Here is a 144,179-nt window from a genome sequence, read left to right as displayed (position 1 = left end):
GTTTCACTTTTCTTAAAGGGAAGCCCTCCCTTATGTATAATAATTCCCTTCTTGCTCACTCACCCCCATTTCAGAAAAAGCCAAGGGGAGAACAGAACGAGCATCTCTTTGTCATTTAGGGTAGCAGACACCAAAACAGACACCAATATCTGCTTTCCTACACTGGGACATGGATAACATATTTACTTATGTACACTTCACCTTGTTCTGGAAAAGATTTAATGCTCCTAGGGTGTATCAGTTGCTAAAAAAATAATAAGTCCTTCTTTTTATTGTGGATGTCCCAATGCTCCACATAACTGGATTTGGCTATTAACAGATTCTACTAATTAATTCATGGTATTTCCTTGGGGGCTTAGGAACTCATTTATGTAAATGAATGCAAAAGAGATGACACATTAGAATTCCCACCCCAAAATACTTGTCACGTTATAAAGATAGAATCAGGAAGGAGTAATTACTATTTACCCACTCAACAGGCTAGGTGAGCTTCTTTTTTTTTTTCAGTTACGTAGAGGTAACCCTATTACAAATGCCAATAGAACACTCATACCCTGGCTCTGGTGGGTGGCAGGCCCCTGACCGTGGAACACTCAGATGATGGAGTCAGAGGTTCAGAGAGAGTAATAGAGAGAACGGTAAGCACGCAGCCGTTAGGAGACCTCTGCTCTAGGCTTGGTTCCATCACTTATTCTGGGCCTCCGTTTCTTGATGGACCAGATAAAGTGAAGCATTATTGCTGCCCTGACACAGTGAGAACTTTTGGAATGTAAACTATTTCTGGCTGTGGTCCAGGCCTCACAGGGCTTTGATGTCCCCTCAGGCACAGCAACCAGCCGCTTGTCTCCATGCAGTCCGTATTAGTGAATAGGAGCCTGGTCCCAGTGGTTAAATAGCTCCCCTGCAACTTGCAGGGGCTCTGGGTCTGGTCCTGGCTACGTGTTCCAGGGCCTGAAGCTCTGCAGCGTTGTAATGCAGGGTAAACTGATAAGTGTATTTAGCTCAGTGGCGGTAAATATTCCCTATCACTTTTTTTTTTATTGGAGTATAATTGCTTTACAATGGTGTGTTAGTTTCTGCTTTATAACAAAGTGAATCAGTTATACATATACATATGTTCCCATATCTCTTCCCTCTTGCGTCTCCCTCCCACCCTCCCTATCCCACCCCTCCAGGCGATCACAAAGCACCGAGCTGATCTCCCTGTGCTATGCGGCTGCTTCCCACTAGCTATCTACCTTACGTTTGGTAGTGTATATATGTCTATGCCTCTCTCTCGCTTTGTCACAGCTTACCCTTCCCCCTCCCCATATCCTCAAGTCCGTTCTCTAGTAGGTCTGTGTCTTTATTCCTGTCTTACTCCTAGGTTCTTCATGACATTTTTTTTTCTTAAATTCCATATATATGTGTTAGCATAAGAGAAAGACAAATCCCTATCACTTTTTAACAGCTGAGCAGGAATGACTGAACAATGTTTCTAAGAAACTTCACGTTTGAACCTCTTTATAGGTTCGGCTAGGGGATTATATATGTGAAGATATGGCAAATATCAAAAAGTAACCTGACTGGGAAAAAAAGTCTTGTCTGTGCATCTGTTTGCATTTCCTGAGCCCCTGAGCCTTTACCATGAGCAAGGGACTATACCAGGGCTGGGAAGGCAGGCCCAGGCCAGGGTGGATGAGAGTGCGAGGAACTTGCAGAAAGGTGGGTGATTTCTATCCTCAGCTGAGGGGCCCCCAGTCTCCAGGCTAACCCACAGGGTCAGGCTACCAGATCCAGGGAAGGGAGCTATTCTTCCAGAGTAGGAATGAGTATTCTATCTGGAACACACGAGTATCTAGGTTGCTAGTGCTGACTGAAAATAAAAAAGCACAACCTAAAAGTTGAGAGTTACGTTTTATTAGGCGTACATTCTTAGGACTTCAAGCCGGGAGACAGCCTCTCAGATAAACGCTGAGAAAACTGTTCCGTAGAGGAAGGGGGGGAAGCCAGGAGATATAGGAGTTTTTGCAACACCACCAGGTAGTCAGAACAAAAGGCTACTGTTAATAAAAGAAAACCAAATATCTCAAGTTAAGGAATTTAGCGCTTTCCTATATATGGGAAGATGCAAGAGTCTGGGCTCACTGAAATCCTTCTTTTGATATGCACCTCAGCTATCTGGGGCCAGCATCGTGTGTTTTCTCATCCTGAGTTTCCTCAGGCTGCACCGTTGCAGGTAGCTGCAGTCTGATGGCTGCTAGATGGCAGGCATTCCTTTTTTCCATCCTGAACTCCCTTAGGGCTCACCGTTGGGACATCCTTTGTTTGCTGATATGTCAGGCGATTTTTTATTTCTCACCAGGAAAGTCTATCAGTTCTGTTGTTGAAGGCAGGAGTTTGCCAGGCACAGGGAATTTAGGGGTGGATAAAACACGATCCATGTCCACAAGGAGCTCACAGGTGTCTGGTCCTTAACAGAAGCTCTGTCTAAGCCTGGGAAGCCCCAAGAGAGCATCCAAAATCACGTTTCTGGATATGCAAAACTGAGGACCAGATCCTTAACACACTTGGCCCCAGCTAGATGCTGTTGTGCCAGAAAGGCCTGGAAAGCCAGCTGGGTTTTGCCCCCTCTCTGCGCAGTCAGTGGATTTTACTGCAAGAACCCCTTTCCTCTCTAACCAGGCACAGATATATTAGAATGTTAGAAATGTACTGTTTCCTTTTGTCTTTAACTTGCTATTGACGATGACTCTGTACCTATTCACTCATTGTCTGGTTTCCAATGAAGGAAGGAAACAATGTCCTTTAGGCACCTCCCCTGCCACCTCCCCTGCCCTTTAAAATTATGAAATGTTCCACATTCACAGACGAGTGTATGTACAGTTTAAAGATAAATAATAAAAGAAACACCTGTTACCCAGCTGGGCCTGAATCCCAGCTGTGTGGCTCTGTCCAGTCCCTGCTTCCCCAGACTGCTCCCACCGCCCTATGTAACCAATGTACTGACTTTTATGTTAATCATTCCAGTTTTCTTTACAGTTTTACTCCCCATATGACATGTCCCTAAGAAATCTACTGCTTGGATTTGAATAACACAAATTAAAAAACAAACAAACAAAAAGCTGTGTAAAGAAAGAGCATTATTGCCATTATCAGACAGGATGTCCCAGAAAAACAAGCTGACTTGTTTTCAAGGGGTACAGTATAGTTTCAGCTTTCCCAAGTTTTCAAAAGCCTCTTCTGGGGAAGTCAGAGGGCAAAACCGTAAGTAGAGGCACATCTAGGATTTGTGGGGCCTGAAGATTATATAATTTGGGGGACTCTTTAAGAAGAGTGTGAGTTCAAAATTACAAATGTTGAGTTAGCTGCAGGGCTTTGCGAGCGACAAGTATGAGTAAGAGGCTTAAGTTTCATTGGCTTCAGGTAAATAAGTCTCTAGCCATGAGGGCTCACCTGCATCCAGGCATCTGGTAGATCTGCAGTATGGGTGAGGCACTGAACACCCTGTAAAAATAGGGTCAGAGGGAAAGGGCTGCTTTGTATTTTCTGCTTCTAAGCTCATCATAGCCTATCTCCGTCTCTCAAGAACAGGTCAAAGAAGAACACTTCAGAAATGGAGATGTTTTGTGACATGAGGGTTCTCAGCTGATTCTAGAAGCGGGGCATAGAGAGATGAGCAGGAAATTCCTTAATAGATGAGGAAGCCATGACAGACACAGATAAACCTGTCCTCAAAATTAAATGAGGGTATAATGTCAGTGGGGATTTTGGTGATGACAGTTTTCATCATATCTGTTTCTCTTTTTTTTTTTGCCTCACCATGTGGCTTATGGGATCTTAGTTCCCAGAACAGGGATTGAACCTGTGCCCTCGGCAGTGAAAGTGCGGAGTCCTAACCACTGGACGGCCAAGGAATTCCCTCATATCTGTTTCTTGAGTCCCACTTTTCCAAGTGGAGCTGGTTAATCTCTACGTCTGGTACATGGCTATTATTATGGGATTTCCCTTCACCATCCTCCTAGGGAATCTTTGTCTCTCTCCTGTTTTAGATCCTCCTCCTTGATTTACTCTATCTTTGAGTGAGGTATATTCTTCAGTAGCTTTCTAAAGATGCATGATACTTGCATACTTGAAAAAAAATTTTATTCCACTTTCATACTCAGTTGGTAGTATGGCTGGGTATAGAATTCTAGATTGGAAATGACAATCTTCAGAATTTTAAAGGCTTCATGGTATTTTAGCTTCTAGTGTTGCTGATGGGAAGTCAGAAGCCCTTCTGATCCCTAAACTTTGTATTTGACTCACTTTATTTTTCCTTAATGGAAGCAGTAAAATCTCCTGGTCCCTCAAATCGTACCAGCCACTTATTGGCTCTTCAATCTGACAGTTCATTCTGTTCTTGAATTACACCGTTGATTGTTCCTCCCCTTTTTTTCTCTTGCTCTCTTTCTGGAAACACTGCTATTCAGATGTAAGGCCTCCTGAACTTGTACTCTAATTTCTTACTTCTTCTCTCTTATTTTCTATCGCTTTGCCTTTTTGCTCTATTTGCTGGGGAATTGACCCAATGTTATATTCCAACTACTGTGTTGAATTTTTTATTTTTACGTAGGCAGATAATTTTCCTTTCATATATTCTTATCATATTTCCTAACTACAAAGTATTATATGCACATCATTTAACAATTATTACAAAAATACTTTACATAGAAAATAAAAGGTTGCTATGGTTCCATCTAGTAGATCATGAAACAGAATAGAGTCCAGAAGTAGACTCATGCATAATAGCCTAAACCTTTGTAGATGAACCACATTTTATATCTATTTTCAACAAAGATGCTGTATAGTAAGAAATGTGGCCTCCAAAGAGAGGTCTGGGTTTGTGTCAGTACCTGGGAAGCAACCTCTAAACCTTAGGAATTTCCTGAGCAATAGGAATGTCTTCCTTTTTTATGGTGGGCCCCTGGGACTACACCTGGTATTATATGCTGATGAGATGACTTAGGTTGGGGGCTGGTCATGTAAGAAAGACCAAGCACGAGATTAGAGGTTTGGGGCTTTGGGTCAGATGGTATCAGTCCAACTTCCAGGGAGGAGAGGGCTAGAGATTGAATTCAACCATGTGGGCAGTGTTTCAATCAATCATGCCTATGTAATGAAATCTCAGTAAAATCTCTGGACACTAAAGCTCAGGTGAGTTTCCCTGGTTGGCAATACTCTGTGCATATTACCACACATCAATGTCAGTAGGGTAACACATCACTGATGATGAGAGAAGCATTGTATTTAAACACTCCCAGACTTTGCCCATACATTTTTTTCCTTTGGCTGGTTTTAATTTGTATGCTTTTGTTATAATAAAACTGTATTTGTAAGTATAGGGTTTTCCTGAGTTCTGTGAGTCATTCTAGCAAAGTATCGAATCTGAAGGTGGTTTTGGGAAAACCCCAAACTTGCAGCTGTTGTCTGAAGTAAGGGCAGTCTTATAGGGACTGTTCCCTCTGAGTGTTCAGTTTGGAAAACCCCTTAGAGATGCCAAGGCGATTCAGTGAGAAAATGGAACTCTTTCCACAAGTGGTACTGTAATCATTGATATCCATATGTAAACAAGTGAACCTCAATACTTACCTTAGGGAATTCCCTGGCAGTCCAGTGGTTAGGACTCTATACTCTCACTACTGAGTGCCCAGGTTCAATCCCTGGTTGGAAAACTAATATCCCGCAAGCTGTGCAGCGTGGCCAAAAAAAGAAAAAAAAAAAGAAAGAGGTTGAAATAAATTAAAACAAAATTTTTACCTCATACTATATACAAAAATTAACTTGGAATGGATCATACGTATAAATGTAAGAAATAGAAATATAACATTTTTAAAATAAAATATAAGTGAAAATCTTTGTGACTTTGGGTTGGGATATATTAATATATTAAATAGACCACAAAAAGCAGGAAAAAATGATGAACTGGACTTCATCAAAATTAAAACATTTTGCTCTTCAAAAGACACTGTTAAGAAGATGAAAATGCAAACCACAGGCTGGGATAAAATACAGCTGACCCTTGAGCAATATGGAGGTTAGGGACACCAATCCTTGTGCAGTTGAAAATCCACATAAAACTTAGTATTTGTATCCAAACTTAACTGCTAATAGCCTACTGTTGACTGGAAACCTTAATAATAACATAAACAATTGATTAACACCTATTTTGTAGGTACTGTATTCTTACATTAAAGTAAGTTAGAGAAAAGAAAATGTTGTTAAGAAAATCATAAAGAAGAGAAAGTACATTTACAGTATTGTACTGTATTTATTGATACCATAAGTTTACATTGTCTGTTTACAAGATGAATCGTCTGTCTGTCAGTACCTACATCAGTATCGTCTTATGTGATGCAAAACACTGTAGATGTCACACATATTACTAACACTTGACATAAAAGATGAAAGACAATGTGAAAAAGAATTTCATATTTATTTACAGGTGTAACAACTGATGCATTGATAATGAAGAAACAGCAATATAATTGCTTCATGGTAGCCTAGCCTACACACTAACAAATGAATCGTTATAAAATTTTTTTTAAGTTATTTTTATTTATTTAATTTTTGGCTGCATTGGGTCTTCATTGCTGTGGCTTTCTCTAGCTGCAACCAGTGGGGGCTACTCTTCATTGCAGTGAGTGGGGGCTACTCTTTGTTGTGGTGTGTGCACTTCTCATTGTGGTGGCTTCTCCTGTTGCAGAGCACGGGCTCTAGAGTGCAGGCTCAGTAGTTATGGCTCATGGGCTTAGTTGCTCTGAGGCATGTGGGATCTTCCCGGACCAGGACTCAAACCCACGTCCTCTGCATTGGCAGGCAGATTCTTAACCACTGTGACACCAGGGAAGTCCGTCGTTATAAAATTTTTATGGCATACAGTATTACTGTCATATTCATAATACAGTATTGGAACTTTGTTACATTTTGTGAAAAAAAATACTTTCCTGTGATGATAGGCTGAAGCACAGTTTCTCCAAGTAGGGGAGAGAGAGAGGCATACTTTACAGTAATGTAATTCATTGAAAGCAAAGCTATAAAATAGTAAGAAACGAACACATTCTTAATTTCATATTAAGTATCACTCACCTTATGCCAACGTAAGGATAGGCTTCCACTTCAATACAAGTCTTGTACATGGTGTTCTACATGATGAATACTTAGGTAACGGTGATGATGCTGACACAAAAATGTCTCATACAGTTTTTGCCATGCACTTATTAGATTTTCAATATTTACTATTCATTAGGTAAAGTAGATCGTCATAAAGGTCTTCACCCTCATCGTCTTCACATCGAGTCAGCTGAGGAGGAGGAAGAGGAGGGGTGGGTCTTGCTCCCTCAGGGGTGGCAGAGGCAGAAGAGGCGGAGGTGGAAGGAGAGGCAGGCACACTCAGTCTAATTTTACAGAAATACCTTGTAAATTCTGACTTTTTTGTGTTTTCATTTCTCTAAAAAGGCTTCTATGTGGTACCAATCCTTCTTCTACCTTTTGCTTTAGTTTCAGTGCCTGAATGATAGAAGTGTCTATGTTGTAAAAGTCAACAGCAGTCTTGAATAAGCAGAACCCGTCTGCCAGATTGTCTAATGTCCGCTTGTTTCCTAGCACTGCTTCTTCTACATCGTCTTCTGCATCATCTGGCACTGGTTTAGAAGCACTCCTCTCTGTCAAGTCCTCTTCAGTTAATTACTCTGGTGTGGTGTCTATTAGCTCTTGAATTTCTCCAAGATCCATATTTTTATATGTGTGTGTGTGCGTGTATATATATATATATATATATATATATATATATATATATATATATATACACACATATATATATTTATTTATTTGGTTGTCCAGCTCCTTAGTTGTGGCACATGGGCTCCTTAGTTGTCACATGTGAACTGTTAGTGGCAGCATGCGTGTGGGATCTAGTTCCCTGACCAGGATTGAACCCGGGCCCCCTGCATTGGAGTGTGAAGTCTCAAGATCCATATCTTGAAACCCTTCACCACCACCACCCACCTTTTTTTCATATCCACAATCTCTTTCATGATTTCCTTGATTGGCTCTGTCATAAATCCTGTGAAGTCATGCACAACATCTGGATAGTTTTCTCCTGCAGGAATTTATTGTTTTGGGCTTGATGGCTTTCACAGCTTTTTCTATAACAATGATGGCATCTTCAATGGTGTAATCTTTCCAGACTTTCACGATGTTCTGTCTGTCGGGGTTCTCTTCCATCATACTGACAGTCTTTTCCAGAGAGTACCATGTGTAATGAGCCCTAAAGATCCTTATGACCCCCTGGTGTAGAGACTAAATTAGAGATGTTGTGTATGGGGGCAAGTAGACCACTTTGCCAGCTTCAGTGTTGAACTCATGGGGTTCTGCGGGGGCCAGAGGAATTGTCCAATATTAAAAGAACTTAAAAAGGCAGTCGCTTACTGGCAGGGTACTTCCTGACTTCAGGGACAAAGCATTGATGGAACCAATCCAAAAAGAGGGTTTTTTTGTCCGGGCCTTCTCGTTGTACAACCAAAAGACTGGCAGCTGGTGTTTATCTTTTCCCTTCAAAGCTCGGGTGTTAGCAGCTTTGTAGATAAGGGCAATCCGGATCATAAACCTGACTGCATTTACACAAAACAGAAGAGTTAGACTATCCTCTCTTGCCTTAAATCCCAGTACTCATTTCTCTTCCATACTAATAAATGTCCTTCATGGCATTTTTTTTCCCCCCAGAATAAGACACTTTCATCTGCATTAAAAACCTGTTCAGGCAGGTATCCTTTCCCCTCAGTGATTTTCTTAATGGCGCCTAGTAACTCATCTGCTGCCTCTGGGTCAGCAGAAGCTGCTTCTCCTATTATCTTGATACTTTTTAAGTCAAATCTTTTTCTAAAATGATCAAACCATCCTTTACTGACATTGATTTCTCCAGCTTCATATCCTTCATCTTCATTTTGCTTTAAGCTGTCATATAATGACTTTGTTTTCTCTTAAATCGTATTGAAGTCTATAGGTATGCCTTCCCTATAGCAATTCTGCACCCACATAAAAGCTGCATTTTCAATACAAGATAAAAAGTTATTTCACAAAAAGTGCAATGTTTTCACACCTACTGGTGTAGCTGCAGTTAAGCTTTCATGAAATTCTTTTTCTTTTTTCATAGTGGTCCTTACATTGGGACAACACAATAAATGAAATTACAAATGCTCTAGAAGGAATCAAGAGCAGAATAACTGAAGCAGAAAAACAGATAAGTGACCTGGAAGATAAAATAGTGGAAATAACTACCACAGAGCAAAATAAAGAAAAAAGAATGAAAAGAATTGAGGACAGTCTCAGAGACCTCTGGGACAACATAAAACACACCATCATTCGAATTAAAGGGGTCCCAGAAGAAGAAGAGAAAAAGAAAGGGATTGAGAAAATATTTGGAGAGATTATAGTTGAAAACTTCCTTAACATGGGAAAGGAAATAGTCAATCAAGTCCAGGAAGCACAGAGAGGCCCATACAGGATAAATCCAAGGAGAAACATGCCAAGACACATATTAATCAAACTATCAAAAATTAAATACAAAGAAAAAATATTAAAAGCAGCAAGACAAAAGCAACAAATAACATAAAAGGGAATCCCCATAAGGTTAACAGCTGATCTTTCAGCAAAAACTCTACAAGCCAGGAGGGAGTGGCAGGACATATTTAAAGTGATGAAAGGAAAAAACCTGCAAATAAGATTACTCTACCCAGCAAGGATCTCATTCAGATTCGATGGAGAAACTAAAACCTTTACAGACAAGCCAAAGTTAAGAGAATTCAGCACCACCAAACCAGCTTTACAACAACTGCTAAAGGAACTTCTCTAGGCAGAATACACAAGAGAAGGAAAAGACCTACACAAGCAAACCCAAAACAATTAAGAAAATGGTAACAGGAACATACGTATCGATAATTACTTTAAATGTAAATGGATTAAATGTTTCAACCAAAAGGCATAGGCTGGCTGAATGGATACAAAAACAAGACCAATATATTGCTGTCTACAAGAGACCCACTTCAGACCTAGGGACACATACAGAAAAAGTGAGGGGAATGGAAAAAGATATTCAATGCAAATGGAAATCAAAAAAAAGGTGGAGTAGCAATTCTCATATCAGACAAAATATACTTTAAAATAAAGACTAGTACAAGAGACAAAGAAGGGCACTACATAAGAATCAAGGGATCAATCCAAGAAGAAGATATAACAATTGTAAATATGTATGAACCCAACATAGGAGCACCTCAGTACATAAGGTAAATGCTAACAGCCATAAAAGGGGAAATCAACAGTAACACAATCATACTAGAGGACTTTAACACCCCACTTTCACCAATGGATAGATCATCCAAAATGAAAATAAATAAGGAAACACAAGCTTTAAATGACATACTAAACAAGATGGACTTAATTGTTATTTATAGGACAATCCATCCAAAAAGAACAGAATACACTTTCTTCTCATGGAATATTCTCCAGGATAGGTCATATCTTGGGTCACAAATCAAGACTTGGTAATTTAAGAAAATTGAAATCAAGTATCTTTTCTGACCACAACACTATGAGCCTAGATACCAATTACAGGAACAATACTGTAAAAAATACAAATACATGGAGGCTACACAATACACTACTAAGTAACCAAGAAATCACTGAAGAAATCAAAGAGGAAATTTAAAAATACCTAGAAACAAATGACAATGGAAACACAACGATCCAAAACCTATGGGATGCAGCAAAAGCAATTCTAAGCGGGAATTTTACAGCAATACAATCCTACCTCAAGAAACAAGAAAAATCTCAAATAAACAACCTAAACTTACACTTAAAGCAATTAAAGAAAGAAGAACCAAAAAAACCCAAATTTAGCAGAAGGAAAGAAATCATAAAGATCAGATCAGAAATAAATGAAAAAGAAGTGAAGGAAATGATAGCAAAGATCAATAAAACTAAAAGCTGGTTCTTTGAGAAGATAAACAAAATCGATAAACCATTAGCTAGACTTATCAAGAAAAAAAGGGAGAAGACTCAAATCAACAGAATTAGAAATGAAAAAGGAGAAGTAACAACTGACACTGAAGAAATATAAAAGATCATGAGAGATTACTACGAGCAACTCTATGCCAATGAAATGGACAACCTGGAAGAAATGGACAAATTCTTAGAAAAGCACAACCTTCCGAGACTGAACCAGGAAGAAACAGAAAATATAAACAGACCAAACACAAGCGCTGAAACTGAAACTGTGATTAAAAATCTTCCAACAAACAAAAGCCCAGAACCAGATGCCTTCACAGGAGAATTCTATCAAACATTTAGAGAAGAGCTAACACCTATCCTTCTCAAACTCTTCCAAAATATAGCAGAGGGAGGAACACTCCCATACTCATTCTACGAGGCCACCATCACCCTGATACCAAAACCAGACAAAGATGTCACAAAAAAAGAAAACTACAGGCCAATATCACTGATGAACCTAGATGCAAAAATCCTCAACAAAATACTAGCAAACAGAATCCAACAGCACATTAAAAGGATCATACACCATGATCAAGTGAGCTTTATCCCAGGAATGCAAGGATTCTTCAATATATGCAAATCAATCAATGTGACAAGCCATATTAACAAATTAATAAAAGGATAAAAGGATAAAAATAAATAGGATAAAATTAACAAATTAATAAATAAATAAATTTTTATTTAATTTTTATTTAATTATTATTATATAAATTAAATTATATTATTATATAAATATAAATTATATAATTTTAATTTAATTATTATTTAATAATAAATAAATAAAATAAATTAACAAATTAATAAAAGGATAAAAGGATAAAAATAAATAGGATAAAAACCATATGATAGTCTCAATAGATGCAGAAAAAGCTTTCAACAAAATTCAACACCCATTAATGACAAAAACTTTCCAGAAAGTAGGCATAGAGGAAACTTACCTCAACATAATAAACGGCATATATGACAAACCCACAGCCAGCATCGTTCTCAATGGTGAAAAACTGAAACCATTTCCACTAAGATCAGGAACAAGACAAGGTTGCCCACTCTTACCACTATTATTCAACACAGTTTTGGAAGTTTTAGCCACAGCAATCAGAGAAGGAAAAAAAATAAAAGGAACCCAAATTGGAAAAGAAGAAGTAAAACTGTCATTGTTTGCAGATGACAGGATACTATACATAGAGAATCCTAAAGATGCTACCAGGAAACTGCTAGAGCTAATCAATGAATTTGGTAAAGGAGCAGGATACAGAATTAATGCACAGAAATCACTTGCATTCCTATACACTGATGATGAAAAATCTGAAAGAGAAATTAAGGAAACACTCTCATTTACCATTGAAACAAAAAGAATAAAATACCTAGGAATAAACCTACCTAAGGAAAAAAAAGACCTGTATGCAGAAAACTATAAGACACTGATGAAAGAGATTGAAGATGATACAAATAGATGGAGAGACATACCATGTTCTTAGATTGGAAGAATCAACATTGTGAAAATGACTATACCCAAAGCAATCTACAGGTTCAATGCAATCCTTACCAAACTACCAATGGCATTTTTCACAGAACTAGAACAATAAATTTCACAACTTGTATGGAAACACAAAAGACCCCAAATAGCCAAAGCAACCTTGAGAAAGAAATACGGAGGTGGAGGAATCAGACTTCCTGACTTCAGACTATACTACAAAGCTACAGTAATCAAGACAGTATAGTGCTGGCACAAAAACAGAAATATAGATCAATGGAACAGGATAGAATGCCCAGAGATAAACTCACACACATATGGGCACCTAATTTACGACAAAGGAGGCAATACAGTGGAGAAAAGACAGTGGTGCTGTCAATAAGTGGTGCTCGGAAACCTGGATAGCTACATGTAAAAGAATGAAATTAGAACACTCCCTAACACCATACACAAAAATATACTCAAAATGGATTAAAGACCTAAATGTAAGGCCAGACACTGTAAAACTCTTAGAGGAAAACATAAGCAGAACACTCTATGACATAAATCACAGCAAGATCATTTTTGACCCACCTCCTCAAGAAATGGAGATAAAAACAAAAATGAACAAATGGGACCTAATGAAACTTAAAAGCTTTTGCACAGTAAAGGAAACCATAAACAAGACGAAAAGACAACCCTCAGAATGGGAGAAAATATTTGCAAATGAAGCAGCTGACAAAGGATTAATCTCCAAAATATACAAGCAGCTCATGCAGCTCAATATCTGAAAAACAAACAACTCAATCCAAAAATGGGCAGAAGACATAAACAGACATTTCTCCAAAGAAGATATACAGATTGCCAACAAACACATGAAGGATGCTCAACATCATTAATCAATAGAGAAATGCAAATCAAAACTACAATGAGGTGTCATCTCACACCGGTCAGAATGGCCATCATCAAAAAATCTACAAACGATAAATGCCGGCGAGGGTGTAGAGAAAAGGGAACCCTCTTGCACTGTTGGTGGGAATGTAAATTGATACAGCCACTATGGAGAACAGTATGGAGGGTCCTTAAAAAGCTAAATATAGAACTACCATATGCCCCAGCAATCCCACTATTGGGCATATACCCTGAGAAAACCATAATTCAAAAAGAGTCATGTACCACAATGTTCATTGCAGCACTATTCATGATAGCCAGGACATGGAAGCAACCTAAGTGTTCATCGACAGATGAATGGATAAAGAAGATGTGGCACATATATACAATGGAATATTACTCAGCCATAAAAAGAAACAAAATTGAGTTATTTGTAGTGAAGTGGATGGACCTAGAGTCTGTCATACAGAGTGAAGTAAGTCAGAAAGAGAAAAACAAATACTGTATGCTAACACATATATATGGAATCAAAAAAAAAAAAAAGGTTCTGATGAACCTAGGGGCAGGACAGGAATAAAGACGCAGGCGTAGAGAATGGACTTGAGGACACAGGGAGGGGGAAGAATAAGCTGGGACGAGGTGAGAGAGTAGCATTGACATATATACACTACCAAATGTAAAATGGATAGCTAGTGGGAAACAGCTGCATAGCACAGGGAGATCAGCTCGGTGCTTTGTGACCACCTAGAGGGGTGGGATAGGGAGGTTTGGAGGGAGACGCAAGAGGGATGAGATATGGGGATATATGTATATGTATAGCTGACTTACTTTGTTATACAGAAGAAACTAACACAACATTGTAAAACATTTATAGTCCAATAAAGGTGTTAAAAAAATAAAGGAAAAAAACCAAGACTCCACTGGCAAATGAACTAAAGCTGAATTAAAAAAAAGAAAAATCCAATTAGAAAATGGGCAAAGGACATGAGCAGACGTTCTGAGGAGGATATACAAATGGTAAATAAGCACGTGAAAAGAAGTTCACTATCTGTGGCCATGAGGGAAATATAAATTAAAGCAAATGAGCTATCACTACACACCTAGCAAATTGCTACAATAAAAAAATGGCAACACCCAATGCTCGCTAGAGTGCAGAGAAACTGGATCACTTACAAACTGCTGGTGAGAACGTAAAGTGGAACAGCCACTGTGGAAACCAATTTGTCTGTTTCTTAAAAAACTAAACATGTAGCTACCATACAACTCAGCAATTGCTCTGCTGGGCATTTATCCCAGAGAAAAGAAAACGCATGCTCCCGCTAAAGAACTGTAGAGAAATGTTCAAAGAAACTTTATTCAAAATAGCCAAAAACTGAAGACAAAACAGACGTCTTTCCACCAGTGAACGGTTAAGCAAACTGTACATCCACACCGTGGAACACTACTCAGCAATAAAAAGGAGCAAACTGTTGATACATTCAATGACTTAGATGAATCTCCAGGGAAGTATGTTTCATGAAAAAGTCAATTCCCCCCAAATTACATATTGTATGATTCCATTATAATATATCCTTTAAATGGCAAAACTATGGATACAGAGAAGAGATTAGTGGTTGCCAGGGTCTGGGGAGGGGAAAACAGAGGTGAATGGGGCTATAAGAGGGCAGCATAAGAGGCCCCTTTGATGATAAGACTCTTCTGTATCTTGACCATATCATTGTCAATACCCTGGTTGTGATATTGTATTATACTTCTATAAAATTTTACCATTGGGGGAAACTGGATAGAAGGATCTCTGTGTTATTTCTAACAACTGCATGTCAATCTACAACTATCTCAAAATAAAGAGTTTAATTAAATGAAACTGCACATGAATGTTTATAGTGTATTTATTCATAATCATCAAAAACTGGAAACAAACTAAATGTCCATCAATTGTTAAATAGTAAATAAATTGTGGTACCACCTTACAATGGAATACTAATCACCATAAGAAAGAATGTTCTATTGATAGGCAGCAATATGAATGAATGTCAAAAGCATTATGCTAAGTGGAAGGAGCCAGACTTAGGAGTATATACTTTACGATTCCATTTATATGAAATTCTAGAAAAGTAAGAAACCATAATGATAAAGAGCAGATCAGTGGTTGCCAGGGCCCAGAGGGTGAAGATACAGAATGACTGAATATGGTTTCCAGCTAACTTTTGGGGGTGATGGAGTTGTTCTATCAATATAATGATTGCAGTAGTGGTTTTATGACATTATATATTTGTTAAAACTCATCTAATTGTGCACTTAATATTGATGAATTTTATTGTATTTAAATTATACCTTCATAAAGCCGACCCCCAAAATGGGGCTAATACATTTAGATGAATTTACAAATTTTTCACTTACCTGTGTATTATGGACTCTAGCTAGCTTCAGGGCATATAACCTTACCTTCTTTCCACAACAGTTGCATAGTATTCCAGTGTATGGAGCCCCATAATACCAGAGTTAATTTAGTTAATTTAATTGTCCCCTTTTGACGAGCATTTGGGATGTTTCCAATATTTTACTTTACAAATAAAGTTGTAATAGTCAACTTTATTATATATCTTTGCATACTTGAGTGTTTTTATTGAATGGATTCCTAAAAGTGATTTCTTGGTCAAAGGTTATATACAATTAAAAGTTTAGTAGTAAGTATCAAATTGCCCTACAGAATAGGGTGGTGTCAAGTTGCATTCTTGTCAGTGGTGAGTAAGAGTCCTGTGGTTGTTTCTAAGGGATTGTTTTTTTTAACTCATGCTTTCAGAGTTTATTTCATCTATTTACTTTCCATCTAAGGGATTCTTTTTAAGCTCATTTACTTGTTCCTTTTCCCACAGCTTTTTTGTGCAGTTAATATTTTCCTTTTCACAACTCCCATAGGATTTCTCTAGCTCTGAGTTTTGACTGTTTTTTTTGTTTGTTTGTTTGTTTTTGTATAAATTTATTTATTTATTTATTTTTGGCATGTTGGTTCTTTGTTGCTATGCATGGGCTTTCTCTAGTTATAGCGAGCAGGGGCTACTCTTCGTTGTGGTGTGCGGGCTCCTCATTGCGGTGGCTTCTCTGTGTTGTGGAGCACAGGCTCTTGGCGTGCAGGCTTCAGTAGTTGTGGCACGGGGGCTCAGTAGCTCTGGCGCATGGGCTTAGTTGTTCTGCAGCATGTGGTATCTTCCTGGACCAGGGCTCGGACCTGTGTCCCCTGCATTGGTAGGCAGATTCTTAACCACTGCACCACCAGGGAAGTCCTCTGAGTTTTGACTGTTGGTGCTTTGCTAGGGCTTGTAGAATGACCTAGTTATTTGTTGACCAATCAACAAGGAGCTCATATGATAGTGGGGAGATAGACACAAAAAGCAATACTATATAGCATGTTAAATAACATGATACTTGTGTATGTGTCATACACTGATAATAATGATGAGAGAGAAGATGATGATAATGGTAATAATAATAGCTAAAAATTATTGAGCCCTTACTATGTACCAGGAAGTAATCTAAGATCTATATATATATACTTATTAAATCCTCCCAACAGTGCTCTGAGGTAGAAATTATTTCTACTGTTCCCATTTTATAGACTCCTTTGCTGGGCATTGAATGATGAATTAACTAGGTTAACTAGGTGAAGAAAGGTTGTGGATTAAATGGAATCAGTCAGAATGAAAAGTGTGTATAAAGGTACCGGGGAAGAAAGAAAAGTCAATTCAGCAGTCCTATGAGTAATTTCAGGTGGCTGGCACCCAAAGGACACAGGAAAAGAAGAAGCTGGAGAGAGTTCATGAGAGGGTGGATGGAAATGTTTCTCATTTCCTCTTGCTAAACACACACACACCCTACATTTGGCTGCCCCCACCTTATTAACCTATGGTTTCTAGTGGAGGCTGGGGGAAGACTTCTCATTAGCAAGTAATGCCTAGGGACTTCTCTGGTGGTCCAGTGGTTGAGAATCCGCCTTCCAATGCAGGGGATGCAGGTTCAATCCCTGGTTGGGAAACTGAGATCCCACATGCCGGGAGGCAACTAAGCCCATGCACCGCAACTAGAGAGAAGGCTTTGTGCTGTAGCAAAGAGCCTGCATGCTGCAAAGAAAGATCCTGTGTGCCACAAGGAAAGACCCGACACAGCCAAAAATTAATTAATTAGTTAATTTAAAAAGGAAGCAATGCCTGGAATTAGACCCAAAGGTTGAGTAAGAGTCAACCAAACAACGAAGAGGAACTGAGTGTTCAGGCAGAGAATGTGACACAAGGTATCATGACTGGAGCACTTAAGAAACTGACTGGAACTGGAGATGGCTAGTTATGAAGTGTTAAGGGAGAAGAGCCATTAGCGAGGCCAAAGAGGGTGGCAGAGCCCAACTCATGCAGAGGCTGTAGGTTGCATTAAGGAGTTCTCAAAACTCATGGTGACTCCAAAATCAATCAATGAGAAAGAAATGATCCAATATCTACTCTAGGTAGGTCCTGTCCTGGGGGCCAAGGGAGATGCAATGATGTGGACTGCCTTTAAGAAGCTCCCAGACTAGCTAAGAAGGTAAGAAATGAGCAAATATAAGGGAGCCAGTCAAAGATAAAGAGCCACATATAACAAGGAATAAATGTGAAATGTTGGGATTTATGGGAGGGAAAGACGATTGGCTGGGGAGGTGGGATAGTGAGGCGTCAGGGGACGGAATGGAGTCTTGAAGGGTGGGTGCCATTTGGAAGGTGATAGGGAGTTAGCCTCCTGTATAGGACATTCCAAGAATAAACAAACGGAATATATCCTATATATATATATATATATTTGGAAGAGACTGAGTAAGCCTGCTGGGCCAAAGGGTGGGTGTGTGCAGGGAATATGAGAGAACCTTAGAAAAGGTGCATAAGGTCAAATTAGGAAGGGTCTTACATGCAAGGCTAAGGAATTTGAATTTAAATCTTTGTGGACAAAAAAGGGCCATTCTGTCTTTTTCAGTGTTGAGCAACTTGAACAAGGTGATTTTGTTTGATGATTAATCTGGAACAAAAGAGATAACCAAGTCAGGGAGACAACTTAGGAGGTTAGCGCTTACGTCACAGTTCTGTACAAGGTTCGCCAAAATAAAGCAGAAATGAGAAACCAGAGGGAAGAATGTGCCTCGTTATTTATGCCTTTTTGCAGGAAAGTTATTTTCTTCCTTACCATGACATACATTCTCTTTTCATGGTAATCTGCCTTCAGAACCTTGAAGATGGATGTATTTAGAGTTCTAGAAGCCAAGTCGATGGCATAGTATGATGTCTTTTAGGAATATGTACTCAAGTTTCTTCATTGGCGTCTATCACTATGTTTCATGCTCACTCTCCTGTCTGCTGGGACTCCTTTTTCCACAGGAGGTTCATTATTGAAGCATTCTTGATACAATAATAAAATACATTAAAATTATTTTAAAAGATGTTTCCTTCTCTTGGGGTGTTTTTACTCACAACACTTCTGTGGGTTTTCCCATGCCAACAACCAGTTCTCCAACTCTCCAGACACCAACTGGGTGTCCTACAATTCAATTCTATTCTGACACTAACTACCCTGAGTTAGCACAGAACTCCACAGTTTTAAGGGTTCAGTCCCACAAGACTGTCCCACTTCAGATGCCAGCTGAAAGTATTGGGTCCCCCAGGTACCCACGCTTTTGTCCAATTTGGCTGCAGAGTCAGAGTTCCCAAACTCCCCCACCAACTTCACGTTCCATCATTTGCTAGAATGGCTCACAGAATTAAGGAAAACACTTTACTTTCTACCATTGGTTTATTATAGAGGATACAAATGAACAGCCAGATGAAGAGGTATATAGGGTGAGGTCCAGAAGGGTCCTGAGCACAGAGCTTCTGTCCCTGTCGAGTTAAGTTGTGCCACCTTCCCAGAACAGAGCTGTGTTTGCCAACATGGAAGCTCTTCCAGCCCTAGGTTTTTATGGAAGTTTCACTACACATGTGTGATTGAGTAAATCACTGGCCAGCAGTGATTAACTCAATCTTCAGCACCTCTCCTCTCCCCAGAGTTGGGAGTTCTGAAAATTCCAAACCTCAAATCACAGGGTTGGTTCCCATTGCAACCAGCCCCCACGAAGTTACCTAGGGGCCCACCAACCACCTCATTAGCATAAACTCAGGTAAGGTTGAAAGGGGCTTATTATGAATAACAACAGACACTTCTATCACTCAAGAAATTTCAGGGGTTTTAGAAGCTCCTGTACCAAGGAACCAGAGATGAAGACCAAATATAAATGTATTTATTATATCATATTATCACACCTTCCTCTTATTTGCTGAACAGAAGTGAATATGGCCTGTGCCATCTTTTAAAAATAGAGAGTTTTCAGTGAACACTTAGCATTTTTCATTATTTTGCTCTCCATTGTAAGGTCAGGGACCCATATGAGAACCCGCTTAAAAACCAGGGGGCATCACCCCACCCAAAAAATGTACACACACACACACACACACACACACACACACACACACACACACACACACACATGCACACGTGTAAAATTTTGCCTGCAATCTGAGGGGTTCACTGACAGCTGAAACTTGTAGCCAGCCTCCAGGTTAAGAATCCCTGTCCCTCTGTATCCAGGAGACAAGTGCTGTCTGAAAGCCACAGAGAATTGAGACAAAATTCTATTACCTCTACAGTATTAAGGAAAAGGGAGAGAAGGTATGGAATGCATTCCAATGAGGAATTTTATTGGATTCTTGAAAGGTTTAAATGGTAAGATTAATAATAACAACTAAAAGGCTTTGTATATATACACCACAAAATGCTATACCTGTATAAATTTAAGGGATTCAGTCTCCATTTGTGTATACAATATGGTAGAGAGCTTAAAGTGGAGGAGAAACGTAAGCTCTCCTCATTCTCCCCTCCACCCCCCCCCCATATAACTGGCCCTTGTTGGACTTGTTTTCAAAGGAGTAAGCAGTTTTCCAGGGCCCTGCAATGTGCCAGAGGCTATGCTCAGCACCTAGGAGGGAAAAGAAAGACTGAAGACTCTTGCCTTCTAGGGAAGTTTATAGCCCAGCGGGAAGAAACAGATGTATATTAAAAAAACACACTAATAAAAGGAATCAATGATGTGTTAAAATAGACTTGTGGAAATGCTGTGGAGAAAGGAGGCGGTACTAATTTTGCCTGGAGGTGAATTTGAAAGCTCTGCAGAATGGGAAGGATGTTCAGGTGAAGTTTTGTTTTGTTTTTTTCCCTTTTAGCACAGGAAGAGAGAATTCCAGGGTCCCTGTACCCTGGACTTAGCACCTGGACTCTGTGTACCAGCTACTCCAAAAAGAGAAACGGCCAAGGGCATTCACCCTGCTCTTCAGTAATGAATGAAGTAGCTAATGTGTGCCAGGAACGCTGCCCGGCATTCTCCAGCTGTTATCTCTAATTCTGATAACAACAAAATGGTGGAGTGTTAGCCCCGTTTTCCTGAGGAAACTGGGTTCTGAGCTAGGACTCATCATGGTCGCACCGCTAGAAAGTGGCTGAGCCAGGTCTGGAGCTGACTCTAACTTCAAAATCACTATCTTTCTTCTATGCTACATGGCTGCTTTGGGCCTGTGTGTTAAGGCCTTGTGATGCTGTGGTGTACCCAAGCACACACATAGCAGACATTTGATACTTGTGTGGTCAATACATGGATAAATGAAGAAAAGAACGAACGACTAAACTTCCCAGTAGGGGCAGCTCCTAGGAAGCCTGTTCCTGCATCCTGCAGAATGAATTTGTCTTCCTTGCTATTGCCATATCATCAGTCAGACCCTGTTGTGCAGAGGGACTCCCCTCAGCAGGGTGTGCTGACCTCTGCTGCAGGGGCTGTCTGGGGAGGTGTAGATTTGCCCAGCCAGAAGCCATGCTTGTGCCTGAAAAGTCATAGCACCCCTTCTCATCCACTCTGCCAGATTTTGCCACCATCTGCCCTGGATTGTAACCACATGTGCAGAGACCTTGCTTTGCCTGCGAGGCTGAGAGTCCCATCTGCCTCACCGTTAGCAAAATGAACTCGGGTTTGCTGGTCTGATATGCAGCAAAGCCAGTCTCCTGACACCAGGTGGTGGTGAAGGATAGTGCAGCTTTTATTGCAAGGCACCAAGCAAGGAGAATGGACAGCTCATGCGTAAAAGACCCGAAATCCCCAATGGCTTTCAGGGAAGTGTCTTTAAAGGTAACCTTTAGGGGTGAGGGTCACAGGGTGTGTGATCAGCTCAGGGACATTCTTCTGATTGGTTGGTGGTGAGGTAACAGGGTGGTATTTTGGGATCTTAATCCTCAACCTTCTGGTTCTAATCAGTCTGGGGTTTATATGCTTGCAGTCAGCATGTAGTCACCATCCTAGTGGTGGTGACCCTGGGGGGGGGAGTGGTCAGTTTCTGCAGAACAATACAAAATTATGCATCAGATTGTAATCTGTATCCCTTCAGGAAGAGCTAGGAGTTTTGTGACTCTATCATTCTAATCATAAACTGCTTCAGTTTGTTCTTTGGAAACTTGGGGAAGGCCAAACAAGAAGTAGGGGACACAGAGGAGCTTTTGTACCCCAGAGGCTCTCTTTTTCTTTAAGACTCCTCAATCCTGAGGGGGAACAGGGGCAGGACAAGATAAGGAATACAGTTTTGGATAGAGAGGTTAATTATCAACTTGGCAGGGGAACTCAGTTTTAGGGGAACTTGGTTTCATCACCACCCTGCTCCCCGTGGTCCCTGGGACTGACACGCAACAGCTGGGGAAACCAGAGCAGCTCTGAAATGGGAACCACCGTCCACCAATTTTGTAAAGATTACAGAGGCATAGTTGTCACTTGAAGCCCTTTAAATTATACTGTCAAATACAATTTTTGTTATTATTAGAGTTAGCACTTGACAAAAGTTTAGCAAATGATTAGACAAATGATGATGTGAAAAAAAGTATGATGGGAAAAAGTGTTCTAGGAATTCAGATTACTGTAGGGTGGGGGGGGTGCACTGAGGAAGGGAGACTGGAGGAAGGGAAGATTTGGCTACTTTGGAAAATGGAAATGACAGTGGCCGTGGGGAAAATAACTAGAAGGGGAAAACTGCACCAGCATTCAGTTCAGCAACAAGCACTATTTATTTGCAGCAACATTCTGGTCCGAGGAGTCCTCTAAGGAAGTTGTATGTAAAGGTAACTCAGCAATAGCTAGCATTGATCAAGAGTCACTTCGTGTTGGGCACTCAGCTAAGTGCTTTACATGGGTGACCTCCTTTAATCCTCACAACAGCCCAATGAGGTGATTACTGTTATAATCATCCTCAACTAATAGATCAGGACTTTGAGATGCAGAGAAGTTAATTAACTTACCTGAAGTCTAGTGCAAGCCAAACCATGCAGTGATTTGAATGCCAAACTAGGACTTTGAACTCCCACAGTGGCAGAGGAGAGTTGCTGAAGCAGTAAAATGGGTGCTTCAGGAAAAAAGCAGTATGGTGCAATACTTAGGAGTTGGGACTTTGGCACCAAACTACCTGTTTTTCTAAAATCCCAGCTCTGCCACTTGCTAGCTGTGCCATCTTAGATGTATTATTTAACTGCTCTGTGCCTCAGTTTCCTCGTCTATAAAATGGGGGTAACAAAAGCATCCCACTTTTAGGGTCTTATGAGGAGTAAATGAGATAATAAATGTAGAGCACTTAGAAACAGTGATGGCACATACCTGTATGACAACTGTTAGCTACTATCAATATGTTAGCTATTTGCTAGATGCACTGGAGAGAAGTCAGAGGCAGGGGGCCAGCAGGAGGCAAGGACTGAAGCAGCACTGCCTAGGGTGATGGCAACTGGAATAAAGAGTAAGATATTTTAAAGTAAGATTCAATAAGGTTCATTAACTAGAAATGTGGGATAAAGAAGAATAGTCAATAATGATTCCTGGTGTCATTAACTGGGAGGAAAAGGGTTTCTAATAGCAACAGGAACACTAGGAGAGGAGGTAGTTCTTGGGGGCCAAGACCACACTTAGGGGGGCACGTCAAGAGGACTCTGGGTTCTATCGCTAGCTCTGCCACCAGCTTGGCAAAAGCCTCCTTCCTCCTCTGGGTTTTCGCATCAGCAAAATGAAGCTTTTACACTTGAGATCTCAAACTTCTCTCCCAGCTCAGATATTTTCCTATCTCACCTGGGAGTGCCCTAAAGGGAGACTGATGCCGATGGCCTGGCTCAGGCTTTTCGAAGTTCAAGGGTAGGTGATAAGAGGAAGGCAATAACAGAAGAAGGGGACTCCCCCCCTTCTTCTTTTTTTTCAAATTGAATTATAATTGACATGTGACACTATACTAGTTTCAGCTGTATGACATAACGATTTGATATTTCTATATATTACGAAATGATCACCACGATAAGTCTAGTTATCATCTGTCACCATACAAAGTTGAGACAATATTATTGACTATATTCTCTATGCTGTACATTTCATCCCCGTGACTCACTTATTTTGTTACTGGAAGTTTGTACCTCTTAATCCCCATCACTTATTTTACTTCTCCCCTCTGGCAACCACATTTTTGTTCTCTGTATCTATGAGTCTGCTTCTGTTTTGTTTTGTTTTTTAAATTCCACATATAAGTGAAATCAAATAGTATTTGTCTTTCTCTGTCTAGTTACTTTACTGAGCATAATACCTCTACATCCATCTATGTCACTGCAAATGGCAAGGTTTCATTCTTTTTACGGCTGAGTAACATTCCATATATATATATCACCTCTTCTTTATCCATTCATCTATCAGTGGGCACTTAGGTTGCTTCCGTATCTTGGCAATTGTAAATAATGCTGCAGTGAATATAGGGGTGCATATGTCTTTTCAAATTAGTGTTTTTGGTTTCTTTGGAAAAATACCCAGAAGTGGAATTGTTGGATCATATGGTAGTTCTATTTCTAATTTTTTTGAAAAACCTTCAAACCATTTTCCATAGTGGCTGCACCAATTTACAATCTCAGCAGCAGTGTATGAGGGTTCCCTTCTCTCCACATATTTGCTGTCTTTCTGATAATAGCCATCCATTCTGACAGGTGTGAGGTGGTGCTCCCTTATTTTTCTTCATTCCCCCTTAAATATTGCACCTCTGGTCCTGCAAAGGCCCCCTCTCTTGAGATCCCAGGGATCTCAGGCTGTTTTGGAGAGCCTGTCCCAGAGATCCCTGCACCTCTCAAGAGATTCTGGGGAGCAGTGTTGGAGAAAGTCAAGGTCAGTGTTTGATTTAGATGCACCGTCTTCCACTTGACTGGTTCCTGACTCAGGCTTTGTTTTCCTACCAGATTAGAGAAGAAAGGAGAGGTTGTTTTTAAAAGTTCACTTTCCTTAGCACTGACATCAGAAACACAGCGACAGTGAAAATGGAACCCTTGGTGGTGGCAGCAGCCCAGGAGAGCTTGTGTTTACCCACATGGCACACCTGAGGGGGAGGAGCGTTACCTGCCCAGGTGCACCCGGAACCGGCCCTAGGCTGGTGCGTGCAGCGGGCCTTCCATTCAGAAGGGTTGTGGGAGAATGGGCAGGCGCTTTTCTGAGAAGAGCTGCAGTTTGAAACGGAGTTTCACATAAAGTAAAATAGAATGACAAAACCTAGGCTGAATAATGAACATGTTGAACGCATGCCAATCAACTTAGACAGAAACAAACATCGGGAGAAAAATGTTTTTTCAAATAAAGTACTACTTCCTCAACGTAGTGGCATAGTACTACACAGAGGAGGTGTCTTCTCCTTTTTAAAGTTGGCAACTGTGCTTAGACCATTTTCCTCAGATTGGACAATATTTAGGAATTAAAATTAATTCTTACATATAGTGATTGGGAGTCCTTTACAAAACCTTAATTGGCTCTCAGAGTTAATGATTAGAGGGAACTTTGACATTAAGTAGGCTCTTTTCAGTTCACACAGAGTCATCACTGTTACTCATGTCAGCAAATGTTTATTGGGCATTTTTGTATTAAATAAAATCCTACTTGGCAAAAGTATTTTAAACACTTTAAAGCACTGTGCAAAAATGTTCGTGTGCTTAGCAGATTCATAGATTTCAAAAACCTTATGCCCCACATTTTACAGATAGAGAAACTGAGGTTCTGGGAAGCAAAAAGTCTTACCGATGATCATTCCCTATTTTAAATATAGTGCCAGGCTGTGAGGATTTAAGGAGATGAGACATGCAAGTAATTGATAATCTAGCTCAAGAGAGATAGCACTAAGAAATGGAACCCATGGTGTTTAATTCCTTGTTTGTGCCCAATAGAATGCCCAATGCTTCTGAGGGTGAACTGGAGACCTAGGAGGCTGCATCTTCCATGCAAGTTTGGAGAGACCATAGTGAAACCTAAAAGAGAAGAGGACGCAGAAGTGACTAGAAGTATATCCATGGCCCCCTGGAGAGATGGCAGGCTGCTGAAGACTGCTGGTGACCACCCTGAGACAAGTGCCTGATCTCTAGGGAGAGGCCTGGCAGGGGGGTGGGTGGGGGGGCACTCTGTTTTTAAGCAGCACCCGCAGGAGACTTCAATTATTGGCTAAGTATCAACAGAGAAACCATGGGGAAAGTAGGGCATGGTGTGGCGAGAACCCATCCTTTGGCTAAGTCATTCTACTGGAGTCAATCTCAGTGAAATAATCACTGTTAAATAGTCTCAGTGAAATATGGACAAAGCTTTATACACTCCAGAATTATTTATAATCGCCTCTGTTCTCCTTATTTCTCTCTCCACTCCTTGCACCAGTCATACTGAAATACTTGTAGTTCCTCTGAACTTGCTGCATTTTTTTTCACATCCCTACTTTATATATATAAAATATTTCTATCTCCTTTCACTTTTTATTCTTTATCACGCTTCTAGAATGAGCTAAGGGTCACCTCCTTCCAGCATTTTCTTGTCGCTAAATTTTTGGGGCTAAATTGTGTCTCTTTAAAATTCCTGTGTTAAGGCCCTGACCCCACTCAAAGCCTCAGACTGTGACTGTGTTTGGAGATAGGGCCTTTAAAGAGGTGATTCAGTTAAAACGAGACTGTATGGGTATGATGACTCAATCTGACCGGTGTCCTTATAAGAAGAGGAAATTTGGACGTACAGACACCAAGGGTACACACAGACAGACGGAAGGTCACATGAGGACACAGTGAGAAGGCCACCAAATGCAAGGTAAGGAGAGGCCGCAGAAGGAACCAAAGCTACTGACACCTTCATCTTGGATTTTTAGCCTCCAGAACTGTGAGAAAATACGTTTCTGTTGTTTAAGCCACCCAGTCTGTGGTACTTGTAGGTCCTTTCCCCTTTGGGTTAATGGCACTCCTCGTGCCTCCTCTTGTCATCTTACTTTAATTGTATATGTCTGCTTCCCAGTCATTTTTCTTCCACATTTTGAGTTCCTGGAAGTCTAGACTTACTCACTTTTATATCTTCAAACCAAGCCCAGTGCTTGACTCCTGAATGCCAAGGGTTCAATAAATGCAGAATGAATTAATTCCTCTGAATGAAAACAATATGCAATGTAAATGAGGAACAATGAGGAACAGGATACGCAAATTATATTCATATGACTAAAACAATGCTTACAACCAATTTTTAATAATGTGGGAGAAATGCTTATGTTCTTATAGTAAGTGAAAAAAAGGTAGGATAAGAGATTCTACCTTCAGGATGGGCACAACTATATTAAAATGAATCAAAGGCAACTCAAAGGAATTATGCAAAATATTCCTAGTGCCTCACCCGGGTAGTGGCGTTATGGATATTTGCCTTAGTTCTTGCTTCCTATTTTGGAAATTTGCACTCCTGGTATTTCCTATTGAAAGTCAATCTGTACTTACGTCCTTTGTTGCAACTCTCCTGTATTTCAGTTTTCTGGTTTCTTATTCCACCGTTTTACTAGTCAAGATTATATACTCCTTGCAACCGGAGCAGCGTTTTTGTACTAAGGTTTCTCTGGTGCTTGGCATATCGTATTAAACACTAAACATTTAGTCATTCACTAAATAATTCTTCAATGCATGATGGCAGTAACAACCACAAAAATGAAAGTTTTTTGTTGTTGTTTTTAAGGAAACTCTCATTAAACTTCTTTTTCTTATGTCTGGCAATCCAGAAATATGTGAGCAGAGATGACAGTTTTCACTATGAATGGAGGCCAGTAATGATTCAAGTAACCTTGCATCCAAAAAAGGGATAAAATGGGTCCACAGAGCAGAGAAGGGTTTTGTGATTTGGGAAAACTTTCTGAAAGGCCCAGATGTGCGACATGCTGAGGGTGGAGAAAGAAAACCTGACTATATTTTGTCAGATTTCTTCAAAATCCCTTACCAGTCAGTCACTTTGTTCATCTAAAACTTGACGTCATGGTAAGATAACACAGGAGTGTTTACAATGAAAAGTTACTAGCAAAACACATGGAGTGTCTAGTTGCCACAGCTAACACTTTTTGCTCTCTGAAGTTTAGCCTCAGTTTCTGGTGAAATTTAATAATGAATATCTACATCCACACTTGTAGATGGGAGTGGACCTCTCTCATAAATACTAGGTCAAGGTTTCCTTCCGAAGCTTAAAAACAGCAGAGTGACTATTTGTGGCACTTACCGTAGAGCCCCACTGTGAGCTCAGCACTCTGGGTTCATCTTAGCTTCACTCACACACTCAAAACAGGAGAAAACTCAGTGGGCCCGAAGCAAAGGTGGGATCTTAGAAAAACACAGCTGCCAGTGTTAGCATGTGTGTAAATGTTTCTCTCTGTCGTGCCCATGCTGCTTTCTTATTTGCTTGGCTCTGAAAGCTAAGCTTTGGGGCTTTAAACTTAATCCCGTCAGACCTGAATTGATGCTTCTTAATTATGCCTGTGATGTAGTAAATCAACACCCTATTAGGAAGTCATTCAAGCATTAAATATTTAGGAACTTATTACAAGAGAATTGCAACATGTAAGCCCTCAGGCAGGAAAAGATGTTGCTAATCTGTTTCACGTATGGAGCAGTGCTAACTGACATTGTGCAAACCAGGACAGGGCTTCTGGTCATATGTCCGTTCATATATTTCATCAAATCTCACCTTTCAAATAACAAAAACATCCGGTATAACCTCCCTCCTTCACCTTTCCTACTTATTTCCTTCTTTGTGGTTCCCTTTAAGCTGAAATTAAGTCCTAGTTGTGGCACATGAGCTTAGTTGCTCTGTGGCATGTGGGATCTTCCCCAATCAGGGCTTGAACCCATGTCCCCTGCATTGGCAGGCAGATTCTTAACCTCTGAGCCACCAGGGAAGCCCATGTTGGAAGATTTTTAATCACAGTTCTATTTCAGTGCTTGTGATTGGTCTGTTTATGTTTTCTACTTCTTCCTGATTCAGTCTCGGAAGGTCGTGCTTTTCTAAGAATTTGTCCGTTTCTTCCAGGTTGTCCATTTTATTGGCATATAGTTTCCTGTAGTAATCTCTCATGATCCTTTGTATTTCTGCATGTCAGTTGTTACTTCTCCTTTTTCATTTCTAATTCTGTTGATTTGAGTCTTCTCCCTTTTTTTCTTGATGAGTCTGGCTTAGGGTTTATCAATTTTGTTTATCTTCTCAAAGAACCAGCTTTTAGTTTTATTGATCTTTGCTACTGTTTTCTTCATTTCTATTTCATTCATTTCTGCTTGATCTTTATGATTTCTTTCCTTCTACTGACTTTGGGTTTTCTTTGTTCTTCTTTCTCTAGTTGCTTTAGGTGTAGGGTTAGATTGTTTATTTGAGATTTTTCTTGTTTCTTGAGGTGAGATTGAATTGCTGTAAACTTCCCTCTTAGAACTGCTTTTGCTGTGTCCCATAGGTTTTGGGTCATGTTTTCATTGTCATTTGTTTCTATGTATGTTTTGATTTCTTCTTTGATTTCTTCAGTGACCTCTTGGTTATTTAATAGCGCACTATTTAGCCTCCATGTACTTGTGTTTTTTACAGTTTTTTTTTCCTGTAATTGATTTCCAATCTCATAGCATTGTGGTCAGAAAAGATGCTGAATATGATTTCAATGTTGTTAAATTTTCTGAGGCTTGATTTGTGACCCATGATGTGATCTATCCTGGAGAATGTTCTGTGTGCAGTTGAGAAGAAAGTGTATTCTGCCACTTTTGGGTGGAATGTTCTATAAATACCAATTAAATCTATCTGGTCTATTGTGTCATTTAAAGCTTGTGTTTCCTTATTTATTTTCTGTTTGGATGATCTGTCCATTGGTGTAAGTGGGGTGTTAAAGTCTCCTACTATTATTGTGTTACTGTCAATTTCCCCTTTCATGTTTGTTAGCATTTGCCTTATGTATTAAGGTGCTCCTATGTTGGGTGCATAAACATTTATAATTGTTATATCTTCTTCTTGGATTGATCCCTTGATCATTATGTTGTGTCCTTCCTTAGCTCTTGTAACAGTATTTATTTTAAAGTTTATTTTATCTGATATGAGTATTGCTACTCCAGCTTTCTTTTTTTTTTTTTTTTTTTTTTTGCGGTACGCGGGCCTCTCACTACTGTGGCCTCTCCCGTTGTGGAGCACAGGCTCCGGATGCGCAGGCTCAGCGGCCATGGCTCACGGGCCCAGCCGCTCCACGGCATGTGGGATCCTCCCGGACTGAGGCACGAACTCGTGTCCCCTGCATTGGCAGGCGGACTCTCAACCACTGCACCACCAGGGAAGCCCTCCAGCTTTCTTTTGATTTCCATTTGCATGGAATATCTTTTTCCACCTCTTCAATTTCAGTCTGTATGTGTCCCTAGTCTGAAGTGGGTCTCTTGTAGACAGCATATATATGGGTCCTGTTTTTGTATCCATTCAGCCAGTCTGTGTCTTTTGGTTGGGGCATTTATCTATACATATTATCGATATGTATGTTCCTATTAACATTTTCTTAATTGTTTTGGGCTTGTTTTTTTTCTTCCTTTTTTTGCGGTACATGGGCCTTTCACTGCTGTGGCCTCTTCTGTTGCGGAGCACGGGCTCTGTATGCGCAGGCTCAGCAGCCATGGCTCACGGGGCCCAGCCGCTCCGCGGCATGTGAGATCTTCCCGGACCGGGGCATGAACCCGTGTCCCCTGCATCGGCAGGCGGACTCTCAACCACTGCGCCACCAGGGAAGCCCCTGGGCTTGTTTTTGCGAGTCTTTTTCTTCTCTTGTGTTTCCCGCCTGGAGAAGTTTCTTTAGCATTTGTTGTAAAGCTGGTTTGGTGGTGCTGAATTCTCTTAACTTTTGCTTGTCTGAAAAGCTTTTGATTTCTCCATTGAATCTGAATGAGATCCTTGCTGGGTAGAGTAATTTTGGTTTTAGGTTTTTCCCTTTCATCACTTTAAGTATATCCTGCTACTCCCTTCTGGCCTGCAGAGTTTCTGCTGAAAAATCAGCTGATAACCTCATGGGGTTCCTTTGTATTTTATTTTTTGTTTTTTGCTTGCTGCTTTTAATATTTTTTCTTTGACTTTAATTTTTGTTAGTTTGATTAATATGTGTCTTGGTGTGTTTCTCCTTGAATTTATCCTGTTTGGGACTGTCTGTGCTTCCTGGACTTGATTGACTATTTCCTTTCCCATGTTAGGGAAGTTTTCCACTATAATCTCTTCAAATATTGTCTCAGCCCCTTTCTTTTTCTCTTCTCCTTCTGGGAGCCCTATAATTCAAATGTTGGTACATTTAGTGTTGTTCCAGAGGTCTCCAAGATTGTCTTCAATTCTTTTCATTCTTTTTTCTTTGTTCTGCTCCTCAGCAGTTTATTTCCACCATTCTGTCTTCCAGCTCACTTATTCGTCCTTCTGCCTCAGTTATTATGTTATTGATTCCTTCTAGTGTATTTTTCATTTCAGTTATTGTGTTGTTCATCTCTGTTTGTTTGTTCTTTAGTTCTTCTAGATCTTTTTTAAACATTTCTTGTATTTTCTCAATCCATGCCTCCATTCTATTTCCGAGATTCTAGGTCATCTTTACTATCATTACTCTGAATTCTTTTTCAGGTAGCTTGCCTATTCCCTCTTCATTTGTTTGCTCTTGTAGGATTTTACCTTGCTCCTTCTTCTGTGACATATTTTTTTGCTGTCTCATTATTATTATTTATTTTTTGGTGAGTGGGATTGTGTTCCTGTCTTACTGGTTATTTGGCCTGAGGCTTCCAATGCTGGGGTTTGTAGGCAGTTTGCTTGGGGGTTCCTTCCATCTTCTTGGGCATCAAGGGTCCCCACCAGCATCTGGCATGTGCCCTAGTTGTGGGGAGACATGAACGTTGCGTCTTCCCACACTGTCATCTTGACTCCGCCTTCTAAACTTCTAAAAATGTTAATATTTTACTATATTTATTTTATCTATCTATCTGTATATATATTTATCTTTGTTGTTTTGTTGTTGTCAACCCATTTGAAAGATGCAGACATCATGGCACTTTATCCTCAAAAACAATCTCCTATTATATCACATCTCAGAAAACTAAAACTGATGAAATCTAAATTCAAAATTCCCTTCTTTCTAAGAATCCTTTTACATACTACCAGGATTCCTGTCAAGGTTCATACATTGCATTTGATTGTTATGATGTGCTGGTCTGTTTTATTCTAAAATAGTCTATCCATGGTTTTGTTTTCTGATTGTTTATTTTCAAGACATTGACATTTTGGAAGAGTTCAGACCAGTTGTCTTACAGAATGCTCCCACTTTTGGATTTGATCGATTGTTTCCTACTAGTGTCTAACTCATTCCTCTATCCCCTGCATTCCCTGTAAACTGGAAGTTAGATCTAATGGAAATTTGTGAGTTTTAATTAGATGAAAGTACAGTGTAATCTGGGAAGTGGTGATCCATTTTCTGGATATTGACTGGATTAAACACCATTTGGGGGACTTCCCTCATAGTCCAGTGGTAAAGGGTCTGCCTTCCAATGAAGGGGATGTGGGTTCGATCCCTGGTGGGAGAACTAAGAGCCCACATGCTGCGGGTCAACTAAGCCCTTGAGCCACAATTAAGACCCAATGCAGCCAAAAATGATAAATATTAAACACCATTTTAAGTTGTTGGTACTTTAAAAGATCATCTTTAGCCTTATAGGACTCCACTCCTATCCTTCACCCACCTAGGGAGGGATGCATGGTTATATACGGACAGAGAGGGAGAGAGAGAGGAAGATTTCTCTGGCAGTAAGAGGAAGAGCACTGAATTTGGAGTTTAGCCCTGAAGTTGATCATATCCCTTTCTCAGTTTCCTCATCTAAAATTTAGAATAAGTTTCTTTTTAATGGATTGTTGGTTTCAAATGAAAGCTCAGAAAAGTCTTTTTTTAGTGAAATAATAAGATCTATGTGGAAGCAGCTCTGCTTCAGGGACTGACATCCAGTTCACAGACATCCTTGATTCATCTCAAGTAAGTGAGCAAAGTATGAATCAATCAATCTATCATCTATCTATTATCTATCTATATCTATCTATCTATCTATCTATCTATCTATCTATCTATCTATCTATCTCTATCTATCATCATCTATCTACCTACCTACCGACCTACCTACCCACCTATCCATCTAGAGTAATGAATTTTTGATATTTCTCAAGAGTGACTAGAAAGTGTGGTGGGGGTCAGTTTTTCAAGATGATTTAAGACAGTGGTTCTTAATCAGGGGAAATGTTGCCCTCCAGGGGATATTTGGCAACGTCTGAATACACTTTTGGTTGTTTAACTGGGGAGCAGTTACTGGTGTTTAGTGGGTGGAGGCCAAGATGCTGCTGAATATCCTACAATAAACAGGACTGTCCCCCTCACCCCCCCAGCCAAAGAATTATCCTGCTCAAAATGTCAATAGTGCCAATATAGAGAAACCTTGATTTCATATAAGGCACAATTAAATATTGAACCTTAGTCCAAAATCCTAGACCAATCCTTCAAATAAGTATTGGGAATTTGAAATTCCATGCCATGAAATAGCGAATTATGAACAGAAGAAGAAAAACAGAAAGAAAAAAATGGAGATGCAAATATGTTAATCATTTCAGTTAACATAATTGCTACAGTTCAACTGAGCTTCCTCCAAGACTAAAAAGAAATCACAATCAGTTGTATAATTTTGATTATTAAAAAGGGTAACTCCTAAAGGACATTGATTTTCCTAAAATAAATTATAAAATATAATTTTCAAAAAGTGTTTTATAATACAGGGAGCAATGAGTGACCTGATGATGGGATGGGCAATAGTCTCAGTATTCATGCAAAAAATGCAGAAGTAAGTTCCATATGGCTATGCGACTTAGATAAAAGCTATAGGGAAAATATTCAGATGAAATGCCTTTAGGGTGATTCTGTGAGGCACTGGATTAATATGATTCCATTTGGAGCCTTCTGATGGTCTAATTTGAGTAAAGAATTGGATTATGGTACCTGGAGGAATATAAGGTTTAAGTAAAGGCACAACTGAACCATGGCCTGGAGCCCTTATTATGTTTTTAAAAACACTTTGTAAATATACTATTTTAAAAAATAACTTTATTGAGATATTATTCACGTACCATAAAAATCACCCTTTTAAAGCATAGAAGTCAGTGTCTTATGGCATTCTCACAGAGTTGTACAACCATCACCGCTGTCTAATTTCAGAATATTTTCATTACCCCAAAAGGAAACACTGTACTCATTAGCAGTTACTCCCTCTTCATCCCCCCGAGCCTTCTTCCCCCATCCCTGGAAAACACTAGTCTACTTTCTGTCTCTGTGGATTTGCTTATTCTGGACATTTCATATAAATGGAATCATACAAGATGTGGCCTTTTGTGACTGCCTTCTTTTACTTAGCATAATGTTTTCAAGGTTCATCCATGTTGTCACATGTGTTGATATTTCATTCTTTGTATTGCCAATCAATATTCCATTATATGGATATACTTATTCACTTTTTGGTTATTAGGAATAATGCTGCTATGAACTTTGGCATGAATGTTTTTTATCCTGAAAAGATATTGAATTTTGTCAAATACTTCTGCATCTATTGAGACGATCATGTGGTTTTTGTTCTTTATTCTTTTAACATAGTGTATTGCATTTATTGATTTTCATATGTGAGATCAACCTTTACATTCCTGGGATAAATCCCACTTGGTTATGGTATAAAACACTTTTTACATGTTACTGGACTTGGTTTTCTAGTTTGTTAAGGACACTTGTGTCTATAGTTATAAGGGATATTGGTCTGTAGTTTTTTTGCATTGTCTTTGTCTAGTTTTGATTATCAGGTTCATACTGGCCTCATAGACTGAGTTGGGAAATATTCCCTCCTATTTTATTTTTTGGAAGAATTTGTGAAGAATTGGTACTCTTCTTTAAATGTTTGTAGAGTTCATCGGTGAAGTCATCTATCTGGTCCTAGGCTTTTCTTTGAGGGAACTTTTAAAAATTACTAACTCAATTTCTTTACTTGTTATAGGTCTATATAGATTTCTATTTCTGCTTGAGTCAGTTTTGATACTTTGCATCTTTCTGGAAGTGTATCCATTTTGTCTAGGTATCTAATGTGTTGGCATACAATTATTCATAGTATTCCTTTATAAATCTTTTAATTTCTGTAATGTAGGTAATGGTGTCCTCTCTTTTATTCTTGATTTTGGTAATTTGAGTCTTCCCTCTTTTATTCTTGATTATCTGGATAAAGATTTGTCAACGTTGTCAAAATTTTCCAAGAATCAAGTTTTGGGACATCAGTTTTCTGTAATGCTTTCTTATTCTCTTTTCAATTTATTGTCACTCTAATCTTTATTATTTTCTCCTTGGTAAATATACTATTAAGTGTTTGCATAATGTGTTATAAACTACATTCTCATTTTGCTGACCATCTTTGTGTTTTAGGTTTTTTCTTCCTCCCTTTTCCCCCATTATAAATGATATCTGAGTGACCATCTCTGTGTAAGCATTTTCTCTGTTTCAAATACTTATATACGTTAATAGAGGAGAAATGGCTTTGGAGGGACACGCTGGTCCTTTAATTTACCCAGCTATTTGACATTGAACAATTTACTCAAGTTTAGGTTTCTTTAGAGATTAACATCCCTTTAGGATGTTAATCCTTTCTTGGCACCTAGGTAATGTTATTAGGTTTCTACGATTGAGATATCTTGGGCAGAGGATGTGAACATTTCTTAAAAAACTTGATACATAAAGGAATACTTTTTTATTGTTCCTTCTTATATGAAATAAGAAAAGGAAATAAATATAGATATGGAAGGAGCCACTTCCAAAGTTCCAAGATAGGTATCTGAGGGATGTGATGGTCTTTTCTATGTGTCAACTTGGCTAGACCAGTTATTCGGTCAAACACTGATCTAGGTGTTGCTGTGAAGGTATTTTGTAGATATGATTAAAGTCCTTAATCAGTTGACTTTAAATAAGGGAGATTATCCTAGACAATTAATTGGTTCAATCAGTTGACAGGTCTTAAGAGCAGGGCTGACTCTTTCCTGGAGAAGAAGAAATCCACCTGAGTGTTCCAGCCGACCTTTCCTGATGGTCTGCCCTATGGATTTCAGCCTTGTCTAGTCAGCCTCCACAATCGTGTAGGCCAGTTCTTTGAACTAAACCTCTTAATAGATATATCCTGCTGATCCTGCTTCTCTGATTGATCATTGACTCTTACAAGGAGGACCAAATTTAATGGAAAAAAGTTAAAAATTCTAAACCTCCTTATACTACATTTATTAAGGCTGTAGACTAATTTATTCAAAATTTATTGAGTGGTTACTACCTAATGTTTATTGTTCTAGTTGCTGGGACTATAGGAATGAATAAAGCAGAGAAAATTCCTGTCTTCGTGGAGGTTACATAGCAACCGTAACAATATTGACCACCTGCTACAGCATCCACACGTGGAGGATAAAAAGGTGAACTATACCTTCTCTCTTGGACCTTGTAATTAGTCCATGAATATTTGAATTGGTATGAAGGAGCGTGGAACTGAGCATGAATTTTAATTGTAGGAACACATAATTTCTAATGAAGAGATAAAATCAGGTATTTCAGAGGAGCTATGAGGTACCTCTTGAGGGGATATTTGAGATCTTTAGGGTCCTGAGACTTCTTTAACAAATAAAATTATATTTTAAAAATGAAACTAAGTTCATAAGTGTATTTAGATGTACCCTAAAAAAAATCACATAAGCTTAAAAAAATTATAAAGGGAATTTTTAGTAAAGCCCCAAGAGGTTTCACTTTGGCTTTCTTTGTGAGCAATATGAACTATTTAAGTGTATTTGAAGAGTCCAGTGACAAAGAACAATGTGCAAATAGTGAGACGTTTCTGTTGTTCTCCACTTGAACACCTGGTTCTATTTCATTTCGTGCCTGCAGCTGTTGTGGAATTTGCAGAACCTTGAGCTGTTTGGACTCTGCTTTCTAGACTGGATTAGATTACAGGTAACCTCATGGTGGAGGTGTATTTTGGATCAACTTACTTTTGAAAGGTTTCTGAAAGAAATTCTTTGGTAATGGGACTTCCATACAGCAGCTCAATCAGTATTGCCTTAATTTGCCAATTTTGGTGAGGCATTTTTTCCTTTGACAAAAACAAAACAAGAAGAACAAATGGGTTCTTTTTCTTTATTACTATAAAGAAGCAACAGCCTTCAGCAAACAGACGATAACAAACAACCTTCTGGAGATCTTGAGATATGGACCCGTAGTTTATAGTGGGATGAACATCTGTCGACTTGAGTGAGACAATCATACCCACCTACTGGCCTGCAATCCTTTCACCATTACCGAGCAATTCTTTTTTGTTGCCGGGAGCCTAAAGGAAACAATCACCTATAGCTGGGCTTGTTCCTTGTTTGCTCTAGAAGCCAAAACTGCCAGCACTGAAAATAGGTCACAAGTGACTAGCAGTCCCTGAGAGGCTCACAGGAAGTAGTTGCAAAGGTCAGGGGAGGTTTTTAAAGATTATCTAAGAGGCCAGTGAATGACAGGTCTACAGGTGTTTCTCTGCTTGCCATCTGGAACAGCCACGTGGAGGAGCTGCCTCGGAGACAGACTGACAGGTGTGGAGATGTGAGCCTGGTGCCTAAGCCCCATGAAGGAGGTGCCTTTGCTCTGTTGTACAAAAAGCCTATGACTATATACAGTATAGGGAAATCATCTTTCAGGACTCAAAGGATGATCAGGAAGGATTTACGGCATTAACTGCAGAAACCCAACACAATAGCCCCAAGTGGAGAGTCAAGGTTGCGATGAACAATCTCTGAATTAATTCCAACCCTGAGATGTTGGGATCCCATGACATCAGGTATATGTTTCTACTAATACTTGTTTTCATGGATCATTTGTTACTGAAGTTTATACCTTAATGCTGTTTCACTGAGAAAATTGTTATAGTACAAATGTCAGGGTACAGTTACAATCTTGACATTACTTTTCACTTGTCTTATTGGCCAAGAACACAATTTCAGAACCAACTTGACCCTGGGAACTACTAGGCTCAATAATAACCATTGCCTCTCCCCGAATAAAGAGGCAGGATAGCATAGAGCAGGGATCAGCCAACTTTTTCTGTAAAGGGCCAGATATTATAAATATCTGGGGCTTTGTGGGTCATATGGTCTCTGTCACAACTACTCAACTCTGCTGTTGTAACACAAAAGCAGCCATAGACAATATGTAAATGAATGAGTATGGCTGTGTTCCAATAAAACTCTATTTTTAAAATCAGGCAGCTGGCTTTGACTTGGGGCCCTAAAGGGTAAAAGTACAGACTTTGGAGTCAGGTTCAAATCCTGACACTATTACTTGCTAGCTGTGTGACCCTAAAGAACTTAATTAACCTCTCTGTGCTTTGCTCTTTTCGCATCTCTAAATTGATAACAGTACTTACACCACAGTGTTGTTATAAAGATTAAATAAGTAAATGTGTAAAGTACTTAAACAGTGCCTAGCAGATAGTAAGTGTTATACAAGTGTTTGTTAGATAATTAACCATCCTGTGAAGTAGGTAATATTATTCCTATTAAAACTGAAATTTGAAGAAATAAATGTTACTTGTAAGAAGGCTAAGACTGGAACCTAGTTTTCCCATCTCCAGTACAATTGTTCTTTTCTCATCAGAGGTGAAATCATTACCTCTAAACACAGAGAAATCCTGGGAACAGCCTAAGGGGGCAGGCTTTGTCCCTAAAACCATCATTTAAAGAGCTGCTTGTATTTCTCCTCTCCCTGTCCACAGGAGGAGGCCCTATAAGCAGTAGTGTGCTGGAGCTGATTTGTGTTGGCTCATTAGAGCAGATTGCTAAATTTTCAGGAATCTGTGAGCTGTGTAAACTGTTTGTAGCTTGAAAATGGCCGTGGTGGGAATATTTACACCATGAAACTGGCAGGTGCTCCAAATCAGGGCTTTTTTCTTCCAGGAGGCCTGGATCACTAGCACATGAGTGGCTACATGCCAGCAGTGAGCACCCCTCCAAGCAGGGGTCCTATGATCTAAGCGAATTTGTAAACAATATTCAGCGGCATGTGACCCACCATATCCTAGTGTACCATGGCCTGAGAAGAATGCGCATCGCTGGCTTTCTGTCTCGTGGCAGAGACAGAAAAGATTACATGCTTTGTTTAGCAACAGAAACGAGTCAGTGGTGGCCCCTGGACTCTGATTTCTATACATCTGATTCACAGCTCTCTTCTTATTCCTGTTCCAACACACTCGTGTGCATGCACGCACACACACACACACACACACACAGAGGCCTGTGTGGTTCAAGCTAAATAGGGACAAAACGACTTAAGAGGGGCTAAGGGAAACTTTATGATGTTTGTTAGGCAAACATCATAAAGTACTTTTAATGGTCACTTTTTAATAGGAAAGGCAGTGAGTGCTGTGGCATTTTGTTTTTAGTCTTCTAAATTTTTTTTTTTACTTTTTCTTTTTGGCTGTGTTGGGTCTTTGTTGCTGTGCACGGGTTTTCTTCTAGTTGTGGTGAGCGGGGGCTGCTCTTCATTGCGGTGTGCAGGTGTCTCATCGTGGTGGCTTCTCTTGCTGCGGAGCACAGGCTCTAGGCGCGCAGGCTTCAGTAGTTGCAGCGCATGGGCTCGGTAGTTATGGTTTGTAGGCTCTAGAGCCCAGGCTCAGTAGCTCCGCGGCATGTGGGATATTCCCAGACCAGGGCTTGAACCCGTGTCCCCTGCATTGGCAGGCAGATTCTTAACCACTGCGCCACCAGGGAAGCCCCTTTTTTAGTCTTTTCTAAGGTGAAGTCTTCCTGAACACTGTCCTCTAAACTGTGGGAGCAGCGGAAGAAATTCAAAAGAGGGCTGGAGTCAGTCAGAAGGACAGTAAGACAAATCACTTCCTCTTATGAAGTTGTGAATCTCATTTTTCTTCTCTATAAAATGGGAAGCTTAATCATGCCATTGTTAGTTTGACATGGTGGTTGTGAAAATCAATGACAGTTTGTTATTCATTTAGTCGACATACTTGTTACTGAGGACCATCATTAGCCAGGTCCTCCACTAAGTGGTAAGGATCCAGAGATGGGTGAGTTGGGTCCCTGCTCATGAGAAAGTCAGAATCTGGGTGTTTAAACAGATAATCCAAAGAGTTTGGATCCCAGAGGCTGGATCCCTGTGGCTTCATTTGGTCGTACTGATGAAGAGTTTGACCCTGGAGCCAAGTTGCCTGTGTTGAATCCTGGCTGTGTGTTGTTTATTAGCTCTGTGACTTTGAGTGAGTTATTTAGTATCTTTTCCTATTCTGTAAAAGGGAATTTTAAGCTCTCCTCAGTTTCATCTTTAAAGATTGAGATGATAATAGTACCTACTTCCCGGATTATTCCAAAGATTAAATGAGATAATACATGTAAAGCTTCCTCAGTTTAAAAAATACAGATAATAAAATCTATTAAAAAATACAGATAATACAAATAAAAATCTCTTTAAAAATACAGATAATAGTAACTACTGCTGCTTTTAGTATTGGCATTGTTGTAATGATCAAATAACACACAAAAGTACTTAGAACTGTAGAAACAAAAACACAAATTCAACATAGACTAATGGAAGACACAGACGCTAAACAGGTACTTGTTCAAGGTTGCAAATGCAGTAAAAAGATGCACAGAATAGGGATGCTTAGCCTGAGAGTCAGGAAAGGCATTTAACAGAGATGATGTTTGGGAATGTAAGTTCATTCATTCATTCATTCATTTGACAACAAACATTTGAGAGTCTACCATATGCCAGGCTTCATCTAGTGCTTGATATATAGTGATAAACCAAACCGATTCAGTCTTTGCCAGTAGCTGCACCAAAAGATGGCTTCTGGGGAAGGCAGGGGAAGTGCTTCCTGTGTCCCTTCCCCTTAATTCCAAAAATCCTTTCCCCATTTACAAACATGGACAACTGATCCTTTTTCAGTTTTACATAAAGTGTCATGGAAGCATAGCCGCAAGACAAACCCTCATTTCTTCGTCCAAAAAGACCACTACTTTTAAGCCCCTTCTAGAAAAATTCTTGAGGTGTAATCAGTCCTCATCTTCACAGAACTGAAATCAGGTGGGAGAGACAGGTGTTAAATACGTACATAAACTCACGGGTAATTAAAATTGTGGTAATGGTTATAAAGAAACTAAATGGAGGTCATCAGAAAATAAAGGAAAGAATAAATAGCCAGGGAAGGCCTTTTTCAAGAACTGAGGTACACGTATTTAAGGCATGAGCTGAACTTGTACGAGTTAGCCAGGCAAGGAAACAAGGGAAAGAGAGAAAGAAAAGGTTGTGCAAAGGCCCTGGAGCAGGAAAGAGTGTGGCATGTTTGAAGAGCCGAAAGAAGGCTTACTGTGGTTGGAATGAGGTGAGGTAGGAAAGGATCTAGGGTGGGGGGAAGGTGAGGGTGCAGGAATGCCACTGAAGGGGGAGTGATGGGCAGGCCGCGTCTAACCCTGGACTTTGTAGGTCAAAGAAGTTCACATTTTATTCTCAGTGAAATGGGAAGCAGTTGAAAACTTTTATCAGAAGCTATGCTCGGAGTCACACACAGGAATACACTCTGGCTGCTGTGTAAGAATGGATTGGAGGGTGGTAAGTGTGAAAGTGGGGAAATCAGTTGGGGGCTAAGGTAGTAATTCCAGGTGAGAGAGAAACTTGAGAGGTGGCTTGGATTATCCTAGTGGAAGTAGAGATGGAGAGAGGTGGAAGGATTTGAAGTGGATTTGATATTGGAATGGAAAGAATGACACCCAGGTTTCTGGCTTGAGCAGCTGGGTGGGTGACAGTGTCTTTTGCTGACGAGAAAGTCTGAGAACGTAGCTGGTTTGGAGAAGAAAGGGAAGAGCTGGGTTTTGGATAAGTGAATTTATGAGGTACCGGTGAGACATCATGTGAAGATGATATGGACGTATGGCCCAGAGACTCTGAAGTGAGACCTGGGCTGCAGGTATATATATATATACGGTTGTGAGTTATTAATGTACATGCAGACAATAGCTACAGCCATGGTATTTGAGGTCATCAGGGGGAGTGAATGTGGATCAGGGCTCTCATCCTTTTTTGAGGTTCCAGATGTCTTTGAAAAGCTGATAGACACTATACTTCTTCATTTAAAGTATTTTCATTCAAGTTTAAGGAATTTAGAGACCCCCTGAAGCCCATCCACAACTCCTGTAAGGTCCATAGATGACAAATAGAAAAAAAAAAAAAAACCCAAGCAATAAGACTTGTATATACAGAAAAACAGGCTCTGGATTGAGCCCTGGAGAGCAGCACCATTTAGAGGTGAGACAGAGGAAGTATCCACAAGAGTCTGAGATGGCGTAGACAAAGACGGAGGAGCAATTCCAAAAGAGACTTATTGAAACTGAGAGAAAAGCCTTTCAAGAATGGGAGATAAGTGTTGCTGAGGGGTCTGAGAGATAAAGACTGAGAAGTGTCCCCTGAGGTTGGCAACAGCAGTGACCTTTGGGAGGCCCAGGACTGTACTTATGAAGGGTTAGAGCTCTCGGAAGGAGGCATTGCCTCCTCCTCTGCAAAAACTGGAGTGAGGGAGAGATACTGGATGCAGACGTGGGTTGATGTGTAGACTTGCAGGTGTTCCCTCTTGATGGCCTGCATTTTTTTCAGTGAACTAGAAGGTAAGGTGACGGTGAGAGAGGAAGACAATTGAGAACAAGGGTGGAAAGTGAAGTTAGAGCTTAGTAAGGGGACTGTTACCTATTTGGGGTTGTGATCAGGGGTTGGGTCTTAAAGAGTGAGTAGGATCAGAGGAGGGAAGGGCTGGGCTCAGTATGAACAGAAGTGTGGGCACGGAATCATTGTGGGCCAAGAGCCAGCCAGGCTTCCAGAACTTCTCAAGGCTTGCTGCACTCCCTTTCTCTTCATCCTGGGCTTCTCTTTTTTCTGGCTTGTCTTTCCCCTCAGCCTATAAACATGCTCAAGCTTTACCCAGTGACTCAGCAACTCCTCTCATCAGTGTCCAAATTCTCTTCTTTCCATACCCAAAACATCTGTAACAGGAAACTTTATGAAATCTTCAATTGCTCTTGTTCTTCCTATAGTTTTCCCTTGCTTGGTTGTGTGTTGACTTATTTTGGGGATGTTGGCTGCTTTTTGAAGTCTGGAGCTTTGCGTGGTCTTTTAAAAGCCTGAGTGCATTGATAAGTTCATGCTGGGTTCCTTGGAGATACAAGCAACAGCCAGAAGCCGGGGGAACCCCTGCAGGATTTTAGATAGGTATGTGTTTTAGACAGTTCACTCTGGAGGCTGCGTGGAGGATGCATTTGTCTGAAGGAGACTGTTAGGAGGCTGCTGTAATAGTTCAGGCTGGAGAGGATGGCTGGAACTTTGCCAGTGGGAATGGAGGTAGAGATTTGAGGGTTACTGAGGTGAAATAGAAATGACTGGATGATTGGATAACACAAGAGGCTGAATCTAGAATGACTCACTCTCATTCCCAACTTTCTAATTCTGATGGCTGTGGATGGTGGTGCCAACAGCTGAGGGAGGAGCTGCTATGAAGGCAGAGGATGAGTTCGGTTTTGGACAAGCTGAATTCGGGGCGCCCCTGTGATATCTGGATAGAGCTGCCTGGTAGGCAGTTGGATATTTGGGTCTAACTTTTGTGGAAGAGGTCTGGGCTGGTGATCACTGATTTGGTCATCGAAACTGTGAGGATGGAGGTGATTTCCTAAGAGTGGAATGAGACGAGCTGTGGGCTTGCAGTGGAGTCTTCCATATAAGGTGCAGACTCACAATTGGTGGTAAAACAGGATAGAAAGGGGCAGGGCACAACTTTTTAAAAAAATGACATAGCCATAGTACATGACAAAAACTACTGAGAAGCAACTAGGTCCAAGATGGTGGAGGATTCGACTTCCAGTAGACCTTGTGCCTCATTATACGCTCATTGTAATACCATGCTAAATGACACACCCACAGGCCCATGACAGTTTTGAGGCCAACCATAAAAGGTCAAAAAGTGGAAATCCCCACCCCTTCACCGAAACAGTTGAAATAATCTTCCCACTCATTCGCTTATGAAATCCATGCCATATTTCAAGGACTCTTGCTTCTTGCCTTCCGAGATGGCCCACACTCTGTCTGTGGAGTGCGTTTCTCTCTAAATAAATCTGATTTTTACCTACCACATCGTCTCCGAATTCTTTCACAATGAAGAAGGAACCTTAAATTCACGGGCAACAGTGGCACTTAAGGTGCCACCCAAGGAGGAAGAGGCTTTATTTACTGAGATGTGAGAACTGGAAGAGTTCTCACATCTTCTGAAAACCAAGACAGTATTGAGATTCCAGAGGTGGAAGTCATCTGAGCTGTCAAATGTAGCAGAGAGATTCAGAAAGATAAGGGTCTGCAGGATGCCTGCTAGATTTGGGAAAATGAAGGTCATGGGTTACTCTTGCCCTAACAGGGTGAGGAAAGGTGTTGGGGTGGGGGGAGAAGAGGGGAAGCTTGAGTGCCTAGTGCTGAGAAGGGAGGAAGTGGAGTCAGCAGGATAGACCACCGTTTAAGAGGTCTGTATGAAAGGAAGAGAGATAGTTTTGTTTTTAGAACCTAAGCTTGTTTAAAGGCTGAGGGAAAACAGCGAGGAGCCAAGGAGCCCAGAGAGGTGAGGAAGGAGGCTTTAAGGGCTCCACGCCGCCAAGACAGCTTCTTAGAGTTTGCCCAACGCTTCCACGCTCCTTATCTCATTTAATCATTTGAGGGGGAAAACAAACGGTGAGACTGAGCCCAGGAATCGGGGAGTAGAGCTGTAGATCCATCCTGGTCCAGTGCGCAGTCCATGCCACGTGGTACCAGGAAGTGCGCGGAAACCGTCCAGCTCCACACAACCTACGGGCCAGGAGCAGCGTGTTCCTGGCTCCCGGTGAGGTGACATCGGTGCCGCGGACTTGGGGATGTGTGCTGCCCCCAGATGAGGTGTCAATACGTGTCACGGACCAGGGGGGCAGCCCCCCGCCTAGTGTTATCATGTGCTATGAACCGGAGCATGAACGCTCCCTGCCCTCGGCAAATATGCCCAAGTGCTGTGCACCAGAGGTCGTTGAGTCTCCTCCTTTCTTACGCTCCAGCAGCTGGGAGTTCTGTTAGCCATAAGGTGAATGACAGTAACAGTGATAGCCGGGCCTTAAGGGCGCGGGCAAGGTAGTCTCACGGCCGACAGATGGCGGGAGCCCGAGGAGGCAGATGGCTGAGCGCGCTCCTCGCGCGAGTCACCGAAGGGACGTCGCGAAAACCAAACTCGCGATTTGTTCATCCGGCCGGGGCCCTTCTCCGAGATAAATCTTCTGCGGAGGGAAGTATTTAATTTGCATCCAGCGCTGTCGGAAGAAACTCCTTACCGCTGGAGGCGGTGTAGTGGGTACGTGGGAGCTTTCTCTTGGGTACGTCTTCCAGTCCTCAGCCCAAGGTCGGGCGAGCCTAGCAGGTTGTTAAATGCAATTTATAGTTTTTGGTTTGTTTTTGGAGGGGGGAGTCTGCTGTTAAGGAATGAAAGGTACCTGGATTGCGAGCCAGGATCTGACCTCCTCTCCATCATTCTAGTACAAGCTACCTCTGTGACCTTGACTCGGCGCAAGTTAAGCTAGGCCCTTCACTGCGACTCAGTTTCCCTGTTCATAAAATGGGGATTTGGACTATGATCTGGTCTGCAGGGCCAGGATGGCAAATTCCACCTCCTCCCGCCAAAAAAATGAAGTCCTCCATTAGGAACATCCCCTCCCCAACAGCCGGCTCCTCCGTAGTGCCCTCCCTCACCCTTTTTTTTCTCCTCCTGCCTGGGGGGACGGGACCAAACGGGAGGAGGTGGGCGGGGCCGCCCCTCGCCCCGCCCACAACGCCCCTCCCCTCCCGACTTCCCCTCTGCGCCCCTCCGCCTTCGGCGCTGGATGAGGCAATCACGTGACCTCACATCCGGCTCGGGAGTCCCGAGCTCGCCGCGCGCGCTCCCCCGCAGCCCGCCGGCTCTCCCCGCAGCGTGATCCAGGCGCCACCGCGGAGGGGAGGGGGGGTTCGCTACGTCGGTGGCGGCGGAAGGCCGTTTCGGAGTGCAGAACGCCCCCCTCCCCTGCCTACCTCCCCCTGCTGCCCGCCCTTGTTCTCGCCCTGCTCCGGCTACACGCCGCCGCCGCGGGCGCAGAGGAGGAGAGCGCGGACGCTCCTGCGCCCGCCTCGGCCCGGGCCCCGCCGCGGCTCCTCCCTCCCCTCACCCCGAGCCGCAGCGTGCGGCGGCGGCGGCGCCTCGAGCTCGAGCGACCCGCGGCCGCCAGCGCCGGCCGAGGGCGATGGGGCTGGGCTGAGGCGAGGCGGCGGCGGCGGCGGCGGCGGCGGCGGCGGCGGCGACAGCGGTGGGCCCCGGCCCTGCGCGGCCCCTCGGCTGCTCCGGCCGGGAGGCCGCCGAGGAGACGGCGCGGCGGTGCCGGGTGAGTGGCCCCAGCTTCCCCGAGGCGTCGGAGGGCTGGGTGAGCAGGGCGTGGAGCCGGTGGGAGGTTGGAGGAGGTGAATGGTATTGTCGGGGGTGGCGGGTACCAGGTGAGCTCGTGGTCGGCCTCCTCGAGCCGGAATTGGGCATCACTTCTCGGGGAAGGTGTGTGTGGGGTGGGGAGAGGAGCGTTAAGACTGCGGAATGTCTGTCTGGGACAGGTGAGGCGCGGAGGAGGGCACCACGTTGTGGGTGTGAAGGCCTGGTTGGGACACGCCGCTTGGGGGGAAGGCGAGTGTGTTGGGTTTGAGAGTGAGATGGTGGTCCAGCCCTTTCAGAAAGTACGGGAGATGGTGAGATCGAAGGTAGGGGTATTGGCAGGGCGCTTGATGGGTTTGTGCGGGTGCTGACTGAGGAATCTTCATTTTGTCCTTAGCCACGGAGTAGTGGAGCTCCTGGCCAGTCACCGCATTAAGCTAAGTGAGGCCCAGAGAGGAAAAGTGACTTATGACTTGCTTAAGGCCTCTCACTTTGACTCTAGAAAAACCCGGGGCCCTTTCTCCAGTACCTCCATGGCCGCTCTCTTTAGAGCCTTTCCTTCTCCCCACATCATTCGCAAAGTTAGGTTCTGGTGGATATGTGACCTCTTTTTTTTTTTGCGGGGGGCGGGAGGAGGGGGAGCGGAGGGAATCTGACTGGGGATTGACAGTAGTAATTCAGAGCTTCCCAGTTTGGAAAGCTTTTGTGACAGGTGTTTATCATTTCCTCTTCCCACAGATCTGACAGAAACATCCTTGGATCTTGGTGTCTGGACATAGGAGGTATGAATCACTCAGATAATTAACTACTTTTTCATCAGTGTTTTAGAGCTGTATTGAATGGTTACATTAGTGCAAAATGAATGGGTATGGGGTTGTAAACCTAGAAACAGAAACCTATGTTTCCTACATGATTCCAAACGAAATGAGTAGAACGTTTATGTATGTAATGACTATTTTAGATCTATGAATCAGGAAGTTAGAATTTTTCAAAAATCTAAGAAATGCAGGGACGTTTAAGATAATTGCAAAATGAATACTTTTCTAAAGACTTTGTTGCTAAAGTGAAGGTGTTCTGATTTGATTGTCTTTTGAAGGGCGATTACTTAGTTTAAAATGCTCTACCGGGCTTCCCTGGTGGCGCAGTGGTTGAGAGTACGCCTGCTGATGCAGGGGACACGGGTTCGTGCCCTGGTCCGGGAAGATCCCACATGCTGTGGAGCAGCTGGGCCCGTGAGCTGTGGCCGCTGAGCCTGCGCGTCTGGAGCCTGTGCTCCTCAACAGGAGAGGCCACAACAGTGAGAGGCCCGCGTACCACAGAAAAAAAAAAAAAAAGCTCTACCTTTGCTTAGAATTCAGCCTTTTAGTACCAAGGCACATTTATTAATTTTGTTTCACTGGAATATATGTGGTATTCTTTTCTTAGGAGGATTGTTGCTTTGCTGAATAGGCTACAGTTGCCAAAATAAATGTATGCGGGCATCCCATTCTGGTTTAGCGACCCTTTTTAAAGGCAAGTCAGTTCCTGGAAGTTGCTTGAAATAGTAAGCCTATTATTAATAATTGTTAAGAAAGTTTACTTTTGCTGCTATCCTTGTTTTTGCATTATCCACCATTAAAGCAGATGAGGATGAGACGGCTAAGTGAGATTTTTGAACATTATTAGAACAGCAAAGCCTGTTTTTGGTCAGGGGATTGGATAGGAAGAACGTTGACATTGGTTGGTTGCGTTATTTCCTAAGTAGTACAATTACAAAAAAATAAAAATATTAAGTAGCAATAAAGTTGACAGGCTTCACTTTGACTCTGTGTTCAAATTATGTCGTAAGAGGGCAGAGTTCTTCGTCCAGGCTGACCAGGAAGCTTTATTTGGGGTAGCTTTGGTTGTTAAAGTTTTAATTTACAACTGATTTGAGATAAATAGGATAAATTCCTATATAGATAGGAAAATAGTTTCACAGTAGTTAAAACAAAACTCTATAACCTGAATGTCTAAATAGTATTTTCTGATGAGTTTTCTACTTGGTTCTGCTTATTAGTTATTGGAGCTAAAATCCTTCTGTTGGTTTAGTTAGCCCTAAATAGTTATTTCATTTAGGTAACATCAGTTTCCCATCTGTTGTATTTCAAGTATGGATTCTTATGTGGATAATAATGTGTGTTTGCTGCTACAGAATATTGTAGTAGAAGAAGCATGAACTTGGGAATCAGACCTGAGTTTGATCTGACTTTCTTAACTAGCTATTGACTTTGACCAGTGCTGATAGTTATTGAGTAAGCTTACTGTATACTATGCTTTGAATTAAACATGATGTGAATTGTCTCATTTAAACCCCATTTTACAGATGGGGAAACTGAGGTTCAGAGATGTTAAGTTGCTGAAAGTCACATGCAGCTAATCCGGTAAACCTAGAAATAGAAACCTCTATGTCACATACAGTAACAGAGCTAGGATTCTGGCTGTGTTGAAAGTCCCTTATACTGTTGCTTAACTTCCCTGTTCTGCTTTTTCTTTCTTTTTTTTTTTTTAATTAACAAAGGAGAATACTAGTACTTACGTCAGAGAGTTTTGAGGATTAGCTGAGAGCATATGTAAAGAAAGGAGCACTCTTCCTGGCACATAGTAAATATTCCTTTCCCCCTTCCATTCCATATACTGAATCAGGGCTGTGCTTGTTTAGCATGGTGGTTTTGTAACCACTGTGAATATAAGGTTTTAAATGTGAATATACTTTATTGCTGAAATGGATAGCAGTCCTAGGAAGTGGGCAATGATGAATGATAATGGGGCATGCTGTGGAGTTTTGTCTTTAGTTTTTGTATTTTTTCCCACTGGTCTAGGTGATGGTGGAAATAGGAACTTCATGCTTGTGAATGACAATGAGGTGGTGGTTGTAGTTTCTAAAATCTTAGAAGACAGAAATAGAATTTCAAAATGATATTGATTACTTGGTTCATCTAAAGCTGGCTTTTGTTCACTGGTATACTGGGTAACCTAAGCAGGGGACCTTGTGAACAGACCCTAAGTTGAATAGGAGTTAGCAGCTTATCACTAACTGGACAACATTCTTAAAACAACTCACAGTGGTATGCTAAAGGAAGATAATCTAGTGTCTGATGTCTACCTGGTACATAACCAGAAGGTTTTTTCCAGTGATGGAATGTGTTCTGAATGTGCTGTATAGCTCATCTGGTTAAATCTGGATCTAAGAGTTAGCTGATGGGATTTAGTCTTTGGTTTTAGAACATAGTTTTTCTGTGTGAAATGAAGCCAACTGGCCTGTTGGAGAGAGTAAATCTGTAGTCATCAAAACCGTATTCTAATTAACCCACTTAACTAGTCCAGGTAACAAGCAAGAAGCAAGGAAATTATCATTACAGTCTTACCTGAATGTTCATATTTTGAGAGTAGAGAAATGAGAGAGGATCAGGATTGGGTTACATATTTTAAGATTTAGGTTAAAAAGTAAAAGGTTCTAGGCTTATTTAATCTGGAGAAAAGTATGTATCAATTACAAGGTAGAATGTCCTGAAGTTAATGGTAACTAGTAATTATAAAAATTGAGTTAAAAACATTAAAAGCATATTAGATTAAAAATAGAGGTAATGTGAAATGTTATGAATAAATGGTAACTGGAAAAAACGATCACTGTTATAATGGTGAGTTGAAAATGATTTTTTGGTCCTCAGTAAGAAGGGAGAAAAGTGGAATGAAGGAAAGGGAGAGTTGTCCAAATAATCAAATATCTGAGACAGAGGAAAGTTGAGGATGAGGATTGCTGAAGAGTTTCCAGAGAGCTATCCCAACACCGGGCCTCGTAATATCTTCAACCCACAGGCTTGTATTGGGGCCTTTGCTAGGTCTGAGATTGTAAAATATTAACTCAAATAGCAAACTTTGAGACTGTCCAAATTAAAAAAGGACTTATGTACCTTATGTATGTGTCTCCCCAAGGGAAGGGTCCACATAGATTTATGAAAATGGAGCTTCTCAGAGGCACGTATCTTTGAAGTTACAGGTGAAAATGCATCTTTTATCTTATCTATCACCAAAGGCCACTAATGCTAGTATGAGCTGGGAATGCAGGAAGAAATTAGTACCCTGTGTTTGAAGTCTGTTTTTTTGTATGTAAGATGGGGTGAATGAAGTGAGTTGTAATTAATCTTTTTTTTTTGTAATTAATCTCTTAATCAAAAATTCTCTCTTGTTGACTCTTTCACTTACTCGCTGTGGATCTTGCTTTTAAATAACCCGTTGAGGGAATTCCCTGGAGGTCCAGTGGTTAGGACTCTGAGCTTCCACTGCCCGGGGCCTGGGTTCGATCCCTGGTCGGGGAACTAAGATCCCACAAGCAGCACAGCGTGGCCAAAAAAATATATATATATCCAATGACACTCAGATACTAGTTAGATTAGAAGCATAATTTCCAGGAAAGGTGAGTTAACTGTAAAGTAGAATTTCTTGATTACATGATGTGGAACACGCTGATATCTATATAATCTTTCTCAGAAATTATTAATAAAATTTATTTATATCTGTTGTTGGGTGATGAGGTGAAAGACAGGTCTGCCTCAGTGATAGCAAGCTAGATTAATTGACTGCTATTTTTTTGTTGTTTTTTAATTTTTTCACAAAGGAGTTTATGAGTTGGACATTGAAATAAGGAGGTATGAGATTGGAAAATAATAATGCTGAGTGGTTGTAGGTTATTTAGACTGGCCCCTTCTTTTTGTAGAAAAGGAAACTGATGTCTGGAGAGGTAAGTGACAGCATGTTGGTAAAGGAGAAGCTTTCTATTAGTTGGGTGTTCTTTTCACCCTTGTCTTTAGTTTGTACTCTGTAGTAATGGCACATCTCAAAACTCAATGTATGTTTTGTGGGGTGTTTTTTTTTTTCTTATTGAGAACCAACTTTAAAGGATTGATTTTGATCACTTGACAGACTTCTATTACATTTTTAGTTTATTTTAAAATAAGTCATGGAACAGCTCCCACATGTGTCTAGCATGGCTTCTTTACAGCATTCCTATTGCTCTCTTTTTCCTATTTGTAAAGTAGGATGAAAAATATGTTAGTAACTTACTTTGATATATAAAAGACAAGTATTTTGGTTCTTAATTCTTTCTGATCTAAACAGCTGAGTAAAATGAAATCCCCTTTTATGTAGGGGCTTTGGGCCTACATTCTCATTTAAGATAAAAATCCTGTGAAGTCAAAATTACCCATGAAAAAGTCATTTAGGAAGGCACCAGTTTGAAAACTGGTTAACTGACATATGGTTTTTCAATTCTCACAGCTAGTTTTTTCTTCAGCTATTAGTATAGGTTACTTTTTTCTGGAATCATAATCGGTTATGTGCTTTGGATTGACCAAGGAACACTAGATTTAGTCTCCGTTGCATGCTTACTCTGGGACAAGGATGTGAGAGCAAGCGTCCTGCTGCCATTATTTAGAGTATTTTTCTCTCTTGTTTTTCTTTTTCCTTGCAGCACAGATAGTTGAATTGTAATTAAATCCATATGTGATGTGATTCCACAGTGTGAATAATGGAGAAAGAAATTAGGTGTTTAGGAAAATCTGCTATTTCCCTAGGGTTATACTGGGTGTTTTATACCACACAAAAAACCTAGCATAATTAAAGGGCTAAGTAATAAAGTTGGGATTATTGGGGCACTGTTGGTACTTTTTATAATTCTAGATGGATATTCAGCTACTATCAGTGTTTTTTGTTTTTGTTTGTTTTGTTTTTTTTGTTTTGGCTGTGTTGTGTCTTTGTTGCTGCTCGCCGGCTCTCTCTAGTTGCCGCGAGTGGGGGCTATTCTTTGTTGCGGTGCGCAGGCTTCTCATTGCAGTGGCTTCTCTTGTTGTGGAGCACGGGCTCTAGGCGCGCGGGCTTCAGTAGTTGTGGCACATGGGCTTAGTTGCTTCGTGACATGTGGGATCTTCCTGGGCCAGGGCCAATACAGGGGCCGTGTCCCCTGTATTGGCAGGTGGATTCTTAACCACTACGCCACCAGGGAAGCCCTGACTATCAGTGTTTTTAAGAGTTAATGTCTCCTTACTGCTAGCAAGATTTGCCTTATTTAAAAACAACTCTGTAAGTTGTTAATGTTTTCCATGAAATTTAAAGTATTTGAACTTAAATATCACTCTGGGGATAGCACAGTAAGAAAACATCAGTCGTTAAAGAAATGTTATGGTGACTAAAGATTTAACAGTCGTATGCCCTGGGAGAGGGCATGTGTATTGGTTAAAATGTGGCCTCAGAGCCATATACAAGTGATTTTGAATTCTAGCCTCATCACTTACTAGCTCTGTAGTCCCTTAACCCTATTTAGCTTCTTCATTGCCTGAATGGAGGTAATAAAACATAGAGAATTGTGAGGATAAGAGGCTCAGTAATTGGTAAATTACTATTATTTATTAGTTTAATAACATTTAACATATTCAAAACAAGTCATACTCCTGTGTGTATCTGTGTGTCGTGAGAGAGTGTGTGTGTGGGTTGTGATTGAGGATTGCTTTTTCTCAACTGGAGCAGCAGGCAATAATGACATACTGTTTAATTCCGGCTTTTATAGCAAAAATACCATGATTTTGCATCTTTGGTAGTGACATCCTATAAAGCTCAAGATGTTAATTTCATGGGTCTCTAATGTACATTTGATGTATATTTTTATCTTGATGTTTCTGGGTGTGTTTGCAGTCTCTTTTTCCCCCATCCTCTGTGTTAATGTTACCTGTTGTCTCTCTCCCTGGCTGCATTATAAAATTTAAAAATATGTTTATTTAATAGGATTTTATGTTTCCTTTTTTTTTTTTTTTTTTTTTTTGCGGTATGCGGGCCTCTCACTGTTGTTGCCTCTCCCGTTGCGGAGCGTGGGCTCCGGACGCGCAGGGTCAGTGGCCATGGCTCACGGACCTAGCCGCTCCGCGGCATGTGGGATCTTCCCAGACCGGGGCACAAACCCGTGTCCCCTGCATTGGCAGGCAGACTCTCAACCACTGCGCCACCAGGGAAGCCCTATTTTCCCTTATTTTCATTTAGAAATTCTGGTTAGTGAAATGTGTCTACATCTTTTCTTTAAAAAGAAGTCTTGAAATTTTGTTTTACTTCTCTGGCCTTTGGATTGATTAGATGTAGTCACTGGTTCTTTGTAGACCAAATATTTTTTCCTTATTGTTTTCCCAAGCACCTGAGATGGAGTTCTTACTTACATGCTAATTATCCTAATATAATTCAGTTTACTAAGTGAAATGTAAAGTACTGCAGGCAAGTAACCTGAGTAGCACTTAATTATTTGAAACACTAGTCTAGCAAATTGTTAGTTAAAATAGATTTTTATTCCATGGGTCCTATATAAAAATATACTTTTTATAGTTATCACCACTGTCTTAGAGTTAGTTGTTGAATAATTTTGAGCTAATCTACAGTTGTTTTCTGTTCAGTTTTTGGTGAGAAGAGTAGAAAAACTGCTTAATTTTGTCAGGTTCAAAAGCGTCTTAATGTGTGTTTTCTCAAAATCCTTTCTAATCTCTGGTGCAGCCCATACCTTTCCCCATGTTACTTTAAAAGTTGTGCCAATTACCAATTGTTGTAGTGAGTAAGAGTTGTGAGTTTTATAGGCAGTAAGGAAGGAGGCTGGGTTAGGGCCACTTAGTTGAGCCCTAAGATTGTGTTGGCACATCTAACTATTGGATACTTTTTTAGTTCCTGTCTGTGCCAAGCACAGGGCTAGATGCTGGGTATATGTTGATGAGTGAGTTCTGCCTTCTTGGAGGTAAACAGTCTAGCAAGGGAACACAGGACTGCTGCTTTGCACACCATTCACATTGTATTCTTTGGAAATGTGGCCTCTTGGGTCTCTTTCAGTTGAGAAAAGTTCAGAATCTCCATCATGTACAAGTTAATCCATATCTTTATCAAGCAAGGTCTTTCATCATAACTTGATTCTGTTCCATCTTTTTTAGCTCCATTTTCAGCCATTCCCCAGAGGCCATCCTGTGCTCCAGCTAGTTCAAGTAACTTGTATTCCTAACATTTTCTGGGATTTCTCACCTTAGCACTTCTGCATATGGTAATTCCTCTACTTGGATTCCATCTCTCTCTTATTTCCCCTTTTTACTGCTTGTCTGCTTGATGAACTTCACACCCGTCAGGTCTTACTTAGATCAAGGGAGAGTTCTTCTCTGAAGACTCTTTTGTCCCTTGCCTGCCTCTTCCTCCCTCCCTGTGCCTCTCCGTGCTCCCAGTGCTCGCATGATACTTACTTTACTGCAGTGTGCAACCGCTTTGATAGGTTTGTTTACTTGTCTAGCCTAGGTTTGGCTTCTTGAGGTTAGAAATTTAATCTTTGTAATCTCCAACATTTAGCACGTACTTGGCACGTGTAGACAATGACATTGTAACATGATTTTTTATGAAATAGGAAGTAGTGATAAACCATACTGATTCTTTCTAGAATGCTAATTTAATAATTACAGATTTATTTTGAAATATTAAGGGTACTTGGGCAACATCTTGGTTTTCTCAATTAATTTGCCTTTTCCTAAATCAAACAATGGTCTAGGGTTGGATTTTAAGATATTACTTGGTTAGAATAGAGGCATTGTTTTTTTTTGTTTTGTTTTTTTGTTTGTTTGTTTTTGCGGTACGCGGGCCTCTCACTGTTGTGGCTTCTCCCGTTGCGGAGGCTCCGGACGCGCAGGCTCGGCGGCCATGGCTCACGGGCCCAGCCGCTCCGCGGCATGTGGGATCTTCCCGTACCGGGGCACAAACCTGTGTCCCCTGCATTGGCAGGTGGACTCTGAACCACTGTGCCACCAGGGAAGCCCTAGAGGCACTGTTTTAAGTTCATCGGTGACCGTGTTGGTGAGACTTTCTGTCCATAATAATGAAAAACTGACCGTCACTGGTCTCTAAAGCAAATAAAACTTTTCAACCCAAAAAGAATGGGTGATCCGTAGGATTGCCATAGCACCAGCTCCATCTGTCTCTGCTAGTAGTGCCCACTGCTGCTCCTGGGAAGCAGGGAGACTCAGTCAGGAGGACTCCCAGATTTTTATGGGCCAGCCTCTCTGAGTGGTAGAACTGTAATGCCCACTCCCTGTATCTCCTTCATGCTTAAAGAAAAAATATTTTGGGGACTTCCCTGGCTGTCCAGTGGTTAGGACTCCACGCTTCCACTGCAGGGGGGCATGGGTTCAACCCCTGGTCAGGGAACTAAGATCCTGCATGCTTCATGGTGCAGCCCAAAATAAATAAGTAACTAAATAAATTGTTGCCTAGAGATTCATCTTGGATTTGCCAGCTTTGAGAAGCTGTAACCCATTTATGTATTAACTTCTGAACAGAATAACTCTTGATGAACTGGACGAGGAAGTAGTTGATACTGATGAGCATAGTCTTGTGGCGGCGGTTGTATAGAGTTAGGTGAGGTCACTAAGGACCTGGGGAGAGGGTATTGGGAGAGTCAGGAAAGCTAAAGGGGCATAAGGATGAGATGTGGGAGTGGGGCAAAAACAAAATTTACTTTGTTGTGAAATTTTGCCCAGAAAAAGGAAAGATTTTACCCTTTCCTCACACTCACCTCCTGTCTTGCCCTGTCTGATTCAGTCAGCTATGTTGCTGGGTGCTGGCCTGCTTCCCAACTTTAAGTCTGTTTTTAGTCTGTAAGCCCAATATTGTGAGACAAGTGCTGACTGCTCTGACACGTGTAGAGGAGGGACAGAGGTGGGACAAGTCTGCTGCGGGGTGGAAGGGACAATCAAAGCTTAGTAGAGAAAATAACTGACCAGGGGCTGGAAGGACTCACAGGAGCTCTTCAGCCAGCCTAAATTAGGGAACGGCATTCTTAGCAGAAGGAACGATGTATGTAAAAGAATGGAATCAGGAATCAGTAGGACTCTTTGAGGAACTGCAAGTTGTGTTCTGTATAGATGGGATGTAAGGTTTGTAGGAGGTGAATAATAACCTTTGATGAATGGAAGGTGGTGTTGACAACTAGGCAGGGCCAGGTTCTGAAGGATTTTATGTCTCCCAGTTAGTTGTGACTTTGTCCTTGGAGCCCAGTTGGGTCTGTCTTTTGCACCAGTTTCCCATGGTAGGCAAACACATAATAGTATCGTGTGTTGTAAGACTTTCCAAAGTCTTCCTGGTAAGAGGGCTACTTAACTTTGTTTAATGCAGTACTTTTCTTCAATTTATATGAGCAGTCAATGCCTTTAAAATTTTTTTATTTTGGGGCTTCCCTGGTGGCGCAGTGGTTGGGAGTCCGCCTGCTGATGCAGGGGACGCGGGTTTGTGCCCCGGTCCGGGAGAATCCCACGTGCTGCGAAGCGGCTGGGCTCGTGAGCCATGGCTGCTGGGCCTGCACGTCTGGGGCCTGTGCTCCGCGGCGGGAGAGGCCACGGCGGTGAGAGGCCCACGTACCGCCAAAAAAAAAAATTATTTTGGAGGGACTTGTACCAGTTGGGAAATGATGCTGCAGACAATAGGAAGCCCTTGAAATTTTAAGCAGAGAGAAACGATCACATCAGATTCGTATATTGATTAGAATGAGGGAGACTGGAGAGGGGGTCAAGACCCAAGGTGAGGCATGCCAGTGCAGGTAGGGTGGGGTGAGGTGGGTTTGAGAAAGGTAGGAATGATAAGACTTAGTGCCCAGATGGATGTAGAAGGTGTGGGATAGGAAGGAGTCTAGGATGACTTCCAATTTCCTAGCATGGCTTTTTAGGCAAGTCCTATTCGTTAAAGGAGTAGAGGGAATTGGTAGTGGCAGCAGCAGGTGAGAGGGCAGGTTTTTGGAAGAAAGTTGAAACAAGCCATTTGAATTAGCTGTCTGCAAACATGGACTGTAGATGTTTGAATCCGTGGGTCTGGAACTCCTGAGAGAGCAGTGCTGACAATACTGATTGGTGGTTGCCACTGTAGATGGGCCAGTGGTGCCACCCTTTGCCCATGATATTGTTACAGAGAGAGGAGCATGGAGGAATTAATAGTTAAGAAGTAGGCAGAGGAAGTAGAGGCTTGGGGAATATTAATAATTAAGAAGTGGACAGAGGAGGTAGAGGCTTGGTAACCTGGCTACCTGCCTCAACACCCAGGCTAGTGTAATAAGAAGTAGATCAGCAGCATTGTGAGAGGTAAAAAGGTCATTTGCGGGCTGTCTTAGGAACCTACGCTGTTTTCGGTATGAAAGCGTGTATTTCAAGTACACGCTGCTTTCAAATGAAGTTGTGGAAAATGGATGGTGCTGTCTACATTAATTTGTTGGCAAGGCTTTTCGGTATAATGTCACCCCATGCTTGACTTTCTAGGGAAGGTGAAAAATGCTAATCTTAGTTAAGTGAAGATTATTTTTTTTCCTGTTTTTAAAAGACAGTATTGATTGAAAACTGGTAAATGATAATATTTTGTAAACTAAAAATCCCTTTTCAAATGTCAGTCACTATTATTACGGTTGACATAGTACCCAAATACATTGATTTTTTTTTTTAATCCTGAATAGTGGATTATAGAATGACCATAGGAAATGAGGAATTTTAGATTTCTGTGATGGTTGTACCATGAGTAAGGCCATTATCCTCTTCAGTAGTAACTTAAAGTTCTGTATTATTGAAATATTTGCTGAATGAAAATGTTAAGGCCTTTATACTTCCTTTCTATGCTGAATCAGCATGAGTAGGTTTCAAATTGGGGAAAAGGAGTAAAGTGGAAAAAAATTCACGTAACTGAAAAAAGTTGATCCAAGTGCCTATCAGTTGTAAGTGGAAATTTGCAGGATTGTACTTTTTGTACAGAATGGTTTCCTGGTGATTTTGTGCTTCTTTGAGGTTGAGCCTTTATAATGTTTGGAAAAATGAAATGTGAACCATACTGTAGTATAGATCATGAGTAAAACTAATTTTGTTTTTTTGTAAGCATAATACAATAATCCTGAAGTGACATATGCTGAGTTAGTGAAGAAAAATTATTTTGGAGTTTGTTGTTATAAGAAAAATGAACATATCTGTAGTCTATGTGTGACTCCTTAACATACTGAAGATTTAGAAGTATAATTCTCCGGAAAGTTCTTCTGTTCTTCCTTTTTCCTTCTCTACCTTTCCCTATCCCCCCACCCCTTCTGATCCTAGTTCTTCCTTTCCACTCTGCTGCTCTATTTTGATACTTTTCTGTGCAAATGATTACTTCTTGTTTCAGTATGCAACTACAGTGTAATCTTTTTGAATATTTTTAATAATCAATTTAAACTCAGCATTGTACTGCCAATAATGCACTTTACTCAACTGAAATGACAATGCTATAACCAGTTGACACCAACTTTGAGTGTGTGCATGCATTGATCACTGCGTCACCATGGTTACCTGTCAACTGCAGCAGTAAGATTTCATCTATAAGTTATATCCCAATTTTAACTATGCTAAAATGTGGAAAATACGAGTCTTAGAATTAATGAATGTTTAAATTTCAAAGACCATCTTTTAAATTGCTGATTGAAATGTCAAACAAGTTATTAGGGATTGGATTAATAGCATTACATTTTAGAAGAAATAGTCACTAATTTGCATTAAAATGGAAGAAACATTCATGTATATATTGCTTAACAAAAACCCTTACCTTACCTCTGAAAAGTGTAACTTTTTTTTAGTTGAAGTATAGTTGATGTACAATATTATATGTTACAGATGTACAATATGGTGATTCAATATAGTGATTATACTTCATTTATAGTTATTATAAAACATTGGCTATATTCCCCATGTTATACAATATACCCTTGTAACTTACTTTATACGTAATAATTTGTACCTCTTAATCCCTTACCCCTAAACGTGTAACTTTTAGTTTGGGGACTTAGGCACAAACAAACAATTTGGTTTATTTATACAGTTGTTATTAGAACTCTTTTTTAAAATAAATAAATAAATAAATAAATTAGGCTGCGTTGGGTCTTAGTTGCGGCACATGGGATCTTCGTTGCGGTGCACGGGCTTTTTGTTGTGGCACGTGGGTTGCAGAGCGCACAGCCTCAGTAGTTGTGGCACATGGGCTCTCTAGTTGTGGCTCGTGGGCTTAGTTGCCCTGCGGCATGTGGGATCTTAGTTCCCCAACCAGGGTTGACCAGGGATCGAAACCCGTGTCCCCTGCATTGGAAGGTGAATTCTTAACCACTGGACCCTGTTACTAGAACTCTTGATTTGTCAATTCTTATTGTATTAAATGCCCATGGCACACAATTTCTTTTGTGCGTGTTTTAAAATACTCTCATTTGTTTCAGCTAGCCTTGGTTGTTTGTAGGTACCCACTTTCACCCCTAAAGAAAAAAAAAAGCACAAAACATTTATAGTCTATTTCATAAGTCTAACAATGCAGAGAGGAATTTGAAGAAACTGTTAGTAGTAACATACATGTATAGGTACATGTGACATGGATTTCTAATTGGGATTGTTGGATCAAAGTATGTAGGAAGTTTAAATTTTTGTATACTGTCAGTTGGTTTTCCAAAAAGCTAGTACAGATGCACTCTTAACAGCAGTGTATAAAGGTGCTCTTTTTTGTGTGTGTGTGCCAATTTAATAGGCAAATAATGTTTTATCACGTAATTTCATACTTTACCTCATCTTGTTCTCTAATAGGATCATGTGCTCTTTAATTGTTACTGTTTTCCCCCTCCCTGGTTCTATAGCATTGTAAGATCCCTAAATTCTAGTTTCAGATGATTGTGAATTTGGCAGTAATCTTTATAAAGGGAATAATATACCTGCCTTTCCCTCCCATTATCATGTTTTATGTTTATTGCCATGTCTTATTTTTCCATTGAGACACATGAAATAGAAGTTCTGTTATAGGCAACTCCTACTTTCTCTTATTAGTATTTCCATTGGTACTAAAAAAAACTATATAAAATTTCTTACCTTTAATTATTCTTGATCAGTGATTGCCTTGCTAAGGCTTGTGAAAACTGTCAGCCTCTTTTCTTACCAATGTTGGAACGTCACCTAGTGGTGAAAGAGTGCAAGAGAAGGCTGTATACACAGGCGATACTTGTGTAGCTCAGAAGCTTTCATGGTTGGAGTAAATCATGAGTTATTGGGTTGGCCAAAAAATTCGTACGGGTTTTCTGTAAAATGTTACAGAAAAACCCAAACAAACTTTCTGGCCAACCCAGTATTACAACCGTCTCATTTTAGTGGAGAAGTTGAAACCAAGATGGGTGAAGGAACTTGCAAAATAGTTCGTGTTGAATTAATTGACATTTAAGAACAAATTGAAGCTGATTCTTGAGTTGTGTACTCTTTTCATTTGTTTTTGTTTTGTTTTTTTGTATTTTGGGATAAAGTTGTATATCTCCTACTGTTCCTAATATAGTAGTGAATATGTCATATATGCTTACTTAATACTTACAGTTGAATTAGTTTGATAAAATAATTTAGAATTTGCTGTTGCTTATGCTGTATCACTGGCTAGTACTTTTCCTCAGTGGAGCCAAAATATGGAGGAGACAGAAAAATAAAAATAGCTAACTGTAGCTTTCTTGAAATATGCTTGTTAAAGGAGCCTTCAAAATGGTACTTTACCTTGTCTGGGGTAAAATAACAATAAGAGTGCATCCAGGCAAAGAGAGTGGAATGGTCTGATAGAGACCATCTGGAGGGTCCTACAAGTTCAGGCCCACAGTTGGCCACGTGTGGTAGAATTAGAATTCTGTACATATGCTCAGTCTTCTTCCTTTACTTTCTTCTTTAACTATTTAAAAATATTATTGCACATAGATGGTGAAAGCATTCAAAGAGCACGAAAGTCTCCCTCATTCCCATCCTGACACACTGTTACCCCTGATAGTTACGTCACCAATTTACAGCTATATTCATCCTTTGGTTGTCTTAGGGGTGGTGCCAGTTTTCTTTTGAGGCCTTTTTGGTTCTGCCAGTTTTGAATATTCACTCTTTAGGACTGGTCTTATCATAGTGAGCCTTTCTGCTGCTTTCAGTTGTCTGCTGTAGCATTTTTCATAATAGATGGTAAGATTTTGAAATCAATCTAGCAATTATAATACTTTCATAACTCTCAGTCCTTGAGTATGGAGTTTTAGAAAGTCACATACATGAGGAAGGTTTAAGGGGAAGTATAAAAGTTTTAAGTTCAAAGTAACTTGAATAAATGAAAAAAATCTCTCATTCATATTAAGTAGACAAACTTAATTATGCTGTATATAAATTATATATTTTACTCGTTTCCTTTTTTTAATAATGAGAATAAAGCATAGATACCATTTGTCAGTCCAAAGGTACCTTCTCCCAGTTTTTACTGATTAAATACTATACAATTGACTGTAATACTCAAAGCCATTATTTTGTCTAATGATAGTCTTACCACATGGGGTTTCTCTGAATAAATGGGTTGATTTCTTTCTTTAAATAGCGAATATAATAGTGATAAAAATGTATGCATGTATGTTATAGTGTAGGTTAGGTTATGACTCTTAATGTTCTTGAATTGACCCTGACAGAAAATTGCATTATCTTTCCTAATTATAACTTATTTTGTTACAGCTATCACATTGTTTTGTAACTTACAAAAAAAAATAATTTTACAAAGACTGCATTTTACAAATGTAAATACAGTTTTAGTTTGGTGTATATTGGATACAATGGTCTTCCTTAAGCCTAAACACAGAAACAAAAGCATGTATTATAAGAGAAAGTTCAAGATGGGAAGTGATAAAATGGGTATTGAGTAGAGCTTTGTTAAGATTTAGCTGGTATCCTCGTAAAATTTCCATGTATTCATTAAATTATATTATGTCATTCTTATTGTTAGGAGCTGACTTGAAGTGTTAAGTTTTGCCCTCATAAAGTTGTCACAATTTGGTTACTGTTGTTGGGAGATTGAGATTTTGTCATTCTTTTTACACAAATATTTGTATAGATACTAAAATTAAGGTTGGACAGTGAGTAGAGTTAGGATTTTATATTAATAGGGCATATTTCAGTTGTAAAGGTAGAACGCTTTTGAATTGCAGAAAGTCATCTTAATTGCTGTGGATGCTACAAATTTGACAATGAAATAATATTGATTGAAATATTGATGAAATAATACAAAATGCTGGCTTTGCTGTTTATACTTCAGAATCTTTGAAACACCCTTTGTTTTGTGGTTCTGAAAGGTGTGTTTATCAAATCTTTATTTAACATGTATAGGTATGTTTAATTCTCAGGAAAAAACCTAGAACTACAAAATAAAGTGGGATGATTCATTTTGTTTTTCAGCAATACAAGGTGGCCCAAAAGTTTTAGTGCAGTTTTAATTTTTAAAACTTAAGAAGTACATGTTCCAAACTTACAAAAAAATCATTTGAGAATTTTTAATACTTATTTAGTTTTGCAAATATTGAATAGTACATTTTTAATTTAATTTTGTGTGTGTGTGTGTGTGTGTGGTACGTGGGCCTCTCACTGCTGTGGCCTCTCCCGTTGCGGAGCACAGGCTCCGGACGCGCAGGCTCAGCGGCCACAGCTCACGGGCCCAGCCGCTCCGCGGCATGTGGGATCTTCCCGGACCAGGGCACGAACCCGTGTCCCCTGCATTGGCAGGTGGACTCTCAACCACTGCGCCACCAGGGAAGCCCTAATTTTATTTTTTTAACTTCAGTTTCCCTGAAGTTGGCAAATACCAACAGAAGTAAAAAATTAAATTAAAAATATTTATTCAGAATTTGCTTGAGGTTTTACTTGAGTGGCAGATCATTCATTCCCTAATTCACCTCATAAAATTACCTACTTTGGAAATCTAAGCACATACATTGAGTATCCTCAAAGAAAACCCTCCACATATAATACTATAATATTGTTACAGCTTGTGCGAAACTCAGGTTTGAAGCAAAGATGCCTTAGGTGTGGGGATTCTATGCTTGTTAAGTCCAGCTCATCTTGTTTTAGGAAATGAGATCTGACTCTTAACCCTAGGTTTAAGACTGTACCTTAAATGGTTCTTAGTAATTACATAATATGAAAAAATGAGTTAACTTTCACAAAAATTAGCATTACATTTTGTGTGATTTATTCCTGATAGCTTCACTTTGTCCTGTGCTGCTGTTTTTACTCACACAAAAAAATCAGGTTCATTGTAAATGCAAGGAAGGGTTTGGTTAAGCACAATAGCCTATAAGCTGCTTGCTATTTAGATAACATCAAGGCTCAGTCATGCACCATGGAATTGGGACTTCAGTATGCTAGCTAGATATGATTTATTCAAGTAATAGGAGCTCTGCAGTGACAGTCAGATGGCAGAAGGTATGTCTTCTGAAAACCCATTTAAAATTGGAGCATTAAAAAATCCTAAATTTTAATGTCTTAGTCATTTTGAAAACAGTTCAAAAAGAACCCAAACAAGTATGTGGCAGAAAATTGTCATTTGAATGGATTTTTATGCTTAGTTTCATTTTATTTTTGTTATTAAGAGCCGGCTTTTGAAAGCTCTGCTAATATCAACAGTTGGAAGGAATGATGATACAGTGCTATTGGTAAGAAAAATTTCTTTGTTTTTTATGATCTAGAAATTGACTTGATTAAAAAGCACATGCCCTCAAGCAAACCACCGGAAGTTATACTTCTGTAAGTTAAATGGATTTTAGAAGTTCGATATTAATGTTTTAAATATCTAATTGGGTAAATGGTAGGATAGTATTTAATATGTATTTTCATCTTGATAAGTAATATATTTTGAAATATGTTATATAGATTTTTATCTTCATGATGTCATAAAAATGTTAAGGGCTTTCTATATATGTACATGTTTTTAAAATTTATACATTTATGATATGTATATGTTTTAAATGTAAGCTGTTGCAGTTGTCTCACTGGGTTTTACTAAAAGTTTATGTGACGAGTGAATTCTTAGTAATTTCCTATGAAGTATAATATGTTTATAGAGAACAATAATTGGTGACTTTTAGAGCAACTTTTAATTTGAATTACTTAAATTATTTTTAACATTTCATCTTTGGTAAAGTTTGGTAAGACTTAAGAACTTTGCCTTAAAAAGTAGAACTTTGCCTCAAAAAGTAAGTTAAATTTCAGAGAAATAACACTTATAAAAAGAGTAATGAGATAATACGGTCAAGAATTGTATTTAGAAAAGTATGAACATAGATTGTTGTAGGCAGTGCACCATGTGTAATGGCTCATTTAAAAATAATTTGAGTATTTTTTTGTTGTGGTCAGTTTTTACCTGTAGAAGATGAGATGAAAATATAGTTATCTTGGACTAATTTGAACTCTGTCAAGAGATATTTGGGGAAAAGATTTTAAATAGTTATGAGCATATGGAATTAAGGAAAACATTGAATTTTAATGATAGTTCTTTTTCTAAAATTATGAAAAGCATGCTTATTTATCTGCAAATATATTCTACATTGAAAACTTAGAATTTACAGAAGTGGGGAAGTACATCTATATTTCTAGGCAATGGATGAAAGACAAGAGTGAAGAAGAGTTAGATTCAAAACCCAGGGGTAAGAGTTTATGGATAATACCTGAACATAATAGGTTGAGTCGGTAGATTTGGGACTCAGAGTCCTCAAGATTCATATCCCTTTGTGCCAGGAATGACTATCCTCTGAAAATTTTCTTTTATTTTCACTTCAGATGGGTGAATTTTTTTTTAATTCAAGTATATTGATTTACAGTGTTGGGTTAATTTCTGCTGTATAAAAAGTGATTCAATTGTGTGTGTGTGTATATATATATATATATACACACACACACATATATATATATATATATATATATATACACACACACACATTCTTTTTCATATTTTTTCCATTTTGGTTTATCACAGGGTATTGAATATAGTTCCCTGTGCTATACAGTAGGACCTTGTTTATCCATTCTATATATGATAGTTTGCATCTGCTAATCCCAAACTCCCAATCCATCCCTCCCACACACCCTCTCCCCCTTGGCAACCACAAGTCCATTCACTGTGTCTCTGAATCTGTTTCATAGATAAGTTCATTTGTGCCATATTTTAGCAAATGGATGGCTTTTATTTATTTAAGAAAACTTTTCCATTATGGACAATTTATACATATTAAAGAGTAGAAAGATGAGTATAATGAACTCTCATGGACCATCACTCAGCTTTTTTTTTCTTTTTTTCATTTTAATTTTTTTCCATCACTCAGCTTTTAAGTCAGCTTTAGCAGTTATCAACTCACAGCCATCCCCTGACTGATAAAGATTTTTTTTTTAAGTTTTTTTATTGGGAAGTAAGTTCAAACCTGCAGAAGAGTTGGTTTGTTTGTATAAAGTTGCTTGTTGGTTCCTTGATTATCCTTCTGATATCTGCATAATCTATAGCGATGTCTCCTGTTCTATTCCTGATATTGATAATTTGTGCCCCCCCCTTTGAGTTTAACTAGAAATGATCAATTTTATTAATGTCAAAGAACCAGATTTTGGTTTCATTGATTTTTTCATCATTTTTCTGTTTTTTAAAATTTCATTTATTTCTTCTCTGAGTTTTAGTCTTTCCCTTAAGTGCCTACACTGGGTATAACTTGCTGTTCTTTTTCTACTTTCTTAAGAGCATTTTAAGAGTGTACTTTCATTTCTCCATGTTCTTTGTGCTTTTGCTGTGTATAGTTACCCTCTTAGTTACCATTTCTGGTGCTCATCAATCCTTTGTGGAGATCCTTATTACCATTGGTTATGTTTTTTTCCCCCATCTGAGGAATTCTCTTAACAATTTTTTTTTTTTAAATAGTGTAGGTTCACTGCTGGTGAATTTTTCCCAGCTTTTGTATCTGAAAAAGACTTTTATTTCACCTTTGATTTGGGAAGATATTTTTGCTGGGTATAGAATTCTCAGAATAGTTTCTTTTTCTCAGTACTTCAGAGATGTTGCCCTACTGTCTTTTCGCCTGCATTGTTTTTAAGCAAGAAATTTAATGTCATTTTTATTTATTTTCCTTTGTATGTGACATGTCTTTTTTCTCTGGCTTCTTTCAAGATATATATATATACACACACACACACACACACACACACACACACATATATACACACACATATATATATACATATACACACACATATATATACATGTATATATATACGTGTGTGTGTGTATGTATATATATATATATTTATATATATAACCCATTTTTCATCATGGGTTTTGATGATGGTATGCCTTGGTTTAATTTCTTATGTTCTTTGGTTAGTGTTAGTTGGACTTCTTGGATCCGTGGGTTTATAGTTTTTCATCTAATCTGGAAATTTTGGGGCCATTATAGAATTACATATTTTTTATTCCCTCCTGCCTTACATGTATATCAGGGTGCTTGAGATTGTCACACAGCTTACTGATGCTGTTATGTTAGCTTTTTTTCCCCTCTAGTCTTTTTTCTCTCCATTTTTCATTTTGGATATTTCTATTACTATGTCTTCAAGTTCATTGATTATTTTTGTGTAATATCGAATCTGCTGTTAATCCCATCTAGTGTGTTTTTCATGTCAGACATTGTACTTTTTATTTTATGTTTGATTTGGTTCTTTTTTATATTTTTCATGTCTCTGCTTCACATGATCAGTCTTTCCTCTTGCTTTTTGAACATATGAACTATAGTGGGGACAGTGTCAGGGCAGAGTTCCTTTGCAGTCATTTTAATGTCCTTGTCTACCAGTTCTATTATCTCTGTCAGTTCTAGGTCCTCTTCTGTCCTTTGATTTTTCTCATTGTGGGTCATATTTTCTTGCTTCTTTGCAAGCCTGTTAAGTTTTTTTGTTTTTATTTATTTATTTATTTATTGCGGTACGTGGGCCTCTCACTGTTGTGGCCTCTCCCGTTGCGGAGCACAGGCTCTGGACGCACAGGCTCAGCAGCCATGGCTCACAGGCCCAACTGCTCCGCGGCATGTGGGATCTTCCCGGACCGGGGCACAAACCTGTGTCCCCTGCATCAGCAGGCGGACTCTCAACCACTGCGCCACCAGGGAAGCCCAAGCCTGTTAAGTTTTAATTGGATATCAGACATTGTAACTGGATATTTTGTATTCCTGTAAATCTCCTTGGACTGTGTTCTGTGAAGCAGTTAAGTTACTTGGAAACAATTTTATTCTTTCAAGTCTTAAAAGTTTTGTTAGGCAGGAACAGAGTAGCTTTTAGTTTCAGGTTAATTTGAACCCACTACTGAAGCAAAACCCTCTGAGTACTCCGCCTGATTTCATGCAGCTAATGAGGTTTTCCCACTGATTGGTGGGAACAGGTACTCCGCCCAGCCCTGTGTGAGCCCTGATGCATTTTTCCCCTTAAACCTTTTGGGTGGATTTTCCCCTGGTCTTGGTAGTTTCCTCACACACAAGTGCTGATCAGTATTCAGCTGAAGACTTGAGAAGGGACCACTTTGCAGATTTTCAGTGTTCCTTCTCTGTACATACCTCTTCTCTGGTAATCTGCCCTGCAAACCCAGTCACTTTGGTGCCTCCCCAGACTCCCAGCTTCATCTCTTCAACTCAGGAAGATTGCTGGGCTCCCCCTGGGTTTCCTGTCCTACATTTTTTTTTTTTTGCATCCTGTAAATTATTCAGTTTGTAAACTGGGACAATTGTAGAGCTCACCCATTTTTGTATCAGTTTCTTTCATTGACGTCCAGCTCCTTGAAGGCTATATAGTTTTATATATTTTATTCATTTTGTTGTTTTAGTTAGGAGGGCTAGTCTTGGTTGGAAGCAGAAGTCTCTCCACTTAAGAATTTGAAGAGGTTCTTCCCCTCGAGAAACATATTTTAGGTGGTGGTGGGAAATGGGGATCAGAATTATATGTTTTGGTTGTTAAAAATGAGTGGTAAATCCTGAGTGATGATCCTGAGACACAGTCCAGAGCTTAAGGAAGAACCACGGATTAAAGGTTAAGAACCCCAGACTGGATTCTTTAGTGGGGACAGTGTCAGGGCAGAGTTCCTTTGCCTTATTACCCTTTGAAGGTAGGCATGTGCACATTTGAAACCTTGCAGGATTGGACTAAACCTTACAGGTTCAGGCAACAACAGCTGATCTTTTCCACAGGGAAAGAGGTTGGACTTGCTAATTCTCCCCCAAAGTCTGTAGCAGCAGGTGTATAGCCCTTGAGAATAACTGCTGCCTCAAGTTGTATTGGTTTGATGGAACAGTCTTACAATGGTGGGATGACTCTAGTACTATACTTTTCAGGGCTCTAACAGTACCCTAGACTGAGAAGAAATTGTTACTAAATTGCCTAAAAGGTTTTGTATGATAATGTGTCTTGTTTTCCTCTGAGAAACAAGATATCTCTGAGTCTTCTTTTCCAAGATGGCACTGAGTCCAATATATTGTGTGTGTATGTGTGTGTTTGTAATCAAACTCTTGCATTTTATTTCTGTGGAAAGCCCTGACTCTACCTAGCCCTAACCCCGTCTTCAGGGCTACCAGAAAGTAGAGAAACTTTGCCCATTCAGGAGGCATCAATATTTTTTATTGGTCATTTTGTTGATGACATAAATCAGGAGATTTCAGTAGTCTGATGGGGGGGGGATTAACTTGAAATCCTGCAGTTGGTTTTACTTTGCTATTAATTCATATCATGTAAACATTACATGTGGCTATTGCTGTCTTAGCACAAATTCTTTATCAGGTCATTCATTCAGCAAGTATTTTTTGAGTGCCTACCATGTGTCAGACTTGTGCTATACACCATATAGATGAGTGGAGGTATGGCGTCTGGAATGAGGGAGGTAATATTCCCACTGTGTTCTGCAGAGATCAGCCTAGTCTAAAGCAGTGGCTCTCAAACTCTTTGGGCTCAGGGCTCAGACCCTTTTACATTCTTGAAAACTGTTGTGAACCCTAAGGAGCTTTTGTTTATGTGTTATACCTGTTATCGCCACATTAGTTTTTATAGATCTTTAAGAATATTAATTTAATAGAACAGTTATAGATACTACATGTTAAGTAACATATTTTCCAAAAATATATATATTTTCCAGAAGCAAAAAAAAAACGAGAAAACTGGCATTGTTTTACATTTTGCAACTCTCTTTAATGTGTGGCTGAATGTCTAATATTTGAATTTAATCTGTTTTTTTAATACAGGAAAAAGATTTTTGTCAGTGGGCTCAATGAATTTTTTCCTACACAAGCATTATGGGTAGTCAGGAACAATAAGATTGCTCAGTGGACTTGGCATCAGAATGACATAGTCAGTTGAGTGGTCTCCAATAGAGGTACACCTGCCTTAGAGATTAACCCAGCAATTGCCATACATGTGATAGGTGCTCAGTAGATGAGTCTGGGGAATGAAAAAGGAAGAGTCTGTAGAAATAGCTTCTCTCAGAATTTAAATGGCTTTGTAGCAAGGCTAGTGCTAGTATAAATTAATTAATGAACTATGCCAAGTTTTGTGATAGTAGTCAGCCAGGCAGTTTCAAGAGCTGGCACACCATTGAAAATGTCACGAGAATCAGCACTTTAATGACTACTTAAATATCAGTTAAACTTGCATTAAAACAAGAAATCTGGTAGTATGAAGTTAGTATCAGATATAGTCTACCAAGATACAAGATAATGTTCTAATATTTGTTCCTCTTTCCCTCAGTTATCTTCAGTTGTTCTGAAGCACAAGACCTTTCCAACCACTGTAGATATGGACAAAGAAGAAAGAAAGACTATCAACCAGGGTCAAGAAGACGAAATGGTAACTAGCTTTTATAATATACTTATAAAGTGTGAAGAATTTATATTTCTAGGGAAGTAGAAAAGTATATTTAAAAAACTGCTAAACTAAAATACAGTAAAACAACAGCTAAATCGGTGTGCTGTCGTCTTTCTGACTGTGTTTTTGAGTTGGGATTATGTAACACCTCTGGTTCCAGTATAGTTCCTGCTTCACTTGTGAACTGTTAAAACTTAGAGGAAAGAGATATGTTTTTTCATTTGATAATTTAAGAAGTTATATTAGCTAATGCTTAAATATATCCCAAATGCAAATTTTCTAATTTTCCATTTATAAAAAATGTTTAAGGTCAGCTTAATAAAACTCAAGTCTTTGTTGGTGGTATGTGGGGGGAAAGATAGGGTTCTCACTTTGAAATTTACCTCTCATGTCACTTGATGTGTAATCACTATGTCCATGCAGGAGATTTATGGCTATAATTTGTGTCGCTGGAAGCTTGCCATAGTTTCTCTCGGAGTGGTGTGTACTGGCGGCTTTCTTCTCCTGCTCCTCTATTGGATGCCCGAGTGGCGGGTAAAGGCAACCTGTATTAGAGCTGCAGTTAAAGACTGTGAAGTGGTGCTGCTGAGGACTACTGTAAGTCCACGTGTTTACTTGTAGCTGATTATTTGAGGAGTAAAATAATGTCTTTGTGTGTATTCAAAATAAAATACGAAGAGAACATCACTGCTAGGATACAATGAGGAATACTAATCCTAGTATTTCTAAAGCATCTGTGTTTGAAGTGACTATTATCCCAGTGATTAGACTTTAAAGGAATCTTAAAAATGATCACATCTACCCTTTTTTATAGTTCTTGATGCACTGAGAGATTGGATCAGTGGTTGGTCTATCAAGGTCTCTTGACAGGACTGTATCCCAGATCTCTTCTACTGTGCAATGCTGTTGCACCCTAGGATTTGTTTTAAAATCCTAATTGGAAACATTTTATAAGAGGCTTTAATATCTAGTCTCAGTATATAGTTGGATAAATTAAGAAATTATGATCTTTTATGAGATCCTCTCAGTGAAGTATGACATATAAAATGGTGAGCAGTTGAAAGCACTTCATGTTTGAATTTATGCATCTTTGTAATTCGAAATGGTTTAACATTTAGTGAGTGAAAAGTGAACTTTCTCAATTAGAGATAAGTAAATAATATATCGTGTAAAGAATGGAAACCAATATATATGGTTATGTAATATGCATAATTGACTCTTTATCCTTATTCCTTTCTCTTCTAAGGATGAATTCAGAATGTGGTTTTGTGCAAAAATTCGCTTGCTTTCTCTGGAAACTCCCCCATTTTCAAGCCCCAAATCTATGGCTAATAAGGTTTCAAATGGCCATGCAGTTCACTTAACTGAAAATCTGGCTGAAGAGAATAGGCTTGAGATGAATAAATATTCACAGCCTCAATCACAACAGGTATTGTGATCTTAGTCTCAAAGTTCCTTTAAGAACCAGAATTGTTACATTTTATACTATTACGGATAGTCTATAATTTTGTACTTGCAGTTTTTTGTTTGAGATTATATGCATATAAAATGCCTATTTATCATTGTATATAACACTTTAGTTATTTACTAGAAGAAATAGATTACATGTCACATGTGATTGCTTTAATTTTAATAGTTGTTACATTATATGCTAAATTTGTGTTAGTAAACTTAATTGTTAACAAGTGATAATAATGCTTTTTGATATAACCTTTATGTATGTTCTACAGATTCGTTATTTCACCCACCATAGTGTAAAATACTTCTGGAATGATACCCTTCACAATTTTGTTTTCTTAAAGTACGTACTTTTCTTTTGTTTGGATTATGAGTATCTTGATAATGTTTTAGCTAGAAAAGAATTCATTTTAGTGTTACATAAAATTGAAGAGGTTTTTGTTACATAACTTTCATTCACTTGTTCATTAATAACTTCTTGGTGTTATTTGAATACTTACTAACCATTTTAGAATAAATCCTATCTGCAGCTTGTACCTTGGCAAAACTTACATAAAAGTTAGAAGCAGTATGCTCCCAAAATCCAGTCCTTTTCTTTTTGAGGATTCATCTAAAGTGAATTTTGAGTATACCTTTATTATTTATTTATTTATTTATTTATTTATTTATTTATATTTTTGTGGTATGCGGGCCTCTCACTGTTGTGGCCTTTCCCGTTGCGGAGCACAGGCTCCGGATGCGCAGGCTCCGCGGCCGTGGCTCATGGGCCCAGCCACTCCGCGGCATGTGGGATCTTCCTGGACCGGGGCACGAACCCGTGTCCCCTGCATTGGCAGGTGGACTCTCAACCACTGCGCCACCAGGGAAGCCCTGAGTATACCTTTTAGTCTTTCAGTTCTTTTTCTTTTTGAGGGTTCACCTCAAAGTGAATTTCGAGTGTACCTTTTAGCCTGTCAGCGTATCTGAATTATCACCTCTCAATTTCCTGACAGTTCCATCCACTTGTACTTGAGGGATGGAGTGATAGACAAACATAAATTTCACTTTAATATGTGGATAAAGATGGGACATCATCAAACAAGTTAAGCCTTGGGTAGGACATATTGGAATAATCCTTTAAAATTTATTTTTTGTGGAGGCTTCAAATGATATAAGTACTAAACTAGGATTCTATTTTTATTGCTGTTAAAGTGATTAAACACTGTTAAGTATCGTTGCTTGAGAGTGGCAAAGGAATTCTTAATATTATCAGTAAAAAAAGAATCACCTTGTGAACATTTAAAATGTTCATGCCTGGATTTTTTTCCTCAGACACTAAAGAATTGGTATATTCTGGAATGGAGCAGGGCAATTCCACATGCCTACTTCTGAAGACCATTCCTAGTTAAGAACCATTGATTTCTTTATAGAACACTGCCTATAAATTGTCATTTTGTTTTTTAAAAAAATTTTGACTTGGAGCTGATCCCTGCTACCTTTGGAGAAGTAATCCATCTCAGTGGGAAAAAAGAGTCAAACATATTTGCTGTGTAGCCTTTGCCAACCATACCAACTTGTAGAATTTAAACTTATCCCAGTGATAGCAGCTAATCATGGGGCTTGGTTTTTCTATCTGAAAAAAGTAGAAAAGGATTGGAGTTAAATGATGTGTTATATTCTCTTTAGAGTTTTTCTGAATAGCATCTCAGTTAAAATAAGCATAATTAAGACATTTGTGGTGGAAAGTAGATATGCTAGTTGAATCCCAGTTTTAATAGTTACAGATTTTAGACATTGCCTGTGACTCATACAGATTCGGCACTTCTCTTCTCAGTATGTATTAGATGAGGGAAGGATTTAGATGGATGCTTTTGTAGAAAGAAAAATGAGTAGGACTTCTTAGAGTGAAGCTTAAAAATTGAAGAGGGAAAACTAGATAAAAAGTAAAAACTTTTTCATCTTTAGTTTGGAATTCTTGAGTTAGTCATACTTTAATTTTATTAATTATTTGCTCTTAAAACTTTGGCACAGACTTAAAGGATAATAATATTGTTACATAAGCTCGAGTATTGAGAGCCATCTTATTATGTGACACGTTGGATAATTTAGAAGTTGCCATATTTGAGACTTAGACCTTTCATTATTGTTTTATCTTAGGAATTGGAGATTTAAAAATTGTCATCCATATCTCAGTTTTTGTTAGGGGTTTCTGTTTGTAAGGAAGTCACACTTTAAAACCAGGAATATAGAAAAATGAGGCATTGAGAAATATGGATATTTTAAACTTTGTTTAAAGTAAAAACTTTGGATTTATTTAGGGGACTGGATGAAGGTGTTTCTTGTACGTCAATTTATGAAAAGCATAGTGCAGGACTGACAAAGGGGATGCATGCCTACAGGTAATTTTTATCCAACTAAAGTTAGACCTATTATCAAAATTCCTAAATAAAGTAGTATATATAGTCTACCCTTTTACCATATAGTTGTAATATTAACAGGTATTTAAGTATTATAGTAGATGACAACTTATTGATATTTTATTTGGGTAACATTGTCTCTCAGCTTAAGAATTATAAAAATGTTGAAGCTGATTTTGAAGTGAATATCCCTGATAATATACTGTATTTCATCAGTTCTAAGGTGCACACTTCCCTGCATTTTAACATCTCTATAAGGAGGGTGTGTCATACAGTGGGTGGAGTGTCATCCTTTACTTGACAGCATTTTTGTCTTTCTTGATAGTACATAAAATCATGGAATGTCTTACAATTCAAATCTTAGATTTACTGAAATGTTGGGAATTGTAAGCATGAGCTCAAATTTACCACAATGAAAATTTGTAAATTGGGAGACATAATCCTTCTTATAGTGTTATTCTTTGCTAAAGTATAAAAGTATACCAGTGTATTACATATCGTAGAGATAAATGCCTTTTTCAACTACACTAGAAATTTTCTTGTACTCCTATAGCATGTTCTTTCAAAGGGTTGGAATATAAATTCATTCATTCAGGCTTCTACTTCATAAAAGGCAAGAATTAATGTATCATATAGGAAGTACTATTATAAGGAATTTAAGTGGAAGGTTTTAAGCAACTTAAGCATTAAAAAAAGCCAAATGTATAATGTTCTGAAATAAACATTTTTAGTACAGTATTCTTATTAGAAAAATAGTACAGGACCCCTCAAATTTACTTACGTAGTCTCTTGCAAAAATTAATTGCAATTCAAAATTGTTGAGATGTATTTTGTTCATGGGTGGAAAAGAAAGTCTTTTGTTGATATGGTTATTATAGACTAGTGGGAAAGGTACTTGTCACACAAAAAGATAAAGTGATAACAGTATAGTTATCCAGTATGGACTACATTGATTTAAATACTGTAGATAGAGAGTTTAAATTGTAGAAGACAGCTGTTTAGAAACATGAACGTTTAAGTTCTGGATTTAAGGAGCAGTCGGTGGTTTGAGCCTTATCTAACGCAATGCCTTCCCTAAATTGTTATTATGATATAATATAATGTAATATTATTATTGTATTTTCCTGTTTTAGAAAATTGCTTTATGGAGTAAATGAAATTGCTGTGAAAGTGCCTTCAGTTTTTAAGCTTCTAATTAAGGAGGTAAGACAATTGTACTTGTCTCAACATTTGTGATCAATAGGTTTGCCATTTGAAAAGAGCCAGGATTTAAGTAATGATATCCTTGGTGTTTTGTTTCCTAACTTCTCTTTGCTTATTTTTTTACTTGGAAGGGCAGAAAGATATTCCTCTGATAGATCAGTAATTTGGGAGCATGATTACTTTTTTATTTTGTCTAATTTTTTTCTTTTCGAAGTCTGTTGTTTTTTGTTTTTTTACTCTCAGGAAGTTGCACATCTAAACCTTGCCCTATTTTACAGAGGTATACACCTGTCTTTTCTTTTTTCCCGCTAATTTTTTTGGCCGCGCTGTGTGGCATGTGGGATCTTAGTTCCCTGACCAGGGATCGAACCTGTGCCCTCTGCAGTGGAAGCGTGGAATCTTAACCACTGGACGACCAGGGAAGTCCCTCCTTCTAATTTTAAAAGCGATTAATCATGTTTTCTTCAGGTGGTACACTCTTAGGAACTAGGCATTGTGCCAGAAGTTTGGAATTAAAAACATGACATGATGAGTAACAATGAGGAGCTTGCACTTTAGCCCAGGAGTAATACATGTCAGTAGTTACTGTGGTGACCCTTCAGTTGTAAGAGCCTTAGAAGCGGTGGGGAATGAGGGATTGCAGGCATGTAAAGGAAGGAGTAAGTGGTTTTGCCGAGGAGAGTGGGTTCTCCAGTCTTTCTGGTTTGGGGCTAAAGTATAGAATTAGCTGTATTGAGTGAATACTTTTAGTAGAAGGTACAGCTTGTTTTCCGTCAGTTCCTGAGAGTGGCCATATAATGCTGCTTTAGAGCATAGCAAAGTGTAATAATGATTAGGAATTAGAAACACTGGTTTATAATGTGACTTCATCAGTAACTAGCTTTGGTCATTAGAAGACCTTTCTCCCTGCTGTTCCTTTATTGGTAAAATTGTAGGAAATCCTTTAATGATCTCATTTGATTTTTTTTTAAGGGAACTTTTATTTATTTATTTATTTGATTTATTTATTTATGGCTGCTTTGGGTCTTCGTTGCTGCGCGGGCTTTCTTTAGTTGCAGTGAGCGGGGGCTGCTCTTCATTGCGGTGTGTGGGTTTCTCATTGCAATGGATTCTTTTGTTGCGGAGCACGGGCTCTAGACACATGGGCTTCAGTAGTTGTGGCTCATGGGCTCTAGAGTGCAGGCTGAGTAGTTGTGGCGCACGGGCTTAGTTGCTCCGCGGCATATAGGGTCTTCCCGGACCAGGGCTCAAACCCGTGTCCCCCTGCATTGGCAGGCGGATTCTTAGCCACTGGGCCACCAGGGAAGCCCATCTCGTTTGATATTGAAGTAAAATGGGACTATATATGTGAAAGTGCTTTAAAAAGTACAGAAGCATCAATTTTAAAACATTGGGGGTTATTAATGAAATTGGTAAAATACTATAAAATTTGGGTAAACAAAGTCCATTGCCAGGACTCCTTATCTTTTTTTTAATTCAGATTTTAATACTTAATTATTTCCTTAGAGAAAGCAAAACTGTAACTTATTTCATGTTTGTCTTCTCTTTGGACTCCAGTGAACCTTTGACTTATAAGTAAATTAGTGCTTCGAGTTCATAATAAGTAAACGTTTGTTCCAGTTGGTTAAAAGTTTTTGTATCCTTTAGCAGCACAGTAATTATTGAAAGTAAATGTATTTTATTGCTAAAGCAGAATGAAGAACAGCTAAATTCACACGTGTTAGCTGTTTCTAGCTGAATCTGTATTTGGGTTTGGTATGAACCTAAATGGATGCAAATAAATTAAGCTTATTTAGTCAAACTCTAGTAGTTTGATGGTAAAAAAAAAAAAAAAAAAAAAGTAATATCTTGCCCTGTCTTTGGGTAGTTACTTGTTACCGTAGGATACTACAGAGCTTATCCTGTAAGTATCCTGTTGGTTATTTCTTAAATCTGTATGCTTATAAATATCTCATTCAATTTGACTTAAAAATCTTGTTTTTTAGGTTCTCAACCCATTTTACATTTTCCAGCTGTTCAGTGTTATACTGTGGAGCACAGATGAATACTATTACTATGCTATAGCCATTGTGATTATGTCTGTAGTATCAATTATAAGCTCCCTATATGCCATTAGAAAGGTAAGTCCAATTTATTATGGGTTTCACAAATGTGTTTGTATTTTGTAATAACACGTAAGGTGTGTAGAATGATGCTTGGTATAACGTAAGTACTCCATACAGTTATTCTTTAGTTATGTGAATATGTACTCCCTTTCCCTCTTTTTTGAGGTGGGGGAAGGCAGCTGCTTTTTAAGAGTCAATGTATCGCTTGACTGCTTTGAGGCTGTAGGATCTATAGTTGCTTATCTAAGACTGGAATACTGGAGGGCTGATTCTGCTGTTTTCAGGGCTGTCTCATTAAAGTGCTTCTTATTTTGTCTAATGTTTTGAGCTAAAATATTGAATGATCTTTGAATCTTTTGGTCTTGACCTTTTCAAAGGCAGAGTGATATGAATTTATTATTTTAGCTTACCTTATTTTATATTACCCTTGCTTTCTAATAGCTTGAAGAGTTAGTTTATATTAACAAGTTAAATTTTTTTTCCCTGATTCAGCAATATATTATGTTGCATGACATGGTGGCAGCTCACAGTACTGTGAGAGTTTCAGTTTGCAGAGTAAATGAAGGTAAGTAAGTACTTCAGTTTACTCTTGGAAAAGTAAATTTAAAAAGATTTCCACTAAACCCTAATGTGTGAAGCAAGCCCAATATATTATACATATAGACTTATTTCCATAAGAAATAAAAATGTGTGTTTGGATTTGTACTCATGTTTCTGTATCAAATTCATTCATTTATGTGAAATTGTATTTTTCTATAATGTGACACATACTATACTAGACTCTTGGGATACAGTGGATGGACATAGTCCTTGCCATCATTGAACTTCAGTCTAGTTGGAAAGACATGATAAACAGAAACAGTAACGTGTGATAAATGCTATGATAGGGAGAAGTCAAGGTTAGATATTAGAGCTCATTTACTGTAGGTGTCAGGGATGCCTTCTTTGAAAAGGTATTCTTAAGTGATTGAATTAGACAGATAAAAAGTAGGTGAGAAAGTGGTAAGGTGGGGGTGAGAGAGGGATAGAGGAGGGTTCTAAGTGCCCAGAGGCCTGGGTATTAGAGAGAGTTTTGTCATTGTAATAACTGAAAGCAATTCAGTGGCAGCAACTAGATAGTGGACAGCCTTTTAAGGCTTGTTAAGGGATTTGGACTCTCCCAAAAGGCAGTGGAAAGCCATTGAAGAGTTTTAAGTAGGAGAGTGATATGATCATATTTGCCTATTTGAAAAAATCATTCTGGCTGCCATGTTCGAACTTATTTAGAGGGGATTAATATTAAAGGCATGAAATGAATCAGGGTGAGGGTTGTGGAGATGGAGAGTGGTGAGATGGGTTTGAAAGATACTTAAATGTGGGCATTGAAGATTTGATGATTCATTGGATGCAAGGTGATACAGTGGTGTCAGGCTGGGGGCATGGATATTGGTGTCATTTAATTAAATAGGGAACACTGGAGGAGAAGCAGGATTGTAGGGAAGGATAATGTTTTGGACACGTTAGTTTGGTGAGATATTGAAGAGGTAAAGGAGATAAAGGGGAGGCAGCACAGCATCATGGGCCTTGGAGACAGTAGCCGCTTTGATTGATCAGGAAAACCAAATCAGTCTGCATTCTCTTGGCTCAGTATACTACATCCAGGTGTAAACCCAAGTTGGCCTGGCAGGTTGCTTTCTTCCTTGCGCTTCCTGGTCACTTGCTAGAGTACTAGCTGATAGTTTCTGCCTCCCTAGCTGCAGTCTTAGATGTGTAGCTTATTGGTGCTCCTCTTCTCCCCACTCTGCTGCTGCTGAAGGTCCTGGGGATGCTAGGACAGATGCACTGCTCAGTGTTTAGCTTCCTTATCCCCTTTGTATAGTCCAACAGATCATTGATATTTAGTTTCTCAGTGCACCTAAGAGGGTTAGAATTTCACGTGGCATTAAGGCATTGAGTCACGTTTTTAAAATAAGGGATCTTATTAAGAAATGAAGATTATTATACTTACTACATGCAAAATAGCATCAGAATTCTTTAAAAGTTGTTTCCTCATAGCTTAGTAAACTACTTCTACCTTTTTTTAGAAAGGGAAGAGTATTTGTCCTGCAGACTGACATCACAAACAGTAGTTTTCTCCTCACCCATCTTTGCTTAGAAACCAGTGTAAGTCTCTTCTAAGCATAGTTTAATAAAATCTAGGGGTAGGGGAAGAGAGAGAGAATGCCCAAATATAAGGCCACCTTTTACTTGGGAAGATCATTAAAGAAATGTTTAACTAACTTGAATATAATACATAAATTTCTAAGGAAATAACGAACTAGGTATGACAAAGTTTAATTTATTTTATAAATTGATTTAAAATAATATCTAAGATATTTTGGGACTATTTTAGGAATATTGAGAAAACAATGAGACATTATGGATTATAAATAGTAGCAACAAGAAAAAGAATGCTGTTAAAAAAGAAAGTGCTAAAATTTCAATGCTTTTATCTGTTTCCAAGGGATTACAGAAATCTGAGTTTATTTACCTGTTGCAGGGGGTCTCCTGTGTGGATTCATCATCTGTTTACTCATAGGGCTGATAGCTAAGATTGAGCATCCACCGTTGTAATGAGTGTTGAAGCCCACCTACCTGTTAGCTTAGAGGGGACTTGGCATCAACTCTGTGCAGTTGGCATCCTATCCAGGGACAAACTAGCTGACACATTTAGACACCATGCTTTGTTAGCTTAAGGAATAATAATCTTATTTGTCAAAACTCTTCATCTATTGGGATTTTTCTATTTAACTCCATTATATTTTTAATGTATTTTTGAGATCAGGTGGCCTTTGGATAGATCTTTTGTTTGCTGTATTCTTATTCCAAGTTAAAGAATATTCTTTTCAGACTTTTCTTTCTTTCAATTCAGAAATCGAAGAGATCTTTTCTACAGATCTTGTGCCAGGAGATGTCATGGTCATTCCATTAAATGGGACAGTCATGCCTTGTGATGCAGTACTTATTAATGGTACTTGTATTGTAAATGAAAGCATGTTAACAGGTAAACTAAATTAAATGAGTAAAACCCAGATGAGTTGTTTATAATGATACTAGGATTAAGTAGTTGTTGATTAAGCTATGTCACAATTAACTGTGCTGTTTGTGTCCTTTACTTATGAATGTCATGAATGTGATAGATATTTGTGAAAAGATTTTTTTTTTTATTTTGAGGGAACCAAATTCTGCATTATACTCAGCTGTGACACTAAAGCACAATGCTGTTGTTCACGATATCTCGTCCTTCTTCTGTCCATTCTTTTGACATGAGGAAATGCTTTATCGTAAGGGAAGAGGAAAGAAATCCTTTGCCCACAGCATATTTACTTCTCACTTTGATATGCAAAAAGTGGGACTAGAAGAGTTGATATTTTTATTAAATTGGGGAGAAATAGACTTTAAAATAGCTTCCCTTTGGAAACTCACAATCTGGAGGTAGAGCTTTATATCTTTATTTTTTTAAATTTAATTTAATTTAATTAAAAAATTTTTTTTCTTTGAACATTTTTTTAACATCTTTATTGGAGTATAATTGCTTTACATTGTTGTGTTAGTTGCTGCATAACAAAGTGAATCAGCTATGTGTATATATCTTTTTATCATGACTATTTTTTAATTGTCATAGTCAACCTGGCAAGAAAGTGATTCCTATATAATACATTTTTGAACTGTTAAGAGTCTTAAAACACACTCATACACATAAATATCCCCACACACCTGTCACCTTTGACATAAGAAGTGTGAATGCTACAGAGCACTACATTTTAATGTTAAAAGAATTTGGCTCTTTTTTTTTGGCTCTTTTTTACTGTTAGAGAATTATCATACTCCTCTGCCTTGCTCGGATGCTTGTTCTCTTCTTACTCGTGTGTGTGTGGTGCGTGTGTGTGTGGTGTGTGTGTGTGCGCGCGCGCGCGCTTGTGGTCTGGGAGTGGGTGGGATTAGGAGTGGATCTTCACATGTTGTGTGTGCTTGGGGTTGCAGAGTACTTCCTAGGTTAGTTCTCAGGGATACCAGAACAGGTGCTGAGGCAACGGTAGCAACCTTGTCTTCTTATTTGAAACTTGGCACAGTTATTTCCAACTGATTACCTTTGAGTCACAGATCACTTTCAGGAATTATTGTGGAAGACAAAATTTGATATTTCTGGGTAAGGAAATTGATAGACCAAAAGCTAATTGATTAAGCTATGTTATTCACATGTGAGAACTGTTAATAACTGTTGTCAACAGTATGATAACATTTAGGATATTTAACAACTCAAGATTTGTGTGTTTGATACTGATTTCTATGCTTTAACTTACGGATTTTTTTTTTAAAGGAGAGAGTGTTCCAGTGACAAAGACTAATTTGCCAAATCCTTCAGTGGACGTAAAAGGAATGGGAGATGAATTATATAGTCCAGAAACACATAGACGACACACTTTGTTTTGTGGGACAACTGTTATTCAAACTCGTTTCTACACCGGAGAGCTTGTCAAAGCCATAGTAGTTAGAACAGGTAGAAAATATTTAATCTTGTCTTGCATGGTTTAGCACATTTGAAGCCTATCGAATGCTTAATAAGAGATTCTGTTTTGAGAGATAATTCTCATTTTCTTATAAAAATACTATATAATCATTTTATTCTTTAATTTTTTTGAAAGGATTTAGTACTTCCAAAGGACAGCTTGTCCGCTCCATATTGTATCCCAAACCAACTGATTTTAAACTCTACAGAGATGCCTACTTATTTCTACTGTGTCTTGTGGCGGTGGCTGGCATTGGGTTTATCTACACTATTATCAATAGCATTTTAAATGAGGTATGTACATGGGACCCTTAATAGAGTTTGATTCTTAGTTTGATTCACATGTGGCTCTTGAAGATTTGAAATGTAGCTAGTGAGACTGAAAAATTAAAATTTTAATTTAATTTAAATGAATTTAACTTAAAAAAAAAGCCATATGAGACTTGTAGCTATTATGTTAGAAGGTACAGATCTAGAACATCACCATAAAAGCAGAAAGTTTTGATCAGCTCTGGTTTAGATGATCTTTTATTTGCTCTCTGGTTACTTTAAAAGAGGGAGGAGTGATCCCATACTCACCAAAAGCTTTATTTTTTCTTTTTTTAACCTCTGGTATATACAGCATTAAAATTATTTGTGATTACTGAATTGAAGGTATTTCTAAGGGACGTTGTCAAATTTCTTTTTTCTATCCCCTATAGAGACTAGCATAGTAGTAAGAGTCAATATCTGATAATATTTGTTGACTTTGAAGTATGTAGTGTATGAAGTATATGGGGCTATTAAAGTAAGAATTAGCTTTAAAAATAGCTCATTCCCACAGTCCACTGACAATTCATTGAGCTTTCCATTTTGCAGAATGTCTAAAGGGAAAAAAATTATAGATAGTTAATACATGAATATACATACACACTTATTATATATAAGATTAAAAATGGTTTATAGACTTTTCACTAAAGAAATACCCCCATTGGGTTAATAAATATTTAATATTGGGGGTCTGACATTTATTTTTATGTTAACTGTAGGTAGAAGTTGGGGATATAATTATCGAGTCTCTTGATATCATTACAATTACTGTGCCGCCTGCACTTCCTGCCGCAATGACTGCTGGCATTGTGTATGCCCAAAGAAGACTGAAAAAAGTGGGCATTTTCTGTATCAGTCCCCAAAGGATAAACATCTGTGGACAACTGAATCTTGTTTGCTTTGACAAGGTTGGTTCAATGTCAATAATCATTGTCAAAGGTCACTTTGTAGCTTTTTAAGTCTAAAGTATTTAGATTAATGGTTTCTGTATTCTTTATCATCTAATTTGCACACGTTTTAAAAGAAATGTTCTTCTCATTTTTCTCTTTTAACTTATTTGGCACATGCATCATTTTTGTATTATTTCTTCTCATTATTTTTTCAATTTTTAATACTTTGGATATTGCTTATTTGCCCAGATCTACCATTCATATCCAGAATTATGCCTTATAGTAGTAGTAGTAAAATTTATCTGCTCTTCCACCTTTTTAACAGAATAGGCTCTATACAGATATAGTTACTGGAATGTTATTGCTGTAAAGTATATACATTTAGTGTTTGCTCTATGATTTCATTGAATGTGTTACAAAATTATGAAAGACACTGATTATATGATTTTATGTGAAAATGACAAATTTTGTACCTGTGTGAAATATACCTTGCCTCTTACAAAGGGTTCTTCTTTCCTCACCTGAAATTAGTTTTCCTAAAAGTTTAGAGAATTAAACCTTGGTCAGAAAACTTTCCATCTGTCTCTTCTGGGTGACTAACATGATAAGAATTTGATTTTTGTGCATCTTCATTATTAAAGAAAAAAATATGAGATGTATTTTATTAAGAGGAAAAAAAAGTCATATCCCATGACTGTGTTTTATATGAATCTGTTCAGAAAATTTTACTTAAAATTTTGCTTAATCTTTTTTGGAAATGTTTTTAAAATTTTTAAGCAGACACAAAAGTGGAGAAAAAGATGCAAGTATAATAAATCCTCGTTTGCCCATTATCCAACTTAAACAGTTACCAACATTTTGTCAGTCTTATTTCACTATCCCCTCATTTTGAAGGTGGCAGCATCAGATATGTTATTTCATCCATATACTTCGGTATATAGCTCTAGAAGATAATGTTTTAACAGAACTTACCACAGTACCATTATCACTGCTTACTACACTTAACAAAATTAACAGTTCCTTAGTATTACCTAATATCCAATTCATATGCAGGTTGCTCTGCCTTTCTCAAAAATATCTCAAATTTTTACAATTTGTGTTTTCAGCCAGAATCCAAATAAGGATTTCATTAGTTATAATTAATCTGTGACCATTGCTTTTCTTGCCTCTCTTTCCCAGTCATCTTATTGAGGAAACCAGGTTATTTATATCCTGAATTTGCCTAATTGCACCTCTTGATGTCATTTAACTTGTTCCTCTTCCCTTTTTTGGCTCCCTATGCCCTAATCTCCCCATCTTGTGTTGGCATCCTTCATTGATTGATAGGTCGATTGGTGCATTGTTCCACCATTTAATACTATAAGTACATAAGTATACTATTCCACACATATCTCCCCCTACCCCGCCCCACCCACAAAGAGGAACCGCACCATAGGGAGTGTTCTGCACACTTTTCCTCACTTTTTGTCCTGCAAGTTACTCTGTTAGTACATGCACAGAGATCTTACTTATCCCCCTCCCCATCTTATAGCTGTATTGTACTCCATTATGTAGTTGCAGCATAGCTTTTCATGATTTTGTAAATGTGTGCTTTTTTTTTTTTTTTTAAGACTGGAACTCTTACTGAAGATGGTTTAGATCTTTGGGGGATTCAACGAGTGGAAAATACAAGGTAATTATTAGCTAGACTTGATCATTTATTTTAGTTAATTTTAATAAATATTTTAATATATGAAACATTCAAACATATAGAAAGTAATATTATAGCTATGTACCCACCACTAAGATTATACAGTTGACATTTTGCCATATTTGCTTCAGATCTCCTAAAAGATTTAAAACATTACAGATATTGCTAAAGTCTTAACCTATCCCTTTTTCTATCCCTACCACCATTTTGAAGTTGTATTGTTATCTTTGCATGTTTTTATATTTTTACTTCATATATATCTACCCATAAACAAGATCTGTTTATAAATAAATATACACAACTGTTATGTACTGTATGTGTTTTGCTGCTTTTTTGCCTCATAACATTGTTTTCAAGATTCATCCATGTTGATATATATAGATCCAATTTATTAATCTTAACTGTTGTTTAGTATGCTGTTATGTGATTAAACCATAATATTTGTTCTTCAGCTAAGGTACAGTTTAACTTTTTATCCCTTTTTCCTTCCACTTTCACAGTGTCGCAATTAAAATTCTTAGGCATACAACTTCTGTGAGCATGTGGTTGAGTTTCAGTAAACCAGCTTCTTAAAAGTTTCACTGCTGGGTCATACCGCACATGCATGGCCACAGCTCTAGTAGGTACTGTCTACTTGCTCTCTAAGTGATGGTGCTAACCTACACTCTCTCCCTCAGTGGGTAAGAGACCCTGCTGCTCCATATCCTTGCTAAACTTGCCATTGTCAGACTTCTAATTTTCCCAAATGGATAGATATGAAATGGTATTTCATTGTGGCTTTGTTCAGAGTTTCTTTGGAGTTTAAGCGTATTTTCACATTTTTGGAAGGCGGGTCATTTAGCATTCTCTGTATTGTCAGTTTATATCATAATTTTTTTAATGGTGTTGTTTGTCTTTATCTTATTCACTTGGTAGAAGTCCTTTGTATTTTCTGGGTGATCATCTTTTTCAGTACTATACATTAAAAATATTTCACCAGTCTCTGTTTCATCTTTTTACTTTGTTTTTGCTGTCTTTGATGCTTAAAAGTTTTACTACTATAGCTGTGTCTATGCCACTTTTTATTTTTTCTCTCTCAAAAGTCTGTGGGATTTTGGTTTATACAGTCTGAGAGACTATTGTTTGGTTCATGTCATGTCAGAGCTGTCACATCTTCTTGGTAAATAGCGTGTCACATTGTGACCTTACTTATCCCTAGTGATGCATCATGCCTTAAATTCTGTTTCATCTAATATTTGTATAGTTTTACACCAGCTTGCTCTTGCCTGATGTTTGCCTCCTATATCTTTTTTTCTATCTCTTTACTTTTCAGTCTTTACGTTCACATTTATTGCCATCGTGTTCACATTTATTGTGATTTCAGATATATTTGAAATTATTTCTACCATCCCTCACCCCAATTCCCAAACACATTTTCTCATATTTCTCTCATTTTCTCAGAATTTATACATCCTAATCTTTTACTACTTGTCCTTAAGTTATTAATATTCATATTTAGAGTCTAAAGTCCATGGGTGTCTTTATTAGTTTCTAAACCCCCAAAACCCATGCACTGTACACTACTTTTACTTTCATCTCCCTTTTTATATGTATTTGTTGCATAACATTTTATGATTATGATTTTGGTTTTATACAGTCTGCATGCAAGGATTTACCTAGGTTTACGGATACCTTTGCTAACCGTTGCTTCATGTATCCCATTCCTCTGGATTAAATTGCCATCTTCTGTAACCACATTCATTAGTAGTTCTTTGTTTCGTTCTCTCTCGTGAATGATGGTGTAACTGTATAGATTCCTAGGTTGACAGCTGTGTTCCCTCAGCACCTTGGAGGTGTTATTCCATTTCTCCTAACTTCTTCTGTTATTGCTACTGAGAAGTCTTAGTCTTCTTTAGTAATTTTTTTTCTACTTATTTAAAAAAATACTTCTTTATGCTTGATTTCTGCAGTTTTACCATGATCTTTTTCTTTGTGCGGTACTCATTTTGCTTCTAGATTCCAAAGATTCATGCTTTTCCTAAATTCTGGAAAATTTGCAGCCTTTTTCTGTTCCATTATGGCTTTTCCCCCATTCTTTGTTTTCTCTCCATCTGGGAATCCTAACCATACCCTGGACAAGAAATTTCATTTGGTTCTTTCCAAATCTGCCTCTCCCCTTTTCCCCGCCATGGTGTCTTGTTCTTTTTCTAAGTCTGTAATTTTAAAATGCCTTCTTTGCATTCTTTCAGATTGCCATTCTATTATCTCAAGTTTATGGGATTCTAATTCGGTCTTTGTTTTGTCTGTTGAGTCGTGAGAATTGTTTCCTGGTTCATTTTTAAATTATGGACTCATCCTTAGCAGGATTTTTCTGTGAGTCTCCTTTGTGGCTGTGTTGTGGGAGCTCCTCTCTAGAGAGTTTAGACTTTGGCCAAAAGTAGTGTCAGTGGTGCCAGACAAGCTGTAATGTTACTTTCATAACTTGGGGATTTCTAGGCCAGGCAGTAACATACATTCAAGCCCAAATGCCATCCTGAGTAGCGTAATGGTTTAGAGTTTACGTACTGACACCAGACCTCTTGTGTTTGAATCCTTGCTTTGCCACTTATATGCTGTGACTTGGCAAGTCACTTAAGCACTCTGCTTCGGTTTTCTCATCTGTAAAATGGGGATAATAAAACACCTTCCTGTGGTATAAGGATGAGAGGAGTCAAATAAATTTAAAGTTCTTGGAACAGTGCCTAATGCATAGTAAATATGTTATATAGATATTAACTGTTTTCTTGAATTTTGGGTGGGGGAAAAGAGGTAAGCTTATTCTTAGTTATGCCTTTGTCTGTGGGTAAATTTTTTCTAGTATACTCTTTTTCCAAGGGTGTAGCTCTTCCAGAGCACTGGCTGTCTTAGGTGAGAGGGATATTCTCCGTTCCAACTCCCCACTTTGTATGTGGCCACAACTTTGTCTCCTGTTCCCCGTGTGGTTATTAAAACCCAAGGCCTTAAGGGTACTGAGATGGCTCTCCTCCCTCTTCCTTTTCCCCCAGACAGTCACAGCATCTGTTTAAGGTCACACCCCTCTGGTTTTCCTTTCACTGTTCCTGGCACTTGAAATTTTCCTTTTCTTTCTTATGAGCCCAGTTTTGCATTTGAAAGGTAATGGCGTTACACATTCATTTTATGTTTTTACAAGAGAGTTTTTATGTGTTCTAATTTGCCATGTGTCCATAGGCAGGAGTTTTAATTATTGTTTAGTATGTAGCATTTTCTATACTGTTAATGTCTGGTCTAGTTATTCAGAATCTAAGGTAATAGTGTATTTTAGTCATGTATAATAATTTTCATGGAAGAAAATGTTTTTGAATGTCAAAATCTATAGTGAAAATTAATACATGCATAAATGCAAACATTTTATTTCTACTTTTTAAAATAATAAAACCTGAAAAGTCCTGTTAGACTATTGTCTTCAGTCTTGGGATTTATGAATCTAATTCAGTGAATTTTCTATTATAGTTTTCTTTTGCCAGAAGAAAAGGTTTGCAATGAGATGTTGGTAAAGTCTCAGTTTGTCGCTTGTATGGCTACTTGTCATTCACTTACAAAAATTGAAGGAGTGCTTTCTGGCGATCCACTTGATTTGAAGATGTTTGAAGCCATTGGATGGGTAAGTTCAGTGTTTTAAAGTACAATTAATTAACTTTAGGAAAATAGTAAAAATTAACTTGCAAAGAATTGTTTCTTCACATTGTTTTGACAGTGGTCTGTCTTGTACCATAAAAGGAACTATGTAATTTCTTTTTTTTAATTAATTTATTTATTTTTAAAAATTTGTTTATTTTGGCTGCATTGGGTCTTTGTTGCTGCGCATGGGCTTTCTCCAGCTGCGGCGAGCGGGGGCCACTCTTCATTGCGGTGTGCGGGCTTCTCATTGCGGCGGCTTCTCTTGTTGCAGAGCACAGGCTCCAGGCACGTGGGCTTCAGTAGTTGTGGCTCACGGGCTCCACAGTGCAGGCTCAGTAGTTGTGGCTCACAGGCTTAGTTGCTCCATGGCATGTGGGATCTTCCCGGACCAGGGATAGAACCCGTGTCCCCTGCATTGGCAGGCAGATTCCCATCCACTGCGCCACCAGGGAAGCCCTGTAATTTCTAAAGTTACATCGCTGGAGAGATATTTATAATTGTCTAAAAAGTCTGTTTTAGTAAAATTGACTCATTCAAACGACCTTTAATAGAGGATGACCTGCTCAGGGCCCCGCTTCATGTTTACAAGAGAAAGCAGGTATCAGTATCTTGAGGCAGTAGGTCTAAGTCAGTAAGAAGATCTCAGTGACACAGTTCGTTGGGCATAGGGCAGAAGTATAGAGTGGGCATGTGTCTTCAGTGCTCTTTTGTCCCCATCCATGTACTACTTCCTGTGTCCTTACTCTCACACACGCACACACGCCTGCGCAGAGGTTTCTGTCTATTCACTTCTTTCTGTTTGTTTTGTCCTTGATTATTTTAATTTCTGAGTGCTCGCTTGTGTTCTCTGGTTTGTTTTCTCTGTTCTTCTTTTATAGATGTAATAATAGTTTGTTTTTAAAGTTCCTTTCTTGCTTCTGAATTTTTAATTTTCTCTGGGTCAGGTTTTCTTCCCCCGCTTCCTATATTAATCTTCTCCTTTATGCTTTTAGAAAAAATTGAGGTGTCATTGACATCTCCTTCATGCTTTTGGTTTTCATTATGCATCTTGATGGTACTTTTATATTTAAGAATGAGCGTCTGATTTGATAGTTCTGGGTAGCTGCAACAAGGTTTTCATCCTTGTTCATATGTATGTTGGTCTGTTTGCCTGAGAAGTGTCTTCCCTGAATGGGAAGGCTGACTGGGGGAGCCTGTTGTGTACTGAGGGTGGGGCCCCTTCAGCAGGCATTCTTCAGTTTCAGGGGAGCAGAAGTAGTCTTTAGGTTGCTTTCCCCGCCCACTCCCCCAATGCTTGCACATGCAGTACTCTGGAATGCTGCCCCTCATATTAGCAGCCCTTCCTCCTCTCAGGTAGGTAGTTCGTATCTGTAGAGCATGACTCCTGGGTTTTTTGGGGGTTTTGTTTGTTTCTTTTTGCTTTGCTCAGCTATTCTGGCTGATAAGAAATGTTCCCACCTCTCCTGTATGTCCTTTTGTGTTTATTCTGGGCTACTATTTCCTTCATTGCTGTATCCATCAATATGTTTCAGTCTCCTTGCTTTGCTTTCTGTTTACTTTTATAGGGTTGTTTCTTTTTGTGTGTTTTGTTAGTATTTTGAAAGGGAGGGAGATGAGTGAAGAAGTACTCTGCCACTTTCTGAAAGCCCACAGTAAATACTCATTAAATTTAATTCCTTAAAGGAGACCCAGTTCATTTATAAGGAGTAGAACAAAGTACAGCTGATTCATCTCTGATATTCTCTAAAGCCGTTCTCCAACTGAATAGATTTTCAGTAGATTTTTTGTTCTGTATGTGAATCTTTCAAAAAGTGGGTTTAAATAAGTAAGTTTGTATAATAGCATGCTTTTTTGACTCTGAGATGCTTTGATGCTTGATCTTACCACAGAGTATCTATGGAATGTTTTTACATAACTGGGCACTACTATTATTTTATGTGATTAATACCATGTAAGGTGTTAAAATGTTTCTTAAGAACTGTGTAAATTGGACACAGCTCTCTTCCCCTTCATTTTCCCGTTGATGATTCCTTCACTTATAGAGCCAAATTAGTTGTATTGTCATGTGCGTGTATTTAATACAAGTTTTTGATAGAATTTTTCACCAGAAATATTTTAAAATTAAATTTCAAGGAGTTAGGATAGTAGTACTTTAATTAGACATATTCAAGGTGGGGAAACTAAATTCACATCTTTGTTCCTCAGAGTGCTCTTGACCCAGTGGTTCTGCTAACCGTATCTGAGTTCCACATATTTTTGAATCCTCTTCTGTTGGCAGAAAGGAATCCCTGGATGATAGACTGACAATTTTTGGAACTGCAAGGACCTTCTTTATCTTGCAGAAGTAGTCTTTAAACTCAGCTGGTTGTAGGAGCAAAATTAGAGAAGTTTTTCTCTATTTCTTTACTAATCTCTGTCTCCCCTCTGCCATGAGTTGCTAGGACTTTAACTAACTAGCTTTGTTTATATATTGTTTTACTTTTTTTTTTTAACTTAACTGAAGATAGCCGTAATGTTTCATTTTAAAATGGAACCAGTGAATTGAATTTATGAATTTCATGGATCAATACTTTGAATATTTTCCTTTCAGATTCTGGAAGAAGCAACTGAAGAGGAAACAGCACTTCATAATCGAATTATGCCCACTGTGGTTCGTCCCCCAAAACAGCTGCTTCCTGAATCTACACCTGCAGGAAACCAAGAAATGGTGCAGAATTGTTTTAAGCTAGATAATACTGTTGGTGCTCACATTTTGTCCTCATTTTAAAATATTGCTGGAAGATGAAGTCACATGTCCTTTTTCTAACTCTAATAGAGATATGAATATGTTTACTGCATTTATCAGAAACTACACCTGGTGTGTTGCAGGCCTTCTGTGTAAAACATTGAGATTCAGTTCTCAGTACTATTACTTTTTTCCTATATACTGAGTGGCTTAGTGCCTTGTGATTTAGATGCATGGTGGTTAAGACTTTTAAATTGCATCTGTATTCCTGGGACTTAATAAAAATAATATGTGAAAGGCTTTATTTTTAGGGTAATTTTTAAATATGTTCCTATTAGTTTATGTTAGAACTTAATATTTTAATATTTCTAGGATAGCAGAATGTTTTAAAATACTCAAGAATATGCTTTTTTAAGAAATGGGAGGTGGTAAAGAAGCAATCTTAAAACCTGACTTTGAAATACTCCGAATTCCTTACTGTTTTCCAAATAATGTTTTGTGGATGTGTAGTTAAAATTTTTTTAGCTTGAGTGTGTTAATGGACTTAATTTATACTATTACTTTATTCTTTTCGTCTTGTTTTATTTTTAGGAGCTGTTTGAACTTCCAGTAAGTGAAGAATGTTTACTTGTTACCTAAGTATATCTTTTAAAAAAATTTTTTTTAAAATTGAGGTATAGTAGATATACTTGTGTATCTGTTTTAATTCTTAAAAAATAATAAATGGTTTGTGCATCTTTTGAAATTACATAGGCTATTTATGAGATAGGAATTGTTCGCCAGTTCCCATTTTCTTCTGCTTTGCAACGTATGAGTGTGGTTGCGAGGGTGCTAGGGGACAGGAAGATGGACGCCTACGTGAAAGGGGCGCCGGAGGTCATTGCCAGTCTTTGTAAACCTGAAACAGGTAAGGAAGCAGCTAGGCTTTGAGTGAGATTCGGTTATTTGTGTAAGCTTGTAGTCACAATCCTACTAATGACCTTTATTTTCTCCTTCTTAAAAGTTCCTGTTGATTTTGAAAAAGTTTTAGAAAATTACACCAAACAGGGCTTCCGTGTGATTGCTCTTGCACACAGAAAATTGGAGTCAAAACTGACATGGCATAAGGTGCAGAATATTAGCAGGTAAGGTTGGTCAATGGCTTTTCTACAGCTTTTCCAATAAAGCATCACTTATGTTTATAAAAGTCTTGTACAATAATTTATATTCAATTACTATTTATTTATTAAATATTTATTGGATATATGCAAATATGTAACAGTTCAATGTTTGTTTTAGGCAGTTGAGATAAAAGTACAACTCTCTGGAACTACTTTTATTTTTTTAAAGCTACCTTACCTTTAAAATATTTATTTATTTATTTTTTGGCCGTGTTGGGTCTTCGTTGCTGCGCGCGGGCTTTCTCTAGTCGTGGCGAACGGGGGCTACTCTTCGTTGTGGTGTGCAGGCTTCTCATCATGGTGGCTTCTCTTGTTGGGGAGCACAGGCTCTAGGCACACGGGCTCAGTAGTTGTGGCTTGCGGGCTCTAGAGCGCAGGCTCAGTAGTTGTGAGAACGGGCTTTGTTACTCTGTGGCATGTGGGATCTTCCCAGACCAGGGCTTGAACCTGTGTCTCCTGCATTGGCAGGCGGGTTCTTAACCACTGCGCTACCAGGGAAGTCCCTCTGGAACTACTTTTAGTTTATTTGTTAGATATTTATTGAGTGCCTGCTATGTGTCAGGCATGTTTTAGGAACATAATTATGTTTTTGGTAAACATAATTCTACAGAAGTTTATTTTTCCCCAGTGATCTACAGTTACTCCTTGGTATTTGTAGGGGATTGGCTCCAGGACCTGCCTCACGGATTCAACTGTGAATTTTGTAGTACTGTAGTATTTATTGAAAAAATCTGTGTGTAAGTGGACCCACACAGTTCAAACTTGTATTGTTCAAGGGTCACCTGTACTTGCTTTTGCCCAGTAGCTGAAACCAAGTATCATGAGTCACAATAACCACACCCTCCCACCCTCACCCGCAAAGGTCAGATGGCCATTACCAGTGTCACGTTTACTTCCAGTTATGGCTATGGGTTTCACATTCAAGGATTGTCACTTTTACTATAACTGATAACAGACCGACCTTTTGAAGATAACACTTTTGTTTAGGAATATTTCACGGGGTACCTAGCATTTTGTAAGCAGAAAGAAATATTTATTGGCTATCCTGCTAATTCTGCCTATCAAACAGACTTTTCTTCTCACATCCCTGCCCTGCTGCCATTGTCTCTAATTCAGGGACTCAGCTCTTTAGTCCAGTCTTTCCTATATCTAATCTGTGTACCACACTATATCTACAGAGAGCTCTTTAACATTCAAATCTAATACTAGTCTTCTACCTGGAATTCTTATAAATAGCTCCCCATCATCTACTGGCGGAGTTCACAAGCAAGAATATGAATCAGGAAATAAACAACAGAATACATACTTAGTTAAAAAAAAAAAAGTAAATGATTCAAACAGCTAATTATCAGAAAAAGACATGCAAATGGCCACTGAACACATGAAAGTGATAAGACACTTCAGTCTTGGGGAACTACAGAATTAAACCACAGCAAGACATGACTTCTTTCTTAAGGTTTACAGAACTGAAAAGATTGATGATATCAAGTGTTAGAGAAGGCTTGAGAAAATTTTAACAACATACTGCTACTGCACTATTGTAAATAACATGCATAGTACCGATCAAAATCTCAACTTGCTTATACAATTTGACCCAGCAAGTGCAGTTCTAGGAATCCAGCCTAAAGAAATATTTCTATGTGAGCATAAGGTTCAAATTTAAATAGTATAAATAACATGATATGATAGTGGTTAAATCCTGAAGTATTAATACTTCTGTTAATTATTCTAAGCGCATTATGTGAAAAGGGTAGGACAGTGTTTATAGTACAATCCTGTTTTTCTGGATGAGGACTAAAGGAGTGGAGTGGATAGCCAAATAATAACTAAAAGTAAAAACAACTTTAGGAATTCTACCTATTAAAACAGAATACTGGGGGAATTTGGTCTAAGCAGGGACGTTTAAAAAAAAAAAAGACAGCGGCAACCAAATGATCTGATGCATGCATACGTGTGATTGGGAGCCACACGTGTAAAATATCATACCCTAATTCCTACGAAGGGAACATGAAGGGTTGTCTTTCTCTACGGTTTTGCCTTTTACCACCTCTCCTCCCCCACCTTAAAGACTGAGAACTGAGTTGCCTATGGTTCTTGAGCCTGTCTTTCAGGCATCCTTCTGTGCCTTGGACAGGCTGTTCCGTCTGTGCAGAATACCCTACCCTCCCTATCAACCCTTCTCTCTCTCTACTCCCCTTCCTCATCTTTCAACCAGGATCTTCTCTGTGTTTCCATTCTACCTGTAGGAACAGGTTTTGGCATTTCTCTTACAGCTTGAACCTGTATATCTTGAATTGAATATTGTACTGTTCATTAACTAGAGGGCAAGATTTCCATGACCTGTATCATTCCTAGGAGATTTAGGAAACCAGCTGCAGCCAGAAACTAGAACCTCACAGGAAAATGGTTACAGAGCTTTGACCCAGTAGTTTCACATCGGTACAGCTTTGTGCTTTGAAATGCATTTTCAGGCTTCAAGGCTTATTTCTCCTGTTACCACCAGCAGGATAATTCATATTAAGTTTTCTAACTATTCTTTTAATATCTTTACCACTCATCGTATAATTATATAATTTCAAAGATGTTTAGATTTTGTCGCTGTTTACTTAAGCACCCTTATTTTGAATTTTGTGTAGAAAAACCACTTGGTTATTGCAAGTCTGAAATTTTGGCCCCATCTTCAAACCCCATTTTCACTATTGAAAAGAATATTTCTGTGATATAATTTTGATAGCTTTAGATTTTTTAAGAATGCAGCTGTCACTGAACAGACTTCATCTCCATTGTAGTGCTGAAGCACATATTATTTTTGCATAATCCCTTTGCTTGCATGTCTGTTTCCCCACAAAAGGGTCTTGAGAGTAGAGATCATGCCTTTTCATCTTTGACCTCCCAGTGATGAGTGTACTACTTGGTGCACAGTAGATGATCAACTATTTGAAGAAATAGCATCTTGATAACCATTGAATATTAATATTCTAAAGGACCCATCTCTGGATCCTGAGTAGATCTCATTGTTGGACTACTAATAGTTTTTGTATCACGCTTCCAGCATCAAGAATTTGATCAAGAGTTTTATAAAATTCCTCAAAGACTTGATAATGAATCCAGTATAACTATTGAATGTGCCTGTGTACAGTTTTTCTTTTTCTCTTAACATTTAAATTAGAGTATATTCGATGGGGAACGGTAAAAAATAGATATATTTTATGGTCATTCATTTTGTAGGTAGGATACAAGATGAATATTCCTTAGTACTAGAAGTATTTAGTGTCTTAGACAAAGATATACATTTCCTAAGGATCTTTATATGCCCATGTTTCAAGGGTAAAATTTAATTTCAAAATGTACTTCTTGGGAATTGTTTTTTCAGATTTAAGTTCATTGAGATCGAACTCCTAAACTTATACATTTATGGTTTATTCAGCATATAAAATGTTTTAATTTATAATTTTTGGCTATTTTAAATTGCCTTATCAACATAAAATGAACAAATACTTGTTCTCTTGACTAAATCATTATGTTAAAATTTCTTTTTCTGCAGAGATGCCATTGAGAACAACATGGATTTTATGGGATTAATTATAATGCAGAACAAATTAAAGCGAGAAACCCCTGCAGTACTTGAAGATTTGCATAAAGCCAACATTCGCACTGTCATGGTCACAGGTTAGACTTTATAAAAGGACACAGAAAAAAATCGAGTATGACTCTTAGAGTTCAGGTTATCTAATATTGAGGAATGATGAGTTAGTTATAAAAGCATACTTATTACTGTTGATATATAGCTCCATCTAATACCACACTATTATCCTATAACTCGGGTAATTAAATTTATTACATAGTTGCTCCATCTTACGTTGCCCTAGTTCAGCTCTGAATACTTTTCCAAGATAGAGGACAACTTTACAATACACTTTGGAGGTCTAGCAAATCTGTATATAATAAGTATAATACAGTAGTGAAGGGCACACTGTAAATATTTAACTGCTCTTTTTTGTTATCTCTCTTTAATCATATATTTCTTATAGCAGTTGTTTTACTCTGCCTTGTGTTAGTTATTTGTAGATTTGTTTTCTCTATTAGAATATAAGATTCTTGAGGGTTAAGAATATGATTTACTTATTTTGAGACTGTCTGTAATTTTTAGAACTGTGCCACATACACGGAAAATGATTAATAGATATTCGTTATAATTATATTTTTATATATAAGATAGTACATTTATCATTGTGTGTGTGTAACAGTGAAAAGAGCCATTTTTTGGTTTCTTTCTTGACTGCTACATCTAAATGATTCTCCTGGTGTTTATCATACTGTTATGATCAACAGTTTATCATACTGTGGATAATATTAGATAATTCCTTTCTTAGTCGTATGAAATTGTGGCAGCTCTTAACGTGTTTTTTTCTTAGCAAATAATCAGATTTAAGATATTCACTTTATGGCATTTACGTGTACAGTAAGACATATGGAAAAAGCTTGTGTACATTTTTATGTTTTAGACTCTGAGATCCATCTAATACCATACTTATTACCAAATAGCTCAAGTAACCAAGTTTATTAGCATCCCAGCAGTTCTTGGTTCTCATGATCCTGCTTCAGAGCACTTTGTCTCTATCACTGGCCCTTGTTTTCCTGCCCCGGACAGAATATGGCATTGTGTCTCAAGGATCTGTCAGGTCATAGGAAGACACGCTTGGAAATAGTGTGTGGGAATTGAAGGAAGAGACAATTGTGCCCTTCCATTCTGGTAGCAGTGGGCTCCCCAGACCTTTGCCTGCTTCTCCTGTACATCTGCATTTTCCTCTCTTGATCTTGTCTTTACAGTGTCTTTAGTTCTTTCCTTTCGTGACTGAGAAGTTGTCTGTCTTGCTTCTCTTTATATCTTGTAAAGATTGTATTCTTGTTACTTTGCTTATCTTTTTGTTTTGTGTAATCTTACTTTTGTAACTCAGTTTTTTCTGTGATGCTACTCTCATATTCTTGAACAGATTACCAGTCACTCCCAGGTTATTTCAATAATATTTATTGAGCACTGTGCCAGGCGTTGAATGGGTACCACTAGTCCATGACTCAGAAAGATTGAGACTGTATTTGTCTTTAAAAATTGTGGGTGAGAATGTTCTGAATATTTAGTATCTATGTGCTTTTGAATTATTTGAGGCTTCTTTTGATATATATATATATATATCCTGATTTTATTATTTTTAAATTCCAAGAGTAAGGACCATACATTGACTTCATTTTGCCCAGCCCAGTAATGGGGACTGTAGTAGATTCTCAGTAAGTACTTGTTGTTTAATGCATTCATGTTTCTGTTGTAATGTTAATGTATTTTCAATATTTTGAAAATTAGGTGACAACATGTTGACTGCTGTCTCTGTGGCCAGAGACTGTGGAATGATACTACCTCAGGATAAAGTTATTATTGCTGAAGCATTACCTCCAAAGGATGGGAAAGTTGCCAAGATAAATTGGCATTATGCAGACACCCTAACACAGAGTAGTGATTCATCAGCAATTGACTCAGAGGTAATATCAAGTAGAATTTTCTTTTACAAAACTTGCTTGTTTTAATTTATTCTGAAAAAATGTGCACTAAAAACACAACAAAAACTCAACAAAAACAGAAGCCTGGGCCATCTCCTCAGAGACTCTGATTCATTAGGACTGGGGCAGATGTAGGTCTCTCAGTGTTTAAATTTTGATATTTAGCCAAAGTTGAGAAGCACAGTTTTAAAGTATAAGAATCCCAGATACTTATCCTATTTTAAAAGTAGTGGTGAATGATGCAAGTGATCCATAATGTTTAGCTCATGGATCATTTCAAACCGAAGCTGATATTTAGCCTTCCTTAAGTTTTATTTTTTAAATAAACAATATAGACAGATTACCTTAAAACTGAATTTTCTTTTACTTTCAATAAATGTTAAACATTCAGTTGTCTTGTGTAAAACATCAAATGAAAGAATTTAGTTTTGGATCAAATATATTTAAAATAGGATTGTGTTACTTGGTTTGGCTAAATATTGTTCTGAATGTCTTATACACAGGCTATTCCAGTTAAATTGGTCCATGATAACTTAGAGGATCTTCAGGTGACTCGTTATCACTTTGCAATGAATGGAAAATCATTTTCGGTGATACTGGAACATTTTCAAGACCTTGTTCCTAAGGTTAGTGATTTGGGTTATGTATGTGTTCATACAAACACACTGTGAACAGTATTTTAAAGAAATTTATATCTTTTCCAGTTGATGCTACGTGGCACTGTGTTTGCTCGTATGGCACCCGATCAGAAGACACAGTTAGTAGAAGCATTGCAAAATGTAGAGTAAGTATTGGTGGATTTTGTTTTTGTTTTGGTTTTTTTGGGGGCCCTGCTGCGAGACATGCAGGATCTCAGTTCCCTGACCAGGGATCGAACCCGTGCCCCCTGCAGTGGAAGCACAGTGTCCTAACCACTGGATCGCCAGGGAATTCCCTGTTTTTTTAATTTTTTATGAATTGTAGTTTTGTTTTCAAAACAAGAAAAGTAACTAATATTTCATGTATATAAACTTGTCACCTGTAAGATAGGTAAGTGCCTCTTTAAAAGAGGCTCATCTGCTTATTTATTTAGGTAAAGTACAATATCCACCATTCCTTTTCTAGGTGATATCCATGAGGATATCATTCACTCTTGAATGATAGAAGTGATGTTATACTTTTAGTAACTAATTATGTTTCAAGTTTTTACGGGAGAAATCTTTACTGATAGCCTTAAAAGTAAGTGTACTAAAGACTAGGCAGGCCCAATCTTTGCTCTAAACATTAGGAAACTGAGATGCCAAAATGATGAACTAATGGTTGCCCATCTTGTGACAGTACTGGAGCAGTGACCCAGGTCATTTGACTTGCAGACTGGTGCTGTTCGCAAAGCAGCATGCCTGTGGTCATTTGTAATGAAAAAATTCATTAGTCCCACTGGGGGAATCGGGGTCTGTCAGCTCTTCAAAATACTGTGTTGGAGGAAATCTTAAGTTAAAAGTTGTATGTTTTTAGAAATTAATCAAAATCTTAACATAATTTTTGTTTCTTAGTTACTTTGTTGGGATGTGCGGTGATGGGGCAAATGATTGTGGTGTAAGTATAGATTTTGTGATTTGTAGTTCTTTCTGTGGCCTAAATCACATGCACAAAACGCAAGTAATTTTATTCTTCAAACCATTAGGCTCTGAAGAGGGCACATGGAGGCATTTCCTTATCAGAGCTCGAGGCTTCGGTGGCATCTCCCTTTACCTCCAAAACTCCTAGTATTTCCTGTGTGCCAAACCTTATCAGGTAGTATACATTGAAAAACTTCCCATTATCTTTTTGTAGCTTGCTCTAAGAATATAGAAAAAAAAAAGTCATAGAAAGTAATTTGAATTTGTTTTAATGGTATGTTAGTGTATTTGATCTATAACTCTTTAGCAACAGATTGATTGCTACTGCTCATTTTTTCCAGTTCTGCTTTGGCTAAGTTCTTTTGGTAGAAAAGTGCTTTGTTGTAACGGTTGAATGTTGATGTTCATCTGTCAAGATATAATTGTGGTTTGGAGGAGGCATTTAGAAAACTTCTGTTCACATGCCAACATTTGTTTTCACAGGGAAGGCCGTGCTGCTTTAATGACTTCCTTCTGTGTGTTTAAATTTATGGCTTTGTACAGCATTATACAGTACTTCAGTGTTACTCTACTGTATTCTGTGAGTACTGACATTGCTAACAGAGATGGTATTTAAATTAAGATATTGAGCATATATATTTCAGTTTGAATGCATCCATTAATTGTGGAACTTAAATAACTAGCATCTGTAAATATTCCTTTAGTTTACTATATTTTGCGTAGCAAATTGAAAATCTCATTAATCTGGAATAGCATTTTCCTTAACTGTGGATTCGGCCTTGTGAATGAAAGATGATTGTATTCTTTTTTTGCCTTTAGTGCAGATTGGACATCTTTTTAAGAACGCTTCAAAATGTCAAGCTGTGACATACTTTAGAATTGCAGTTAACTTTGCTATCCATTTATAAGGAAAGGCCAGAATGAGAAAAGAGGTTTCAGCTGTAGTTTTAGGACTTGTATAAACAAGTGATATCCCTAGGTACTCCATAGGTTTTGTAGTTGAAGTAATCTCACTTTAGATTTTTCTCTAAATGAACATTGGTGAGATCCCAAGGAGTCTTTGTGAAACTATCCCCTTTTACCATTTGTGGAAAGTATCAGGCGGGGTGGTGTTAGATATTAAGGAAGCTTCAGGATACTAATTTTCAAGAATGTCTAAATTTTGTGAGTAGAAGTTTGTGTTTTCTTTTTGCCAAAAAAACTTTTAAAGTTTTTATTGAATGAATTTTTTGGAGCTACTTTTTATACTAATATATTAAATTGAATTTTGCAAATATGTTATATTTCACTAATTTAAAGGCAAATCTGTTCAATTTTTAAGCATGTCCAAGTGTCATTTTGAAGTTGTCATTTAAAACCAGGGAGGAAAAATCTAATAAAACCAGGGGGAAATGGTATAAAAGTGGTGCTATAAAAATAGTTCCTGAACACTAACTATTTTAAAAAAATCCCTTCTCTAGATCTTAAGTAATCTAGGAGACTTCCAGTTTCTCTTCATTGATCTGGCAATCATTTTGGTAGTGGTATTTACAAGTGAGTATTTTGCTTTGTTATTGTTTTTAAAGCATATGAAATTCTGATGTGGCTTATTAAACTTCGGTAAATTTACATGAACAGTTGTAACACAGTTCATATCTCTCCATTTTCCCTGTAAGTATGTTCTTTTATTAGTGGTTATTTATATTTTGCCCCGTTTGTTTTATTCTTTCTCCATTTTTTTCTGAAATATTTGAGAATATGTTTATGTTATCATGACCCTTGCCTCTGAATGTTTTAGTATATATTGCCCTAAATGAAGTCATTTTCTTATACAGCTAAACACAGTTATAATGATCAAGAAATTTAACACTGATAGAATTTTACCTAATCCATACCCATATTCAGGTTTTGTTATGTGTTCCAGTAAGGTCCCTTATACCTATTTCGCCCCCCTAGTCCAGGATCTAGTCTAGGCTCATAAATTTCATTTAGTTATCATATCTCTTTTGTCATCTTTAATCCAGAATAGTATGTCAGCCTTTTGTGGGGGGAGCTTCTTGACGTTGACATTTATGAAAGAAGATAATCCAGTTACCCGAGCTTGTCTGATGTATTCTCATTAGACTCAGGCTATGCATTCTTGGCAGGAATACCAAAGAAGTGATGCTGTGTCCTCCTGAGTACATCATATAAGAGACAAGATGTTGATTTGTTTCAGTATTGGTGATGTTAACATCAAAATAAATAATAATGGTCATGAGATATGATCTATTTAATCAAATGAAAATTCATAAGTCCATAGTGGAAATAAATAAGTGATTGGGAGAGAAGGGAAAGCTCTTCCTTACAGTAAAATGCTAACTAATAATACAGAAGGAATGATTGCCTTATACTATGGAAAGACCCTTGTCTTACTGACATCTTAGGCCGGCTGCGTCTTCACTGTGGGGGACTATTGTGTGTGTCATAGGATGCTTACCAGTATCTCTGGCCTCTACCCACTGGATGCCAGTAACACTCCCCCATTTGTGACACCCAGAAATATCTCCAGACATTCCCATATGTTCTCTGGGGGCCAAAATCACTTTGGTTGAGAACCACTGAGTTTGACAGTCTTTAGTGGATGCTACAACTAGTGAATGAAAGTTGATAAGGAACAGGATTTTTACACAGTCTTAGTATCTTTCTACAAATTACTTATTAATTACAAAGAGAAAAATTAGAAACACTACAGTGGAGAAACTTGGTGGAACACCTTAATAAGCGATCAGAGCCTTTTTTTTAATGTTACTGTTATGTTTATATAGCTTCAAACCTTTGTTAATATCTTCTTAAGAGGAGAAAATATGTATTGTTTTAGCTGTAGCTTTGCAATTAAAGATTCAGAAATAAACATACAAGGGTGATGATGATATATGCTAATATTTACTATTCTTTTTACTTGTACTAGTGTTTCCTTTGAATTTCAATAGACTAATGTAAAAAGTACTCCTGAGCCATTTTTGAAAAAGCCTAAATTGTTTACTTTTACAGATTATTTAGATATGTATAGCATCTGGCTTGTTTTTTGGACGTTTTTCATGCTAAATATTTGTTAGAGAAAAACAGGTTTTTTTTTCCCTAAATGTTCCTAAATGAATCTGACAGATGAATTTAGATATAAACCTTTCCTCTCTTTCTTCTCAATGTAGTGAGTTTAAATCCTGCCTGGAAGGAACTTGTGGCACAAAGACCACCTTCAGGTCTTATATCTGGGGCCCTTCTCTTCTCCGTCTTGTCTCAGATTATCATCTGCATTGGATTTCAATCTTTGGGGTTTTTTTGGGTCAAGCAGCAGACGTGGTATAAGGAATCGCATCCACATTCAGAGTAAGTTGGTCAATCCATTAAAAAGTATGTGTAAAATGTATGTAATATATATGCATGCAAAAATAAGTTTAAAATTTATGTAAAAATTGCATGCAGCTTGACTGAGCACTTAGATAATTTGGCCTGTATTTGACTTTATCTGTAGGAAGGTGGTCAGGCCAGGTCCTAATCACTACCAAGATGGGGACATTGGACCAGTTTCTTAATTTGCTGCTGAGCCTTGCTTTCCTTATCTGTAAAATAAGAAAGTTGAAATTAATCACTAGGGTCTGTTCTAAACCCAGAATGTTTGTGTTCCTAACTTCTCTATCCCCAGTTTGGGAAATGACATTTAAAACCTAAAAAAATTTAAGTAAAGCTATTAAGTGGGTCTTTTATTTGTTTATGGGCAGAGTGTTTCCAGTTCACAAATTATGATAACATTATTTTAATCAATTACACAAGGTCTGTTTACCTTTACTATGCTAATATTACTCCCCAAATTTAAAGAATGGGGAAAGGGTTAAGTAAGAGAGGCTTATTAATTAATGAAGTTTCTTACTTTCTTGTAATTTTTTAATTGATTGGAATGTGACTAGAAAGAAAAACTGGTTTCCTTTGGGAAACATATTGTGTTTACTAATATAAAATCTTTTGTGTGTGTTTTAGTACACAGGAAGCTTTTAATACAACAGGAAGCCTATATGGGAATTCTTCACATTTGTACAATGAAACCAATCCTGATAGACATAATATAGAAAATTATGAAAATACCACAGTGTTTTTTATCTCCAGTTTTCAGTACCTCATAGTGGCAATTGCCTTTTCAAAAGGAAAACCCTTCAGGCAACCTTGCTACAAGAATTGTAAGTTTGGCATTTATTGTGATTCCCATCCTGCTTCCCTTCTTTAAAAGTAATGCAAGAGTAGAGTTAAAACTGTCCTTTCAAAGTAAAATAGATCTTCACAAATAGAATGAACCTAGTGATTTAGATGTTTACTGTCTTGTTTTATTCTCATGGTAGCTGCCACCCTAAGTTTAAAATTAAAGCCAGCAGTTCTAAACATTCCTGGTTTTCACATCCTATTACTTCTGGCTCCAACTTTTATTTTTACAGCCCATTGCAAGGAGAGTTAGAATTAGAAGCAGGAACAGAGGTTCCTCAGTTGGAACAGTGGGTATTATACTTCTGGGTGGTCTGCATAGCACCAGCTGTCTTTTCTCATTTTTGACACTGTTCCAGCCAGTATTCACCTGGAATTCTTCATTTCTGTCACCTTTGCATCCACCACACTTAAGGGGCCAGTAGAATGGAGGCTTGTGCCTATGTAAGCTTGTCTGCCTGTGGCAATAGGAGATAGCATATTTTGATTGATTACAATTCGGGTTTTGGGGGGAAAAATTATTCACTATATGTAAATTGCTAGTTTTAAAAATTTGAGACTGTACTAATTAATATATGGAATAACTTAAATTTTTTTTCACATAAAACTGTAGACTTTTGCAGTATCTTGGGATGAGTAGTAGTTATTCTTTTGCTGTAAAGAAATGCCAGTGTTCTAGTTGGCAGAATGTCAGGCCACAGGTTTTGGTGTGTTACACGGGTGATAACTACTCACATCTCTCTCTCATGTTAGAGTTAACAAAGCATATTCACATATGTTTTCTTATTTAGTCTTTACTTCTACCCTCTGATTTGTAGGGAAGGTTTTATTACTTTATATTTTGGACAGGTAAGACTGTTTAAAAATATAAGTGCTGATAATAATTGAAATCTGATTTTTCTCTTTTTTAAAAAGAACTGATATTTCTTATCTAATGGAGGCTGTATGACTGAGAGTCATATTAAAACCATGGGGGACAAAAAGCCTTGCATAGAAGGTTTATCACTGTACTTTTTTTTTTTTTTTAATGTTGTATCTATTTTATTTATTTATTTTTGGCTGCATTGGGTTTTTGTTGCTGTGCGCAGGCTTTTCTCTAGTTGTGGCGAGTGGAGGCTACTCTTTGTTGCGGTGCGCGGGCTTCTCATTGAGGTGGCTTCTCGTTGCGGAGCACAGGCTCTAGGCACGCGGGCTCAGTAGTTGTGGCTCACAGGCTGTAGAGCACAGGTTCAGTAGTTGTGGTGCACGGGCTTAGTTGCTCCATGGCATGTGGGATCTTCCCGGACAAGGGCTTGAACCCGTGTCCTCTGCATTGGCAGGCAGATTCTTAGCCACTGCACCACCAGGGAAGCCCTATCACTGTACTTTTAAGAGAACTTCATAACTTAAGTTACCTTATTATAAGGTGAACTTAAAACATGTATATCAACCTTAATTATTATTTTTAGTTCCATATTTTTAAATTTTAAGGAAATATTGAGCATGCCCAGAGGTAGCTAAAACATCTATCAAAGAACAAAACTTTCTTTACATGAAGAAAACTGGTGTTCAGACTGGTTGATAATAAGTAAGACAAGCTGCACCAGGAAAGTTAATTTAGAGGTCTAAGTAAATCCACCCTATCCATACTTCTCCAGTTAAGAAAGAGATAGAGAATATTAGTTGCCTATTTTTTAAACACATCTTTTATATTATTTTGGGAAACTTCCAAAAAAATTAAAGGCTCAAATATTTTGATTTCCTATTTAATTTCAAATTGATTTAAATAAGCTCAGTTGTTGATGGCTGGACTTTTTTTTTTTTAAACATGTTAAAACTTATATTTTAGTAGAAATATAGCCACGAAACCTTTGTCTTTACTATAAGCAGCTTGTGCATGTCTGTCAGTGCATACAGAAGTGCATGCTGTCATTAAAACATGCCTCCCGGAAAATACAATAGGAACAGGAAAGTCAACATATACATACTTTGTGATCTTCACATCCTGTCTGTCTGTCTTTCTGTCATTGAAGTCCCCTGATCTTGGAATGTAGTAAAGAAGGAAAAGTAGAGAAGAAAGTAAGAAATGACAGAAATAAAGTATTACTGTATAAAGTGATATACAATGTAAAGTATAAATATAGATGGAAAAGAGTGGGGAAAAGGTTAAGGCTTTCCTAGAGCAGACATTGATTAGCCTTTCCTTTTGTCCTGCACAATAGACAGTTAACAGGTCTTCACTGGGACCTGCTAGTTGCTCTTCTCAATATCTAAACAGTGTAATGTATTCAGTCTATCTTGAGGTGATTATTTTTAAGAATTAACCTCAATCTTAGGCATTTAAGGCATTATAGAGTTTTTTGCTGTCTTCTAGTGGTTCAGTTTAATCTAAGTAAAACCTTATTTCAGCCTGTGGTTACCCATTTTTAACTTTAGCTTAGCCCAGTTATATTTTCTTGTTTGACTATGCTATCATTTCAGGGGCCACGATCTTACGGACTTAGTTCTAACACTCTCTCTTAACTAGATGTGATTTCTTGAGATCTGGCTTCAATTTTTGCTACAGTTTTTTTACTTGATCCCTATAATTTACTGCTTGTGAAATCCAGGTTCTTTCTCAGTTTATGAAGGCATTATTACTGACATGCCAGTATCCTTCCTGTTCAGACCTATGTATCTTTTTTTTTTTTTTTTTTTTTTTTTTGCGGTACACGGGCCTCTCACTGCTGTGGCCTCTCCCGTTGCGGAGCACAGGCTCCGGACGCGCAGGCTCAGTGGCCATGGCTCACAGGCCCAGCCGCTCCGCGGCATGTGGGATCTTCCCAGACCGGGGCATGAACCTGTGTCCCCTGCATCGGCAGGCGGACTCCCAACCACTGCGCCACCAGGGAAGCCCAGGCCTATGTATCTTTTGCCTGTTCATCTGCCATGCCTGAATTGGTTGGAGCAGATACCTAGAGGCCCTGCAGAATAAGGTGGCCTTTGAAAGACAAGTAACTGAGTAAGGAAGGAGGGAATAGAAGTACGAAAAACTTGAAATCTGTGTTATAGATCAGGCAGTCCTGGTTAGTATTTTTGAGGAAGGAACAAGAGAGGTATATATCAGAGCCATGGACAAGTATTGCGGATTTATTTACTCCATGTAGGTTTTTATTTTTGAGTCACTTAGCTAAGGGGAATATGAAGGAAATCCTTTATGGTGCCTTATTTTGACGCCATATTCCATCAAAAGGAACTGGTATCATTAGAAGAACAATTTTGTGATGCCATAGCTGGGATGTATGTAATAATAACTTAAATCTACTGTTTCCTCCAGGATCATCACCATATCCCCATTTTATAGTTAAAATAATTTGACTCTGAATGACTCGATGTTCACATAGCTTTGTGGCAGCATCTGAAATAGAAGCTAATTCTTTAACTTGTGGAACATTCTCCCTCAGCCGCCAGTCACCACCAACACAGAATTTGTTTTGATAGCTAGCTGTCTTCTGGTGAAGAGCATTCCTTGCACTTCAGTACGATCACTAAGGAATCAGTGACCATGCCAGGAGAATCCCGGAGTTGAGAGCACAGTCTACTAGAAACTCATACCTCTCCAAAATGAATCCCTGAGTTTTCCATTCTTGGTTGAAATCCTTATTGATTTTTTTCATTTTGGTGGTTATCTAAATCTGCTAGCCATCCACCTCCCCTGTCAGATTCCTTTGAATAGTGCCTCTTTTTCTCCCCTAGCTAAACAAAGGAAAGATTCAATTATTTATTTTTTCCTTCAAATGGAAATCTTGGCAGATGTTTAGAGGTGTGATCAAAGGGGGTGGTTATAGGAGAAGGACAGATGAAGAGTTGAGAAATATTGTTGAGGTAGATGTAAGAAGTTTTTGAGCTTGAGTAAAAAAAAAATTTTTTTCTGGTAACGTGTCAGGACTAGATTGCAAGTCTGTTTTTGCTTATCGTTATAAAAATGCAATAGGAGTTGAAAAACATTCAATATGGGCTATTACTTTATTGAAACAAAACCTGTCTTTCTTTGGGATTTATATTCTGACTTTTTTTTTTTTTTTGGTCCTTTTTCTGACTTAGCCTTTGTGTGTGTGTGTTCACGTACTTCCAACTAGCACTTTCCAAACACTTTTTCTTTAACTGACTATATAGATATTTGAATGGCTATATAACATGTATTACTTTCATTGCTGCATTTATTGAATAGAATGTTGTATCCCCTGTTTGAAATTTATTTTTTTTTATTTGGTGAAATTTTTATTTTTATTTTTTGGCCACCCCGCGCAGCATGTGGGATCTTAGTTCCCTGACCAGGGATCAAACCCGCGCCCCCTGCATTGGAAGCGCAGTCTTAACCACTGGACCGCCAGGGAAGTCCCATCCTGTTTGCAATTTAGTAGAATGTTGGAAAAGATAAAAATCTAGAAAAAAATTTCTTTTTTATTTAAGTGGGTTCCAAATTTTTCATCCTGTTGGTCAGTGGCTCATAGTAAAAGAGTTTCCCCACTTTTGGCATGAATGTTAGTATAACTTTCAGTCTAAGCTTCTAGAACAATAAATATATATATAAAACAATAAACATATATATATATAACACAGTATGTTTCTATAGAATAATAACTGTTGGCCTATAGTTTTCAACTGATGGATTAACAAATTTCATATTTACAGATGACTCCCACATTTAAAAATATTGAGACCCCTTTCTTCATTTACAATCTGTAAATAGTATATTAAACTTCTTTACTCAGTCTGAAGGCTTCATGATAAAGTTTTGGTTATATGTGGTCATAGTAAAGTTTGAGTTTTGAAGCCATCCTCAAATAGGAACTTAGAAATAAATATCCAGACCAAATTAAAAAGGGGGGAAAAGTTGGGGTCTGTCAATATAATTGAGACTATTTCTGAGCCCCTCCACCCCCATGGCTTGTTACATAAGGGTGTGCTTGTATACGTGCATGTGAATGCATGTATGTACACAGTTAACAAAATGTACACAGTTAACAAAATGAGCAGGGAGTTTTATTTTTGAGTTAGGAAAGTGATACAAAGTGCTGATGGATGGAATTTACCATCCCTACCTACCACAGCAAGCCACAGGGTTAGCCCACATTTAAAGTAGCAGATCAACTCAGTTTCTGGGTTTTAGCTAGCGTTTTCTGTGGAAATATTTTCACGGAGGAAATTAATGAAAAAGTGGGATTCACTGAACAGAAATATACTTACGTTCAGCTTAGAGTGCCTCTGTTTAGGATTATAACATAACTAATACTGAGAATAAATGTTATCAGCATTTTTACAATCAGTTGTCTTTGCATGTATGTTTTAAATGATAATCTAATTTTGCCATACGTAGTCTAGTCTCCTATTTATGAATTATAGATTGGCTTGGTTGTCTTATAAAGTAGCTATCTATCTGGAGATACACAAATATTCATAAAGGTCTGTCTCTTATTTTTTATAAATGCTGATTATTTTCACATTACATAAATAAATCCTTTGGGCCTGCATGATGTATCATACTCTAGGAAATATCATAGAGCACACATTTTATATACTTCATCAACCTAAATAGAAGTATTTAAAACCAAATTTAAGATCGACAGTATACCAGTATGTGCCTTTTTATTTAAAGGAACTCCCTAATTTAATTGTTTTACTTTCTGTTTCAGATTTTTTTGTTGTGTCTCTGATTATTTTGTATGTTTTCATATTATTCATCATGTTGCATCCAGTTGCCTCTATTGACCAGATTCTTCAGGTAAGGCTTAAGCACATCAATTATTACTGATTGTCTGAGGAGTAATAGGATCTGGGATAGCAGTGGTAAATAAGACAGTAGTGGAAAATGACACATTAGTATCACATAGCCAAATGAGACTTCTGGATGATTGCTAGGGCTTAAGATCTGTCCCCCTCCTCTGCTCTTATGTTACTGGGGAAAGAAACTAAACTGTCTTTGTTTCTTTTTTCCAGGATCTCTTCTTTCCTAATTTTCGAAGATCCAGTTATATTAACCCAAAGGGAGCATAATTAAAACAGCAGCCTTTATTGACTACCTGATATTTTTCTTTCCTGTTTCTTCATTCTTTGCTTCTAGTTCCATTTCCCTTTGTCCACAAACAAATTAAATGTCCCTTGGTCTTTAAAAATAAAAGAACATTGATTCCATTATTTGACCCGTCCCTTACCAACCTACTTCTTGAGTAGTCTGTCTGTGCTGCCTCATCACGTGCTGTCCATTGAGTTCTTATTCTCGTTCTCATTAAAAACTTTATGAAAGATGAAATACTTGTTTTATACAAACGAATATGCATACACGTTTAAGTTGTTAATCATAATAGCAATAAAATAATACCTAGGAGTCCAACATGTAACCTAAAAAAAAGGTAGCATTACCAACACCAGTAAGGCTCTATTGTGCACCTTTCTCTAAACACCCAGAGGGAACCACTACCTCATTGTCTTACTTTTCACTATACCATATACGTATGAAGTCTTAAAAGATAGTTTTGCTTACTTTTGAACTTTATGAAAATGGTATCTGGTGATTGCTGTTTTACTCTGACTTGCTTTTTCCCAAAAGCCTTATTATGATGCTGCATGCATTTCATTTTCATTCTGTATAGTATTCCGTTATAGGAATATACCATAATTCACTTCTCAGTTCTCCACTGGTAAATAACTGGATTGTTCATAGACTTTTCCTGAATTAATGGTCCTGATGTAAACATTCTTATACACGTCCCTTAGTGTAAGGGAGTGAGTAACATCAAAGAGTTCATCCCAAGTACAAGCAGCAAGGGGGTGGTACAATGCTGTTGAGAATTTAAAACCAGCAATAAAGCCCACTAAACGTCCATCTGCTAGAAATACCACCTTGTCGTGGGAATTCTAAACAATGTCAGTGGTAAAATACTCCTTCCATTACCACCTGCCCTACCTTGGCATACCACTAGGGCAGACCGTCTTCTGGTGTGTTCTAGTATAAGTTTGAGCATGTGCTCTTTAGCTTTCTGAGGTTCCAGTTGTTTTCCAAAGTGATTATACCAATTTATACTTCCATCAGTGTATGAGATCTTTTGTTCCACATCTTTGCCAATGTTTGTCTAGTGGGTGTAAAGTGTGATATGACTTTGTAAGTAATTTTGATATATGGTTGGATAGGACCCCTACCCCACCTCACATTGTTCATCATGATCTTTTTGGCTGTTCCTGAGCTTTTCCTCCTCCGTATACATTTTAAGTTTATACCAGGATAAGCCCTCTTGGAATTTTTATTAGAATTACACTGGGTTTATCAAAAAATTGAGGGGGAGAATATCTCTATTTCTTCAGAATATCTTTCTCCCTAAAGGTGTTTTTGTTTTTTTTTTTTAAAGAAGATGTTGGGTGGTAGGAGATTCTTAATTTATTTATTTTTGCTGTGTTGGGTCTTCGTTTCTGTGCCAGGGCTTTCTCTAGTTATGGCTTGAGGGGGCCACTCTTCATCGCGGTGCACGAGCCTCTCACTATCGCGGCCTCTCGTTGCGGAGCACAGGCTCCAGACGCGCAGGCTCAGTAGTTGTGGCTCACGGGCCTAGTTGCTCTGCAGCATGTGGGATCCTCCCAGACCAGGGCTCGAACCCGTGTCCCCTGCATTAGCAGGCAGATTCTCAACCACTGTGCCACCAGGGAAGCCCTCCCTAAAGGTTTTTATACACACTTTTGTTAGATTTATTCCTGTAGTATTATGGTTTTTGTTCCTCTGATAAGTATCTGTTTAAAATTGTATTTTATAGTCCTTTTATGCTGGTGGAAACAGTGCAGTTATTTTGGATATTCATCTCGTATCCATCAGCCTTGTCAAACTTTATTCTTAAAATTTTTAGAATTTCTAGGATTTTGTTTTAGACAGTTATCTATAAATAGTGACTTTTTTTTGTTTCTGACATTTCAGTCCTTATTCCTTCTATGCGTTTTGCATGTCTGTTAACCACACGAATGTTGGTGTGATAGTGATGTACTTGTCCTGTTCCTGACTCTACAGGGAGTGTTCCTAGTATTTCACCACTGGATATATTGTGGGCTGTAGGTTTCTGGTATATACTCTTTATCGGGTTGAGGAAGCTTATTTCTATGGTGGTGTTAACATAAATAGATGTTTAATTTTATCTAATCCTCTTTCTACAGCTGTTGAAATGATCACATAGTGTTTCTTCCAGGAGAATGTGGTGAATTACAGTTGACTGATATTCAAATGTTGAACCAACACCATTCCTAGAATAAATCCAACTTGGTCATGATGCATTCTTTTTTATATCTGCTGGATTTGGTTGACTATGATTTTGTTCAGGATTTTTGCTTGTGGTTGCATGAGTGAGATCAAACTTGGTTTTCTTTTCTTGATGTACTGCCAGGTTTGGGCATCCAGCTTATAAGCACTTTATGGATGAGCATTCCGTTTCATGGACTTTTCCATATTTTAACTAATCCCTTTAATGGATATTTAGGTTGTTTCCACTGTTTTGCTATTGTAAACAATGCTGTATTTGCAGGTTCTTGCACACTTCATTAAGAAGGACAAATGCATATTTAGAGGTTAATGTCAGAAGTAGAATTGCTTGGCCCAAGGGTATCTGGAATTTGAATTTTTATAAATACTATGTTATTGAACTTCAAAAAGGTTGACAGTTTATAGTCCTACCAACAGTGTATGAGCATCTCTTTCCCCACACGCTTCATTCAGGGATTTAGATAAGCACTTTAGGCAAAAGAAAATAAAACACATTTATATAATATTTCTCTCTCACCACATGCCTTCTACTTCACAGCCAAATTATTTTTTGAAAGAATGCTACATGCAACTCACCTCTCACACACTCATCAACTAATCTAATCTGGCTACTACCCCTGCCAGTCTACTGAAACTGCCCTTGCCAAGGCAATTAACAACCTTCTTGTTAAGTCCAGTGGATTTGTACCCCTGACGTGTGTGTGGTTTTCTTTTTCCCCTCAGTCTTACTTGTCTCCTCAGCAGTATTTGACAAGTTAGCCATGCCATCGTTCTTGAGACGTTCTCCCTGGAATTCTATGATGCTTTGCTTTCTTCTGACCTTTTCCTACTTCTTCTGTGACTCCTCATTCTCCACTGTGGTTCCAAACCCTGTGCCTGTGTCTTAAATGTTAGTGTTCCACACATTTGTGTTCTTGTCTTACTCTATCCATTCAGGTGACCTCATCCTTAATTGTGGCTTCCCCTGTAGTTGCCATCTATGTGTTGAAAACTCCTGACATTTTTTTTTTTTTTTTTTTTTGCAGTACGCGGGCCTCTCACTGTTGTGGCCTCTCCCGTTGCGGAGCACAGGCTCCAGACGCGGAGGCTCAGCGGCCATGCCTTACGGACCCAGCTGCTCTGCAGTATGTGGGATCTTCCCGGACCAGGGCACAAACCCGTGTCCCCTGCATCGGCAGGCGGACTCTTAACCACTGCGCCACCAGGGAAGCCCGAAAACTCCTGACTTTATACCCTTAGCCTAGTCTCACAACTGAGCTTTAACCTGAATATCCACTAACATACTGAACATTATATGCGTGGTTCACCGATCAGTTCTCTCAGTCAACATTTAAAAAACTAAGCTCATCATGTTCTCCCTCAACCCTGCTTCGACTCTGTTTCTCTTTTTTTTTTTTTTTTCGATTCTGTTTCTTGATACTCCCATTTATCCAAGGCAGAAATATGTGTGTATACTGGTCTTTTCCTTCTCTTTTCATGGCCAGTCTGGTCCTAGATTTTCTCAGGTTTCTTATTCTGTATCCCTGTCTCTCTCTTTACTCCAATCCCATCTGCCACCTAAAAGGAAACTATTGTTTCCTACTCAAAACACTTCTGACCCCAGATGTGTGGGGTTGTTTCACACCAGCCAGTTCTCTGGACACCAACTGGGTGTCTTGCAGTTCAGTTTTAACACTAACTACCTGGGGCGAGCACAGACCCTGCGAGTTAAGGGCATGGTCCCACAGATTGCCCCCACTCCAGGCACCAGATGCAAGTCGCAGATTGTCACCTGTACTTCTTCTGACCAACCAGCTATAAGTCATGGTTCCCACAACCCTCTTCTCAGCTTTGGTAATTTGCTGTAACAGCTCAGTGAAACACTTACGTTTATTGGTTTATTATAAAGAATATAATAAAAGTACAGGATACAGCCAGATGAAGAGGTACATAAGCCAAGGTCTGGAAGGGTCCCGAGCGCAGGAGCTTCTGTCATATGCCATTGGGATGCTTCACCCTCCCAGCACACGGATGTGTTGACCAACCCAGAGGCTCTCCAAACTCTGTAGCTTAGGGATTTTTTTAAAATGGAGGTTTCGTCATATAGACATGATCAATTATTAACTCGATCTTTAGCCCCTCGCCTCTCCCTGGTCTTTCTGGTGACCAGCCCACATCCTAAAGCCCATCAAGAGTAGCCTTATTAGGGCTTTCCTGGTGGCGCAGTGGTTGAGAGTCCGCCTGCCGATGCAGGGGACACGGGTTCGTGCCCCGGTCCGGGAAGATCCCACATGCCGCGGAGCGGCTAGGCCTGTGAGCCTAGCTGAGCCTGCGCGTCTGGAGCCTGTGCTCCGCAACGGGAGAGGCCACAGCAGTGAGAGACCCGCGTACCGCAAAAAAAAAAAAAAAAAAAAAAGAGTAGCCTTATTAGAACGAAAACATTCCTGATACCCAGGAAATTCCAGGGGATTTAGAAGCTCTGTTTAAGATATTCCTATCTCTCCCACCACTCAGGAAATTGAGTTTATATATAAACTCAATTTATATATAACTCAACTCAGATATAAATATATCTGAGACCAGATATATTTATTTCTCATTATGTCTGCCACCACTGTAGTTCAGGCTACCATCATCTCTTGCCTGGATCAGTATAGCAATCTCCTCCTCTCAAATCCTTGCTGAGCCGTAAGTGTCTTTCTAAAACATGCTTTATCATGCCACTCCTCGGCACTTGACACAGGTACTAGTGTGTACCTAGGTACTCAGTAAATATTTGCTGAGTAAAGAGATGAATGCATGGAGGAGATTTATTTTCCTTCTTTCTTTTTCTCTTTTTTTTAGGCCTTAGAAATTAATCACAGGTTTTAAAGTGAAAACTTCCTTCTTAAATTGATCTGCACAGTTCTTTTTATGAATTTGTCTTTAAACAGTGTAGAGTTTTGAGTAGTACTTCATTATTAGATCAGTATCTACTTCATTGTTTAAAGATAGGACTTTATTTTTAAAATAGAGACTTGTTAGAAATTCATGATCTAGTAGAGCATGGGCTTTTGAGTTTGAATAGGATTTGTCTCTTAAGTTCCACCACTTTAGTGTATCTTTTAAACCTTGAGTTACTTCACTTTGCGTTTTATCATCTTGAAAAGTGGGTATAGTATCTACCTTGTGGCATTGTTGAGGATTGAGTAGATAGTGTATGTGAAAGTGTTTGGTATATAATAGGAATTAAATAAATTTGGAAATTACGATATAATGCTATAATATCAACTACGTACTATATTAACATAATTTTTGTCTTACAGATAGTGTGTGTACCATATCAGTGGCGTGTAACTATGCTCATCATTGTTCTTGTCAATGCCTTTGTTTCAATCATGGTAGAGGTAAGCACTTTACATAATTAAGTGGCTGCCTTGCTGCTTTGCAATTCTTGGTGATTTAATGGTAATGGGGGAAATGGATAGGTAACATTATGGAAGCCCACAAAGAATTTGTTTCATTGCAGTTAAATTCATTTAGCCTTCTCTTCTCAACTTTTCCATGAGCTAATAATAGTCATATTAAGCGATAGGACGGAATTCCCTGATGGTCCAGTGGTTAGGACTCTGTGCCTTTACTTCCGAGGGCGTGGGTTCGATCCCTGGTTGGGGAGCTAAGATCCCGCATGCCGTGTGACGTGGCCAAAGAAAGAGAAAGATGATTTAGCTGAAGTCATAGGTGGGAGAAAATAAGCAGTTATAAATCAAAAATTAGTGACTGAGAGAAAGGAGAGAAGATTGGTGCTCAGGTGGCCCATAAACTGGTAAACCAGTGGCCATGAAATCAGAGCACCACCCAAGTCCTGTGATGTACAGTAAAATCTCCCATTTAAGGGAGGAAAGGGAGGGGGCTCTCTCCATGAAGTATAGTAAATCTTAATCATTAGAGAGTTTATTGAAATTGTAAAACAGTGACCATGATGAACTTACCCAGTCTCAGCCTGATTGCTGGAACTTCTTCCTTGGTATTTACTTCTAAGTTTTCCTTAGAGGGAAGAGGTCTTAAGTACTCTTTGACCCATTTTATACTGTATAGTTATTCTCCTACTAGGATTCCTTTAGGTCAGCTTCTCTAAAAGGAGATAGTAGGTTCTCACTTGCTGCTTATTAATAAAATTTGGTCTGTTCTCAGAGCTACTATTATTCACTCTTACAGTAGCAGTATGCCAAATGAAGAAGGAGATACAGTTGTGATTTTTAAGTTAAGGCTTTCATAGAGTAGGCTTTTGAATTAAGATTAGGTAATTTGTGGGAAACATGTATACTTTAAAGATAATGGCTGTAGACTTGGAAATTATGTTTAATTTGATATTTTTCTAAAAGATGACTTGGTATTTAAATTGGGGCCATAGTGGACAGCATGGTTATTACGGTACTGATCTTTTTAGGTTGCCCATTTTAATGTATTTTTGCTGTTTTATGGACAGTAGAAAGCATGTCCAAGATACTGTACTTTAAAAGCTTTCCTTTTTCTATAGTATAAGTTCATCTTTTCACTCAAATGTTATTTAAGATAAAATCTTTTTATAAAACAGAATTTCTAGGGAATCCTTTCTTAATCTCCCTTAATTTATTCTTGCTTACTATCAAAAGAATTATTTTTCATCATATGCATATAGATATAGTTGTATATAGATAGAGATAACTGAATTCGCTGTTAAGAAAAATACTTCAGATTATAAGCATTATTTTAATATGGGAAAGCCCTGAGGATTCATATAAAAGCTATACTTCGTAGAAAATTTATCAAGAATTTTATGATGATTTATATTTGTTACAAAAGTCCTGTTGTTATTCTTTGTCCTTTTGCAATATAAACTGAAATCCTCTCTATGAAAGCCAAATCATGTTTTTCACGTATGTCTCAGCATTGTGTGAGCCTTTTTAAATGTACGCATTAATAAACAATGACATAGTCATTTTTAATTCTTAACTCGCTGGACTATCTCTCAGAACTTCTTCCTTGACATGGTCCTTTGGAAAGTTGTGTTCAATCGAGACAAACAAGGAGAATATCGCTTCACCACCACACAGCCACCACAGGTTGGAAATCAGCCCTTACTCTCAATTCTTCACGTCAGTTGTGTACTCTGCATTGTGTAGGGTGGTGTTCTGTTGTGTGTTGCTCAACCTTTTCCTCTATGCCTGGCATTTCATTTTTTTGTAAGGAGTCCTAGAAGATTCATGGCAAATATTTGTTACAGTCTTTTTAGGACTTCAGAAATTTCATAAGTCTCTTTTCCATTCCAATCCGTATCTTCTCTGTGTGTGAAGGTCTTGTTCTCAGTGGTAAATTTTTCCATTTCTGTCTGGCTTAAATTTTATGTTTTCGGTTTTTATGAGTCCCATTAGAGGCTAAATGAGATTCATGTAAATAAAGTTATGGAATGGGAATTGTTTCTTCATGGATCAGAGTCCAAAGGTCAAAATTCTGAGGAATTATTTCTGATTTCTTGTCAGTTACTGTGCCTTAATTTTGGGTGACTTTTTGGTTTTCCCCAGCATATGTCTCTCATCATTTAGAAACATTTTCAGAGAGATAGTGTTCATTTTTATACAAACAATGGTTTAAGGACTTTTGACTTTCTTTGTGGTGAAAAGAAAAGAGAAGCAGATGAATAAAACCCATTTTTTGGTGTTAGGATGTTGAAATTCTTGATAGAAAATATAGGTTAGTCTTGTTTTTTAAACCAGTACCATTGAATCACAGCTCTGAGCAGCTTTTTGAGTATAGAGAACTTGACAGCATAAAGTTCCACTCCCTCATTATTGTGCCCATTGCTGTTTGTAGGTGGGCGATATGCTTTATACACATGAGTTCTAAACCTGTCACTCATCCCAAGCCAGAAAGCAGCTTTCCGAATTCAAGAGGATTCCCTGGCGTGGGTCACTCACTTATTTTTAGCCTTCTTTTACCTGAGTAGCTATGTCCTGAGCTTTGCTTTGGTAATTCATCAGGCTTGATGCCTGGTGTAGTGGTATCACAGGATCACTTTATAAGAAGTTCTGTAGAGCACCATTTCCTTTTCTAATGCTTGATGATGAGTAAGGATAGTTTTGTAATGATGTGATAAGTCTGGAATCTGCTTTAGTTTCTTTTTCTCAAAGCAGTGTAAGGCACAGTTGTCCCTAGTAAGTATGACCAGAGCTGTATTAGAGAGAGGCTCAAGTCCCTGAGCTACATCTCCTCTGTGTCTTGGTTACCTCACTACATTGCTTCAGAGGGTTAACTTTGGGTCCTATCATCAGTCCTCATATAAAATATTTGTACTGGCAAGGCCTTGGCCAAGGAAAACATTTCCATTGTTTTTAGCTTTTCCAAAGAGATCTCCAACTATTGATCTAAACAGGAAACGCAGGTTCTGAAGAGGAGCTGTACCCTAAGTCAAAAGTGGGTATCATAAAGCTCCTTTAAAACATTTGAATTGGAAAGCCTTCCTTACTTTTCAACCAAAATTAAATGGCAGAAAATTCTATAATTTGCTACATCTTTTTTCTAAAATTGTGTCCTCATTATTTTTAAGAGTTTGTGCCTCTTATGTGAGGTTGTACCTCTGAAGTGTTCTGGGGAGAGAGTGGTCTGAGCAGGGAGGCTCCCACCTGCCCCATGTGTTTACCAGTTCTGAGCACCACTGAGTAGACAAGAAGTTTGACCCTTCTAGGGTCATGTTTTAAGAAAGCATTTTTTAAATCATTGGCTTCAGAAAAGAGAGTTCTTATAACCTCTTAGCACAGAATGCTGTGCTTTCATCTTCCAACGCTTCCGTTTGTAGTTTGCTCTCACTGTTCATATTTGTGACCCTTGGAGAGCCCATCCGTTAGTCAGATTACTGTAAGGCTGTAGTTCTCAATTAGGGGTAATGCCCCCATCCTCCCAGGGACACGTGGCAGTATCTGGAGACATTTTTGTTTGTCACAATTGGCAGGGGTTGGGGGGTGGGGGTGAGGTTGCTCCTAGCATGTGGTGGGTGGAGCCTGAAGATGCTGCTGAGTAAACATCCTACAGCAGCGCCCACGACAAAGACTGTCTGGGCCAACATGTCAGCAGTGCCGAGGCTGAAAAAGCCTGACATAAGGTGAAAAAGCAAGTGAAGATGAGAGTGACCTGACACCTAGGAGCCCATTCTGTGCTCTTTCCTACCAAGAGTCCCATGAGGTCTTCTAAGATCGCAGCTCTCAACCTTCTCTGTTAATGTCGGGGGAAGAACAGCCATATTTCTTCATTCCTTCCTTACCATATAAACCCAGACACCATTGAGTAAGGTTCGAAGTTTCACAGCTAAAGACCCTGGACTAGGCTCCAGGTCTTAATGCAGTTGAGTTATGAAGTCGAGAACCTCACCTAGAAATCTCAAGTAACCACGTCCAAAATATCTGGTGATCTGCAAGACAGCTATGTAACACCTCCAGAATCCTTCCAATCTCAAGGTGTTTCTAACTTCGTTTTATACATAAAGAAACAGCATTCAGTCAACTTGCCGTGGTTATGCAGCTTATGAGTGGCAGAGCTGGGAGTTGAAGCGAAGGTTTCTGATTTCAAGAGGAGTGTTTTTTCCACTGTGCCACACTGTCTCACATTATGAGGCCACAGAGATGCAAACTAATAGAACAATCAAGTGACAAAATGGAGACAAAGAACAGCTACTGTTTTCAAAACCTACTTTTTATGGTAGATACTGTGAGGCATTTTGTATAAATTCTCTCTAGTTGTTACAACCACCTAAAAGGTTAGGGTAGAGAGACTGAAGATATCCCTGTCTTCACAGATGAGGAAACAGCGTTAGAACTGGAATTCAGGTTCAGTTTTATCTGGGCCCAGGACATAATATTTCTGTAACAGAAAGCCTCCATCTGTTCTTTAAAAACGAAATAAACCTTTAGGTGTCATTTTATTTAATAGTAGACATTTTAGATATTATGTTTATTTGGCCCACTGAACATACATACAGCTGATCTAATTTAGATACAGAAAGATTTTTATATAATAGTCACTTATTTCCTACAGTGGTTCTTTTTCTTACTAATGCACAGTGGCCTCAGTAAACGTCCATTGAATCAAATTGAAAACAGGTTAAATAAACCATTTGTAAATAATCAAAGTTAAAACTTTTATGTAACTAATTATTTTTTTTCTGTAGTGATCTTTAGCAGCTCCAGATGTTAATACTTATTCTCTGACAAAAAAAGAAAAGAAAAAAAAAAACATTCTTGAGATGCAGTGATTTTCAAGTAAGGATACTCATCACAAATGCCTTGAGCTCCACCTTTGATCTACTGAATGAGAAGTCTTCAGTGGAGGGGCCCATCACCTGTGTTTTTCTGTACAGCTTTACCCGTGTTTGAGATCTGTGCTTCATGTTCTCTTTCGAAGAAGCGTTTGTGCCTACCCTGTGTCTGGTAAACTGAGGCTGCTTAGTGGTTAGATGTGGAACTGGAGTCATACCGTCATGTATTTTGATAATGCCTGAGAATGTGTCCTGATTATGTTTCCCTTTTGGGGGAAAAATCCAGATGTTAGCTGTAGTCTTTATGCCACTTAGGATATTATTCGAGTTTATTTAGATAGAATGCTCATTCTGATTGTGTTTGTCTTATATTCAGGATTGGTATGGAAGAAGAGTTTTATGAAAACCACAGCACCATTACAACATTTTCCCCATAAGCATGGCTTTATATCTTACATACTGCCTATGAAAACATTTCCTAAAAGACACTGCTAAGAGTTAGCTGGCATTGGGGTTCTGGAATGAGCAGCTTGGACTGGTCTAAAAAGCAGGAGAATTTTAGCTGTAGATCTTTTTAAAAGTTCTTTGTGTTTTTTCTGCTGGGCTGTGGTAGCCACTTTGCCTTCTCTGAGGGATACACTTGGTTATTTAACCACTCCTTTCAGGAGCAAATCACAAGATCCAGTTGCTGGGGCTCCTGTGTTCTGCTTCAGAGACTTACCCTAGATGTTAGGCGAGGCCTTGGTGCTCATTCTAAGCCCCGTGACGCTTCAGCTCTTCCCTCTCCTTGTGCAGTGCTTGCCTTTGTCCTGTTGCCACTGTCTTTTCTCCCTCGATTTAGTTCTATTCTAGCATGCCTGTAGCACTGTTTATTTTCTGTACCAGTGAATTATGTTGTTTAAGGATGTCTGTGGTATGCTTGTGTTTGTAAATGAACAAGCCTATGCTTGCTTATAGTGTATTTTTTGTGTATGCTGTTTGGGGGAGGTGAGGGTACAAGAACAAAATATGAGTCTAATTGTAGTGGAGGGGGGGGATCCCTAGTGTTCCTTGTGACTGAATTTATTTTTAAAATTATAACAGGTGTATGTTGCTTTTAATAGGGACATGAGGATTTTTGTTTAAAAAAGCATGCACATTAATGTGAAAAGAATTGTGATTCAATTGTGATTCTGTTTGCAGTGGATTTCATTTTAATTTTATTGCTTGCCTCATTTTCCACAGGTGGGGAAATGATGGATTTTATTATTTTGGGTGTGTGTGTGTGTGTGTGTGTGTGTGTGTGGGTGTGTGTGTGTATGTGTATGTCTTACATTTGAATACCCTTGGCTGTGACTTTCCTTAACTCAGCCTGTTTTGCATTGCTTTCAGCCCAGCTGGCTCATCTGGACAGACAAGGCTTATATGTTTCTGCCTTTTTTTTTTTTAAAGTCAGCATTCACCATTCGCCCTTTTCTGTGATCCTTTAACAATGCTACTTGCTGTAAAATAAAAAGTGACAGCTTTCACATTGATTTAGGAACAATGAATTTTTTTTCCCCTGCAATTAGACGGAAGAATTTAAACACACTGGGGAAGAGATAGGTCCAAGTAGTGAACTGTCGCCTCAGATTAAATATTAAGGTTTGTCATGTATACACCTGTACTGAAAAGGAATTCTTTGTTATTTGGATCACCTGAAGAGTCCTATAGCTAACCTCTTCTATATTCTAATGCTAAATGTTTTCTTGTGGACTTCCTTTGAGGTGATGGTAATAACTCTGCTTTTAGCTATGACAATAAAGAGGCTACTAGATGAATAATCCTCAAATCTGTATCCCCACTAACCCACCCCACCCCTAATCTGTATCCCCACTAACCCACCCCACCCCTAATCTAACATAGCTTACTTGTGACAAACCACAGTTTTTGCCTTTAAATTCTTGGTAATGGTGCAGCTTACACTGTTTTGTCGACAGAGTAAACTAGAAGGCCTTCAAAAGCATGTCGTTATTGTGTATCACGCTCTCTGCCGCATGCCCACCCCCAGTTTTGAAGAAGGAGAGAGTAGTAGGTTCCTGGTGGTTGTCTCAGTACGATGAGACCTACCAAGTCAAAGTATGAAAAAGTTTTAAAGAGTTTTCATTTTAAAGTATTTTTGCTATTCTCCATTGGCCAATTTAGAAACCTGTGTTTCAGGGTCTGTGTTATAGCAAATTTGCCTTTCTTGATCATGAAGATATTTTGAGAGTTAACATTAGAATGCTTCCGGAATTTTGTGAGATTACAGCTGACCCTTGAATAATGCCAGGGTTAGGGTTGCTGACCCTCCCCACAGCCAAGAATCTGCTATGATTTATATAGTTTATAGGCCTTCTGTATACAGGGTTCCTCCATATCTGCAGATTCAACCAACTGTGGATCATGTAGTACTGTAGTATTTGCTAAAAAAACCCACATGTAAGTGAACCTGCACAGTTCAAACCCGGTGTTGCTTAAGGGTCATCTTTACTTCAGTTGAGCTTAGACCTGGTTGTAGCCTAGGTTATATGTTGATGGCAAAACAAAACAACCTGGGATTTAAATTTTGCTTTGTTGAAGAAACATCCAAAATAGTTAAGAATTGACTGTTCTTCAGAGGTGAATATAACTACAGGTCTCAGTATAGTCATTTAGTTTTATTTCATTTATTTCCGGTTCCAATTAAGACAAATTCTGAGGGCCTGTATTGAATTTACATTTTTGTACAATAACCAGGGACTCTGCTTTCTTGTTCTTCAAGAACTATTTATCTAAGATCACATCCAGTAAAAACATTGGGATTGATCCGAAGGAATTCTGTGACAGCAGAGCTTTTTATAATGAAATAATACTAAGAATTAGTACTTGCTTTACAGTTTTGTATGTACCTCTTTCCAGTTGTGGAGCACCAAGGGGAAACCATCATTATAAAATAAAATTGTTTTTATGTTAATGAGAATGTGGTTTTAAAAGAAGTGATTGACATTAAGCATGATCTAAGTTCTGATTTTGACCTAACAGTATTTACATAATGCTTTGAAAGGTGATATTAACAGTAGCAGTGGTATCTTTACAGTGTTTTCTTTCAAAAATGATCAGGTGGTTAAGTTGCTAGAAGCAGTAGTACCAAAAGATAGTTTAGGATAGAACGAGGGTTTTCATATTAAATATTAAAAATTTTTTCTCTGAATAGTTCGAAGTTATTCTTAATACATCAAATGTTTTATGTTATGGAATCACAGACTCCAGATATACAAGTTATTTTTAAAATGTATCTGCATACAGGAGGAAGTAGGAACATAGAACTAAATAAAATGAAGTATAAATTACATGGATACTTTAGAAATATAATCTTAAAAAAATAATGTTCCTAAATAATGGAAAGCTGTTTTTTAAGCGTGGATTTTTTTTTCTTTCCTTCATGTATTTGTTGTGCCCAGAAGTAATTTCCTCTTATTTTTCTGTGCTGATGAACTGTGCTTTAACAAACTTGTTAAAAACAACAGCTCTTAATCTACTGGGTGTTCCTCTTTTTCCTTATTTTCTTAGGAGTCAGTGGATTGGTGGGGAAAATGCTGCTTGTCCTGGGCCCTGAACTGTAGGAAGAAGATGCCAAAGGCCAAGTACATGTATCTGGCCCAGGAGCTCTTGGTTGACCCGGAATGGCCACCAAAACCTCAGACAACAACAGAAGCGAAAGCTTTAGTAAAGGAGAATGGATCATGTCAGATCATCACCATAACATAGCAGTGAATCCGTCTCAGTGGCATTCTAGTAGCAGTATTGAGGAGAATGTAAACGTAGGACTTACTCTGATCCTGTGCGTCAGAATGGCACCCCTTCAATTTATGTCCCTTCCAATATAGTAGCTGATTTGAGGGTTTTTTTAAAAACAAAACAAACAAAAAGAGATTAGCCTGTCAGTTAAATTAATAATCAAACTTCAAAGTCCTGTACCTTCATTCAGTAGCTCTAAATATTATATATATTTCCAGAACTGTCTTGATTGTTATCCTCAGTGATACTCTTTATAGGGTACAGAAGAAAGTTGGTATCTGGAAGGTGTTTAGATATTAGCTTCTAAGACTTTAGTTTATGCCTTTAAATTTATTTTCACAGCCCCCTTATTAGAAAAAGTCATCATTTATTTACAGGCCCTAAATTTGTGGTTGATAAATAAAATGGGTGTTAATTAGCCTCCAATGAAAATAGGTACAAAGCCTGTTTTTATTTGATTTCAGTATTTCTCCCAAAGAAGACTTAGTATGCATACCACCAGTTCCCTTTAATAGCATAGAGTTAGGAGTGAGTTTTATGGTGTTGCAACTCAGGTAATTTCCATTTATGGTTTTATATTTTCTGTACAAACTGCCTGGGTTTTATTTTTTCTAATCAGCAAGGTGCTTCACTGCCTTCTTGAGATGTCCCTCAAAGCTATTAAATGGATCTTGTGCTACGTCTGGTGTCAGTAGTATAATTTGCTTTAGTTAAATGTTGTTGAAGCCTTTTCAGTAGGAAAAAAGCTGATTTCTTTTGGCAGTAGATGTAGATCTCCCTTTCTAATATCTCTTCATACCTATTTTTTTCCTCTCAGGCTTTATATTATTTTAAATGTCTTTTTATTTTCTCCTACGTCTTTAATTACCTAAAGACATAGGATAATAGTTTTTTGTTTTTTAGTTTTTTGAGTTAGAATTTTACCTCCTTAAATTTTAAAGGTTTGATGTATGTCTCTCCTGTTAATAATGAGGCTTAAAAAAATGAGTGGTTTTGAATGACTGCTATTTTTTCAAAGCTGTATGAACCTGGCGAGTTTGCTTTATGCCATTAGGTGGCGCCAGAGGTCAGAGTTTACCTATTTTGGATTGGGTGTTTACGAATGAGCATATTTGGTTGTGGAAATTTCTGAGAGAAAAAAAAAATGAAATAAAGTTTAAAAGAAAAGTCATTCATTGAGCCAAAAGAAATGTGGAAGATATTTTTCACCTTTCTGTTTTGCCTGGTTAATGTTTAAATTCTAAACAAAATTAAGGTAATTTAAAAATGCCTTTATAGGTAAGATCCAGCAGTTTGGCAAAGACCAAAGTTCTGATAAACAAGAAAACTGATACTGCTGTAAAGTGGACACTAAACTCCTAAGACTGTGTGATCTTATCCTGTGCTCTTCCTTGACCGGTAGCATGCTTGTGCTTTCTACTTCTAGCTGATCATTATTTTCCTGATACATATTTACCAATTTGATCAAATGTTACCCAGAACCATAAAACCAAATGGTTCTCATTTTTTATGCTGCAGAGACCTGATGATTTTTGGTTAACTGTAGAAAAATGTATGTTACACTCAGGATCACTGTTAACTGCTGTGGCCACTGATGATTCTTACAAAAATATAATCAAAGTTTTCCATCAAAAAAGTATGATACTATATTAATACACATTAGATGATAAGAACAATTATTCCATGAATGATTCTATGAAGCTATGCATCTTAGACCTCTTGAGCTGTGATTAGCACTGTTTTTATAGTTACTTACTCTCTTTATCATTTTATAATTTCCACATTCAGTTCACTTCCAATACATACGAGTGATAGTCTTCAGTGATCTCCCACAATTGTAAATTTTATTCTCTGATTTAAATACTGAAGCATATAATTAAAGTAATTGCTAAGTAGCAGCTTAAAAATCCAACTGTCAGATTGTATTTAACATCTTTAAGAGCATGATCATAAAGAGCTATATTTTTGACAACCTCCCCCCTTTTTTAACATTTAGATTTTATAAGGGTTTTATATCACATCTGTCCATATTGTTTTCAAAGGAATGAGGTTTTTAGGTAGGTGGACAAAGCATTTGTAGGAGGTTAGATTTGAACATAGACAAGGTGGATTGTTCAGGTTGAAATGGATGGCTTCCAGAATGTGATTTGAAGAACGCCTGTGAGTCCAGGTGTGGGTCCTACTTAGTGCCATAGATAGATGAGTCCTCTCTCTGTAGGTCACCATTACATAGTAATCTTGATTCTGAATTTCACATTAAATTATTTGAGTGTATACAGATCTAAATTTTAAAATCTGTACATATGTTATTTTGACGTATTAAGATGAATAAATATTGCTGATTTAAATTTTATTTATGCACATACCTAAAGGACAGAAATGTCCAGGAAAGTAATTGTTAAATAATATGTAACTTTTTAACTTTTTAAATAAATAACAAGATTTTTAATGTATGTCTCCCTCAGGGTTGTTTAAAGGTTTTTTTCCTCCCTCAGATATAAATAGTGGTAACTATATGTTTTGTATCTTCTAGCACCAACTGCTGTAAAGCAATGCTGCAAATAATGCTTGAATAAAAGTGGCTAAGCCAACAACAAAGTAAAACCTTTTTATATTAGTTTTATAATCCCTACATTCGAAAGCTTTCCAAATTGTACTTGCATTTAAATAAAACTGTTGCAGTTTTTACTATTCATTTTGTTTCCCATGTTTATGAAACTACTGCAGTTTCAAAGGCATGGAAAATTATATCAGTGTTTATGTACTCTGTTCCCCCAAACGGCTATGGATCCAATGTCCAGAGAAGAGCAAAATTCCAGCTTTAGAAAACATTCTAAGATTTCATGCATGCAGTTTTGACATATCTGAAAATAGGCTTTTTGTATATTTATGGTGGGAGGTGGTTGGGAACTTTTAACAAAATGTTAATTTTTGTACAGTCTGTAGGCATTTACACATATTTTTAATGTATTAAGATTTGGTAATTATGTGCACATTAAATTAATAAAATAATTACTTCCTGTTATGATTTGTGAATTCCCTAAGACTTTGGATTTTTTTAAGTAACTTTATATCAGAAATGATACTGCATCTTTATATTTTTTAAATAGTATTGCTGCTCAAGAATGGTACCCTGATGTCAAAAAGGCATACGTTCAGAATTGTACATTCAGCACTGTAAATAACCTTATGAAAAATTTTTGATTGAAGCTGTTCAAAATAAAGATTTAATAATATATATAACATTTCTTTTTTCTGTGTCTTTATATACGTTTGTTTGCTCTTTAGTTGCATGAATACTGCCCAAATACTCTGGATTTATTTTCCTGCCTAATACTTCCCCCATTTCTTTTTTTTTAACTTCGAACTTTTCAAGAAAATAATGCAACTTTCCACACTCCACGTCATGTCTGTGACCGGCCCGTGGAAACCCATCAGTCAGATACAGTGTAGAGCCAAATGTTAAGCCTCAGGAGGTCTGAGGGAAATGGTGAAATAGAAGACTAGGGACTTAGAATTTATTAGTAGTTGGGAAGATCAGACGGAAAGCTAAAGCCATGTAAGCCGTGGTAAGTTTGAGGGGAAGCGGCATCCATGGATGCAAAAAGAGCGCTCCGTGGTACAGGAGACCTTGGAGCTGACTACTGGCCATAGGAATCCCAGAGAGGGCAGGAGGGGCCGGGCCTTGTGCCTGGGTAGGAGGGCTTTCCTTGTGTCACAGGTTCTGCAGGAGCCACGTGTCCTCTGCTGTGGGCCATGTGGATGGTTGGCTGGTGTGAGACCTAGTTTGAGCCCAAGTTCCTTCCATTCTGTGGGTTGTGTAGCAAATGATCGTGTCCCTTGCACCACAGCCTGCAGGTGGCAATACAGTTCTGCATGTCTCTCCTTCCTTTTCCCCCTCCATCACTGCCAGGTGCTTTACTCTGGGTATATACTGCAGGGAAGGACAGAGGGAGTTCTAGGAGTTTGAATGAGATTGTCCCCGTGCCAAGTTGGGGTTGTGGTTACTCTACAAGTACAGAGAGATCGCTGCTGTGCCCTGGCCTTGGAGTCTCTCCCACGGAGGAAGAAAAGCATATCTCATTCGGTAGATACCTGGTTTTGAATGGCCAAACCCTGTAAGCCAGGGTTCTGTGACTGATACAGAAGCTGCCACTTAGGACAGCAGATTTCCTGACTTGTTTCATGGATCCAAAATCCAAAGGACTTGAAACACTGGTGCCGTCATTACTTCAGTGCTCAAAGTACTTCTCAGTACCTCATCAATTTGCTCATTGGATCAACTCTGCTCCTCCACTGTCTGCAACTTCTGTGCCCAGTGTTCCCTTCTTGGCCCATCATAATGTCCTCTCTTCAAAATAAAACTTGGAGGTAATTCTCACAGGAGATCTTCCTGGGGAAATGCGCTAAAGAAGCTTCACCCGAACTTGACTCGAAGTCGTACTCTGATTATCCCACAGTGCCTTTTCCCAGGCCTCTGTCATGCTGGCTTCTGGCATCTGATGGGCAAGGGGCCTTTCACTTGGTCTGCCTGTGTGACTGGCTCACTGGTCACCAGGGGAGCTGTTCCAGGCTCTGGAGCTTCTTCCCTTGATGGAAGCGGAAAGACCGCTCAGTGGCTTTCCCTGTGTTTTAGGACTGCATATGCTTAGAAGATCATTTCAGTCCCTTCAGCATTTAATGGGCTTCGACTGCATTTGGCTACACTAAAGGCTGAATAGATTTCAGTTCCTTTTCTATAACACCTGACAATGTCGATTTGGGGGACTTTTTTCCCAACGATAAAATAATTTAAGAACCACTTCTGTTGTACCACTGCACTCAGATTCCAGAGGTTAATGTTTATTCTTTTGCAATTCAAGCATTGACTTTTCCCAGTATTTTAAAATACCTATATTCCTACCTCTTTTCTTAAATAATGCCATTTTCCCTTCCAAATCACTTTATATTTGCATTAAAAAAATTTTAAGTGACATTAGGCACATTTGATAAAATTTCAAAGCTCACAGAAAGGTATATAAGGAAGTCACCTTTTTCCTGGTTTCTCCCCCGAAGGGGGAATACTAAAGTTTCTTGGGTGTATTGTTCTAGAAGAAATATATATGCACATATGTTTTTAAAAATCCTACACACATAGAACCCCATGTTATATGCTATGCTGCCCTTGATTTATGTCATTCAGTGTGTTTTAGAAAGTTATGTCAGGGACTTCCCTGGTGGTACAGTGGTTAAGAATCCGCCTGCCAATGCAGGGGACCCGGTTTCGAGCCCTGGTCCGGGAAGATCCCACATGCCGCGGAGCAAATAAGCCCGTGCTCCACAACTACTGAGCCTGGGCTCTAGAGCCCACGAGCCACAACTACTGAGCCCGTGTGCCACAGCTACTGAAACCCGCGTGCCTAGAGCCCGTGCTCCACAACAAGAGAAGCCACCGCAATGAGAAGCCCGCGCACCGCAACGTAGTCCCCGCTCGCCGCAACTAAAGCCCACGCGCACCAACAAAGACCCAACGCAGCCAAAAATAATTTTTAAAAGTTCTGTCAGTACTTGCAGCTCAAATCCATTCTTTTCAAAGTCTGCAAGGCATCCTATTGCATGGATATACTATAATTTAAACGACTACTTCCCTATTGATGGTCATTTAGATTTTCTTTTTTTTCTATTAAAATCCTGCAAATAAGTTTTTGTGTACATGTCTTAATGAGCATTCCCATAGGATATATTTTTAGCAGTGGAACTGCTGGACAAAGAATATGTATGTTTAAAATTTGGTTGATACTACTAAATTTTCCTCCCCAAAGTTTGCTACCATTCATATTCCCACCAATGTAGTATAAGAATATCTACTTCTTCACACTTCATAAAACACTGGATATTTTCAGACTTTATATTTCAGTGTGGTGTTGGTATAGGGATTATCAAATAGCCCAGAAACAGACCCACACAACACTCATCAGATGTTGATTTATGACAGTGCTGACATTGTAGCTCTGAGGGAAGAAGGGATATACATATATAGGAAAGCTGGTTATCCTAATGGAAAAAAATAAAATTGTACTTACATCATACACAAAAATCAATTCTAGACAGATTAAAGACCTAAATGCGAAGGACAAAATTCTAAAATTTAATAATAAGGTGTTATAGGAGAATATTTTTTGGCTTGAGAGGAGAGGAGGAATTATTTTAATAGACATAAAAAAACAAATCTTAAAGATTAATAACTCTGCCTATATTAAGACTTCTGTCCATCAAAAGACAGAAAGCAGGTGGAAAGGCAAAGCGCAAACTAGATGAAATATCTGTAACACCTACAGTTGACAAAAGGATTAGTATCCAGAATACATAAATAATGCCTACAATTCAGTTTTTTAAAGACACAATCATACATACTTTGCATATAGAAAAATGGTCAAAAGAACCCAAATTTCTCAGAAGATGAGGCACAACTGTCCCTTAGAAATATGAAAAGATGCTCAAGTTCATAATTCAATAGGGAAATGAAAAATTAAAACCATACCGAGACAATTATTTCACACGAATGGCAAAAATTAAATTTAAAAAATCAATTCTAAGGCGTGGGTGGAGATGTACAGGAACTGTCTGTCATACACAACAGGCGGCAGCATATATTGGCACAACTACTTTGCAAAGCAGTTTGACATCCCTATGTTCAATTGAACATGTGGACACCCTTCCTTCAACCCAGCAAGGCCATTATGGAACATATTTGAGAATGTTTTTAGCTTTACTACTTCTAAAATGAAAAAAAAAAAAATGAGTAGGGCACTTGAGAATGTCCTTAGCCTTATTCCTAAAAGGGGGAGAGGGGAACTGGAGTAGAACTGGAGCGAAACGGCAGAAAAAGGAACACCCAAAGGAAGTGTAGCCCTACGAGGGGTGCGGTTGCTGCAGTGGCCCAGCTGTGTCACTACTGGACACACATCACAGAGTCATATTGTGCCTCTGGGGAGAAACTGCTCTCCCTCCTGCTCTTATCATTCGGCTTTGGCCATAGGACTTGGGTGATATATGGTCTCTTTTTCAAAGTTTGAAGATATTCGTCATTAAAAACCAGAATATGCCCTCTGAGATAGGGTCCTTAAGGTGACTTTTATTCTGGGAAAGCCTTTATCCTCAGGATGCAAGGATACTTCCCTCTTCCTCTGGAAAGTGCCCGATCACATGCAAAGCTCTAAGCCTTTCAGTTGCTTTGGGGTGCAGCACCATTTCAGGTAAGGCCAACTATTTTAAAAATTAGTATGGGCAACTGGAGGGCTCGGTTAGTCTGTACGGACAAGAAATAAAATTTAGTACAAGAAGCAATTCGTTTAAAATTACATGTAGGAAACATTGTTTGGGCAGATTAGTATTGCTGTATTTCACAGATAATTCAGTGCCACGAGTACTCATTTTTATTTAAGCATCTTAGAAGTGATAGCTCCTTATTTATGGCTCAATCAGAGATACTACTCTCAAATTCTAGCTCTGGGACCCTGGTTAAGTTACTTAACCTTTCTGTGCCTTAGTTGCATCATCCTTTAATTGGGGATAATATTAGTACCTAACTCATAGGGTTATTGTAAGGATTAAGTGAATTAATTTAAATAAAGTGCTGAGAACAATGCGTGGTGTAAAGTGATAGGTACTATTACCTACTATTACCTACTTTTCTCAGTGTGGTTCACTGTGATGGGGTGGTCCTGTTTTAGAGTAAGTTGGCACTGAAGATACAGCATGACTGTGATAAAAGGAATCAGGTGATGGTCGCTGCTGTTTTAACAGACTTTGCTGTTCCCTTCAGGGCTGTAGGTCATAGCCACCCCAGGCTAAGTCATGAAGTCAGGAGCAGGGCTATGTTCACAATGCACACTGCTCTGTGATGTCTGTGAGCTTGACTGTGAGAAAGATTATTTTAATTAGTTCTCTCTATGTAAAGATTTAAAGGTGTTGACTTTTCCATAGCTTGAAAACGCTTTCATTTCAACGATTTGAACTAAGAGTGGAAAATTAGTAAAACGAACGAGGCCTCGTAGTGTAGAATGAACGTCTTTTCACCACCCAGGAAAATCAGCACTCCTAAGAGGGAGACTTAACTTGTACCTGGGTAACATTCAAAGTCAGTGATAATCCTGGCGAAAGGATCATGCAGGGTTACAAGACTGAAATTCGAGCGTTTGTCCTTGGTGTGCTGCCCACAGATCTGCCGCGGTCGCCTTTCCAGACATGCTGAGGAGCGCTCTGCTGTGCGCCGCGCTCGGGCTCCTGCGCGCCCAGCCCTTCCCCTGCCCACCCACCTGCAGGTGCATTTTCCGCGACGCCGCGCAGTGCTCGCAGGGTAGCGTGGCGCGCATCGCGGCGCTCGGCTTGCCCACCAACCTTACGCACATCCTGCTTTTCCGAATGGGCCCCGGCGCCTTGCTGAACAGCAGCTTCAGTGGCATGACCGTCCTGCAGCGCCTAATGCTGTCCGACACCCACGTTTCGGCCATTGCTCCCGGCACTTTCAACGATCTGATAAAACTTAAAACCCTGAGGTTATCGCACAACAAGATCACTCATCTTCCAGGCGCGCTGTTGGATAAGCTGGTGCTCTTGGAACAGTTGTTTCTGGACGGCAATGAACTAAAGAGCCTTGACCAAAACATGTTTCAGAAACTGGTTAACCTGCAGGAGCTCTTTTTGAACCAAAACCAGCTCGCTTTCCTCCCTGCCAGCCTCTTCACACACCTGGGGAACCTGAAATTGTTGGATTTATCGGGAAATAATTTGACCCACCTGCCTGAGGGATTGTTTGGGGTCCAGGTTAAGCTTGAGAAGCTTCTGCTCCACTCGAACCAGCTCGTGTCTCTGGATTCGGGGCTGTTGGATAGCCTGCGCGCCCTGATGGAGCTGCAGCTCGACAGAAATCACATCCGTTCCGTCGCACCGGGCGCCTTCGACCGTCTGCGAAGCCTGAGCTCTTTGACTCTTTCCAGAAACCGCCTCGAGTTTCTGCCCTCTGCCCTCTTTCTTCATTCGCACAATTTGACCTACCTGACACTGTTCGAGAACCCGCTGGAGGAACTCCCCGAGGTGCTCTTCGGGGTGATGGGCGGCCTGCGGGAGCTGTGGCTGAACGCCACCCAGCTGCGCACCCTGCCTGCCGCCGCCTTTCGCAACCTGAGCGGCCTGCGGGTCCTGGGGGTGACGCTGAGCCCGCGGCTGAGCGCGCTCCCGGAGGACGCCTTTCGGGGCCTCGGCGAGCTGCGGGTGCTCGCCCTGCGCTCCACCGGCCTGGCTTCCCTCCCCGCCGGCTTGCTCCGCGGCCTCGGCGGGCTGCGCCACTTGTCGCTGCGCCGCAACCGGCTGCGGACCCTGCCCCGCGAGCTCTTCCGCAACCTCAGCAGCCTGGAGGAGGTCCAGCTTGACCACAACCAGCTGGAGACACTGCCCGGAGACGTTTTTGAGGCTCTGCCCCGGCTGGCGAAGGTCCTGCTGGGGCACAATCCCTGGCGCTGCGACTGTGGCCTGGGGCCGTTCCTGGCGTGGCTGCGGCGGCACGCGGGCCTCGTGGGTCGAGCCGAGGCCCCGCTGTGTCACGGCCCCGGGCCGCACGCCGGCCTGTCGCTCTGGGCCCTGCCCCTCAGCGACCCCGGCTGCCCGCGCCCCGGGAGCACGCCTTCCCGCCGCCTTGCCCTCGGCTCTTCCGAAGGCCCCCAGCAGCCCACCCTGCCCGCCGCCCCTGCCCGCGCTTCCTTGGGACCCAAGCGCTCCGAGTCCTGGGCGTGGGCCCGGCCGGTGGCCGAAGGCAAAAGTCAGGACCAGAGCCTGTTCTGGGGTCTCTATTTTCTGCTTTTAGCTGCTCAGGCCATAATAACCGGGATCATAGTGTTTGCGATGATTCGACTCGGCAGGCTCTTTCGGAAATTAATCAGAGAGAGAGCTCTGGTTTGAGGCAATGGTAAAACCTTGCAATTAATTAAAACGTGACCAGGGTATTGTCAGACGTGGCTCTGGAGAGAGTCCCGACGGGCTGCCGCTGTCTTCCTCCTGCTTCCTCTTCCTCTTATCCCATCTCCCTCCCTCCCTCCCTCTCTCCCGCCCTCCCTCCCTCTCTCCCTCCCTCCCTCCCTCCCTCTCTCCCTCTCTTCCTCCCTCCCTCTCTCCCGCCCTCCCTCCCTCTCTCCCTCCCTCCCTCCCTCCCTCTCTCCCTCTCTTCCTTCCTCCCTCTCTCCCTCTCTCCCTCTCTCTTCCCCTTTCAGTCTCACCTCCCATTCCCGCCCCGCCCCATACCATTTACAGTCAGAAATTGTGGCTGCCTGCTGTGCCTTTGTCTCCTCCTTCGTGTGCATCAGGGCGCGCGGGCTGTGAAGGCCCCTCCCAGTGCCCGCCGTGCCGGCAGGAGGGAGGGTTCCCGCCACTGTTTTCCGAGGGAAGGTGCAAAGGAGGCAGCCACCTTCAGTCCAGGGCCCGCCTCCCGCACCTGGCAGGTGTCTGGTAAATGTTTGTGAAATGAATGAATAACATGAATACAGGGGAATCCAGTGATAATGGCTTTTCCTAGCGGAGAAGATGGAGTGCTCGCTTTATCTACTTTTATTTGAAAAGCAGAATTCTTCCAGTTCTTGGACTTCCCTGGTGGCGTGGTGGTTAAGAATCCGCCTGCCAATGCAGGGTACACGGGTTCAAGCCCTGGTCTGGGAAGATCCCACATGCCGCGGAGCACCTAAGCCCGTGAGTCACAACTACTGAGCCTGCGCTCTAGAGCCCGTGAGCCACAACTACTGTAGCCCGCGCGCCTAGAGCCTGTGCTCCACAACAAGAGAAGCCACCACAATGAGAAGCCTGCGCATAGCAAGGACGAGTAGCCCCCGCTCGCCACAACTAGAGAAAATCCGCACGCAGCAACGAAGACCAAACACAGCCAAAAATAAATAAATAAATTTATCTTAAAAGAACTTTTCAAAACAAAAAAAAGAATTTTTCCAGTTCTTTTTCTGTCCTGTTTCTTTTCACTTTATGTATGTCTGACCTGTGGGGTTTTGGGGAGAGCGCTGAACTCCATCCACACAAAAGCATATTTTCAGAGCAGGTCCGCTGTGTGATAGGCTGAGAGAGAGAAAACCCAGCCTTCCCTCTGGGAGCTCGGTGCCCAGCGCAGAGCCCTTACAGCAGGGTCCGGGCTGAGCGCCGAGGAGCGGGGGAGGGGCGGGCACGAGAGCATGTGGGACGGGGGTTAGGGGAGGAGCAGGGGCGTTCGGGGGGTCTAAGTGTGGGGCTGGTAGCGCCCAGTGTCCACGGATGCGTGTCCGTGAAGCGCTGCTCTGCTTGTTCACGGGGCCTGTGAGTTACTACTTGCTTCCTACAGGGGTGAAGACTGTCATTTTGACACTGGGTTGGTTTTCATTTCCTGAAACTAAACGCTACCTCATTTCACAAGCATTTACGGAGCACCCGACAGTGACAGGTGTTCATGAATGTAATGATAAGCTTTTAGTTTGTAGAATGTAATGATAAGGTTTAGAATGTAATGATAAGGTTTTAGTTTATTATGCTCGGATCACGTTCTCATTTATTACAATTGAAGGCAGTAAAACTCTTGTTGCTTTCATTGAGTGTCTGCTTGTGAGAAGCAGTGTTAAAACGCAGGCTGGAGAGTCGGAAGGGTTCAGATCCCACCTCCACCTACTAACTCCATAGGACTGTGGGCAAGGCACCTGAATTCTCAAAGCCTTGGTCTCCTCATCCCTGGAAAGGTATAAATAGTACGTGCCTCTTAGAGTTGTTGTGAGAACTAAAGGCAATAAAGCATCTGATGACAGCCCAGTGCCCTGCATACAGTAAATGCTCACTAAATGGTAGCTCTTATTATTAAAGGGCAAGCAATTATTACTGCTGTCATCATTGCAAAAGAAGAGCTTTGAGCTGTTCCCCCCCTCCCCCCGTGTATATAAAGATGAGAGCAAACATCCTCAAAGTGGAGATAACATTCAAGTTAGTCTTCACTTGTGGGTGGTCTCAGCCCTGTGTGGTCAGGCTCTGTGCTCAGGGTCCAGAGAAATAGGTCCTCCAACAACCACTGGATGTGGAGCAGAAAGAGCTGGGTTCCTGGCATTGTAGGTGCACTTCTCTTTCAAGGCCAAGTTCACATGTCTCCTCCTGGTGAAGTCTTCCCTGACTGTCCTAGCAGATTAAAGCATTCCCTTCTGTGGGCCCCCTCTCAGGCTCTCTGGCACTAGGCACCCTCCCACTCCAACTGGTTCTGCTCACCCTTCGCTCTAGGGGTTGTGTGTGTGTTTATGTGCCTCCTTGGCTTATTTATTTACATTGCTGCAAATTTTGAAACTACCTACAGCATGAAACTCATCCTCTGCATATAGTATTCTTCAACTCTTTTTTCTGGGCTAACACATTTTTGAGATTTATCCACATGAAGCATTTGGCTCTAGTTCATTCATTTTAGTAGCTACATAATATTCTATTGAATGAATATACCACAGTTTATCTGTTCTCTTGTTGATGGACATTTACTCCCAGTGTTTTTTCTTTTCTTTTTATGGCCCATTACTCTACATCCTTACCACCTCTTGATAATGTCAGAATTTTTAACTTTTGTCAATCTGATAGGTAGGAAATTGTATTTCATTGTTGTTTTATCTTATATTTCCCTGATAACTAGTGAAGTTGAACTTATTTTTAAATGTCTATTGAACGTTCAGATTTATTCTTAGAATTATCTGTGCATATCTGTCAACCAACTTATAATGGGGCATTTTGTCTTTTTGGTATTGATTTCTAGGAACTCTTTACATATCCTGGACACTAATCTTCTGTAAATTATATGCTTTGCAGGTATCTTTTTTCTGTTCTTATTTCACTTTATTCATACTATCTTTTGGGGAGCAGAAACTTTAATTTAGTCAAGTTTAACAATAAAACTTTATAGTTTGGGCTTTTGAAAAAAACCCCTTGTCAAGAAAATCTTCCTGGGGCTTCCCTGGTGGCTCAGTGGTTAAGAATCCTGCTGCTAGTGCAGGGGACCCAGGTTCGAGCCCTTGTCTGGAAAGATCCCATGTGCCAAGGAGCAACTAAGCCCGGGTGCCAGAGCTACTGAGCCTGCACTCGAGAGCCGCGAGCCACAACTACTGAAGCCTGCAAGACTAGAGCCCATGCTCCACAACAAGAGAAGCCACCGCAATGAGAACTGAGAAGACTTCACACCTCAAGGAAGAGTAGCCCCCGCTCGCTGCAGCTAGAGAAAGCCTGTGCGCGGCAATGAAGACCCAACGCAGCCAAAAATAAGTAAATAAAATGGATCAATTTATATATAAAAAAAGAAAATCTTCCTACTCTCAAGCCATGAAACTACTCTCCTTTATTTTCTTCTAAAAGTTGTAAAGTTTTTCGCATTTAGATCTTTAGTCCACATGGAATTTATTTTAGTATACGGTGAGATGTAGGGAGCCGACTGTATTTTTTGCAAACATACATCCTATTGTCCCAGACCATTAATCACACAGTCCATTCTCTCCCCGCTGGTTTGCAAAGCTGTCATTTATCAAGTTTCCTTATAGGCATGGGTTGGTTTCTGGGTCCTGTAGCCTAAACCATTGGCCTATTTGTCTAGTCTTATACTCACTGTCTTCATTATTGTAGCTCTGATAATTCTCGGTAGAGTCACCGCTCCACCTTGTTTATCTTCAGAAAAGCTTCATCTATTCTGGGCCCTTGGCAGTTCTATGCATATTTTAAGGTCAGCATGTCAAGCTCCACTGGGAAACCCTGCTGGAATTCTGATAGGCAACTGGCATCCCCCAGATCGAGTGTTCAAGAGAGAGATATCAAGACAGAAGCCAGTGTCTTTTATAGCTTAGCCTTGCTAGCCACATTTCATCAGTTCCTCAGTATCCTACTGGTATACGCAGGTCAGCCTCGTGAATGTGCGAGGGCACCAGCTGGAGTGAGAACACCCGGAGGCAGGGATCACTGAGGCCATGTTGGAGCCTGGCTACCATGGGTGTGTAAGTTTGTGTGGTTTACTCTTAACTACTGATTTAATTTCAATGGTCATAAATCTGTTCAATTTTCTGTTTCCTCACTTTTGTTACATTATATTTTTTTTGTTTTTTGTTTTTTGTGGTACGCGGGCCTCTCACTGCCGTGGCCTCTCCCGTTGCGGAGCACAGGCTCCGGACGCGCAGGCTCAGCGGCCATGGTCCACGGGCCCAGCCGCTCCGCGGCATGTGGGATCCTCCCAGACCAGGGCACGAACCCACCGTGTCCCCTGCATCGGCAGGCGGACTCTCAACCACTGCGCCACCAGGGAAGCCCACATTATATATTTTTAAGGAAATTGTTCATTTTGTCCCCACATTTTCAAATTTGTTAGCCTAACATTTTCCATAATATTTAATTTCTCTGTTGTATCTGTTGTTGTCGTCCCCCTTTTATTCATCCTTAATATTGTTTGTATCCATCTTCTTTTTTTTCTAGATAAACTTCACGAGTGTTTTTTGTATTTTTCTACTTTTACTGAGAACAGACTTGGGGTTTTGCTGCTCCTCTCTACTGTATCATTGTTTTCTATTTCATTCATTGCCGGCTTTATTATTTCCTTCCTCCATTTCCTTTGAGTCTATTTAGTTGTTTTTCTCTACATGACTTCTTAGGTCAGATACTTAGCCCATTAATTTTCACTCTTTCTTCTTTTTCGGGATGTAAATTTCCCTTAAGGACTGTGTCGAGGTTGATGACTTTTATGTTCTCTTACTGTAATTAACATTTTGGTGGTTGTTGAAAATGAATAAAAAGGAGTTGAAGTTATTGTTTCTTTGGAAATATTGTTTACTATAGCGTCAAGTAGTACATTGTAACTACATTTCCTTTCTAACATTTCCTTCATCTTTCTAGAATTTGTGGAAACTGCCCTGGACCTCTACCCAGCTGCCTCTGGGAACTCCTCTCCATGGCTTTCATTGGTTGCATCCACTGTCTCCTAAATTCCATGTCTTCCTCTTTCTAGTGTGCTCTCCCATCTTATAACTTCCTAGGAGAGGGGATACAGAGGGTATCCTTTTTTCCGAGTCCTTACCTGAAATTTTCTTTATTCTCCCCTCATACTTGGTTGCTAGTTTAGCTGGGAATAGAATTCTAAATTCAAATTGTCTTTTGCACCAAAATTACTGGGAAGAATTCATTGTCATTATTTACAGCTGACTCATTTTTTTTTCTTTTTGGGAGCCTTTAAGATCTTCTCTATGTCTTTTGTGTTCTGCTGTCACTATGATGTGCTATGTATTCCTCTTTATTTCATTCACACAGCTGGAAACATCCAGGGTCCTCTGGAGACTTATGTCCTGAAGTTTTGTGAAGTTATCATACACTACTTCCTTGATAATTTTTTGCCTCTCTTTTAATCCTTTATTTATTTATTTATTTATTTTTATCTTCTCTTGTGTCTTGTCTTTGACATCTCTCTCTTCTACTTTCCGGAGACTTCTCAACTCTGTCTGCCAACACTTTAATTAAAATTTTAATTTCTGCAGTTGTATTTTTCATTTCTGTGGTGCCTGTTCTTTACTTGTTCCTTTTTATAGATTCTTCCTCTTGTTTAATAGATGCAGCCTCTTTTGGATTTCTCTTAGGATGCTAGGGTTTAAAATTTTGTAGTTTTTAAAGTTACCTTTTCCTTTCTGAGCTATGTCTATTTTCTCTGGGATTTGTCATTGATTGTTGTTTGCTTCCCTTAAATCCATGGTTGTTGGCTCATATTTTAAAAGGGAGGCAATAAAAGTCACTATCAGAGAGCTCTGTACACATGGCAAGTTTCATGTTTGGGTTCTGGGGTAGCAGGCTGAGTATTATACTGGGAACCTCTACAAGCCAGAATGTTCGTGGAGGGTTGTTTTCTCTAGAACATTGTAATTTAAAAAAATAACTTGTTTGTTTTCCTAGGTGTGGGAGCAAAGGCAAATGTTCTATATAGTAGCTTTCAAATGACGCCCTGGTTTTTACTCCCCGTCTCACACACGCCTGTCCTGCATTGTACCTGGTGTAATCAATTTTCAAACCTCTCTGGGGCTCTGTTAAGAAAATGAGATCTCTCTGCTCAGCTACCTTCAACTGTTCTGTTCCATAAATGTGTTGAAATCTCTAGTCCAGTGATAATCCTTTTCCCTTCCCTGTGATGTAGTGGGCTTATCATTTCAATTCCTTTGTTACCATCTAAGTGGGGTCCTTGGAGGGAGAGGAGATAATTGGAGACAACCATTTGCATGTTTAACTGCAAGTCTTTCCATTTCTATTCTCCAAGTTTCCAGTCTCTCTGCACCACCACCACCCCCCCCCCCCCGCCCCCGCAGCATGTTGTAATTGGCTTCTCTTTCTGGAACAACTGCAGGTTGGGCTCTGAATCTCTGCTGACATGGGGACTGACCAAGTTTGTTTTGGGAGAAGTCACTTTGGGCTTCCCAGCTTTTAAAAATCACCATTACTACCAGGGCGTGCCGAAGGCAGGGAGACTCCAGGACTCGCTGTGCAGTAGCTGTGCCCACCCTCATTAGGCATCTGGAATGTTACAAGATGATTTCATCGCATCATGAAGAGACAAGCATTAATTGAATTCAGTGGCTGGATCCAGGGTACTGGGGAGGCTGAGATGCCCAGGGGGAAAAACAATGAACAGCTTCTTCCCAGTGACACTCTTCCTCCATTCCCTTCCACCTCTCTGTTGATGCTTCCAGGTGCTTCCTGGCTTTTATTACCCCAACACAGATATTGATATTTTCAAGTCCACTGCTTGGGATGGTTCTGTGTTCCAGCTGCTGCCGCATTCAACCAAGCTTTATTAAATATATAATACATGCCTGGTACCATGAAATCAATTTTCCTAATCTTTACAACTGCCCTGGGAGGTAGGTATTATTATCCCATTTTATCAATGAGAAAACTGAGGTCCAGAGTGGAGCAGTAATGTACCTAAGGTTATGATCGGCAGAGCTGTCTCTGAGCTCAAGCCAGAGCTGTCTCCTGGCTTCTGGCCTAGACTCTTCCAAGCCCCCTCCCCCACTGCTTCTCCTGGTGTGGACGGGTTACCTGCTCAAACCAGGACCTACTGACCGGGGGAGGCAAGCACCAGGAGGACACTCATTTGTGGCTGTAGACATCCTGACCTCAGCATTCTAGTCCCTTAAGCCTATTAGGGGCTACCGAGAGCTGAGAGTTATTTGTAGGGGCTTTGGTTGCAAAGAAGGAGAAAAGAAGAGAGAATAAAGAGAGAGAAAGAGGGAAGAAAAAAGGCTAGGAGAGAGGTAGTTGAGAGGGGAAGGGAACGAGAGGAAGGAGGTAGAAATCCAAGGGCAGGTCATTCTGACAGTGGCTGCAAGCATGGCCCTGACCCAGCAGGAGCTGTCCAGAGCCCACGGGAGGCACCGTTGTGTGGTGGGAAAGACAGGGAGTTGGTTTGAGATATGGGTCTGAGCAATGCCACTGACTGAGTTTCTGCATCCTCCTGGGGAGGTGTAGGAGTCAAATGGATGTAAAAGTGCCCTGTAAGCTGGAGCTCTGTCCCGAAGGGTCCCCTGTTTTTGGCACACCGTGGGGGCAGGGTGGTTCTCGATCTACCACCTCCGCATCCCGGACCCAAACCCAGAACAGTCCCACTTGGCACAAAGAAGACCCACAAATGCAAAACATCAACAGAAGATGCAAAGAGATAAAGGGATGCAGGATGTGTTTTCTGCACAAGCCTTTCCCATGGTCCTGTCTTCCCTCCACAGGCCCCGCAGCCCAGAGCTCCCACGCTCTCCCCTTAACCGCCACAGCAGGAGCTGCCAGATTGAGGCCCGCCAGAACCCCAGCTTGACAGAAGGCAGAGAGTTGGGCCTCTTCCCTGGCTCCAATCCCCTAGCAATTCATGGCCACAGTGACATCAAAAGAGAAACAGAAAATGTCGCTATTTCTGAGTTTTTGCCCCCTTCAAGGTCAAGCTCAAGGTCAAAGTCAACCTCAGTTTAAACTCTTTTCAGTTGATTTGTAGGACAGGAGTAGAGGAGATGGCATCAGTGAAACTCTGCAGCCCACCCAGCTTTGGGAATGCTATCATTCTAATAAGGTATTGGCCCGATGACCTGCCCAGGAGCATTTAGGTGGAACACAGTCTATCTGAAGATGAACCTCAGAGAACCTCCTGGCTGCCTCAGACCCCTGTGTGCCATGACCCTCCCACTGCCCAGCATCCTTTCTGGTTCAATTAAAGTAACTCCTGGGCACCGTAAGATCTGTTAACATTTCCAGTGATGATGAAAACATCAGGGTCCTCTGTTCAGATCTGTCAATAGGAAGAAACAAGCTGCCTTGACAGGTAATGTATCACACAACCCTAGAGGCAATCAGGCTCTTTCTGGAAAAGAAAATAAAGAAAAGCAATCTAAAAAAAGTTGGGGAAGGGCACAAAAACTAGCCAGGCTATCCTGTCCCCATGCCTTGTGCAAGCACATTCTTGTAAATCTCTTTTCCCTTTTATGCCAGGGTGCTCCTGCGAAACTACAAAGCCGTAAAGGATCCACTCCCACAGGCAGAGTTAGTTGTTCTCTGTGGAACATAATGGCCCAAATAGCGGCCACCAAAGATGTCCATGTTTTAGTCCCCTATGAATGTGTGAATAGGTTACCTTCCACGGCAAAAGGGACTTTGCAGAAGTGATTAGGTTTAGGACCTTGAGATGGGAAGACTATCCAAGTGAGCCCAATGTAATCACAAGGGTTCTTATACGTGAAAAGAGGCAGGAGGCTGGAGAGAGATTTGAAGGTGTGACAATGATGCTATTGGCTTTGAAGATGGAGAAAGGGGGCCATGAGCCAAGGAATGCGGGCAGCCTTTAGAAGTTGGAAAAGGCAAGGAAGTGGATCCTCTCCTAGTTCCTCCTGAAGGAACCCAGCCCTGCTGACACCTTGATTTTAGTCCAGTGAGACCCATTTCGGGTTGGTGGTCATTTGGTATAAGAGCAACAGGAAACCAACTTTCCCCACTTCCATGCCTCAATTCCAGCATCTAGCACATTTTACTATAATTCTACGTGTATGGATCTGCTCAGCTGGGCTCCTTGGGGTCAAAGCTATACATTAAGTAGCCTCTCTGTCATGGTGCTACTGTGCTCAGAGTTAGCTCTCCTGAATGAATATGTCATATCTTCGCTGGCCCGCAGAATCAGACCTGACAGAGGTCAGCTGCGGCCCATGCTGTGCTATTAAGGGAGCTCACCTTTGACCCCACTGCCTTTAGAGAGTTAAATGTTCTTCCTTTTTAAGGTTTTGGAAAGTCAGGATTTGCCACACATTTAATTATGAGCACAGGTTCCCATAACTGTTCTCTGAGCAAGTGTGGCCTTCGTGTGTGTCTCTCGGAAGCTTGGAACAGAGGGTCTAAACCCGAGGTAACAGGAAGGAGAAAGGGCACGTGGATTAGGTCTCTAGGAGGATGCTTTGAGATGTTGACCTTCACCTTGAATGTTATGTTCAATCCTGGGGAGCCAGGATTCATAATTAACCTAGTAGAGAGAGGGTAGAAGAAAATGACTAGAGTGAAGGGTGGGAGGGAGAGCTGACGAAGGGCTGGAACCCAGTCACGGGGAAACGGGTTGAGAGAGCCGGGGTGTTCAGCCCGGAAAGGAGAGGATTTGGGGGGCTGATCGCTGTGTTTAGCCAGTTCAAGGGTTGGTATGGGGAAGAGGAAGGGATTTGTTCCATGGGGTCTCAAGAGACAGAACGAGGCCCGCTTGGCAGGAAACACAGGGTGGGTGGTGGAGGAGACGCTTGGTCCCAGGGTTGGCGTGGCCATCACGTGGGACCACGAGCTGTCTCTGTGAGCTCCTCAAGCTGTGGCCGTGCAGCCCCGAGATGGAAGGAATTCCAGTGTTTGATGGAGACGGATGCGAGGCTGCTACGTGCCCTTTAAGGCCCCTTCTCCCTCACACGGCCTGTGAGTACTCGACCCTGCCCTGGGTTGAACTGGGTGGATACGGGTGTACCCTGCTGCCCAGACTCTGGCCACTGGAGACACTGGCCGTGGCCTTGTTGAGCTGATCTGCACAGAGAGGAAGAGCAATTTGCAGGCTCTGTGTCAGCTCGGGTCCTTAATGCCCTGGGGTCAATCCACATCCTCAAACATAAAACCAGCCATCCCAACAGCAGGCTTTTTGCAGTTCGCTCTTTCCGGGGAGGAGACCTCTCACTGGCCAGCAGGGCCTCCCAGGGGTTTATATTCCCAGATTGCTTTGGAAAAGCTCAATCCTAGGTTCCCACACAGTCCTTAGAGGGCTGGTCCCC

General features: G+C 39.3%; 2 protein-coding genes across 12 annotated transcripts; both read left to right on the top strand.

The window, feature by feature from the left end:
* The first annotated feature begins 46,253 nt into the window (after positions 1–46,253).
* Positions 46,254–127,096, top strand: ATP13A3 (ATPase 13A3). 11 transcript variants are annotated; one of them, XM_060150320.1, is made up of 35 exons: positions 46,254–46,337; positions 47,114–47,157; positions 63,837–63,899; positions 69,994–70,092; positions 70,534–70,707; positions 71,357–71,539; positions 71,841–71,911; positions 73,866–73,946; positions 75,098–75,167; positions 77,153–77,287; positions 77,765–77,837; positions 80,163–80,294; positions 81,612–81,791; positions 81,937–82,094; positions 82,829–83,017; positions 84,610–84,671; positions 88,179–88,329; positions 90,937–91,053; positions 91,663–91,680; positions 91,825–91,978; positions 92,075–92,195; positions 95,776–95,900; positions 97,591–97,766; positions 98,288–98,410; positions 98,489–98,568; positions 99,317–99,359; positions 99,448–99,557; positions 99,866–99,962; positions 100,843–100,915; positions 102,553–102,730; positions 103,379–103,575; positions 109,249–109,337; positions 115,136–115,216; positions 116,825–116,914; positions 120,010–120,090. In XM_060150320.1, exons 4-35 carry the CDS (start codon positions 70,042–70,044, stop codon positions 120,010–120,012), a joined length of 3,585 nt encoding a protein of 1,194 aa, XP_060006303.1. In that variant the 5' UTR covers positions 46,254–46,337; positions 47,114–47,157; positions 63,837–63,899; positions 69,994–70,041; the 3' UTR covers positions 120,013–120,090. The 11 variants fall into 11 exon arrangements, 9 of the variants coding, with proteins under 9 accessions (XP_060006303.1, XP_060006304.1, XP_060006306.1 ...); XM_060150315.1 differs by lacking the exon at positions 120,010–120,090 and adding an exon at positions 123,646–127,096 and having other exon boundaries at positions 46,266–46,337; XM_060150316.1 differs by lacking the exons at positions 46,254–46,337; positions 120,010–120,090 and adding exons at positions 46,366–46,376; positions 123,646–127,096.
* A 5,003-nt stretch (positions 127,097–132,099) lies between these two features.
* GP5 (glycoprotein V platelet) lies at positions 132,100–133,809 on the top strand. Its single transcript, XM_060149285.1, has one exon. The coding sequence runs from the start codon at positions 132,100–132,102 to the stop codon at positions 133,807–133,809; it is 1,710 nt and encodes a 569-aa protein (XP_060005268.1).
* The last annotated feature ends 10,370 nt before the right edge of the window (positions 133,810–144,179 follow it).

This window comes from Lagenorhynchus albirostris, chromosome 5, assembly GCF_949774975.1.
Source record: "Lagenorhynchus albirostris chromosome 5, mLagAlb1.1, whole genome shotgun sequence".
Lineage (NCBI taxonomy): Eukaryota > Metazoa > Chordata > Mammalia > Artiodactyla > Delphinidae > Lagenorhynchus > Lagenorhynchus albirostris.
This window is presented reverse-complemented; position numbering and strand designations above follow the sequence as displayed.

What these genes read in the sequence shown, in the direction of transcription:
- ATP13A3 (XM_060150315.1), top strand. Translation starts at nt 70,042, where the DNA reads ATGGACAAAGAAGAAAGAAAGACTATCAACCAGGGTCAAGAAGACGAA. An exon ending in AAATGAAAGCATGTTAACAG is followed by an intron (nt 80,295 to 81,611) that starts GTAAACTAAATT and finishes TTTTTTTTAAAG; the next exon opens with GAGAGAGTGTTCCAGTGACA. An exon ending in TTGTTTCAATCATGGTAGAG is followed by an intron (nt 115,217 to 116,824) that starts GTAAGCACTTTA and finishes ACTATCTCTCAG; the next exon opens with AACTTCTTCCTTGACATGGT.
- GP5 (XM_060149285.1), top strand. Translation starts at nt 132,100, where the DNA reads ATGCTGAGGAGCGCTCTGCTGTGCGCCGCGCTCGGGCTCCTGCGCGCC.